The sequence below is a fragment of the Anser brachyrhynchus genome (genome assembly GCF_964034855.1).
Source record: "Anser brachyrhynchus genome assembly, chromosome: 10".
Classification (NCBI taxonomy): domain Eukaryota; kingdom Metazoa; phylum Chordata; class Aves; order Anseriformes; family Anatidae; genus Anser; species Anser brachyrhynchus.
The window spans coordinates 22,091,525-22,235,703 of NC_137705.1; positions in this window are offsets into that span (position 1 = coordinate 22,091,525).

The following is a 144,179-nucleotide window of genomic DNA, read 5'->3' on the forward strand; positions in this document are numbered from 1 at the left end:
TGGCACCACTGGGGATGAAGTGCAGTGACTCCAGAGAGGGCACTGGGACCACTGGGGATGCAGTGCAGTGAGTCCAGAGAGTGCACTGGCACCACTGGGGATGCACTGCATTGAGTCCAGAGTGTGCACTGGCACCACCGGGGACGCACTGCAGTGAGTCCAGAGAGTGCACTGGCACCACTGGGAATGCACTGCAGTGAGTCCAGAGAGTGCACTGGCACCACTGGGGATGCACTGCAGTGAGTCCAGAGAGTTCACCGGCACCACTGGGGATGCAGTGCAGTGAGTCCAGAGAGTGCACTTGCAACACTGGGGATGCAGTGCAGTGAGTCCAGAGAGTGCACTGGCACCACTGGGGATGCAGTGCAGTGACTCCAGAGGGTGCACTGGCACCACTGGGGATGCGGTGCAGTGAGTCCAGAGAGTGCACACTGGCACCACTGGGGATGCGGTGCAGTGAGTCCAGAGAGTGCACTGGCACCACTGGGCATGCAGTGCAGTGAGTCCAGAGAATGCACTGGCACCAATGGGGATGCAGTGCAGTGAGTCCAGAGAATGCACTGGCACCACTGGGGATGCAGTGCAGTGAGTCCAGAGAGTGCACTGGCACCACTGGGGATGCACTGCAGTGAGTCCAGAGAGTGCACTGGCACCAGTGGGGATGCAGTGCAGTGAGTCCAGAGAATGCACTTGAACCACTGGGGATGCAGTGCAGTGACTCCAGAGAGTGCACTGGCACCACTGGTGATGCACTGCAGTGAGTCCAGAGATTGCACTGGCACCACTGGGGATGCACTGCAGTGAGTCCAGAGAGTGCACTGGCACCACTGGGGATGCAGTGCAGTGACTCCAGGGAGTGCACTGGTAGCACTGGGGATTCAGTGCAGTGAGTCCAGAGAGTGCACTGGCACCACTGGGGATGCACTGCAGTGAGTCCAGAGAGTGCACTGGCACCAGTGGGGATGCAGTGCAGTGAGTCCGGAGACTGCACAGGCACCACTGGGGATGCAGTGCAGTGAGTCCAGAGAGTGCACTGGCACCACTGGGGATGTACTGCAGTGAGTCCAGAGAGTGCACTGGCACTACTGGGGATGCACTGCAGTGAGTCCAGAGAGTGCACTGGCAGCACAGGGGATGCACTGCAGTAAGTCCAGAGAGTGCACTGGCACCACTGGGGATGCAGTGCAGTGAGTCCAGAGAGTTCACTGGCACCATTGGGGATGCACTGCAGTGGGTGCAGAGATTGCACTTGCAACACTGGGGATGCAGTGCAGTGAGTGCAGAGAGTGCACTGGCACCACTGGGTTTGCAGTTCAGTGAGTCCAGAGAGTGCACTGGCACCACTGGGGATGCAGTGCAGTGACTCCAGAGAGTGCACTGGAACCACTGGGGATGCACTGCAGTGAGTCCAGAGAGTGCACTGGCACCACTGGGGATGCAGTGCAGTGACTCTAGAGCGTGCACTGGCACCACTGGGGATGCAGTGCAGTGAGTCCAGAGAGTGCACTGGCACCACTGGGGATGCGGTGCAGTGAGTCCAGAGAGTGCACTGGCACCACTGGGGATGCACTGCAGTGAGTCCAGAGAGTGCACTGGAACCACTCAGGGTTCAGTGCAGTGAGTCCAGAGAATGCACTGGCACCAATGCGGATGCAGTGCAGTGAGTCCAGAGAATGCACTGGCACCACTGGTGATGCAGTGCAGTGGGTCCAGAGAGTGCACTGGCACCACTGGGGATGCACTGCAGTGAGTCCAGAGAGTGCACTGGCACCACTGGGGATGCACTGCAGTGAGTCCAGAGAGTGCACTGGCACCACTCGGGATGCACTGCAGTGACTCCAGAGAGTGCACTGGCACCACTGGGGATGCAGTGCAGTGAGTCCAGAGAGTGCACTGGCACCACTGGGGATGCAGTGCAGTGAGTCCAGAGAGTGCACTGGCACCACTGGGGATGCAGTGCAGTGACTCCAGAGAGTGCACTGGCACCACTGGGGATGCAGTGCAGTGAGTCCAGAATGTGCACTGGCACCACTGGGGATGCACTGCAGTGAGTCCGGAGAGTGCACTGGCACCACTGGGGGTGCACTGCAGTGAGTCCAGAGAGTGCACTGGAACCACTGGGGATGCACTGCATTGAGTCCAGAGAGTGCACTGGCACCACTGGGGATGCACTGCAGTGAGTCCAGAGAGTGCACTGGCACCAAAGGGTATGCACTGCAGTGAGTCCAGAGAGTGCACTGGCACCACTGGGGATGCACTGCAGTGACTCCAGAGAGTGCACTGGCACCACTGGGGATGCAGTGCAGTGAGTCCAGAGAGTGCACTGGCACCACTGGGGATGCAGTGCAGTGAGGCCAGAGAGTGCACTGGCACCACTGGGGATGCACTGCAGTGAGTCCAGAGAGTGCACTGGCACCAAAGGGTAGCACTGCAGTGAGTCCAGAGAGTGCACTGGCACCACTGGGGATGCACTGCAGTGAGTCCAGAGAGTGCACTGGCACCACTGGAGATGCACTGCAGTGAGTCCAGAGAGTGCACTGGCACCACTGGGGATGCAGTGCAGTGAGTCCGGAGACTGCACAGGCACCACTGGGGATGCACTGCAGGGAGTCCAGAGAGTGCACTGGCACCACTGGGGATGCAGTGCAGTGAGTCCAGAGAGTGCAGTGGCACCACTGGTGATGCAGTGCAGTGAGTCCAGAGAGTGCACAGGCACCACTGGGGATGCACTGCAGTGAGTCCAGAGTGTGCACTGGCACCACCGGGGATGCACTGCAGTGAGTCCAGAGAGTGCACTGGCACCACTGGGGATGCAGTGCAGTGAGTCCAGAGAGTGCACTGGCACCACTGGGGATGCACTGCAGTGAGCCCAGAGAGTGCACTGGCACCACTGGGGATGCACTGCAGTGACTCCAGAGAGTGCACTGGTACCATTGGTGATGCAGTGCAGTGAGTCCAGAGAGGGCACTGGCACCACAGGGGATGCACTGCAGTGAGTCCAGAGAGGGCACTGGCACCACTGGGGATGCACTGCAGTGAGTCCAGAGAGTGCACTGGCACAACTGGGGATGCACTGCAGTGAGTCCAGAGAGTGCACTTGCAACACTGGGGATGCGGTGCAGTGAGTCCAGAGAGTGCACTGGCACCACTAGGGATGCAGTGCAGTGAGTCCAGAGAGTGCACCGTCAGCAGTGGGGATGCAGTGCAGTGAGTCCAGAGAGTGCACTGGCACCACTGAGGATGCAGTGCAGTGAGTCCAGAGAGTGCACTGACACCACTGGGGATGCACTGCAGTGAGTCCATAGAGTGCACTGGCACCAGTTTTGATGCAGTGCAGTGAGTCCAGAGAGTGCACTGGAACCACTGGGGATGCACTGCAGTGAGTCCAGAGAGTGCACTGGCACCACTGGGGATGCACTGCAGTGAGTCCAGAGAGTGCACTGGCACCAAAGGGTATGCACTGCAGTGAGTCCAGAGAGTGCACTGGCACCACTGGGGATGCACTGCAGTGACTCCAGAGAGTGCACTGGCACCACTGGGGATGCAGTGCAGTGAGTCCAGAGAGTGCACTGGCACCACTGGGGATGCAGTGCAGTGAGGCCAGAGAGTGCACTGGCACCACTGGGGATGCACTGCAGTGAGTCCAGAGAGTGCACTGGCACCAAAGGGTAGCACTGCAGTGAGTCCAGAGAGTGCACTGGCACCACTGGGGATGCACTGCAGTGAGTCCAGAGAGTGCACTGGCACCACTGGAGATGCACTGCAGTGAGTCCAGAGAGTGCACTGGCACCACTGGGGATGCAGTGCAGTGAGTCCGGAGACTGCACAGGCACCACTGGGGATGCACTGCAGGGAGTCCAGAGAGTGCACTGGCACCACTGGGGATGCAGTGCAGTGAGTCCAGAGAGTGCAGTGGCACCACTGGTGATGCAGTGCAGTGAGTCCAGAGAGTGCACAGGCACCACTGGGGATGCACTGCAGTGAGTCCAGAGTGTGCACTGGCACCACCGGGGATGCACTGCAGTGAGTCCAGAGAGTGCACTGGCACCACTCGGGATGCACTGCAGTGACTCCAGAGAGTGCACTGGCACCACTGGGGATGCACTGCAGTGAGCCCAGAGAGTGCACTGGCACCACTGGGGATGCACTGCAGTGACTCCAGAGAGTGCACTGGTACCATTGGTGATGCAGTGCAGTGAGTCCAGAGAGGGCACTGGCACCACTGGGGATGCAGTGCAGTGACTCTAGAGCGTGCACTGGCACCACTGGGGATGCAGTGCAGTGAGTCCAGAGAGTGCACTGGCACCACTGGGGATGCGGTGCAGTGAGTCCAGAGAGTGCACTGGCACCACTGGGGATGCACTGCAGTGAGTCCAGAGAGTGCACTGGAACCACTCAGGGTTCAGTGCAGTGAGTCCAGATAATGCACTGGCACCAATGCGGATGCAGTGCAGTGAGTCCAGAGAATGCACTGGCACCACTGGTGATGCAGTGCAGTGGGTCCAGAGAGTGCACTGGCACCACTGGGGATGCACTGCAGTGAGTCCAGAGAGTGCACTGGCACCACTCGGGATGCACTGCAGTGACTCCAGAGAGTGCACTGGCACCACTGGGGATGCAGTGCAGTGAGTCCAGAGAGTGCACTGGCACCACTGGGGATGCAGTGCAGTGACTCCAGAGGGTGCACTGGCACCACTGGGGATGCGGTGCAGTGAGTCCAGAGAGTGCACACTGGCACCACTGGGGATGCGGTGCAGTGAGTCCAGAGAGTGCACTGGCACCACTGGGCATGCAGTGCAGTGAGTCCAGAGAATGCACTGGCACCAATGGGGATGCAGTGCAGTGAGTCCAGAGAATGCACTGGCACCACTGGGGATGCAGTGCAGTGAGTCCAGAGAGTGCACTGGCACCACTGGGGATGCACTGCAGTGAGTCCAGAGAGTGCACTGGCACCAGTGGGGATGCAGTGCAGTGAGTCCAGAGAATGCACTGGCACCACTGGGGATGCAGTGCAGTGACTCCAGAGAGTGCACTGGCACCACTGGTGATGCACTGCAGTGAGTCCAGAGATTGCACTGGCACCACTGGGGATGCACTGCAGTGAGTCCAGAGAGTGCACTGGCACCACTGGGGATGCAGTGCAGTGACTCCAGGGAGTGCACTGGTAGCACTGGGGATTCAGTGCAGTGAGTCCAGAGAGTGCACTGGCACCACTGGGGATGCACTGCAGTGAGTCCAGAGAGTGCACTGGCACCAGTGGGGATGCAGTGCAGTGAGTCCAGAGAGTACACTGGCACCACTGGGGATGCAGTGCAGTGAGTCCATAGAGTGCACTGGCACCACTGGGGATGCAGTTGCAGTGACTCCAGAGAGTGCACTGGCACCACTGGGGATGCAGTGCAGTGAGTCCAGAGAATGCACTGGCACCACTGGAGATGCACTGCAGTGAGTCCAGAGATTGCACTGGCACCACTGGGGATGCAGTGCAGTGAGTCCGGAGACTGCACAGGCAACACTGGGGATGCAGTGCAGTGAGTCCAGAGAGTGCACTGGCACCACTGGGGATGTACTGCAGTGAGTCCAGAGAGTGCACTGGCACCACTGGGGATGCAGTGCAGTGAGTCCAGAGAGTGCACTGGCAGCACAGGGGATGCACTGCAGTAAGTCCAGAGAGTGAACTGGCACCACTGGGGATGCAGTGCAGTGAGTCCAGAGAGTGCACTGGCACCACTGGGGATGCACTGCATTGAGTCCAGAGTGTGCACTGGCACCACCGGGGATGCAGTGCAGTGAGTCCAGAGAGTGTGCTGGCACCACTGGGGATGCACTGCACTGAGTCCAGAGAGTGCACTGGCACCACTGGGGATGCACTGCAGTGAGTGCAGAGAGTACACTGGCACCACTGGGGATGCACTGCAGTGAGTCCAGAGAGTGCACTGGCACCACTGGGGATGCAGTGCAGTGATTCCAGAGAGTGCACTGGCACCACTGGGGATGCACTGCAGTGAGTCCAGAGAGTGCACTGGCACCACTGGGGATGCAGTGCAGTGAGTCCAGAGAGTGCACTGGAACCACTGGGGATGCTCTGCAGTGAGTCCAGAGAGTGCACTGGCACCACTGGGGATGCACTGCAGTGAGTCCAGAGAGTACACTGGCACCACTGGGCATGTAGTGCAGTGAGTCCAGAGAGTGCACTCGCACCAATGGGTATGCACTGCAGTGAGTCCAGAGAGTGCACAGGCACCACTGGGGATGCAGTGCAGTGACTCCAGAGAGTGCACTGGCACCACTGGAGATGCACTGCAGTGAGTCCAGAGATTGCACTGGCACCACTGGGGATGCAGTGCAGTGAGTCCGGAGACTGCACAGGCACCACTGGGGATGCAGTGCAGTGAGTCCAGAGAGTGCACTGGCACCACTGGGGATGCACTGCAGTGAGTCCAGATAGTGCACTGGCACCACTCTGGATGCAGTGTAGTGAGTCCAGAGAGTGCACTGGCAGCACAGGGGATGCAGTGCAGTAAGTCCAGAGAGTGCACTGGCACCACTGGGGATGCAGTGCAGTGAGTCCAGAGAGTGCACTGGCACCACTGGTGATGCACTGCAGTGAGTCCAGAGAGTGCACTGACACCACTGGGGATGCAGTGCAGTGAGTCCAGAGAGTTCACTGGCACCACTGGGGATGCAGTTCAGTGACTCCAGAGAGGGCACTGGGACCACTGGGGATGCAGTGCAGTGAGTCCAGAGAGTGCACTGGCACCACTGGGTGTGCACTGCATTGAGTCCAGAGTGTGCACTGGCACCACCGGGGATGCAGTGCAGTGAGTCCAGAGAGTGTACTGGGACCACTGGGGATGCAGTGCAGTGAGTCCAGAGAGTGCACTGGCACCTCTGGGGATGCACTGCAGTGAGTGCAGAGAGTACACTGGCACCACTGGGGATGCACTGCAGTGAGTCCAGAGAGTGCACTGGAACCACTGGGGATGCACTGCAGTGAGTCCAGAGAGTGCACTGGCACCACTGGGGATGCAGTGCAGTGACTCCATAGAGTGCACTGGCACCACTGGGGATGCACTGCAGTGAGTCCAGAGAGTGCACTGGCACCACTGGGGATGCAGTGCAGTGAGTCCAGAGAGTGCACTGGCACCACTGGAGATGCACTGCAGTGAGTCCAGAGATTGCACTGGCACCACTGGGGATGCAGTGCAGTGAGTCCGGAGACTGCACAGGCACCACTGGGGATGCAGTGCAGTGAGTCCAGAGAGTGCACTGGCACCACTGGGGATGTACTGCAGTGAGTCCAGAGAGTGCACTGGCACCACTGGGGATGCAGTGCAGTGAGTCCGGAGAGTGCACTGGCACCACTGGTGATGCACTGCAGTAAGTCCAGAGAGTGCACTGGCACCACTGGGGATGCAGTGCAGCGAGTCCAGAGAGTTCACTGGCACCACGGGGGATGCACTGCAGTGGGTGCAGAGATTGCACTTGCAACACTGGGGATGCAGTGCAGTGAGTCCAGAGAGTGCACTGGCACCACTGGGGATGCAGTGCAGTGACTCCAGAGAGTGCACTGGTACCACTGGTGATGCAGTGCAGTGAGTCCAGAGAGTGCACTGGCACCACTGGGGATGCAGTGCAGTGAGTCCAGAGAGTGCACTGGCACCACTGGGGATGCACTGCATTGAGTCCAGAGTGTGCACTGGCACCACTGGGGATGCAGTGCAGTGAGTCCAGAGAGTGTACTGGCACCACTGGGGATGCACTGCACTGAGTCCAGAGAGTGCACTGGCACCACTGGGGATGCACTGCAGTGAGTGCAGAGAGTACACTGGCACCACTGGGGATGCACTGCAGTGAGTCCAGAGAGTGCACTGGCACCACTGGGGATGCACTGCAGTGAGTCCAGAGAGTGCACTGGCACCTTGGGTATGCAGTGCAGTGAGTCCAGAGAGTGCAGTGGCACCACTGGGGATGCAGTGCAGTGAGTCCAGAGAGTGCACTGGCACCACTGGGGATGCACTGCAGTGAGTCCAGAGAGTGCACTGGCACCTTGGGTATGCAGTGCAGTGAGTCCAGAGAGTGCAGTGGCACCACTGGGGATGCACTGCAGTGAGTCCAGAGAGTGCACTGGCACCACTGGGGATGCACTGCAGTGAGTCCAGAGAGTGCACTGGCACCTTGGGTATGCAGTGCAGTGAGTCCAGAGAGTGCACTGGCACCACTGGGGATGCACTGCAGTGAGTCCAGAGAGTGCACTGGCACCACTGGGGATGCAGTGCAGTGAGTGCAGAGAGTGCACTGGCACCACTGGGTTTGCAGTTCAGTGAGTCCAGAGAGTGCACTGGCACCACTGGGGATGCAGTGCAGTGACTCCAGAGAGTGCACTGGAACCACTGGGGATGCACTGCAGTGAGTCCACAGAGTGCACTGTCAGCAGTGGGGATGCAGTGCAGTGACTCCAGAGAGTGCACTGTCAGCAGTGGGGATGCAGTGCAGTGAGTCCAGAGAGTGCACTGGCAACACTGGGGATGCACCGCAGTGACTCTAGAGCGTGCACTGGCACCACTGGGGATGCAGTGCAGTGAGTCCAGAGAGTGCACTGGCACCACTGGGGATGCGGTGCAGTGAGTCCAGAGAGTGCACTGGCACCACTGGGGATGCACTGCAGTGAGTCCAGAGAGTGCACTGGAACCACTCAGGGTTCAGTGCAGTGAGTCCAGAGAATGCACTGGCACCAATGGGGATGCAGTGCAGCGAGTCCAGAGAATGCACTGGCACCACTGGTGATGCAGTGCAGTGGGTCCAGAGAGTGCACTGGCACCACTGGGGATGCACTGCAGTGAGTCCATAGAGTGCACTGGCACCTCTGGGGATGCACTGCAGTGAGTCCAGAGAGTGCACTGGCACCACTCGGGATGCACTGCAGTGACTCCAGAGAGTGCACTGGCACCACTGGGGATGCAGTGCAGTGAGTCCAGAGAGTGCACTGGCACCACTGGGGATGCAGTGCAGTGACGCCAGAGAGTGCACTGGCACCACTAGGGATGCAGTGCAGTGACTCCAGAGAGTGCACTGGCACCACTGGGGATGCAGTGCAGTGAGTCCAGAGAGTGCACTGGCACCACTGGGGATGCAGTGCAGTGAGTCCGGAGAGTGCACTGGCACCACTGGGGATGCACTGCAGTGAGTCCAGAGAGTGCACTGGAACCACTGGGGATGCACTGCAGTGAGTCCAGAGAGTGCACTGGCACCACTGGGGATGCACTGCAGTGAGTCCAGAGAGTGCACTGGCACCAAAGGGTATGCACTGCAGTGAGTCCAGAGAGTGCACTGGCACCACTGGGGATGCACTGCAGTGAGTCCAGAGAGTGCACTGGCACCACTGGGGATGCAGTGCAGTGAGTCCAGAGAGTGCACTGGCACCACTGGGGATGCAGTGCAGTGAGGCCAGAGAGTGCACTGGCACCACTGGGGATGCACTGCAGTGAGTCCAGAGAGTGCACTGGCACCAAAGGGTATGCACTGCAGTGAGTCCAGAGAGTGCACTGGCACCAGTGGGGATGCAGTGCAGTGAGTCCAGAGAATGCACTGGCACCACTGGGATTGCAGTGCAGTGACTCCAGAGAGTGCACTGGCACCACTGGTGATGCACTGCAGTGAGTCCAGAGATTGCACTGGCACCACTGGGGATGCACTGCAGTGAGTCCAGAGAGTGCACTGGCAACACTGGGGATGCAGTGCAGTGAGTCCAGAGAATGCACTGGCACCACTGGAGATGCACTGCAGTGAGTCCAGAGATTGCACTGGCACCACTGGGGATGCAGTGCAGTGAGTCCGGAGACTGCACAGGCACCACTGGGGATGCAGTGCAGTGAGTCCAGAGAGTGCACTGGCACCACTGGGGATGTACTGCAGTGAGTCCAGAGAGTGCACTGGCACCACTGGGGATGCAGTGCAGTGAGTCCAGAGAGTGCACTGGCAGCACTGGGGATGCAGTGCAGTGACTCCAGAGAGTGCACTGGCACCACTGGAGATGCAGTGCAGTGAGTCCAGAGAGTTCACTGGCACCATTGGGGATGCACTGCAGTGGGTGCAGAGATTGTACTTGCCACACTGGGGATGCAGTGCAGTGAGTCCAGAGAGTGCACTGGCACCACTGGTGATGCACTGCAGTGAGTCCAGAGAGTGCACTGACACCACTGGGGATGCAGTGCAGTGAGTCCAGAGAGTTCACTGGCACCACTGGGGATGTAGTTCAGTGACTCCAGAGAGGGCACTGGGACCACTGGGGATGCAGTGCAGTGAGTCCAGAGAGTGCACTGGCACCACTGGGTGTGCACTGCATTGAGTCCAGAGTGTGCACTGGCACCACCGGGGATGCAGTGCAGTGAGTCCAGAGAGTGTACTGGGACCACTGGGGATGCAGTGCAGTGAGTCCAGAGAGTGCACTGGCACCTCTGGGGATGCACTGCAGTGAGTGCAGAGAGTACACTGGCACCACTGGGGATGCACTGCAGTGAGTCCAGAGAGTGCACTGGAACCACTGGGGATGCACTGCAGTGAGTCCAGAGAGTGCACTGGCACCACTGGGGATGCAGTGCAGTGACTCCATAGAGTGCACTGGCACCACTGGGGATGCACTGCAGTGAGTCCAGAGAGTGCACTGGCACCACTGGGGATGCAGTGCAGTGAGTCCAGAGAGTGCACTGGCACCACTGGAGATGCACTGCAGTGAGTCCAGAGATTGCACTGGCACCACTGGGGATGCAGTGCAGTGAGTCCGGAGACTGCACAGGCACCACTGGGGATGCAGTGCAGTGAGTCCAGAGAGTGCACTGGCACCACTGGGGATGTACTGCAGTGAGTCCAGAGAGTGCACTGGCACCACTGGGGATGCAGTGCAGTGAGTCCAGAGAGTGCACTGGCAGCACAGGGGATGCACTGCAGTAAGTCCAGAGAGTGCACTGGCACCACTGGGGATGCAGTGCAGTGAGTCCAGAGAGTTCACTGGCACCACTGGGGATGCACTGCAGTGGGTGCAGAGATTGCACTTGCAACACTGGGGATGCAGTGCAGTGAGTCCAGAGAGTGCACTGGCACCACTGGGGATGCAGTGCAGTGACTCCAGAGAGTGCACTGGCACCACTGGGGATGCAGTGCAGTGAGTCCAGAGAGTGCACTGGCACCACTGGGGATGCACTGCAGTGAGTGCAGAGAGTACACTGGCACCACTGGGGATGCACTGCAGTGAGTCCAGAGAGTGCACTGGCACCACTGGGGATGCAGTGCAGTGATTCCAGAGAGTGCACTGGCACCACTGGGGATGCACTGCAGTGAGTCCAGAGAGTGCACTGGCACCACTGGGGATGCAGTGCAGTGAGTCCAGAGAGTGCACTGGAACCACTGGGGATGCTCTGCAGTGAGTCCAGAGAGTGCACTGGCACCACTGGGGATGCACTGCAGTGAGTCCAGAGAGTACACTGGCACCACTGGGCATGTAGTGCAGTGAGTCCAGAGAGTGCACTGGCACCAATGGGTATGCACAGCAGTGAGTCCAGAGAGTGCACAGGCACCACTGGGGATGCAGTGCAGTGACTCCAGAGAGTGCACTGGCACCACTGGAGATGCACTGCAGTGAGTCCAGAGATTGCACTGGCACCACTGGGGATGCAGTGCAGTGAGTCCGGAGACTGCACAGGCACCACTGGGGATGCACTGCAGTGAGTCCAGAGAGTGCACTGGCACCACTGGGGATGCACTGCAGTGAGTCCAGATAGTGCACTGGCACCACTGGGGATGCAGTGCAGTGAGTCCAGAGAGTGCACTGGCAGCACAGGGGATGCACTGCAGTAAGTCCAGAGAGTGCACTGGCACCACTGGGGATGCAGTGCAGTGAGTCCAGAGAGTGCACTGGCACCACTGGTGATGCACTGCAGTGAGTCCAGAGAGTGCACTGACACCACTGGGGATGCAGTGCAGTGAGTCCAGAGAGTTCACTGGCACCACTGGGGATGCAGTTCAGTGACTCCAGAGAGGGCACTGGGACCACTGGGGATGCAGTGCAGTGAGTCCAGAGAGTGCACTGGCACCACTGGGTGTGCACTGCATTGAGTCCAGAGTGTGCTCTGGCACCACTGGGGATGCAGTGCAGTGAGTCCAGAGAGTGTACTGGGACCACTGGGGATGCAGTGCAGTGAGTCCAGAGAGTGCACTGGCACCTCTGGGGATGCACTGCAGTGAGTGCAGAGAGTACACTGGCACCACTGGGGATGCACTGCAGTGAGTCCAGAGAGTGCACTGGCACCACTGGGGATGCACTGCAGTGAGTCCAGAGAGTGCACTGGCACCACTGGGGATGCAGTGCAGTGAGTCCAGAGAGTGCACTGTCAGCAGTGGGGATGCAGTGCAGTGAGTCCAGAGAGGGCACTGGCACCACTGGTTATGCACTTCAGTGAGTCCAGAGAGTGCACTGGCACCACTGGTGATGCACTGCAGTGAGTCCAGAGAGTGCAGTGGCACCACTGGGGATGCAGTGCAGTGAGTCCAGAGAGTGCACTGGCACCACTGGGGATGCACTGCAGTGAGTCCAGAGAGTGCACTGGCACCTTGGGTATGCAGTGCAGTGAGTCCAGAGAGTGCACTGACACCACTGGGGATGCACTGCAGTGAGTCCATAGAGTGCACTGGCACCACTGGGGATGCAGTGCAGTGAGTCCAGAGAGCGCACTGGCACCAGTGGGGATGCACTGCACTGAGTCCAGAGAGTGCACTGGCACCACCTGGGATGCAGTGCAGTGAGTCCAGAGAGTGCACTGGCACCACTGGGGATGCAGTGCAGTGAGTGCAGAGAGTGCACTGGCACCACTGGGTTTGCAGTTCAGTGAGTCCAGAGAGTGCACTGGCACCACTGGGGATGCAGTGCAGTGACTCCAGAGAGTGCACTGGCACCACCTGGGATGCAGTGCAGTGAGTCCAGAGAGTGCACTGGCACCACTGGGGATGCAGTGCAGTGAGTGCAGAGAGTGCACTGGCACCTCTGGGTTTGCAGTGCAGTGAGTCCAGAGAGTGCACTGGCACCACTGGGGATGCAGTGCAGTGACTCCAGAGAGTGCACTGGAACCACTGGGGATGCACTGCAGTGAGTCCAGAGAGTGCACTGGCACCACTGGGGATGCAGTGCAGTGACTCCAGAGAGTGCACTGTCAGCAGTGGGGATGCAGTGCAGTGAGTCCAGAGAGTGCACTGGCAACACTGGGGATGCACCGCAGTGACTCTAGAGCGTGCACTGGCACCACTGGGGATGCAGTGCAGTGAGTCCAGAGAGTGCACTGGCACCACTGGGGATGCGGTGCAGTGAGTCCAGAGAGTGCACTGGCACCACTGGGGATGCAGTGCAGTGAGTCCAGAGAGTGCACAGGAACCACTCAGGGTTCAGTGCAGTGAGTCCAGAGAATGCACTGGCACCAATGGGGATGCAGTGCAGTGAGTCCAGAGAATGCACTGGCACCACTGGGCATGTAGTGCAGTGAGTCCAGAGAGTGCACTGGCACCACTGGGGATGCACTGCAGTGAGTCCAGAGAGTGCACTGGCACCACTGGGGATGCACTGCAGTGAGTCCAGAGAGTGCACTGGCACCACTCGGGATGCACTGCAGTGACTCCAGAGAGTGCACTGGCACCACTGGGGATGCAGTGCAGTGAGTCCAGAGAGTGCACTGGCACCACTGGGGATGCAGTGCAGTGAGTCCAGAGAGTGCACTGGCACCACTGGGGATGCACTGCAGTGAGTCCATAGAGTGCACTGGCACCAGTGGTGATGCAGTGCAGTGAGTCCAGAGAGTGCACTGGCACCACTGGGGATGCAGTGCAGTGAGTCCGGAGAGTGCACTGGCACCACTGGGGATGCACTGCAGTGAGTCCAGAGAGTGCACTGGAAACACTGGGGATGCACTGCAGTGAGTCCAGAGAGTGCACTGGCACCACTGGGGATGCACTGCAGTGAGACCAGAGAGTGCACTGGCACCAAAGGGTATGCACTGCAGTGAGTCCAGAGAGTGCACTGGCACCACTGGGGATGCACTGCAGTGACTCCAGAGAGTGCACTGGCACCACTGGGGATGCAGTGCAGTGAGTCCAGAGAGTGCACTGGCACCACTGGGGATGCAGTGCAGTGAGGCCAGAGAGTGCACTGGCACCACTGGGGATGCACTGCAGTGAGTCCAGAGAGTGCACTGGCACCAAAGGGTAGCACTGCAGTGAGTCCAGAGAGTGCACTGGCACCACTGGGGATGCACTGCAGTGAGTCCAGAGAGTGCACTGGCACCACTGGAGATGCACTGCAGTGAGTCCAGAGAGTGCACTGGCACCACTGGGGATGCAGTGCAGTGAGTCCAGAGAGAGCACTGGCACCACTGGGGATGCACTGCAGGGAGTCCAGAGAGTGCACTGGCACCACTGGGGATGCAGTGCAGTGAGTCCAGAGAGTGCAGTGGCACCACTGGGGATGCAGTGCAGTGAGTCCAGAGAGTGCACAGGCACCACTGGGGATGCACTGCAGTGAGTCCAGAGTGTGCACTGGCACCACCGGGGATGCACTGCAGTGAGTCCAGAGAGTGCACTGGCACCACTGGGGATGCAGTGCAGTGAGTCCAGAGAGTGCACTGGCACCACTGGGGATGCACTGCAGTGAGTCCAGAGAGTGCACTGGCACCACTGGGGATGCACTGCAGTGACTCCAGAGAGTGCACTGGTACCACTGGTGATGCAGTGCAGTGAGTCCAGAGAGGGCACTGGCACCACTGGGGATGCACTGCAGTGAGTCCAGAGAGGGCACTGGCACCACTGGGGATGCACTGCAGTGAGTCCAGAGAGTGCACTGGCACAACTGGGGATGCACTGCAGTGAGTCCAGAGAGTGCACTTGCAACACTGGGGATGCGGTGCAGTGAGTTCAGAGAGTGCACTGGCACCACTAGGGATGCACTGCAGTGAGTCCAGAGAGTGCACCGTCAGCAGTGGGGATGCAGTGCAGTGAGTCCAGAGAGTGCACTGGCACCACTGGGGATGCAGTGCAGTGAGTCCAGAGAGTGCACTGACACCACTGGGGATGCACTGCAGTGAGTCCATAGAGTGCACTGGCACCAGTTTTGATGCAGTGCAGTGAGTCCAGAGAGTGCACTGGCACCACTGGGGATGCAGTGCAGTGAGTCCAGAGAGTGCACTGGCACCACTGGGGATGCACTGCAGTGAGTGCAGAGAGTGCACAGGCACCACTGGGGATGCAGTGCAGTGAGTCCAGAGAGTGCACTGGCACCACTGGGGATGCAGTGCAGTGAGTTCAGAGAGTGCACTGGCACCACTGGGGATGCAGTGCAGTGAGTCCAGAGAGTGCACTGGCACCACTGGGGATGCAGTACAGTGAGTCCACAGAGTGCACTGGCACCACTGGGGATGCAGTGCAGTGACTCCAGAGAGTGCACTGGCACCACTGGTGTTGCAGTGCAGTGAGTCCAGAGAGTGCACTGGCACCACTGGGGATGCACTGCCGTGACTCTAGAGAGTGCACTGGCACCACTGGGGATGCATTGCAGTGAGTCCAGAGAGTGCACTGGCACCACTGGGGATGCAGTGCAGTGAGTCCAGAGAGTACACTGGCAACACTGGGGATGCACTGCAGTGAGTCCAGAGAGTGCACTGGCACAACTGGGGATGCACTGCAGTGAGTCCAGAGAGTGCACTGGCACCACTGGGGATGCAGTGCAGTGAGTCCAGAGAGTGCACTGGCACCACTGGGGATGCAGTGCAGTGAGTCCAGAGAGTGCACTGGCACCACTGGGGATGCACTGCAGTGAGTGCAGAGAGTGCACAGGCACCACTGGGGATGCAGTGCGGTGAGTCCAGAGAGTGCACTGGCACCACTGGGGATGCAGTGCAGTGAGTCCAGAGAGTACACTGGCACCACTGGGGATGCAGTGCAGTGCCTCCAGAGAGTGCACTGGCACCACTGGGGATGCAGTGCAGTGAGTCCAGAGAGTTCACTGGCACCACTGGGGATGCACTGCAGTGGGTCCAGAGAATGCACTTGCAACACTGGGGATGCAGTGCAGTGAGTCCAGAGAGTGCACTGGCACCACTGGGTATGCAGTGCAGTGACTCCAGAGAGTGCACTGGCACCACTGGGGATGCAGTGCAGTGACTCCAGAGAGGGCACTGGGACCACTGGGGATGCAGTGCAGTGAGTCCAGAGAGTGCACTGGCACCACTGGGGATGCACTGCATTGAGTCCAGAGTGTGCACTGGCACCACCGGGGACGCACTGCAGTGAGTCCAGAGAGTGCACTGGCACCACTGGGAATGCACTGCAGTGAGTCCAGAGAGTGCACTGGCACCACTGGGGATGCACTGCAGTGAGTCCAGAGAGTTCACCGGCACCACTGGGGATGCAGTGCAGTGAGTCCAGAGAGTGCACTTGCAACACTGGGGATGCAGTGCAGTGAGTCCAGAGAGTGCACTGGCACCACTGGGGATGCAGTGCAGTGACTCCAGAGGGTGCACTGGCACCACTGGGGATGCGGTGCAGTGAGTCCAGAGAGTGCACACTGGCACCACTGGGGATGCGGTGCAGTGAGTCCAGAGAGTGCACTGGCACCACTGGGCATGCAGTGCAGTGAGTCCAGAGAATGCACTGGCACCAATGGGGATGCAGTGCAGTGAGTCCAGAGAATGCACTGGCACCACTGGGGATGCAGTGCAGTGAGTCCAGAGAGTGCACTGGCACCACTGGGGATGCACTGCAGTGAGTCCAGAGAGTGCACTGGCACCAGTGGGGATGCAGTGCAGTGAGTCCAGAGAATGCACTGGAACCACTGGGGATGCAGTGCAGTGACTCCAGAGAGTGCACTGGCACCACTGGTGATGCACTGCAGTGAGTCCAGAGATTGCACTGGCACCACTGGGGATGCACTGCAGTGAGTGCAGAGAGTGCACTGGCACCACTGGGGATGCAGTGCAGTGACTCCAGGGAGTGCACTGGTAGCACTGGGGATTCAGTGCAGTGAGTCCAGAGAGTGCACTGGCACCACTGGGGATGCACTGCAGTGAGTCCAGAGAGTGCACTGGCACCAGTGGGGATGCAGTGCAGTGAGTCCGGAGACTGCACAGGCACCACTGGGGATGCAGTGCAGTGAGTCCAGAGAGTGCACTGGCACCACTGGGGATGTACTGCAGTGAGTCCAGAGAGTGCACTGGCACTACTGAGGATGCACTGCAGTGAGTCCAGAGAGTGCACTGGCAGCACAGGGGATGCACTGCAGTAAGTCCAGAGAGTGCACTGGCACCACTGGGGATGCAGTGCAGTGAGTCCAGAGAGTTCACTGGCACCATTGGGGATGCACTGCAGTGGGTGCAGAGATTGCACTTGCAACACTGGGGATGCAGTGCAGTGAGTGCAGAGAGTGCACTGGCACCACTGGGTTTGCAGTTCAGTGAGTCCAGAGAGTGCACTGGCACCACTGGGGATGCAGTGCAGTGACTCCAGAGAGTGCACTGGAACCACTGGGGATGCACTGCAGTGAGTCCAGAGAGTGCACTGGCACCACTGGGGATGCAGTGCAGTGACTCTAGAGCGTGCACTGGCACCACTGGGGATGCAGTGCAATGAGTCCAGAGAGTGCACTGGCACCACTGGGGATGCGGTGCAGTGAGTCCAGAGAGTGCACTGGCACCACTGGGGATGCACTGCAGTGAGTCCAGAGAGTGCACTGGAACCACTCAGGGTTCAGTGCAGTGAGTCCAGAGAGCGCACTGGCACCAATGGGGATGCAGTGCAGTGAGTCCAGAGAATGCACTGGCACCACTGGTGATGCAGTGCAGTGGGTCCAGAGAGTGCACTGGCACCACTGGGGATGCACTGCAGTGAGTCCAGAGAGTGCACTGGCACCACTGGGGATGCACTGCAGTGAGTCCAGAGAGTGCACTGGCACCACTCGGGATGCACTGCAGTGACTCCAGAGAGTGCACTGGCACCACTGGGGATGCAGTGCAGTGAGTCCAGAGAGTGCACTGGCACCACTGGGGATGCAGTGCAGTGAGTCCAGAGAGTGCACTGGCACCACTGGGGATGCAGTGCAGTGACTCCAGAGAGTGCACTGGCACCACTGGGGATGCAGTGCAGTGAGTCCAGAGAGTGCACTGGCACCACTGGGGATGCAGTGCAGTGAGTCCGGAGAGTGCACTGGCACCACTGGGGGTGCACTGCAGTGAGTCCAGAGAGTGCACTGGAACCACTGGGGATGCACTGCATTGAGTCCAGAGAGTGCACTGGCACCACTGGGGATGCACTGCAGTGAGTCCAGAGAGTGCACTGGCACCAAAGGTTATGCACTGCAGTGAGTCCAGAGAGTGCACTGGCACCACTGGGGATGCACTGCAGTGACTCCAGAGAGTGCACTGGCACCACTGGGGATGCAGTGCAGTGAGTCCAGAGAGTGCACTGGCACCACTGGGGATGCAGTGCAGTGAGGCCAGAGAGTGCACTGGCACCACTGGGGATGCACTGCAGTGAGTCCAGAGAGTGCACTGGCACCAAAGGGTAGCACTGCAGTGAGTCCAGAGAGTGCACTGGCACCACTGGGGATGCACTGCAGTGAGTCCAGAGAGTGCACTGGCACCACTGGAGATGCACTGCAGTGAGTCCAGAGAGTGCACTGGCACCACTGGGGATGCAGTGCAGTGAGTCCGGAGACTGCACAGGCACCACTGGGGATGCACTGCAGGGAGTCCAGAGAGTGCACTGGCACCACTGGGGATGCACTGCAGTGAGTCCAGAGAGTGCAGTGGCACCACTGGTGATGCAGTGCAGTGAGTCCAGAGAGTGCACAGGCACCACTGGGGATGCACTGCAGTGAGTCCAGAGTGTGCACTGGCACCACCGGGGATGCACTGCAGTGAGTCCAGAGAGTGCACTGGCACCACTGGGGATGCAGTGCAGTGAGTCCAGAGAGTGCACTGGCACCACTGGGGATGCACTGCAGTGAGCCCAGAGAGTGCACTGGCACCACTGGGGATGCACTGCAGTGACTCCAGAGAGTGCACTGGTACCATTGGTGATGCAGTGCAGTGAGTCCAGAGAGGGCACTGGCACCACAGGGGATGCACTGCAGTGAGTCCAGAGAGGGCACTGGCACCACTGGGGATGCACTGCAGTGAGTCCAGAGAGTGCACTGGCACAACTGGGGATGCACTGCAGTGAGTCCAGAGAGTGCACTTGCAACACTGGGGATGCGGTGCAGTGAGTCCAGAGAGTGCACTGGCACCACTAGGGATGCAGTGCAGTGAGTCCAGAGAGTGCACCGTCAGCAGTGGGGATGCAGTGCAGTGAGTCCAGAGAGTGCACTGGCACCACTGAGGATGCAGTGCAGTGAGTCCAGAGAGTGCACTGACACCACTGGGGATGCACTGCAGTGAGTCCATAGAGTGCACTGGCACCAGTTTTGATGCAGTGCAGTGAGTCCAGAGAGTGCACTGGAACCACTGGGGATGCACTGCAGTGAGTCCAGAGAGTGCACTGGCACCACTGGGGATGCACTGCAGTGAGTCCAGAGAGTGCACTGGCACCAAAGGGTATGCACTGCAGTGAGTCCAGAGAGTGCACTGGCACCACTGGGGATGCACTGCAGTGACTCCAGAGAGTGCACTGGCACCACTGGGGATGCAGTGCAGTGAGTCCAGAGAGTGCACTGGCACCACTGGGGATGCAGTGCAGTGAGGCCAGAGAGTGCACTGGCACCACTGGGGATGCACTGCAGTGAGTCCAGAGAGTGCACTGGCACCAAAGGGTAGCACTGCAGTGAGTCCAGAGAGTGCACTGGCACCACTGGGGATGCACTGCAGTGAGTCCAGAGAGTGCACTGGTACCACTGGAGATGCACTGCAGTGAGTCCAGAGAGTGCACTGGCACCACTGGGGATGCAGTGCAGTGAGTCCGCAGACTGCACAGGCACCACTGGGGATGCACTGCAGGGAGTCCAGAGAGTGCACTGGCACCACTGGGGATGCAGTGCAGTGAGTCCAGAGAGTGCAGTGGCACCACTGGTGATGCAGTGCAGTGAGTCCAGAGAGTGCACAGGCACCACTGGGGATGCACTGCAGTGAGTCCAGAGTGTGCACTGGCACCACCGGGGATGCACTGCAGTGAGTCCAGAGAGTGCACTGGCACCACTGGGGATGCAGTGCAGTGAGTCCAGAGAGTGCACTGGCACCACTGGGGATGCACTGCAGTGAGCCCAGAGAGTGCACTGGCACCACTGGGGATGCACTGCAGTGACTCCAGAGAGTGCACTGGTACCATTGGTGATGCAGTGCAGTGAGTCCAGAGAGGGCACTGGCACCACAGGGGATGCACTGCAGTGAGTCCAGAGAGGGCACTGGCACCACTGGGGATGCACTGCAGTGAGTCCAGAGAGTGCACTGGCACAACTGGGGATGCACTGGAGTGAGTCCAGAGAGTGCACTTGCAACACTGGGGATGCGGTGCAGTGAGTCCAGAGAGTGCACTGGCACCACTAGGGATGCAGTGCAGTGAGTCCAGAGAGTGCACCGTCAGCAGTGGGGATGCAGTGCAGTGAGTCCAGAGAGTGCACTGGCACCACTGAGGATGCAGTGCAGTGAGTCCAGAGAGTGCACTGACACCACTGGGGATGCACTGCAGTGAGTCCATAGAGTGCACTGGCACCAGTTTTGATGCAGTGCAGTGAGTCCAGAGAGTGCACTGGAACCACTGGGGATGCACTGCAGTGAGTCCAGAGAGTGCACTGGCACCACTGGGGATGCACTGCAGTGAGTGCAGAGAGTGCACAGGCACCACTGGGGATGCAGTGCAGTGAGTCCAGAGAGTGCACTGGCACCACTGGGGATGCAGTGCAGTGAGTTCAGAGAGTGCACTGGCACCACTGGGGATGCAGTGCAGTGAGTCCAGAGAGTGCACTGGCACCACTGGGGATGCAGTACAGTGAGTCCATAGAGTGCACTGGCACCACTGGGGATTCAGTGCAGTGACTCCAGAGAGTGCACTGGCACGACTGGTGTTGCAGTGCAGTGAGTCCAGAGAGTGCACTGGCACCACTGGGGATGCACTGCAGTGACTCTAGAGAGTGCACTGGCACCACTGGGGATGCATTGCAGTGAGTCCAGAGAGTGCACTGGCACCACTGGGGATGCAGTGCAGTGAGTCCAGAGTGTGCACTGGCACCACCGGGGATGCAGTGCAGTGAGTCCAGAGAGTGTACTGGCACCACTGGGGATGCACTGCACTGAGTCCAGAGAGTGCACTGGCACCACTGGGGATGCACTGCAGTGAGTGCAGAGAGTACACTGGCACCACTGGGGATGCACTGCAGTGAGTCCAGAGAGTGCACTGGCACCACTGGGGATGCAGTGCAGTGATTCCAGAGAGTGCACTGGCACCACTGGGGATGCACTGCAGTGAGTCCAGAGAGTGCACTGGCACCACTGGGGATGCAGTGCAGTGAGTCCAGAGAGTGCACTGGAACCACTGGGGATGCTCTGCAGTGACTCCAGAGAGTGCACTGGCACCACTGGGGATGCACTGCAGTGAGTCCAGAGAGTACACTGGCACCACTGGGCATGTAGTGCAGTGAGTCCAGAGAGTGCACTGGCACCAATGGGTATGCACTGCAGTGAGTCCAGAGAGTGCACAGGCACCACTGGGGATGCAGTGCAGTGACTCCAGAGAGTGCACTGGCACCACTGGAGATGCACTGCAGTGAGTCCAGAGATTGCACTGGCACCACTGGGGATGCAGTGCAGTGAGTCCGGAGACTGCACAGGCACCACTGGGGATGCACTGCAGTGAGTCCAGAGAGTGCACTGGCACCACTGGGGATGCACTGCAGTGAGTCCAGATAGTGCACTGGCACCCCTGGGGATGCAGTGCAGTGAGTCCAGAGAGTGCACTGGCAGCACAGGGGATGCACTGCAGTAAGTCCAGAGAGTGCACTGGCACCACTGGGGATGCAGTGCAGTGAGTCCAGAGAGTGCACTGGCACCACTGGTGATGCACTGCAGTGAGTCCAGAGAGTGCACTGACACCACTGGGGATGCAGTGCAGTGAGTCCAGAGAGTTCACTGGCACCACTGGGGATGCAGTTCAGTGACTCCAGAGAGGGCACTGGGACCACTGGGGATGCAGTGCAGTGAGTCCAGAGAGTGCACTGGCACCACTGGGTGTGCACTGCATTGAGTCCAGAGTGTGCTCTGGCACCATCGGGAATGCAGTGCAGTGAGTCCAGAGAGTGTACTGGGACCACTGGGGATGCAGTGCAGTGAGTCCAGAGAGTGCACTGGCACCTCTGGGGATGCACTGCAGTGAGTGCAGAGAGTACACTGGCACCACTGGGGATGCACTGCAGTGAGTCCAGAGAGTGCACTGGCACCACTGGGGATGCACTGCAGTGAGTCCAGAGAGTGTACTGGCACCACTGGGGATGCAGTGCAGTGAGTCCAGAGAGTGCACTGTCAGCAGTGGGGATGCAGTGCAGTGAGTCCAGAGAGGGCACTGGCACCACTGGTGATGCACTTCAGTGAGTCCAGAGAGTGCACTGGCACCACTGGTGATGCAGTGCAGTGAGTCCAGAGAGTGCAGTGGCACCACTGGGGATGCAGTGCAGTGAGTCCAGAGAGTGCACTGGCACCACTGGGGATGCACTGCAGTGAGTCCAGAGAGTGCACTGGCACCTTGGGTATGCAGTGCAGTGAGTCCAGAGAGTGCACTGACACCACTGGGGATGCACTGCAGTGAGTCCATAGAGTGCACTGGCACCACTGGGGATGCAGAGCAGTGAGTCCAGAGAGCGCACTGGCACCAGTGGGGATGCACTGCACTGAGTCCAGAGAGTGCACTGGCACCACTGGGGATGCACTGCAGTGAGTCCAGAGAGTGCACTGGCATCACTGGGGATGCAGTGCAGTGAGTGCAGAGAGTGCACTGGCACCACTGGGTTTGCAGTTCAGTGAGTCCAGAGAGTGCACTGGCACCACTGGGGATGCAGTGCAGTGAGTCCAGAGAGTGCACTGGCACCACTGGGGATGCACTGCAGTGAGTCCAGAGAGTGCACTGGCACCACTGGGGATGCAGTGCAGTGACTCCAGAGAGTGCACTGTCAGCAGTGGGGATGCAGTGCAGTGAGTCCAGAGAGTGCACTGGCACCACTGGGGATGCACCGCAGTGACTCTAGAGCATGCACTGGCACCACTGGGGATGCAGTGCAGTGAGTCCAGAGAGTGCACTGGCACCACTGGGGATGCGGTGCAGTGAGTCCAGAGAGTGCACTGGCACCACTGGGGATGCACTGCAGTGAGTCCAGAGAGTGCACTGGAACCACTCAGGGTTCAGTGCAGTGAGTCCAGAGAATGCACTGGCACCAATGGGGATGCAGTGCAGTGAGTCCAGAGAATGCACTGGCACCACTGGTGATGCAGTGCAGTGGGTCCACAGAGTGCACTGGCACCACTGGGGATGCACTGCAGTGAGTCCAGTGAGTGCACTGGCACCACTGGGGATGCACTGCAGTGAGTCCAGAGAGTGCACTGGCACCACTCGGGATGCACTGCAGTGACTCCAGAGAGTGCACTGGCACCACTGGAGATGCACTGCAGTGAGTCCAGAGAGTGCACTGGCACCAGTGGGGATGCAGTGCAGTGAGTCCAGAGAGTGCACTGGCACCACTGGGGATGCAGTGCAGTGACTCCAGAGAGTGCACTGGCAACACTGGGGATGCAGTGCAGTGAGTCCGGAGAGTGCACTGGCACCACTGGGGATGCACTGCAGTGAGTCCAGAGAGTGCACTGGAACCACTGGGGATGCACTGCAGTGAGTCCAGAGAGTGCACTGGCACCACTGGGGATGCACTGCAGTGAGTCCAGAGAGTGCACTGGCACCAAAGGGTATGCACTGCAGTGAGTCCAGAGAGTGCACTGGCACCACTGGGGATGCACTGCAGTGACTCAAGAGAGTGCACTGGCACCACTGGGGATGCAGTGCAGTGAGTCCAGAGAGTGCACTGGCACCACTGGGGATGCAGTGCAGTGAGGCCAGAGAGTGCACTGGCACCACTGGGGATGCACTGCAGTGAGTCCAGAGAGTGCACTGGCACCAAAGGGTATGCACTGCAGTGAGTCCAGAGAGTGCACTGGCACCACTGGGGATGCACTGCAGTGAGTCCAGAGAGTGCACTGGCACCACTGGAGATGCACTGCAGTGAGTCCAGAGAGTGCACTGGCACCACTGGGGATGCAGTGCAGTGAGTCCGGAGACTGCACAGGCACCACTGGGGATGCACTGCAGGGAGTCCAGAGAGTGCACTGGCACCACTTGGGATGCAGTGCAGTGAGTCCAGAGAGTGCAGTGGCACCACTGGGGATGCAGTGCAGTGAGTCCAGAGAGTGCACAGGCACCACTGGGGATGCACTGCAGTGAGTCCAGAGTGTGCACTGGCACCACCGGGGATGCACTGCAGTGAGTCCAGAGAGTGCACTGGCACCACTGGGGATGCAGTGCAGTGAGTCCAGAGAGTGCACTGGCACCACTGGGGATGCACTGCAGTGAGTCCAGAGAGTGCACTGGCACCACTGGGGATGCACTGCAGTGACTCCAGAGAGTGCACTGGTACCACTGGTGATGCAGTGCAGTGAGTCCAGAGAGGGCACTGGCACCACAGGGGATGCACTGCAGTGAGTCCAGAGAGGGCACTGGCACCACTGGGGATGCACTGCAGTGAGTCCAGAGAGTGCACTGGCACAACTGGGGATGCACTGCAGTGAGTCCAGAGAGTGCACTTGCAACACTGGGGATGCGGTGCAGTGAGTCCAGAGAGTGCACTGGCACCACTAGGGATGCAGTGCAGTGAGTCCAGAGAGTGCACTGTCAGCAGTGGGGATGCAGTGCAGTGAGTCCAGAGAGTGCACTGGCACCACTGAGGATGCAGTGCAGTGAGTCCAGAGAGTGCACTGACACCACCGGGGATGCACTGCAGTGAGTCCATAGAGTGCACTGGCACCACTGGGGATGCAGTGCAGTGAGTCCAGAGAGTGCACTGGCACCACTGGGGATGCAGTGCAGTGAGTCCAGAGAGTGCACTGGCACCACTGGGGATGCACTGCAGTGAGTGGAGAGAGTGCACAGGCACCACTGGGGATGCAGTACAGTGAGTCCAGAGAGTGCACTGGCACCACTGGGGATGCAGTGCAGTGAGTTCAGAGAGTGCACTGGCACCACTGGGGATGCAGTGCAGTGAGTCCAGAGAGTGCACTGGCACCACTGGGGATGCAGTACAGTGAGTCCACAGAGTGCACTGGCACCACTGGAGATGCACTGCAGTGACTCCAGAGAGTGCACTGGCACCACTGGTGTTGCAGTGCAGTGAGTCCAGAGAGTGCACTGGCACCACTGGGGATGCACTGCAGTGACTCTAGAGAGTGCACTGGCACCACTGGGGATGCATTGCAGTGAGTCCAGAGAGTGCACTGGCACCACTGGGGATGCAGTGCAGTGAGTCCAGAGAGTACACTGGCAACACTGGGGATGCACTGCAGTGAGTCCAGAGAGTGCACTGGCACAACTGGGGATGCACTGCAGTGAGTCCAGAGAGTGCACTGGCACCACTGGTGATGCAGTGCAGTGAGTCCAGAGAGGGCACTGGCACCACTGGGGATGCAGTGCAGTGACTCCAGAGAGTGCACTGGTACCACTGGTGATGCAGTGCAGTGAGTCCAGAGAGGGCACTGGCACCACAGGGGATGCACTGCAGTGAGTCCAGAGAGGGCACTGGCACCACTGGGGATGCACTGCAGTGAGTCCAGAGAGTGCACTGGCACAACTGGGGATGCACTGCAGTGAGTCCAGAGAGTGCACTTGCAACACTGGGGATGCGGTGCAGTGAGTTCAGAGAGTGCACTGGCACCACTAGGGATGCAGTGCAGTGAGTCCAGAGAGTGCACCGTCAGCAGTGGGGATGCAGTGCAGTGAGTCCAGAGAGTGCACTGGCACCACTGGGGATGCAGTGCAGTGAGTCCAGAGAGTGCACTGACACCACTGGGGATGCACTGCAGTGAGTCCATAGAGTGCACTGGCACCAGTTTTGATGCAGTGCAGTGAGTCCAGAGAGTGCACAGGCACCACTGGGGATGCAGTGCAGTGAGTCCAGAGATTGCACTGGCACCACTGGGGATGCACTGCAGTGAGTGCAGAGAGTGCACAGGCACCACTGGGGATGCAGTGCAGTGAGTCCAGAGAGTGCACTGGCACCACTGGGGATGCAGTGCATTGAGTCCAGAGAGTGCACTGGCACCACTGGGGATGCAGTGCAGTGAGTCCAGAGAGTGCACTGGCACCACTGGGGATGCAGTACAGTGAGTCCACAGAGTGCACTGGCACCACTGGGGATGCAGTGCAGTGACTCCAGAGAGTGCACTGGCACCACTGGTGTTGCAGTGCAGTGAGTCCAGAGAGTGCACTGGCACCACTGGGGATGCACTGCAGTGACTCTAGAGAGTGCACTGGCACCACTGGGGATGCATTGCAGTGAGTCCAGAGAGTGCACTGGCACCACTGGGGATGCAGTGCAGTGAGTCCAGAGAGTACACTGGCAACACTGGGGATGCACTGCAGTGAGTCCAGAGAGTGCACTGGCACAACTGGGGATGCACTGCAGTGAGTCCAGAGAGTGCACTGGCACCACTGGGGATGCAGTGCAGTGAGTCCAGAGAGTGCACTGGCACCACTGGGGATGCAGTGCAGTGAGTCCAGAGAGTGCACTGGCACCACTGGGGATGCACTGCAGTGAGTGCAGAGAGTGCACAGGCACCACTGGGGATGCAGTGCAGTGAGTCCAGAGAGTGCACTGGCACCACTGGGGATGCAGTGCAGTGAGTCCAGAGAGTACACTGGCACCACTGGGGATGCAGTGCAGTGCCTCCAGAGAGTGCACTGGCACCACTGGGGATGCAGTGCAGTGAGTCCAGAGAGTTCACTGGCACCACTGGGGATGCACTGCAGTGGGTCCAGAGAATGCACTTGCAACACTGGGGATGCAGTGCAGTGAGTCCAGAGAGTGCACTGGCACCACTGGGTATGCAGTGCAGTGAGTCCAGAGAGTGCACTGGCACCACTGGGGATGAAGTGCAGTGACTCCAGAGAGGGCACTGGGACCACTGGGGATGCAGTGCAGTGAGTCCAGAGAGTGCACTGGCACCACTGGGGATGCACTGCATTGAGTCCAGAGTGTGCACTGGCACCACCGGGGACGCACTGCAGTGAGTCCAGAGAGTGCACTGGCACCACTGGGAATGCACTGCAGTGAGTCCAGAGAGTGCACTGGCACCACTGGGGATGCACTGCAGTGAGTCCAGAGAGTTCACCGGCACCACTGGGGATGCAGTGCAGTGAGTCCAGAGAGTGCACTTGCAACACTGGGGATGCAGTGCAGTGAGTCCAGAGAGTGCACTGGCACCACTGGGGATGCAGTGCAGTGACTCCAGAGGGTGCACTGGCACCACTGGGGATGCGGTGCAGTGAGTCCAGAGAGTGCACACTGGCACCACTGGGGATGCGGTGCAGTGAGTCCAGAGAGTGCACTGGCACCACTGGGCATGCAGTGCAGTGAGTCCAGAGAATGCACTGGCACCAATGGGGATGCAGTGCAGTGAGTCCAGAGAATGCACTGGCACCACTGGGGATGCAGTGCAGTGAGTCCAGAGAGTGCACTGGCACCACTGGGGATGCACTGCAGTGAGTCCAGAGAGTGCACTGGCACCAGTGGGGATGCAGTGCAGTGAGTCCAGAGAATGCACTTGAACCACTGGGGATGCAGTGCAGTGACTCCAGAGAGTGCACTGGCACCACTGGTGATGCACTGCAGTGAGTCCAGAGATTGCACTGGCACCACTGGGGATGCACTGCAGTGAGTCCAGAGAGTGCACTGGCACCACTGGGGATGCAGTGCAGTGACTCCAGGGAGTGCACTGGTAGCACTGGGGATTCAGTGCAGTGAGTCCAGAGAGTGCACTGGCACCACTGGGGATGCACTGCAGTGAGTCCAGAGAGTGCACTGGCACCAGTGGGGATGCAGTGCAGTGAGTCCGGAGACTGCACAGGCACCACTGGGGATGCAGTGCAGTGAGTCCAGAGAGTGCACTGGCACCACTGGGGATGTACTGCAGTGAGTCCAGAGAGTGCACTGGCACTACTGGGGATGCACTGCAGTGAGTCCAGAGAGTGCACTGGCAGCACAGGGGATGCACTGCAGTAAGTCCAGAGAGTGCACTGGCACCACTGGTGATGCAGTGCAGTGAGTCCAGAGAGTTCACTGGCACCATTGGGGATGCACTGCAGTGGGTGCAGAGATTGCACTTGCAACACTGGGGATGCAGTGCAGTGAGTGCAGAGAGTGCACTGGCACCACTGGGTTTGCAGTTCAGTGAGTCCAGAGAGTGCACTGGCACCACTGGGGATGCAGTGCAGTGACTCCAGAGAGTGCACTGGAACCACTGGGGATGCACTGCAGTGAGTCCAGAGAGTGCACTGGCACCACTGGGGATGCAGTGCAGTGACTCTAGAGCGTGCACTGGCACCACTGGGGATGCAGTGCAGTGAGTCCAGAGAGTGCACTGGCACCACTGGGGATGCACTGCAGTGAGTCCAGAGAGTGCACTGGAACCACTCAGGGTTCAGTGCAGTGAGTCCAGAGAATGCACTGGCACCAATGCGGATGCAGTGCAGTGAGTCCAGAGAATGCACTGGCACCACTGGTGATGCAGTGCAGTGGGTCCAGAGAGTGCACTGGCACCACTGGGGATGCACTGCAGTGAGTCCAGAGAGTGCACTGGCACCACTGGGGATGCACTGCAGTGAGTCCAGAGAGTGCACTGGCACCACTCGGGATGCACTGCAGTGACTCCAGAGAGTGCACTGGCACCACTGGGGATGCAGTGCAGTGAGTCCAGAGAGTGCACTGGCACCACTGGGGATGCAGTGCAGTGAGTCCAGAGAGTGCACTGGCACCACTGGGGATGCAGTGCAGTGACTCCAGAGAGTGCACTGGCACCACTGGGGATGCAGTGCAGTGAGTCCAGAGAGTGCACTGGCACCACTGGGGATGCACTGCAGTGAGTCCGGAGAGTGCACTGGCACCACTGGGGGTGCACTGCAGTGAGTCCAGAGAGTGCACTGGAACCACTGGGGATGCACTGCATTGAGTCCAGAGAGTGCACTGGCACCACTGGGGATGCACTGCAGTGAGTCCAGAGAGTGCACTGGCACCAAAGGGTATGCACTGCAGTGAGTCCAGAGAGTGCACTGGCACCACTGGGGATGCACTGCAGTGACTCCAGAGAGTGCACTGGCACCACTGGGGATGCAGTGCAGTGAGTCCAGAGAGTGCACTGGCACCACTGGGGATGCAGTGCAGTGAGGCCAGAGAGTGCACTGGCACCACTGGGGATGCACTGCAGTGAGTCCAGAGAGTGCACTGGCACCAAAGGGTAGCACTGCAGTGAGTCCAGAGAGTGCACTGGCACCACTGGGGATGCACTGCAGTGAGTCCAGAGAGTGCACTGGCACCACTGGAGATGCACTGCAGTGAGTCCAGAGAGTGCACTGGCACCACTGGGGATGCAGTGCAGTGAGTCCGGAGACTGCACAGGCACCACTGGGGATGCACTGCAGGGAGTCCAGAGAGTGCACTGGCACCACTGGGGATGCAGTGCAGTGAGTCCAGAGAGTGCAGTGGCACCACTGGTGATGCAGTGCAGTGAGTCCAGAGAGTGCACAGGCACCACTGGGGATGCACTGCAGTGAGTCCAGAGTGTGCACTGGCACCACCGGGGATGCACTGCAGTGAGTCCAGAGAGTGCACTGGCACCACTGGGGATGCAGTGCAGTGAGTCCAGAGAGTGCACTGGCACCACTGGGGATGCACTGCAGTGAGCCCAGAGAGTGCACTGGCACCACTGGGGATGCACTGCAGTGACTCCAGAGAGTGCACTGGTACCATTGGTGATGCAGTGCAGTGAGTCCAGAGAGGGCACTGGCACCACAGGGGATGCACTGCAGTGAGTCCAGAGAGGGCACTGGCACCACTGGGGATGCACTGCAGTGAGTCCAGAGAGTGCACTGGCACAACTGGGGATGCACTGCAGTGAGTCCAGAGAGTGCACTTGCAACACTGGGGATGCGGTGCAGTGAGTCCAGAGAGTGCACTGGCACCACTAGGGATGCAGTGCAGTGAGTCCAGAGAGTGCACCGTCAGCAGTGGGGATGCAGTGCAGTGAGTCCAGAGAGTGCACTGGCACCACTGAGGATGCAGTGCAGTGAGTCCAGAGAGTGCACTGACACCACTGGGGATGCACTGCAGTGAGTCCATAGAGTGCACTGGCACCAGTTTTGATGCAGTGCAGTGAGTCCAGAGAGTGCACTGGAACCACTGGGGATGCACTGCAGTGAGTCCAGAGAGTGCACTGGCACCACTGGGGATGCACTGCAGTGAGTCCAGAGAGTGCACTGGCACCAAAGGGTATGCACTGCAGTGAGTCCAGAGAGTGCACTGGCACCACTGGGGATGCACTGCAGTGACTCCAGAGAGTGCACTGGCACCACTGGGGATGCAGTGCAGTGAGTCCAGAGAGTGCACTGGCACCACTGGGGATGCAGTGCAGTGAGGCCAGAGAGTGCACTGGCACCACTGGGGATGCACTGCAGTGAGTCCAGAGAGTGCACTGGCACCAAAGGGTAGCACTGCAGTGAGTCCAGAGAGTGCACTGGCACCACTGGGGATGCACTGCAGTGAGTCCAGAGAGTGCACTGGCACCACTGGAGATGCACTGCAGTGAGTCCAGAGAGTGCACTGGCACCACTGGGGATGCAGTGCAGTGAGTCCGGAGACTGCACAGGCACCACTGGGGATGCACTGCAGGGAGTCCAGAGAGTGCACTGGCACCACTGGGGATGCAGTGCAGTGAGTCCAGAGAGTGCAGTGGCACCACTGGTGATGCAGTGCAGTGAGTCCAGAGAGTGCACAGGCACCACTGGGGATGCACTGCAGTGAGTCCAGAGTGTGCACTGGCACCACCGGGGATGCACTGCAGTGAGTCCAGAGAGTGCACTGGCACCACTCGGGATGCACTGCAGTGACTCCAGAGAGTGCACTGGCACCACTGGGGATGCACTGCAGTGAGCCCAGAGAGTGCACTGGCACCACTGGGGATGCACTGCAGTGACTCCAGAGAGTGCACTGGTACCATTGGTGATGCAGTGCAGTGAGTCCAGAGAGGGCACTGGCACCACTGGGGATGCAGTGCAGTGACTCTAGAGCGTGCACTGGCACCACTGGGGATGCAGTGCAGTGAGTCCAGAGAGTGCACTGGCACCACTGGGGATGCGGTGCAGTGAGTCCAGAGAGTGCACTGGCACCACTGGGGATGCACTGCAGTGAGTCCAGAGAGTGCACTGGAACCACTCAGGGTTCAGTGCAGTGAGTCCAGAGAATGCACTGGCACCAATGCGGATGCAGTGCAGTGAGTCCAGAGAATGCACTGGCACCACTGGTGATGCAGTGCAGTGGGTCCAGAGAGTGCACTGGCACCACTGGGGATGCACTGCAGTGAGTCCAGAGAGTGCACTGGCACCACTCGGGATGCACTGCAGTGACTCCAGAGAGTGCACTGGCACCACTGGGGATGCAGTGCAGTGAGTCCAGAGAGTGCACTGGCACCACTGGGGATGCAGTGCAGTGAGTCCAGAGAGTGCACTGGCACCACTGGGGATGCAGTGCAGTGACTCCAGAGAGTGCACTGGCACCACTGGGGATGCAGTGCAGTGAGTCCAGAGAGTGCACTGGCACCACTGGGGATGCACTGCAGTGAGTCCGGAGAGTGCACTGGCACCACTGGGGGTGCACTGCAGTGAGTCCAGAGAGTGCACTGGAACCACTGGGGATGCACTGCATTGAGTCCAGAGAGTGCACTGGCACCACTGGGGATGCACTGCAGTGAGTCCAGAGAGTGCACTGGCACCAAAGGGTATGCACTGCAGTGAGTCCAGAGAGTGCACTGGCACCACTGGGGATGCACTGCAGTGACTCCAGAGAGTGCACTGGCACCACTGGGGATGCAGTGCAGTGAGTCCAGAGAGTGCACTGGCACCACTGGGGATGCAGTGCAGTGAGGCCAGAGAGTGCACTGGCACCACTGGGGATGCACTGCAGTGAGTCCAGAGAGTGCACTGGCACCAAAGGGTAGCACTGCAGTGAGTCCAGAGAGTGCACTGGCACCACTGGGGATGCACTGCAGTGAGTCCAGAGAGTGCACTGGCACCACTGGAGATGCACTGCAGTGAGTCCAGAGAGTGCACTGGCACCACTGGGGATGCAGTGCAGTGAGTCCGGAGACTGCACAGGCACCACTGGGGATGCACTGCAGGGAGTCCAGAGAGTGCACTGGCACCACTGGGGATGCAGTGCAGTGAGTCCAGAGAGTGCAGTGGCACCACTGGTGATGCAGTGCAGTGAGTCCAGAGAGTGCACAGGCACCACTGGGGATGCACTGCAGTGAGTCCAGAGTGTGCACTGGCACCACCGGGGATGCACTGCAGTGAGTCCAGAGAGTGCACTGGCACCACTGGGGATGCAGTGCAGTGAGTCCAGAGAGTGCACTGGCACCACTGGGGATGCACTGCAGTGAGCCCAGAGAGTGCACTGGCACCACTGGGGATGCACTGCAGTGACTCCAGAGAGTGCACTGGTACCATTGGTGATGCAGTGCAGTGAGTCCAGAGAGGGCACTGGCACCACAGGGGATGCACTGCAGTGAGTCCAGAGAGGGCACTGGCACCACTGGGGATGCACTGCAGTGAGTCCAGAGAGTGCACTGGCACAACTGGGGATGCACTGCAGTGAGTCCAGAGAGTGCACTTGCAACACTGGGGATGCGGTGCAGTGAGTCCAGAGAGTGCACTGGCACCACTAGGGATGCAGTGCAGTGAGTCCAGAGAGTGCACCGTCAGCAGTGGGGATGCAGTGCAGTGAGTCCAGAGAGTGCACTGGCACCACTGAGGATGCAGTGCAGTGAGTCCAGAGAGTGCACTGACACCACTGGGGATGCACTGCAGTGAGTCCATAGAGTGCACTGGCACCAGTTTTGATGCAGTGCAGTGAGTCCAGAGAGTGCACTGGAACCACTGGGGATGCACTGCAGTGAGTCCAGAGAGTGCACTGGCACCACTGGGGATGCACTGCAGTGAGTCCAGAGAGTGCACTGGCACCAAAGGGTATGCACTGCAGTGAGTCCAGAGAGTGCACTGGCACCACTGGGGATGCACTGCAGTGACTCCAGAGAGTGCACTGGCACCACTGGGGATGCAGTGCAGTGAGTCCAGAGAGTGCACTGGCACCACTGGGGATGCACTGCAGTGAGGCAAGAGAGTGCACTGGCACCACTGGGGATGCACTGCAGTGAGTCCAGAGAGTGCACTGGCACCAAAGGGTAGCACTGCAGTGAGTCCAGAGAGTGCACTGGCACCACTGGGGATGCACTGCAGTGAGTCCAGAGAGTGCACTGGCACCACTGGAGATGCACTGCAGTGAGTCCAGAGAGTGCACTGGCACCACTGGGGATGCAGTGCAGTGAGTCCGGAGACTGCACAGGCACCACTGGGGATGCACTGCAGGGAGTCCAGAGAGTGCACTGGCACCACTGGGGATGCAGTGCAGTGAGTCCAGAGAGTGCAGTGGCACCACTGGTGATGCAGTGCAGTGAGTCCAGAGAGTGCACAGGCACCACTGGGGATGCACTGCAGTGAGTCCAGAGTGTGCACTGGCACCACCGGGGATGCACTGCAGTGAGTCCAGAGAGTGCACTGGCACCACTGGGGATGCAGTGCAGTGAGTCCAGAGAGTGCACTGGCACCACTGGGGATGCACTGCAGTGAGCCCAGAGAGTGCACTGGCACCACTGGGGATGCACTGCAGTGACTCCAGAGAGTGCACTGGTACCATTGGTGATGCAGTGCAGTGAGTCCAGAGAGGGCACTGGCACCACAGGGGATGCACTGCAGTGAGTCCAGAGAGGGCACTGGCACCACTGGGGATGCACTGCAGTGAGTCCAGAGAGTGCACTGGCACAACTGGGGATGCACTGCAGTGAGTCCAGAGAGTGCACTTGCAACACTGGGGATGCGGTGCAGTGAGTCCAGAGAGTGCACTGGCACCACTAGGGATGCAGTGCAGTGAGTCCAGAGAGTGCACCGTCAGCAGTGGGGATGCAGTGCAGTGAGTCCAGAGAGTGCACTGGCACCACTGAGGATGCAGTGCAGTGAGTCCAGAGAGTGCACTGACACCACTGGGGATGCACTGCAGTGAGTCCATAGAGTGCACTGGCACCAGTTTTGATGCAGTGCAGTGAGTCCAGAGAGTGCACTGGAACCACTGGGGATGCACTGCAGTGAGTCCAGAGAGTACACTGGCACCACTGGGGATGCACTGCAGTGAGTGCAGAGAGTGCACAGGCACCACTGGGGATGCAGTGCAGTGAGTCCAGAGAGTGCACTGGCACCACTGGGGATGCAGTGCAGTGAGTTCAGAGAGTGCACTGGCACCACTGGGGATGCAGTGCAGTGAGTCCAGAGAGTGCACTGGCACCACTGGGGATGCAGTACAGTGAGTCCATAGAGTGCACTGGCACCACTGGGGATGCAGTGCAGTGACTCCAGAGAGTGCACTGGCACGACTGGTGTTGCAGTGCAGTGAGTCCAGAGAGTGCACTGGCACCACTGGGGATGCACTGCAGTGACTCTAGAGAGTGCACTGGCACCACTGGGGATGCATTGCAGTGAGTCCAGAGAGTGCACTGGCACCACTGGGGATGCAGTGCAGTGAGTCCAGAGAGTGCACTGGCACCACTGGGGATGCAGTGCAGTGACTCCAGAGAGTGCACTGGCACCACTGGGGATGCACTGCCGTGAGTCCAGAGATTGCACTGGCACCATTGGGGATGCACTGCAGTGAGTCCAGAGAGTGCACTGGCACCACTGGGGATGCAGTGCAGTGAGTCCAGAGAGTGCACTGGCACCACTGGGGATGCAGTGCAGTGAGTCCAGAGAGTGCACTGGCACCACTGGGGATGCACTGCAGTGAGTCCAGAGAGTACACTGGCACCACTGGGGATGCAGTGCAGTGCCTCCAGAGAGTGCACTGGCACCACTGGGGATGCAGTGCAGTGAGTCCAGAGAGTTCACTGGCACCACTGGGGATGCACTGCAGTGGGTCCAGAGAATGCACTTGCAACACTGGGGATGCAGTGCAGTGAGTCCAGAGAGTGCACTGGCACCACTGGGTATGCAGTGCAGTGACTCCAGAGAGTGCACTGGCACCACTGGGGATGCAGTGCAGTGACTCCAGAGAGGGCACTGGGACCACTGGGGATGCAGTGCAGTGACTCCAGAGAGGGCACTGGGACCACTGGGGATGCAGTGCAGTGAGTCCAGAGTGTGCACTGGCACCACCGGGGATGCAGTGCAGTGAGTCCAGAGAGTGTACTGGCACCACTGGGGATGCGGTGCAGTGAGTCCAGAGAGTGCACTGGCACCACTGGGGATGCACTGCAGTGAGTGCAGAGAGTACACTGGCACCACTGGGGATGCACTGCAGTGAGTCCAGAGAGTGCACTGGCACCACTGGGGATGCAGTGCAGTGATTCCAGAGAGTGCACTGGCACCACTGGGGATGCACTGCAGTGAGTCCAGAGAGTGCACTGGCACCACTGGGGATGCACTGCAGTGAGTCCAGAGAGTGCACTGGAACCACTGGGGATGCTCTGCAGTGAGTCCAGAGAGTGCACTGGCACCACTGGGGATGCACTGCAGTGAGTCCAGAGAGTACACTGGCACCACTGGGCATGTAGTGCAGTGAGTCCAGAGAGTGCACTGGCACCAATGGGTATGCACTGCAGTGAGTCCAGAGAGTGCACAGGCACCACTGGGGATGCAGTGCAGTGACTCCAGAGAGTGCACTGGCACCACTGGAGATGCACTGCAGTGAGTCCAGAGAGTGCACTGGCACCACTGGGGATGCACTGCAGTGAGTCCAGATAGTGCACTGGCACCACTGGGGATGCAGTGCAGTGAGTCCAGAGAGTGCACTGGCAGCACAGGGGATGCACTGCAGTAAGTCCAGAGAGTGCACTGGCACCACTGGGGATGCAGTGCAGTGAGTCCAGAGAGTGCACTGGCACCACTGGTGATGCACTGCAGTGAGTCCAGAGAGTGCACTGACACCACTGGGGATGCAGTGCAGTGAGTCCAGAGAGTTCACTGGCACCACTGGGGATGCAGTTCAGTGACTCCAGAGAGGGCACTGGGACCACTGGGGATGCAGTGCAGTGAGTCCAGAGAGTGCACTGGCACCACTGGGTGTGCACTGCATTGAGTCCAGAGTGTGCTCTGGCACCATCGGGAATGCAGTGCAGTGAGTCCAGAGAGTGTACTGGGACCACTGGGGATGCAGTGCAGTGAGTCCAGAGAGTGCACTGGCACCTCTGGGGATGCACTGCAGTGAGTGCAGAGAGTACACTGGCACCACTGGGGATGCACTGCAGTGAGTCCAGAGAGTGCACTGGCACCACTGGGGATGCACTGCAGTGAGTCCAGAGAGTGTACTGGCACCACTGGGGATGCAGTGCAGTGAGTCCAGAGAGTGCACTGTCAGCAGTGGGGATGCAGTGCAGTGAGTCCAGAGAGGGCACTGGCACCACTGGTGATGCACTTCAGTGAGTCCAGAGAGTGCACTGGCACCACTGGTGATGCAGTGCAGTGAGTCCAGAGAGTGCAGTGGCACCACTGGGGATGCAGTGCAGTGAGTCCAGAGAGTGCACTGGCACCACTGGGGATGCACTGCAGTGAGTCCAGAGAGTGCACTGGCACCTTGGGTATGCAGTGCAGTGAGTCCAGAGAGTGCACTGACACCACTGGGGATGCACTGCAGTGAGTCCATAGAGTGCACTGGCACCACTGGGGATGCAGAGCAGTGAGTCCAGAGAGCGCACTGGCACCAGTGGGGATGCACTGCACTGAGTCCAGAGAGTGCACTGGCACCACTGGGGATGCACTGCAGTGAGTCCAGAGAGTGCACTGGCATCACTGGGGATGCAGTGCAGTGAGTGCAGAGAGTGCACTGGCACCACTGGGTTTGCAGTTCAGTGAGTCCAGAGAGTGCACTGGCACCACTGGGGATGCAGTGCAGTGACTCCAGAGAGTGCACTGGAACCACTGGGGATGCACTGCAGTGAGTCCAGAGAGTGCACTGGCACCACTGGGGATGCAGTGCAGTGACTCCAGAGAGTGCACTGTCAGCAGTGGGGATGCAGTGCAGTGAGTCCAGAGAGTGCACTGGCAACACTGGGGATGCACCGCAGTGACTCTAGAGCATGCACTGGCACCACTGGGGATGCAGTGCAGTGAGTCCAGAGAGTGCACTGGCACCACTGGGGATGCGGTGCAGTGAGTCCAGAGAGTGCACTGGCACCACTGGGGATGCACTGCAGTGAGTCCAGAGAGTGCACTGGAACCACTCAGGGTTCAGTGCAGTGAGTCCAGAGAATGCACTGGCACCAATGGGGATGCAGTGCAGTGAGTCCAGAGAATGCACTGGCACCACTGGTGATGCAGTGCAGTGGGTCCACAGAGTGCACTGGCACCACTGGGGATGCACTGCAGTGAGTCCAGTGAGTGCACTGGCACCACTGGGGATGCACTGCAGTGAGTCCAGAGAGTGCACTGGCACCACTCGGGATGCACTGCAGTGACTCCAGAGAGTGCACTGGCACCACTGGAGATGCACTGCAGTGAGTCCAGAGAGTGCACTGGCACCAGTGGGGATGCAGTGCAGTGAGTCCAGAGAGTGCACTGGCACCACTGGGGATGCAGTGCAGTGACTCCAGAGAGTGCACTGGCAACACTGGGGATGCAGTGCAGTGAGTCCGGAGAGTGCACTGGCACCACTGGGGATGCACTGCAGTGAGTCCAGAGAGTGCACTGGAACCACTGGGGATGCACTGCAGTGAGTCCAGAGAGTGCACTGGCACCACTGGGGATGCACTGCAGTGAGTCCAGAGAGTGCACTGGCACCAAAGGGTATGCACTGCAGTGAGTCCAGAGAGTGCACTGGCACCACTGGGGATGCACTGCAGTGACTCCAGAGAGTGCACTGGCACCACTGGGGATGCAGTGCAGTGAGTCCAGAGAGTGCACTGGCACCACTGGGGATGCAGTGCAGTGAGGCCAGAGAGTGCACTGGCACCACTGGGGATGCACTGCAGTGAGTCCAGAGAGTGCACTGGCACCAAAGGGTATGCACTGCAGTGAGTCCAGAGAGTGCACTGGCACCACTGGGGATGCACTGCAGTGAGTCCAGAGAGTGCACTGGCACCACTGGAGATGCACTGCAGTGAGTCCAGAGAGTGCACTGGCACCACTGGGGATGCAGTGCAGTGAGTCCGGAGACTGCACAGGCACCACTGGGGATGCACTGCAGGGAGTCCAGAGAGTGCACTGGCACCACTTGGGATGCAGTGCAGTGAGTCCAGAGAGTGCAGTGGCACCACTGGGGATGCAGTGCAGTGAGTCCAGAGAGTGCACAGGCACCACTGGGGATGCACTGCAGTGAGTCCAGAGTGTGCACTGGCACCACCGGGGATGCACTGCAGTGAGTCCAGAGAGTGCACTGGCACCACTGGGGATGCAGTGCAGTGAGTCCAGAGAGTGCACTGGCACCACTGGGGATGCACTGCAGTGAGTCCAGAGAGTGCACTGGCACCACTGGGGATGCACTGCAGTGACTCCAGAGAGTGCACTGGTACCACTGGTGATGCAGTGCAGTGAGTCCAGAGAGGGCACTGGCACCACAGGGGATGCACTGCAGTGAGTCCAGAGAGGGCACTGGCACCACTGGGGATGCACTGCAGTGAGTCCAGAGAGTGCACTGGCACAACTGGGGATGCACTGCAGTGAGTCCAGAGAGTGCACTTGCAACACTGGGGATGCGGTGCAGTGAGTCCAGAGAGTGCACTGGCACCACTAGGGATGCAGTGCAGTGAGTCCAGAGAGTGCACTGTCAGCAGTGGGGATGCAGTGCAGTGAGTCCAGAGAGTGCACTGGCACCACTGAGGATGCAGTGCAGTGAGTCCAGAGAGTGCACTGACACCACTGGGGATGCACTGCAGTGAGTCCATAGAGTGCACTGGCACCAGTTTTGATGCAGTGCAGTGAGTCCAGAGAGTGCACTGGCACCACTGGGGATGCAGTGCAGTGAGTCCAGAGAGTGCACTGGCACCACTGGGGATGCACTGCAGTGAGTGGAGAGAGTGCACAGGCACCACTGGGGATGCAGTACAGTGAGTCCAGAGAGTGCACTGGCACCACTGGGGATGCAGTGCAGTGAGTTCAGAGAGTGCACTGGCACCACTGGGGATGCAGTGCAGTGAGTCCAGAGAGTGCACTGGCACCACTGGGGATGCAGTACAGTGAGTCCACAGAGTGCACTGGCACCACTGGAGATGCACTGCAGTGACTCCAGAGAGTGCACTGGCACCACTGGTGTTGCAGTGCAGTGAGTCCAGAGAGTGCACTGGCACCACTGGGGATGCACTGCAGTGACTCTAGAGAGTGCACTGGCACCACTGGGGATGCATTGCAGTGAGTCCAGAGAGTGCACTGGCACCACTGGGGATGCAGTGCAGTGAGTCCAGAGAGTACACTGGCAACACTGGGGATGCACTGCAGTGAGTCCAGAGAGTGCACTGGCACAACTGGGGATGCACTGCAGTGAGTCCAGAGAGTGCACTGGCACCACTGGGGATGCACTGCAGTGACTCCAGAGAGTGCACTGGCACCACTGGGGATGCAGTGCAGTGAGTCCAGAGAGTGCACTGGCACCACTGGGGATGCAGTGCAGTGAGTCCAGAGAGTGCACTGGCACCACTGGGGATGCACTGCAGTGAGTCCAGAGAGAGCACTGGCACCTTGGAGATGCAGTGCAGTGAGTCCAGAGAGTGCACTGGCACCACTGGGGATGCAGTACAGTGAGTCCATAGAGTGCACTGTCAGCAGTGGGGATGCAGTGCAGTGAGTCTAGAGAGTGCACTGGCACCACTGGGCATGTAGTGCAGTGAGTCCAGAGAGTGCACTGGCACCTTGGAGATGCAGTGCAGTGAGTCCAGAGAGTGCACTGGCACCACTAGGGATGCACTGCAGTGAGTCCAGAGAGTGCACTGGCCCCACTGGTGATGCAGTGCAGTGAGTCCAGAGAGTGCACTGGCACCACTGGGGTTGCAGTGCAGTGAGTCCAGAGAGTGCACTGGCACCACTGGGGATGCAGTGCAGTGAGTCCACAGAGTACACTGGCACCACTAGGGATGCAGTGCAGTGAGTCCAGAGAGTGCAAGGCACCACTTGGAATGCACTGCAGTGAGGCCAGAGAGTGCACTGGCACCATTGGGGATGCAGTGCAGTGAGTCCAGAGAGTTCACTGGCACCACTGGGGATGCACTGCAGTGGGTGCAGAGATTGCACTTGCAACACTGGGGATGCAGTGCAGTGAGTCCAGAGAGTGCACTGGCACCACTGGGGATGCAGTGCAGTGAGTCCAGAGAGTGCACTGGCACCACTGGTGATGCACTGCACTGAGTCCAGAGAGTGCACTGACACCACTGGGGATGCAGTGCAGTGAGTCCAGAGAGTTCACTGGCACCACTGGGGATGCAGTTCAGTGACTCCAGAGAGGGCACTGGGACCACTGGGGATGCAGTGCAGTGAGTCCAGAGAGTGCACTGGCACCACTGGGTGTGCACTGCATTGAGTCCAGAGTGTGCTCTGGCACCATCGGGAATGCAGTGCAGTGAGTCCAGAGAGTGTACTGGGACCACTGGGGATGCAGTGCAGTGAGTCCAGAGAGTGCACTGGCACCTCTGGTGATGCACTGCAGTGAGTGCAGAGAGTACACTGGCACCACTGGGGATGCACTGCAGTGAGTCCAGAGAGTGCACTGGCTCCACTGGGGATGCACTGCAGTGAGTCCAGAGAGTGCACTGGCACCACTGGGGATGCAGTGCAGTGAGTCCAGAGAGTGCACTGTCAGCAGTGGGGATGCAGTGCAGTGAGTCCAGAGAGGGCACTGGCACCACTGGTGATGCACTTCAGTGAGTCCAGAGAGTGCACTGGCACCACTGGTGATGCAGTGCAGTGAGTCCAGAGAGTGCAGTGGCACCACTGGGGATGCAGTGCAGTGAGTCCAGAGAGTGCACTGGCACCACTGGGGATGCACTGCAGTGAGTCCAGAGAGTGCACTGGCACCTTGGGTATGCAGTGCAGTGAGTCCAGAGAGTGCACTGACACCACTGGGGATGCACTGCAGTGAGTCCATAGAGTGCACTGGCACCACTGGGGATGCAGAGCAGTGAGTCCAGAGAGCGCACTGGCACCAGTGGGGATGCACTGCACTGAGTCCAGAGAGTGCACTGGCACCACTGGGGATGCACTGCACTGAGTCCAGAGAGTGCACTGGCACCACTGGGGATGCAGTGCAGTGAGTGCAGAGAGTGCACTGGCACCACTGGGTTTGCAGTTCAGTGAGTCCAGAGAGTGCACTGGCACCACTGGGGATGCAGTGCAGTGACTCCAGAGAGTGCACTGGAACCACTGGGGATGCACTGCAGTGAGTCCAGAGAGTGCACTGGCACCACTGGGGATGCAGTGCAGTGACTCCAGAGAGTGCACTGTCAGCAGTGGGGATGCAGTGCAGTGAGTCCAGAGAGTGCACTGGCAACACTGGGGATGCACCGCAGTGACTCTAGAGCGTGCACTGGCACCACTGGGGATGCAGTGCAGTGAGTCCAGAGAGTGCACTGGCACCACTGGGGATGCGGTGCAGTGAGTCCAGAGAGTGCACTGGCACCACTGGGGATGCACTGCAGTGAGTCCAGAGAGTGCACTGGAACCACTCAGGGTTCAGTGCAGTGAGTCCAGAGAATGCACTGGCACCAATGGGGATGCAGTGCAGTGAGTCCAGAGAATGCACTGGCACCACTGGTGATGCAGTGCAGTGGGTCCACAGAGTGCACTGGCACCACTGGGGATGCACTGCAGTGAGTCCAGCGAGTGCACTGGCACCACTGGGGATGCACTGCAGTGAGTCCAGAGAGTGCACTGGCACCACTCGGGATGCACTGCAGTGACTCCAGAGAGTGCACTGGCACCACTGGAGATGCACTGCAGTGAGTCCAGAGAGTGCACTGGCACCACTGGGGATGCAGTGCAGTGAGTCCAGAGAGTGCACTGGCACCACTGGGGATGCAGTGCAGTGACTCCAGAGAGTGCACTGGCAACACTGGGGATGCAGTGCAGTGAGTCCGGAGAGTGCACTGGCACCACTGGGGATGCACTGCAGTGAGTCCAGAGAGTGCACTGGAACCACTGGGGATGCACTGCAGTGAGTCCAGAGAGTGCACTGGCACCACTGGGGATGCACTGCAGTGAGTCCAGAGAGTGCACTGGCACCAAAGGGTATGCACTGCAGTGAGTCCAGAGAGTGCACTGGCACCACTGGGGATGCACTGCAGTGACTCCAGAGAGTGCACTGGCACCACTGGGGATGCACTGCAGTGAGTCCAGAGAGTGCACTGGCACCACTGGAGATGCACTGCAGTGAGTCCAGAGAGTGCACTGGCACCACTGGGGATGCAGTGCAGTGAGTCCGGAGACTGCACAGGCACCACTGGGGATGTACTGCAGGGAGTCCAGAGAGTGCACTGGCACCACTTGGGATGCAGTGCAGTGAGTCCAGAGAGTGCAGTGGCACCACTGGGGATGCAGTGCAGTGAGTCCAGAGAGTGCACAGGCACAACTGGGGATGCACTGTAGTGAGTCCAGAGTGTGCACTGGCACCACCGGGGATGCACTGCAGTGAGTCCAGAGAGTGCACTGGCACCACTGGGGATGCAGTGCAGTGAGTCCAGAGAGTGCACTGGCACCACTGGGGATGCACTGCAGTGAGTCCAGAGAGTGCACTGGCACCACTGGGGATGCACTGCAGTGACTCCAGAGAGTGCACTGGTACCACTGGTGATGCAGTGCAGTGAGTCCAGAGAGGGCATTGGACCACAGGGGATGCACTGCAGTGAGTCCAGAGAGGGCACTGGCACCACTGGGGATGCACTGCAGTGAGTCCAGAGAGTGCACTGGCACAACTGGGGATGCACTGCAGTGAGTCCAGAGAGTGCACTTGCAACACTGGGGATGCGGTGCAGTGAGTCCAGAGAGTGCACTGGCACCACTAGGGATGCAGTGCAGTGAGTCCAGAGAGTGCACCGTCAGCAGTGGGGATGCAGTGCAGTGAGTCCAGAGAGTGCACTGGCACCTCTGAGGATGCAGTGCAGTGAGTCCAGAGAGTGCACTGACACCACTGGGGATGCACTGCATTGAGTCCATAGAGTGCACTGGCACCAGTTTTGATGCAGTGCAGTGAGTCCAGAGAGTGCACTGGCACCACTGGGGATGCAGTGCAGTGAGTCCAGAGAGTGCACTGGCACCACTGGGGATGCACTGCAGTGAGTGGAGAGAGTGCACAGGCACCACTGGGGATGCAGTGCAGTGAGTCCAGAGAGTGCACTGGCACCACTGGGGATGCAGTGCAGTGAGTTCAGAGAGTGCACTGGCACCACTGGGGATGCAGTGCAGTGAGTCCAGAGAGTGCACTGGCACCACTGGGGATGCAGTACAGTGAGTCCACAGAGTGCACTGGCACCACTGGGGATGCAGTGCAGTGACTCCAGAGAGTGCACTGGCACCACTGGTGTTGCAGTGCAGTGAGTCCAGAGAGTGCACTGGCACCACTGGGGATGCACTGCAGTGACTCTAGAGAGTGCACTGGCACCACTGGGGATGCATTGCAGTGAGTCCAGAGAGTGCACTGGCACCACTGGGGATGCACTGCAGTGAGTCCAGAGAGTGCACTGGCACAACTGGGGATGCACTGCAGTGAGTCCAGAGAGTGCACTGGCACCACTGGGGATGCACTGCAGTGACTCCAGAGAGTGCACTGGCACCACTGGGGATGCAGTGCAGTGAGTCCAGAGAGTGCACTGGCACCACTGGGGATGCAGTGCAGTGAGTCCAGAGAGTGCACTGGCACCACTGGGGATGCACTGCAGTGAGTCCAGAGAGAGCACTGGCACCACTGGGGATGCAGTACAGTGAGTCCATAGAGTGCACTGTCAGCAGTGGGGATGCAGTGCAGTGAGTCTAGAGAGTGCACTGGCACCACTGGGCATGTAGTGCAGTGAGTCCAGAGAGTGCACTGGCACCTTGGAGATGCAGTGCAGTGAGTCCAGAGAGTGCACTGGCACCACTAGGGATGCACTGCAGTGAGTCCAGAGAGTGCACTGGCCCCACTGGTGATGCAGTGCAGTGAGTCCATAGAGTGCACTGGCACCACTGGGGTTGCAGTGCAGTGAGTCCAGAGACTACACTGGCACCACTGGGGATGCAGTGCAGTGATTCCACAGAGTACACTGGCACCACTAGGGATGCAGTGCAGTGAGTCCAGAGAGTGCAAGGCACCACTTGGAATGCACTGCAGTGAGGCCAGAGAGTGCACTGGCACCATTGGGGATGCAGTGCTGTGAGTCCAGAGAGTTCACTGGCACCACTGGGGATGCACTGCAGTGGGTGCAGAGATTGCACTTGCAACACTGGGGATGCAGTGCAGTGAGTCCAGAGAGTGCACTGGCACCACTGGGGATGCAGTGCAGTGACTCCAGAGAGTGCACTGGCACCACTGGGGATGCAGTGCAGTGGGTCCAGAGAGTGCACTGGCACCACTGGGGATGCAGTGCAGTGAGTCCAGAGAGTGCACTGGCACCACTGGGGATGCACTGCAGTGAGTGCAGAGAGTACACTGGCACCACTGGGGATGCACTGCAGTGAGTCCAGAGAGTGCACTGGCACCACTGGGGATGCAGTGCAGTGATTCCAGAGAGTGCACTGGCACCACTGGGGATGCAGTGCAGTGATTCCAGAGAGTGCACTGGCACCACTGGGGATGCACTGCAGTGAGTGCAGAGAGTGCACTGGCACCACTGGGGATGCACTGCATTGAGTCCAGAGTGTGCACTGGCACCACCGGGGATGCAGTGCAGTGAGTCCAGAGAGTGTACTGGCACCACTGGGGATGCACTGCACTGAGTCCAGAGAGTGCACTGGCACCACTGGGGATGCACTGCAGTGAGTGCAGAGAGTACACTGGCACCACTGGGGATGCACTGCAGTGAGTCCAGAGAGTGCACTGGCACCACTGGGGATGCAGTGCAGTGATTCCAGAGAGTGCACTGGCACCACTGGGGATGCACTGCAGTGAGTCCAGAGAGTGCACTGGCACCACTGGGGATGCAGTGCAGTGAGTCCAGAGAGTGCACTGGAACCACTGGGGATGCTCTGCAGTGAGTCCAGAGAGTGCACTGGCACCACTGGGGATGCACTGCAGTGAGTCCAGAGAGTACACTGGCACCACTGGGCATGTAGTGCAGTGAGTCCAGAGAGTGCACTGGCACCAATGGGTATGCACTGCAGTGAGTCCAGAGAGTGCACAGGCACCACTGGGGATGCAGTGCAGTGACTCCAGAGAGTGCACTGGCACCACTGGAGATGCACTGCAGTGAGTCCAGAGATTTCACTGGCACCACTGGTGATGCAGTGCAGTGAGTCCGGAGACTGCACAGGCACCACTGGGGATGCACTGCAGTGAGTCCAGAGAGTGCACTGGCACCACTGGGGATGCACTGCAGTGAGTCCAGAGAGAGCACTGGCACCACTGGGGATGCAGTACAGTGAGTCCATAGAGTGCACTGTCAGCAGTGGGGATGCAGTGCAGTGAGTCTAGAGAGTGCACTGGCACCACTGGGCATGTAGTGCAGTGAGTCCAGAGAGTGCACTGGCACCTTGGAGATGCAGTGCAGTGAGTCCAGAGAGTGCACTGGCACCACTAGGGATGCACTGCAGTGAGTCCAGAGAGTGCACTGGCCCCACTGGTGATGCAGTGCAGTGAGTCCAGAGAGTGCACTGGCACCACTGGGGTTGCAGTGCAGTGAGTCCAGAGACTACACTGGCACCACTGGGGATGCAGTGCAGTGATTCCACAGAGTACACTGGCACCACTAGGGATGCAGTGCAGTGAGTCCAGAGAGTGCAAGGCACCACTTGGAATGCACTGCAGTGAGGCCAGAGAGTGCACTGGCACCATTGGGGATGCAGTGCTGTGAGTCCAGAGAGTGCACTGGCACCACTGGGGATGCACTGCAGTGGGTGCAGAGATTGCACTTGCAACACTGGGGATGCAGTGCAGTGAGTCCAGAGAGTGCACTGGCACCACTGGGGATGCAGTGCAGTGACTCCAGAGAGTGCACTGGCACCACTGGGGATGCAGTGCAGTGAGTCCAGAGAGTGCACTGGCACCACTGGGGATGCAGTGCAGTGAGTCCAGAGAGTGCACTGGCACCACTGGGGATGCACTGCATTGAGTCCAGAGTGTGCACTGGCACCACCGGAGATGCAGTGCAGTGAGTCCAGAGAGTGTACTGGCACCACTGGGGATGCACTGCACTGAGTCCAGAGAGTGCACTGGCACCACTGGGGATGCACTGCAGTGAGTGCAGAGAGTACACTGGCACCACTGGGGATGCACTGCAGTGAGTCCAGAGAGTGCACTGGCACCACTGGGGATGCAGTGCAGTGATTCCAGAGAGTGCACTGGCACCACTGGGGATGCACTGCAGTGAGTCCAGAGAGTGCACTGGCACCACTGGGGATGCACTGCAGTGAGTCCAGAGAGTGCACTGGAACCACTGGGGATGCTCTGCAGTGAGTCCAGAGAGTGCACTGGCACCACTGGGGATGCACTGCAGTGAGTCCAGAGAGTACACTGGCACCACTGGGCATGTAGTGCAGTGAGTCCAGAGAGTGCACTGGCACCAATGGGTATGCACTGCAGTGAGTCCAGAGAGTGCACAGGCACCACTGGGGATGCAGTGCAGTGACTCCAGAGAGTGCACTGGCACCACTGGAGATGCACTGCAGTGAGTCCAGAGATTTCACTGGCACCACTGGTGATGCAGTGCATTGAGTCCGGAGACTGCACAGGCACCACTGGGGATGCACTGCAGTGAGTCCAGAGAGTGCACTGGCACCACTGGGGATGCACTGCAGTGAGTCCAGAGAGTGCACTGGCACCACTGGGGATGCAGTGCAGTGAGTCCAGAGAGTGCACTGTCAGCAGTGGGGATGCAGTGCAGTGAGTCCAGAGAGGGCACTGGCACCACTGGTGATGCACTTCAGTGAGTCCAGAGAGTGCACTGGCACCACTGGTGATGCAGTGCAGTGAGTCCAGAGAGTGCAGTGGCAGCACTGGGGATGCAGTGCAGTGAGTCCAGAGAGTGCACTGGCACCACTGGGGATGCACTGCAGTGAGTCCACAGAGTGCACTGGCACCTTGGGTATGCAGTGCAGTGAGTCCAGAGAGTGCACTGACACCACTGGATATGCACTGCAGTGAGTCCATAGAGTGCACTGGCACCACTGGGGATGCAGAGCAGTGAGTCCAGAGAGCGCACTGGCACCAGTGGGGATGCACTGCACTGAGTCCAGAGAGTGCACTGGCACCACTGGGGATGCAGTGCAGTGAGTCCAGAGAGTGCACTGGCACCACTGGGGATGCAGTGCAGTGAGTGCAGAGAGTGCACTGGCACCACTGGGTTTGCAGTTCAGTGAGTCCAGAGAGTGCACTGGCACCACTGGGGATGCAGTGCAGTGACTCCAGAGAGTGCACTGGAACCACTGGGGATGCACTGCAGTGAGTCCAGAGAGTGCACTGGCACCACTGGGGATGCAGTGCAGTGACTCCAGAGAGTGCACTGTCAGCAGTGTGGATGCAGTGCAGTGAGTCCAGAGAGTGCACTGGCAACACTGGGGATGCACCGCAGTGACTCTAGAGCGTGCACTGGCACCACTGGGGATGCAGTGCAGTGAGTCCAGAGAGTGCACTGGCACCACTGGGGATGCGGTGCAGTGAGTCCAGAGAGTGCACTGGCACCACTGGGGATGCACTGCAGTGAGTCCAGAGAGTGCACTGGAACCACTCAGGGTTCAGTGCAGTGAGTCCATAGAATGCACTGGCACCAATGGGGATGCAGTGCAGTGAGTCCAGAGAATGCACTGGCACCACTGGTGATGCAGTGCAGTGGGTCCAGAGAGTGCACTGGCACCACTGGGGATGCACTGCAGTGAGTCCAGCGAGTGCACTGGCACCACTGGGGATGCACTGCAGTGAGTCCAGAGAGTGCACTGGCACCACTCGGGATGCACTGCAGTGACTCCAGAGAGTGCACTGGCACCACTGGAGATGCACTGCAGTGAGTCCAGAGAGTGCACTGGCACCACTGGGGATGCAGTGCAGTGAGTCCAGAGAGTGCACTGGCACCACTGGGGATGCAGTGCAGTGACTCCAGAGAGTGCACTGGCAACACTGGGGATGCAGTGCAGTGAGTCCGGAGAGTGCACTGGCACCACTGGGGATGCACTGCAGTGAGTCCAGAGAGTGCACTGGAACCACTGGGGATGCACTGCAGTGAGTCCAGAGAGTGCACTGGCACCACTGGGGATGCACTGCAGTGAGTCCAGAGAGTGCACTGGCACCAAAGGGTATGCACTGCAGTGAGTCCAGAGAGTGCACTGGCACCACTGGGGATGCACTGCAGTGACTCCAGAGAGTGCACTGGCACCACTGGGGATGCACTGCAGTGAGTCCAGAGAGTGCACTGGCACCACTGGAGATGCAGTGCAGTGAGTCCAGAGAGTGCACTGGCACCACTGGGGATGCAGTGCAGTGAGTCCGGAGACTGCACAGGCACCACTGGGGATGCACTGCAGGGAGTCCAGAGAGTGCACTGGCACCACTTGGGATGCAGTGCAGTGAGTCCAGAGAGTGCAGTGGCACCACTGGGGATGCAGTGCAGTGAGTCCAGAGAGTGCACAGGCACCACTGGGGATGCACTGCAGTGAGTCCAGAGTGTGCACTGGCACCACCGGGGATGCACTGCAGTGAGTCCATAGAGTGCACTGGCACCACTGGGGATGCAGTGCAGTGAGTCCAGAGAGTGCACTGGCACCACTGGGGATGCAGTGCAGTGAGTCCGGAGACTGCACAGGCACCACTGGGGATGCACTGCAGGGAGTCCAGAGAGTGCACTGGCACCACTTGGGATGCAGTGCAGTGAGTCCAGAGAGTGCAGTGGCACCACCGTGGATGCAGTGCAGTGAGTCCAGAGAGTGCACCGTCAGCAGTGGGGATGCAGTGCAGTGATTCCAGAGAGTGCACTGGCACCACTGAGGATGCAGTGCAGTGAGTCCAGAGAGTGCACTGACACCACTGGGGATGCACTGCAGTGAGTCCATAGAGTGCACTGGCACCAGTTTTGATGCAGTGCAGTGAGTCCAGAGAGTGCACTGGCACCACTGGGGATGCAGTGCAGTGAGTCCAGAGAGTGCACTGGCACCACTGGGGATGCACTGCAGTGAGTGGAGAGAGTGCACAGGCACCACTGGGGATGCAGTGCAGTGAGTCCAGAGAGTGCACTGGCACCACTGGGGATGCAGTGCAGTGAGTTCAGAGAGTGCACTGGCACCACTTGGATGCAGTGCAGTGAGTCCAGAGAGTGCACTGGCACCACTGGGGATGCAGTACAGTGAGTCCACAGAGTGCACTGGCACCACTGGGGATGCAGTGCAGTGACTCCAGAGAGTGCACTGGCACCACTGGTGTTGCAGTGCAGTGAGTCCAGAGAGTGCACTGGCACCACTGGGGATGCACTGCAGTGACTCTAGAGAGTGCACTGGCACCACTGGGGATGCATTGCAGTGAGTCCAGAGAGTGCACTGGCACCACTGGGGATGCAGTGCAGTGAGTCCAGAGAGTACACTGGCAACACTGGGGATGCACTGCAGTGAGTCCAGAGAGTGCACTGGCACAACTGGGGATGCACTGCAGTGAGTCCAGAGAGTGCACTGGCACCACTGGGGATGCACTGCAGTGACTCCAGAGAGTGCACTGGCACCACTGGGGATGCAGTGCAGTGAGTCCAGAGAGTGCACTGGCACCACTGGGGATGCAGTGCAGTGAGTCCAGAGAGTGCACTGGCACCACTGGGGATGCACTGCAGTGAGTCCAGAGAGAGCACTGGCACCACTGGGGATGCAGTACAGTGAGTCCATAGAGTGCACTGTCAGCAGTGGGGATGCAGTGCAGTGAGTCTAGAGAGTGCACTGGCACCACTGGGCATGTAGTGCAGTGAGTCCAGAGAGTGCACTGGCACCTTGGAGATGCAGTGCAGTGAGTCCAGAGAGTGCACTGGCACCACTAGGGATGCACTGCAGTGAGTCCAGAGAGTGCACTGGCCCCACTGGTGATGCAGTGCAGTGAGTCCAGAGAGTGCACTGGCACCACTGGGGTTGCAGTGCAGTGAGTCCAGAGACTACACTGGCACCACTGGGGATGCAGTGCAGTGATTCCACAGAGTACACTGGCACCACTAGGGATGCAGTGCAGTGAGTCCAGAGAGTGCAAGGCACCACTTGGAATGCACTGCAGTGAGGCCAGAGAGTGCACTGGCACCATTGGGGATGCAGTGCTGTGAGTCCAGAGAGTTCACTGGCACCACTGGGGATGCACTGCAGTGGGTGCAGAGATTGCACTTGCAACACTGGGGATGCAGTGCAGTGAGTCCAGAGAGTGCACTGGCACCACTGGGGATGCAGTGCAGTGACTCCAGAGAGTGCACTGGCACCACTGGGGATGCAGTGCAGTGAGTCCAGAGAGTGCACTGGCACCACTGGGGATGCAGTGCAGTGAGTCCAGAGAGTGCACTGGCACCACTGGGGATGCACTGCGTTGAGTCCAGAGTGTGCACTGGCACCACCGGGGATGCAGTGCAGTGAGTCCAGAGAGTGTACTGGCACCACTGGGGATGCACTGCACTGAGTCCAGAGAGTGCACTGGCACCACTGGGGATGCACTGCAGTGAGTGCAGAGAGTACACTGGCACCACTGGGGATGCACTGCAGTGAGTCCAGAGAGTGCACTGGCACCACTGGGGATGCAGTGCAGTGATTCCAGAGAGTGCACTGGCACCACTGGGGATGCACTGCAGTGAGTCCAGAGAGTGCACTGGCACCACTGGGGATGCACTGCAGTTACTCCAGAGAGTGCACTGGAACCACTGGGGATGCTCTGCAGTGAGTCCAGAGAGTGCACTGGCACCACTGGGGATGCACTGCAGTGAGTCCAGAGAGTACACTGGCACCACTGGGCATGTAGTGCAGTGAGTCCAGAGAGTGCACTGGCACCAATGGGTATGCACTCTAGTGAGTCCAGAGAGTGCACAGGCACCACTGGGGATGCAGTGCAGTGACTCCAGAGAGTGCACTGGCACCACTGGAGATGCACTGCAGTGAGTCCAGAGATTTCACTGGCACCACTGGTGATGCAGTGCAGTGAGTCCGGAGACTGCACAGGCACCACTGGGGATGCACTGCAGTGAGTCCAGAGAGTGCACTGGCACCACTGGGGATGCACTGCAGTGAGTCCAGAGAGTGCACTGGCACCACTGGGGATGCAGTGCAGTGAGTCCAGAGAGTGCACTGTCAGCAGTGGGGATGCAGTGCAGTGAGTCCAGAGAGGGCACTGGCACCACTGGTGATGCACTTCAGTGAGTCCAGAGAGTGCACTGGCACCACTGGTGATGCAGTGCAGTGAGTCCAGAGAGTGCAGTGGCAGCACTGGGGATGCAGTGCAGTGAGTCCAGAGAGTGCACTGGCACCACTGCGGATGCGGTGCAGTGAGTCCAGAGAGTGCACTGGCACCACTGGGGATGCACTGCAGTGAGTCCAGAGAGTGCACTGGAACCACTCAGGGTTCAGTGCAGTGAGTCCAGAGAATGCACTGGAACCAATGGGGATGCAGTGCAGTGAGTCCAGAGAATGCACTGGCACCACTGGTGATGCAGTGCAGTGGGTCCAGAGAGTGCACTGGCACCACTGGGGATGCACTGCAGTGAGTCCAGAGAGTGCACTGGCACCACTGGGGATGCACTGCAGTGAGTCCAGAGAGTGCACTGGCACCACTCGGGATGCACTGCAGTGACTCCAGAGAGTGCACTGGCACCACTGGGGATGCAGTGCAGTGAGGCCAGAGAGTGCACTGGCACCACTGGGGATGCACTGCAGTGAGTCCAGAGAGTGCACTGGCACCAAAGGGTATGCACTGCAGTGAGTCCAGAGAGTGCACTGGCACCACTGGGGATGCACTGCAGTGAGTCCAGAGAGTGCACTGGCACCACTGGAGATGCACTGCAGTGAGTCCAGAGAGTGCACTGGCCCCACTGGGGATGCAGTGCAGTGAGTCCAGAGAGTGCACTGGCACCACTGGGGATGCACTGCAGTGAGTCCAGAGAGTGCACTGGCACCACTGGGGATGCACTGCAGTGACTCCAGAGAGTGCACTGGTACCACTGGTGATGCAGTGCAGTGAATCCAGAGAGGGCACTGGCACCACTGGGGATGCAGTGCAGTGAGTCCAGAGAGGGCACTGGCACCACAGGGGATGCACTGCAGTGAGTCCAGAGAGTGCACTGGCACCTCTGGGGATGCACTGCAGTGAGTGCAGAGAGTACACTGGCACCACTGGGGATGCACTGCAGTGAGTCCAGAGAGTGCACTGGCACCACTGGGGATGCACTGCAGTGAGTCCAGAGAGTGCACTGGCACCACTGGGGATGCAGTGCAGTGAGTCCAGAGAGCGCACTGTCAGCAGTGGGGATGCAGTGCAGTGAGTCCAGAGAGGGCACTGGCACCACTGGTGATGCACTTCAGTGAGTCCAGAGAGTGCACTGGCACCACTGGTGATGCAGTGCAGTGAGTCCAGAGAGTGCAGTGGCACCACTGGGGATGCAGTGCAGTGAGTCCAGAGAGTGCACTGGCACCACTGGGGATGCACTGCAGTGAGTCCAGAGAGTGCACTGGCACCTTGGGTATGCAGTGCAGTGAGTCCAGAGAGTGCACTGACACCACTGGGGATGCACTGCAGTGAGTCCATAGAGTGCACTGGCACCACTGGGGATGCAGTGCAGTGAGTCCAGAGAGCGCACTGGCACCAGTGGGGATGCACTGCACTGAGTCCAGAGAGTGCACTGGCACCACTGGGGATGCAGTGCAGTGAGTCCAGAGAGTGCACTGGCACCACTGGGGATGCAGTGCAGTGAGTCCAGAGAGTGCACTGGCACCACTGGGTTTGCAGTTCAGTGAGTCCAGAGAGTGCACTGGCACCACTGGGGATGCAGTGCAGTGACTCCAGAGAGTGCACTGGAACCACTGGGGATGCACTGCAGTGAGTCCAGAGAGTGCACTGGCACCACTGGGGATGCAGTGCAGTGAGTCCAGAGAGGGCACTGTCAGCAGTGGGGATGCAGTGCAGTGAGTCCAGAGAGTGCACTGGCAACACTGGGGATGCACCGCAGTGACTCTAGAGCGTGCACTGGCACCACTGGGGATGCAGTGCAGTGAGTCCAGAGAGTGCACTGGCACCACTGGGGATGCGGTGCAGTGAGTCCAGAGAGTGCACTGGCACCACTGGGGATGCACTGCAGTGAGTCCAGAGAGTGCACTGGAACCACTCAGGGTTCAGTGCAGTGAGTCCAGAGAATGCACTGGCACCAATGGGGATGCAGTGCAGTGAGTCCAGAGAATGCACTGGCACCACTGGTGATGCAGTGCAGTGGGTCCAGAGAGTGCACTGGCACCACTGGGGATGCACTGCAGTGAGTCCAGAGAGTGCACTGGCACCACTGGGGATGCACTGCAGTGAGTCCAGAGAGTGCACTGGCACCACTCGGGATGCACTGCAGTGACTCCAGAGAGTGCACTGGCACCACTGGGGATGCAGTGCAGTGAGTCCAGAGAGTGCACTGGCACCACTGGGGATGCACTGCAGTGAGTCCAGAGAGTGCACTGGCACCACTGGGGATGCAGTGCAGTGACTCCAGAGAGTGCACTGGCACCACTGGGGATGCAGTGCAGTGAGTCCAGAGAGTGCACTGGCACCACTGTGGATGCAGTGCAGTGAGTCCGGAGAGTGCACTGGCACCACTGGGGATGCAGTGCAGTGAGTCCAGAGAGTGCTCTGGAACCACTGGGGATGCACTGCAGTGAGTCCAGAGAGTGCACTGGCACCACTGGGGATGCACTGCAGTGAGTCCAGAGAGTGCACTGGCACCAAAGGGTATGCACTGCAGTGAGTCCAGAGAGTGCACTGGCACCACTGGGGATGCACTGCAGTGACTCCAGAGAGTGCACTGGCACCACTGGGGATGCACTGCAGTGAGTCCAGAGAGTGCACTGGCACCACTGGGGATGCAGTGCAGTGAGGCCAGAGAGTGCACTGGCACCACTGGGGATGCACTGCAGTGAGTCCAGAGAGTGCACTGGCACCACTGGGGATGCACTGCAGTGAGTCCAGAGAGTGCACTGGCACCACTGGGGATGCACTGCAGTGAGTCCAGAGAGTGCACTGGCACCACTGGGGATGCAGTGCAGTGAGTCCGGAGACTGCACAGGCACCACTGGGGATGCACTGCAGGGAGTCCAGAGAGTGCACTGGCACCACTGGGGATGCAGTGCAGTGAGTCCAGAGAGTGCAGTGGCACAACTGGGGATGCAGTGCAGTGAGTCCAGAGAGTGCACAGGCACCACTGGGGATGCACTGCAGTGAGTCCAGAGTGTGCACTGGCACCACCGGGGATGCACTGCAGTGAGTCCAGAGAGTGCACTGGCACCACTGGGGATGCACTGCAGTGACTCCAGAGAGTGCACTGGTACCACTGGTGATGCAGTGCAGTGAGTCCAGAGAGTGCACTGGCACCACTGGGGATGCAGTGCAGTGAGTCCAGAGAGGGCACTGGCACCACAGGGGATGCACTGCAGTGAGTCCAGAGAGGGCACTGGCACCACTGGGGATGCACTGCAGTGAGTCCAGAGAGTGCACTGGCACAACTGGGGATGCACTGCAGTGAGTCCAGAGAGTGCACTTGCAACACTGGGGATGCGGTGCAGTGAGTCCAGAGAGTGCACTGGCACCACTAGGGATGCAGTGCAGTGAGTCCAGAGAGTGCACCGTCAGCAGTGGGGATGCAGTGCAGTGAGTCCAGAGAGTGCACTGGCACCACTGAGGATGCAGTGCAGTGAGTCCAGAGAGTGCACTGACACCACTGGGGATGCACTGCAGTGAGTCCATAGAGTGCACTGGCACCAGTGGTGATGCAGTGCAGTGAGTCCAGAGAGTGCACTGGCACCTTGGGGATGCAGTGCAGTGAGTCCAGAGAGTGCACTGGCACCACTGGGGATGCACTGCAGTGAGTGCAGAGAGTGCACAGGCACCACTGGGGATGCAGTGCAGTGAGTCCAGAGAGTGCACTGGCACCACTGGGGATGCAGTGCAGTGAGTCCAGAGAGTGCACTGGCACCACTGGGGATGCAGTGCAGTGAGTCCAGAGAGTGCACTGGCACCACTGGGGATGCAGTGCAGTGAGTCCAGAGAGTGCACTGGCACCACTGGGGATGCACTGCAGTGAGTCCAGAGAGAGCACTGGCACCACTGGGGATGCAGTACAGTGAGTCCATAGAGTGCACTGGCACCACTGGGGATGCAGTGCAGTGAGTCCAGAGAGTGCACTGGCACCACTGGGCATGTAGTGCAGTGAGTCCAGAGAGTGCACTGGCACCACTGGGGATGCAGTTCAGTGAGTCCAGAGAGTGCACTGGCACCACTGGGGATGCAGTGCAGTGAGTCCAGAGAGTGCACTGGCACCACTGGGGATGCACTGCAGTGAGTCCAGAGAGAGCAATGGCACCACTGGGGATGCAGTACAGTGAGTCCATAGAGTGCACTGGCACCACTGGGGATGCAGTGCAGTGAGTCCAGAGAGTGCACTGGCACCACTGGGCATGTAGTGCAGTGAGTCCAGAGAGTGCACTGGCACCTTGGAGATGCAGTGCAGTGAGTCCAGAGAGTGCACTGGCACCACTAGGGATGCACTGCAGTGAGTCCAGAGAGTGCACTGGCCCCACTGGTGATGCAGTGCAGTGAGTCCAGAGAGTGCACTGGCACCACTGGGGTTGCAGTGCAGTGAGTCCAGAGACTACACTGGCACCACTGGGGATGCAGTGCAGTGAGTCCACAGAGTACACTGGCACCACTAGGGATGCAGTGCAGTGAGTCCAGAGAGTGCAAGGCACCACTTGGAATGCACTGCAGTGAGGCCAGAGAGTGCACTGGCACCATTGGGGATGCAGTGCAGTGAGTCCAGAGAATTCACTGGCACCACTGGGGATGCAGTGTAGTGATTCCAGAGAGTGCACTTGCACCACTGGGGATGCACTGCAGTGAGTCCAGAGAGTGCACTGGCACCACTGGGGATGCAGTGCAGTGAGTCCAGAGAGTGCACTGGCACCACTGGGGATGCAGTGCAGTGAGTGCAGAGAGTGCACTGGCACCACTGGGGATGCACTGCAGTGAGTCCAGAGAGTGCAGTGGCACCACTGGGGATGCAGTGCAGTGAGTCCAGAGAGAGCACTGGCACCACTGGGGATGCACTGCAGTGAGTTCAGAGAGTGCACTGGCACCACTGGGGATGCAGTGCAGTGAGTCCAGACAGTGCACTGGCACCACTGGGGATGCACTGCAGTGAGTCCAGAGAGTGCACTGCCACCACTGGGGATGCAGTGCAGTGAGTCCAGAGAGTGCACTGGCACCACTGGTGATGCACTGCAGTGAGTCCAGAGAGTGCACTGGCACCACTGGGGATTCAGTGCAGTGACTCCAGAGAGTGCACTGGAACCACTGGGGATGCAGTGCAGTGAGTTCAGAGAGTGCACTGGCACCACTGGGGATGCAGTGCAGTGAGTCCAGAGAGTGCACCGTCAGCAGTGGGGATGCAGTGCAGTGAGTCCAGAGAGTGCACTGGCACCACTGAGGATGCAGTGCAGTGAGTCCATAGAGTGCACTGGCACCAGTGGTGATGCAGTGCAGTGAGTCCAGAGAGTGCACTGGCACCTTGGGTATGCAGTGCAGTGAGTCCAGAGAGTGCACTGGCACCACTGGGTATGCACTGCAGTGAGTCCAGAGAGTGCACTGGCACCACTGGGGATGCAGTACACTGAGTCCACAGAGTGCACTGGCACCACTGGGAATGCACTGCAGTAAGTCCAGAGAGTGCACTGGCACCACTGGGGATGCAGTACACTGAGTCCACAGAGTGCACTGGCACCACTGGGAATGCACTGCAGTGAGTCCAGAGAGTGCACTGGCACCACTGGGGATGCAGTGCAGTGACTCCAGAGAGTGCACTGGCACCACTGGGGATGCAGTGCAGTGAGTCCAGAGAGTGCACTGGCACCACTGGGGATGCAGTGCAGTGAGTCCGGAGAGTGCACTGGCACCACTGGGGATGCAGTGCAGTGAGTCCAGAGAGTGCACTGGAACCACTGGGGATGCACTGCAGTGAGTCCAGAGAGTGCACTGGCACCACTGGGGATGCACTGCAGTGAGTCCAGAGAGTGCACTGGCACCAAAGGGTATGCACTGCAGTGAGTCCAGAGAGTGCACTTGCACCACTGGGGATGCACTGCAGTGAGTCCAGAGAGTGCACTGGCACCACTGGGGATGCACTGCAGTGAGTCCAGAGAGTGCACTGACACCACTGGGGATGCAGTGCAGTGAGGCCAGAGAGTGCACTGGCACCACTGGGGATGCACTGCAGTGAGTCCAGAGAGTGCACTGGCACCAAAGGGTATGCACTGCAGTGAGTCCAGAGAGTGCACTGGCACCACTGGGGATGCACTGCAGTGAGTCCAGAGAGTGCACTGGCACCACTGGAGATGCACTGCAGTGAGTCCAGAGAGTGCACTGGCACCACTGGGGATGCAGTGCAGTGAGTCCGGAGACTGCACAGGCACCACTGGGGATGCACTGCAGGGAGTCCAGAGAGTGCACTGGCACCACTGGGGATGCAGTGCAGTGAGTCCAGAGAGTGCAGTGGCACCACTGGGGATGCAGTGCAGTGAGTCCAGAGAGTGCACAGGCACCACTGGGGATGCACTGCAGTGAGTCCAGAGTGTGCACTGGCACCACCGGGGATGCACTGCAGTGAGTCCAGAGAGTGCACTGGCACCACTGGGGATGCAGTGCAGTGAGTCCACAGAGTGCACTGGCACCACTGGGGATGCACTGCAGTGAGTCCAGAGAGTGCACTGGCACCACTGGGGATGCACTGCAGTGACTCCAGAGAGTGCACTGGTACCACTGGTGATGCAGTGCAGTGAATCCAGAGAGTGCACTGGCACCACTGGGGATGCAGTGCAGTGAGTCCAGAGAGTGCACTGGCACCACTGGGGTTGCAGTGCAGTGAGTCCAGAGACTACACTGGCACCACTGGGGATGCAGTGCAGTGAGTCCACAGAGTACACTGGCACCACTAGGGATGCAGTGCAGTGAGTCCAGAGAGTGCAAGGCACCACTTGGAATGCACTGCAGTGAGGCCAGAGAGTGCACTGGCACCATTGGGGATGCAGTGCAGTGAGTCCAGAGAATTCACTGGCACCACTGGGGATGCAGTGTAGTGATTCCAGAGAGTGCACTTTACCACTGGGGATGCACTGCAGTGAGTCCAGAGAGTGCACTGGCACCACTGGGGATGCAGTGCAGTGAGTCCAGAGAGTGCACTGGCACCACTGGGGATGCAGTGCAGTGAGTGCAGAGAGTGCACTGGCACCACTGGGGATGCACTGCAGTGAGTCCAGAGAGTGCAGTGGCACCACTGGGGATGCAGTGCAGTGAGTCCAGAGAGAGCACTGGCACCACTGGGGATGCACTGCAGTGAGTTCAGAGAGTGCACTGGCACCACTGGGGATGCAGTGCAGTGAGTCCAGACAGTGCACTGGCACCACTGGGGATGCACTGCAGTGAGTCCAGAGAGTGCACTGCCACCACTGGGGATGCAGTGCAGTGAGTCCAGAGAGTGCACTGGCACCACTGGTGATGCACTGCAGTGAGTCCAGAGAGTGCACTGGCACCACTGGGGATTCAGTGCAGTGACTCCAGAGAGTGCACTGGAACCACTGGGGATGCAGTGCAGTGAGTCCAGAGAGTGCACTGGCACCACTGGGGATGCAGTGCAGTGAGTCCAGAGAGTGCACCGTCAGCAGTGGGGATGCAGTGCAGTGAGTCCAGAGAGTGCACTGGCACCACTGAGGATGCAGTGCAGTGAGTCCATAGAGTGCACTGGCACCAGTGGTGATGCAGTGCAGTGAGTCCAGAGAGTGCACTGGCACCTTGGGTATGCAGTGCAGTGAGTCCAGAGAGTGCACTGGCACCACTGGGTATGCACTGCAGTGAGTCCAGAGAGTGCACTGGCACCACTGGGGATGCAGTACACTGAGTCCACAGAGTGCACTGGCACCACTGGGAATGCACTGCAGTAAGTCCAGAGAGTGCACTGGCACCACTGGGGATGCAGTACACTGAGTCCACAGAGTGCACTGGCACCACTGGGAATGCACTGCAGTGAGTCCAGAGAGTGCACTGGCACCACTGGGGATGCAGTGCAGTGACTCCAGAGAGTGCACTGGCACCACTGGGGATGCAGTGCAGTGAGTCCAGAGAGTGCACTGGCACCACTGGGGATGCAGTGCAGTGAGTCCGGAGAGTGCACTGGCACCACTGGGGATGCACTGCAGTGAGTCCAGAGAGTGCACTGGAACCACTGGGGATGCACTGCAGTGAGTCCAGAGAGTGCACTGGCACCACTGGGGATGCACTGCAGTGAGTCCAGAGAGTGCACTGGCACCAAAGGGTATGCACTGCAGTGAGTCCAGAGAGTGCACTGGCACCACTGGGGATGCACTGCAGTGAGTCCAGAGAGTGCACTGGCACCACTGGGGATGCAGTGCAGTGAGTCCAGAGAGTGCACTGGCACCACTGGGGATGCAGTGCAGTGAGGCCAGAGAGTGCACTGGCACCACTGGGGATGCACTGCAGTGAGTCCAGAGAGTGCACTGGCACCAAAGGGTATGCACTGCAGTGAGTCCAGAGAGTGCACTGGCACCACTGGGGATGCACTGCAGTGAGTCCAGAGAGTGCACTGGCACCACTGGAGATGCACTGCAGTGAGTCCAGAGAGTGCACTGGCACCACTGGGGATGCAGTGCAGTGAGTCCGGAGACTGCACAGGCACCACTGGGGATGCACTGCAGGGAGTCCAGAGAGTGCACTGGCACCACTGGGGATGCAGTGCAGTGAGTCCAGAGAGTGCAGTGGCACCACTGGGGATGCAGTGCAGTGAGTCCAGAGAGTGCACAGGCACCACTGGGGATGCACTGCAGTGAGTCCAGAGTGTGCACTGGCACCACCGGGGATGCACTGCAGTGAGTCCAGAGAGTGCACTGGCACCACTGGGGATGCAGTGCAGTGAGTCCACAGAGTGCACTGGCACCACTGGGGATGCACTGCAGTGAGTCCAGAGAGTGCACTGGCACCACTGGGGATGCACTGCAGTGACTCCAGAGAGTGCACTGGTACCACTGGTGATGCAGTGCAGTGAATCCAGAGAGTGCACTGGCACCACTGGGGATGCACTGCAGTGAGTCCAGAGAGGGCACTGGCACCACAGGGGATGCACTGCAGTGAGTCCAGAGAGGGCACTGGCACCACTGGGGATGCACTGCAGTGAGTCCAGAGAGTGCACTGGCACAACTGGGGATGCACTGCAGTGAGTCCAGAGAGTGCACTTGCAACACTGGGGATGCGGTGCAGTGAGTCCAGAGAGTGCACTGGCACCACTAGGGATGCAGTGCAGTGAGTCCAGAGAGTGCACCGTCAGCAGTGGGGATGCAGTGCAGTGAGTCCAGAGAGTGCACTGGCACCACTGAGGATGCAGTGCAGTGAGTCCAGAGAGTGCACTGACACCACTGGGGATGCACTGCAGTGAGTCCATAGAGTGCACTGGCACCAGTGGTGATGCAGTGCAGTGAGTCCAGAGAGTGCACTGGCACCACTGGGGATGCAGTGCAGTGAGTCCAGAGAGTGCACTGGCACCACTGGGGATGCACTGCAGTGAGTGCAGAGAGTGCACAGGCATCACTGGGGATGCAGTGCAGTGAGTCCAGAGAGTGCACTGGCACCACTGGGGATGCCGTGCAGTGAGTTCAGAGAGTGCACTGGCACCACTGGGGATGCAGTGCAGTGAGTCCAGAGAGTGCACTGGCACCACTGGGGATGCAGTACAGTGAGTCCACAGAGTGCACTGGCACCACTGGGGATGCAGTGCAGTGACTCCAGAGAGTGCACTGGCACCACTGGTGTTGCAGTGCAGTGAGTGCAGAGAGTGCACTGGCACCACTGGGGATGCACTGCAGTGACTCTAGAGAGTGCACTGGCACCACTGGGGATGCATTGCAGTGAGTCTAGAGAGTGCACTGGCACCACTGGGGATGCAGTGCAGTGAGTCCAGAGAGTACACTGGCAACACAGGGGATGCACTGCAGTGAGTCCAGAGAGTGCACTGGCACAACTGGGGATGCACTGCAGTGAGTCCAGAGAGTGCACTGGCACCACTGGGGATGCAGTGCAGTGAGTCCAGAGAGTGCACTGGCACCACTGGGGATGCACTGCAGTGAGTCCAGAGAGAGCACTGGCACCACTGGGGATGCAGTACAGTGAGTCCATAGAGTGCACTGGCACCACTGGGGATGCAGTGCAGTGAGTCCAGAGAGTGCACTGGCACCACTGGGCATGTAGTGCAGTGAGTCCAGAGAGTGCACTGGCACCTTGGAGATGCAGTGCAGTGAGTCCAGAGAGTGCACTGGCAAAACTAGGGATGCACGGCAGTGAGTCCAGAGAGTGCTCTGGCCCCACTGGTGATGCAGTGCAGTGAGTCCAGAGAGTGCACTGGCACCACTGGGGTTGCAGTGCAGTGAGTCCAGAGACTACACTGGCACCACTGGGGATGCAGTGCAGTGAGTCCACAGAGTACACTGGCACCACTAGGGATGCAGTGCAGTGAGTCCAGAGAGTGCAAGGCACCACTTGGAATGCACTGCAGTGAGGCCAGAGAGTGCACTGGCACCATTGGGGATGCAGTGCAGTGAGTCCAGAGAATTCACTGGCACCACTGGGGATGCAGTGTAGTGATTCCAGAGAGTGCACTTGCACCACTGGGGATGCACTGCAGTGAGTCCAGAGAGTGCACTGGCACCACTGGGGATGCAGTGCAGTGAGTGCAGAGAGTGCACTGGCACCACTGGGGATGCACTGCAGTGAGTCCAGAGAGTGCAGTGGCACCACTGGGGATGCAGTGCAGTGAGTCCAGAGAGAGCACTGGCACCACTGGGGATGCACTGCAGTGAGTTCAGAGAGTGCACTGGCACCACTGGGGATGCAGTGCAGTGAGTCCAGAGAGTGCACTGGCACCACTGGGGATGCACTGCAGTGAGTCCAGAGAGTGCACTGCCACCACTGGGGATGCAGTGCAGTGAGTCCAGAGAGTGCACTGGCACCACTGGTGATGCACTGCAGTGAGTCCAGAGAGTGCACTGGCACCACTGGGGATTCAGTGCAGTGACTCCAGAGAGTGCACTGGAACCACTGGGGATGCAGTGCAGTGAGTCCAGAGAGTGCACTGGCACCACAGGGGATGCAGTGCAGTGAGTCCAGAGAGTGCACCGTCAGCAGTGGGGATGCAGTGCAGTGAGTCCAGAGAGTGCACTGGCACCACTGAGGATGCAGTGCAGTGAGTCCATAGAGTGCACTGGCACCAGTGGTGATGCAGTGCAGTGAGTCCAGAGAGTGCACTGGCACCTTGGGTATGCAGTGCAGTGAGTCCAGAGAGTGCACTGGCACCACTGGGTATGCACTGCAGTGAGTCCAGAGAGTGCACTGGCACCACTGGGGATGCAGTACACTGAGTCCACAGAGTGCACTGGCACCACTGGGAATGCACTGCAGTAAGTCCAGAGAGTGCACTGGCACCACTGGGGATGCAGTACACTGAGTCCACAGAGTGCACTGGCACCACTGGGAATGCACTGCAGTGAGTCCAGAGAGTGCACTGGCACCACTGGGGATGCAGTGCAGTGACTCCAGAGAGTGCACTGGCACCACTGGGGATGCAGTGCAGTGAGTCCGGAGACTGCACTGACACCACTGGGGATGCACTGCAGTGAGTCCAGAGAGTGCACTGGCACCACTGGGGATGCACTGCAGTGAGTCCAGAGAGTGCACTGGCACCAAAGGGTATGCAGTGCAGTGAGTCCAGAGAGTGCACTGGCACCACTGGGGATGCACTGCAGTGACTCCAGAGAGTGCACTGGCACCACTGGGGATGCGGTGCAGTGAGTCCAGAGAGTGCACTGGCACCACTGGGGATGCAGTGCAGTGAGGCCAGAGAGTGCACTGGCACCACTGGGGATGCACTGCAGTGAGTCCAGAGAGTGCACTGGCACCAAAGGGTATGCAGTGCAGTGAGTCCAGAGAGTGCACTGGCACCTTGGGTATGCAGTGCAGTGAGTCCAGAGAGTGCACTGGCACCACTGGAGATGCACTGCAGTGAGTCCAGAGAGTGCACTGGCACCACTGGGGATGCAGTGCAGTGAGTCCGGAGACTGCACAGGCACCACTGGGGATGCACTTCAGGGAGTCCAGAGAGTGCACTGGCACCACTGGGGATGCAGTGCAGTGAGTCCAGAGAGTGCAGTGGCACCACTGGTGATGCAGTGCAGTGAGTCCAGAGAGTGCACAGGCACCACTGGGGATGCACTGCAGTGAGTCCAGAGTGTGCACTGGCACCACCGGGGATGCACTGCAGTGAGTCCAGAGAGTGCACTGGCACCACCGGGGATGCACTGCAGTGAGTCCAGAGAGTGCACTGGCACCACTGGGGATGCAGTGCAGTGAGTCCACAGAGTGCACTGGCACCACTGGGGATGCACTGCAGTGAGTCCAGAGAGTGCACTGGCACCACTGGGGATGCACTGCAGTGACTCCAGAGAGTGCACTGGTACCACTGGTGATGCAGTGCAGTGAATCCAGAGAGTGCACTGGCACCACTGGGGATGCACTGCAGTGAGGCCAGAGAGGGCACTGGCACCACAGGGGATGCACTGCAGTGAGTCCAGAGAGGGCACTGGCACCACTGGGGATGCACTGCAGTGAGTCCAGAGAGTGCACTGGCACAACTGGGGATGCACTGCAGTGAGTCCAGAGAGTGCACTTGCAACACTGGGGATGCGGTGCAGTGAGTCCAGAGAGTGCACTGGCACCACTAGGGATGCAGTGCAGTGAGTCCAGAGAGTGCACCGTCAGCAGTGGGGATGCAGTGCAGTGAGTCCAGAGAGTGCACTGGCACCACTGAGGATGCAGTGCAGTGAGTCCAGAGAGTGCACTGACACCACTGGGGATGCACTGCAGTGAGTCCATAGAGTGCACTGGCACCAGTGGTGATGCAGTGCAGTGAGTCCAGAGAGTGCACTGGCACCACTGGGGATGCAGTGCAGTGAGTCCAGAGAGTGCACTGGCACCACTGGGGATGCACTGCAGTGAGTGCAGAGAGTGCACAGGCACCACTGGGGATGCAGTGCAGTGAGTCCAGAGAGTGCACTGGCACCACTGGGGATGCAGTGCAGTGAGTTCAGAGAGTGCACTGGCACCACTGGGGATGCAGTGCAGTGAGTCCAGAGAGTGCACTGGCACCACTGGGGATGCAGTACAGTGAGTCCACAGAGTGCACTGGCACCACTGTGGATGCACTGCAGTGAGTCCAGAGAGTGCACTGGCACCACTGGGGATGCACTGCAGTGAGTGCAGAGAGTACACTGGCACCACTGGGGATGCACTGCAGTGAGTCCAGAGAGTGCACTGGCACCACTGGGGATGCAGTGCAGTGATTCCAGAGAGTGCACTGGCACCACTGGGGATGCACTGCAGTGAGTCCAGAGAGTGCACTGGCACCACTGGGGATGCATTGCTGTGAGTCTAGAGAGTGCACTGGCACCACTGGGGATGCAGTGCAGTGAGTCCAGAGAGTACACTGGCAACACTGGGGATGCACTGCAGTGAGTCCAGAGAGTGCACTGGCACAACTGGGGATGCACTGCAGTGAGTCCAGAGAGTGCACTGGCACCACTGGGGATGCAGTGCAGTGAGTCCAGAGAGTGCACTGGCACCACTGGGGATGCAGTGCAGTGATTCCAGAGAGTGCACTGGCACCACTGGGGATGCAGTGCAGTGAGTCCTGAGAGTGCACTGGCACCACTGGGGATGCAGTGCAGTTAGTCCAGAGAGAGCACTGGCACCACTGGGGATGCAGTACAGTGAGTCCATAGAGTGCACTGGCACCACTGGGGATGCAGTGCAGTGAGTCCAGAGAGTGCACTGGCACCACTGGGCATGTAGTGCAGTGAGTCCAGAGAGTGCACTGGCACCTTGGAGATGCAGTGCAGTGAGTCCAGAGGGTGCACTGGCACCACTAGGGATGCACTGCAGTGAGTCCAGAGAGTGCACTGGCCCCACTGGGGATGCACTGCAGTGACTCCAGAGAGTGCACTGGCACCACTGGGGTTGCAGTGCAGTGAGTCCAGAGACTACACTGGCACCACTGGGGATGCAGTGCAGTGAGTCCATAGAGTACACTGGCACCACTAGGGATGCAGTGCAGTGAGTCCAGAGAGTGCAAGGCACCACTTGGAATGCACTGCAGTGAGGCCAGAGAGTGCACTGGCACCATTGGGGATGCAGTGCAGTGAGTCCAGAGAGTTCACTGGCACCACTGGGGATGCACTGCAGTGGGTGCAGAGATTGCACTTGCAACACTGGGGATGCAGTGCAGTGAGTCCAGAGAGTGCACTGGCACCACTGGGGATGCACTGCAGTGAGTCCAGAGAGTGCACTGGCACCACTGGGTATGCAGTGCAGTGAGTCCAGAGAGTGCAGTGGCACCACTGGGGATGCAGTGCAGTGAGTCCAGAGAGTGCACTGGCACCACTGGGGATGCACTGCATTGAGTCCAGAGTGTGCACTGGCACCACCGGGGATGCAGTGCAGTGAGTCCAGAGAGTGTACTGGCACCACTGGGGATGCACTGCACTGAGTCCAGAGAGTGCACTGGCACCACTGGGGATGCACTGCAGTGAGTGCAGAGAGTACACTGGCACCACTGGGGATGCACTGCAGTGAGTCCAGAGAGTGCACTGGCACCACTGGGGATGCAGTGCAGTGATTCCAGAGAGTGCACTGGCACCACTGGGGATGCACTGCAGTGAGTCCAGAGAGTGCACTGGCACCACTGGGGATGCAGTGCAGTGAGTCCAGAGAGTGCACTGGAACCACTGGGGATGCTCTGCAGTGAGTCCAGAGAGTGCACTGGCACCACTGGGGATGCACTGCAGTGAGTCCAGAGAGTACACTGGCACCACTGGGCATGTAGTGCAGTGAGTCCAGAGAGTGCACTGGCACCAATGGGTATGCACTGCAGTGAGTCCAGAGAGTGCACAGGAACCAGTGGGGATGCAGTGCAGTGAGTCCAGAGAGGGCACTGGCACCACAGGGGATGCACTGCAGTGAGTCCAGAGATTGCACTGGCACCACTGGGGATGCAGTGCAGTGAGTCCGGAGACTGCACAGGCACCACTGGGGATGCACTGCAGTGAGTCCAGAGAGTGCACTGGCACCACTGGGGATGCACTGCAGTGAGTCCAGATAGTGCACTGGCACCACTGGGGATGCAGTGCAGTGAGTCCAGAGAGTGCACTGGCAGCACAGGGGATGCACTGCAGTAAGTCCAGAGAGTGCACTGGCACCACTGGGGATGCAGTGCAGTGAGTCCAGAGAGTGCACTGGCACCACTGGGGATGCACTGCAGTGAGTCCAGAGAGTGCACTGACACCACTGGGGATGCAGTGCAGTGAGTCCAGAGAGTTCACTGGCACCACTGGGGATGCAGTTCAGTGATTCCAGAGAGGGCACTGGGACCACTGGGGATGCAGTGCAGTGAGTCCAGAGAGTGCAGTGGCACCACTGGGTGTGCACTGCATTGAGTCCAGAGTGTGCACTGGCACCACTGGGGATGCACTGCAGTGAGTCCAGAGAGTGTACTGGGACCACTGGGGATGCACTGCAGTGAGTCCAGAGAGTGCACTGGCACCACTGAGGATGCAGTGCAGTGAGTCCAGAGAGTGCACTGACACCACTGGGGATGCACTGCAGTGAGTCCATAGAGTGCACTGGCACCAGTGGTGATGCAGTGCAGTGAGTCCAGAGAGTGCACTGGCACCTTGGGGATGCAGTGCAGTGAGTCCAGAGAGTGCACTGGCACCACTGGGGATGCACTGCAGTGAGTGCAGGGAGTGCACAGGCACCACTGGGGATGCAGTGCAGTGAGTCCAGAGAGTGCACTGGCACCACTGGGGATGCAGTGCAGTGAGTTCAGAGAGTGCACTGGCAGCACTGGGGATGCAGTGCAGTGAGTCCAGAGAGTGCACTGGCACCACTGGGGATGCAGTACAGTGAGTCCACAGAGTGCACTGGCACCACTGGGGATGCAGTGCAGTGACTCCAGAGAGTGCACTGGCACCACTGGTGTTGCAGTGCAGTGAGTCCAGAGAGTGCACTGGCACCACTGGGGATGCACTGCAGTGACTCTAGAGAGTGCACTGGCACCACTGGGGATGCATTGCAGTGAGTCCAGAGAGTGCACTGGCAGCACTGGGGATGCAGTGCAGTGAGTCCAGAGAGTACACTGGCAACACTGGGGATGCACTGCAGTGAGTCCAGAGAGTGCACTGGCACAACTGGGGATGCACTGCAGTGAGTCCAGAGAGTGCACTGGCACCACTGGGGATGTAGTACAGTGAGTCCAGAGAGTGCACTGGCACCACTGGGGATGCAGTGCAGTGAGTCCAGAGAGTGCACTGGCACCACTGGGGATGCAGTGCAGTGAGTCCAGAGAGTGCACTGGCACCACTGGGGATGCACTGCAGTGAGTCCAGAGAGAGCACTGGCACCACTGGGGATGCAGTACAGTGAGTCCATAGAGTGCACTGGCACCACTGGGGATGCACTGCAGTGACTCCAGAGAGTGCACTGGCACCACTGGGCATGTAGTGCAGTGAGTCCAGAGAGTGCACTGGCACCTTGGAGATGCAGTGCAGTGAGTCCAGAGAGTGCACTGGCACCACTAGGGATGCACTGCAGTGAGTCCAGAGAGTGCACTGGCCCCACTGGTGATGCAGTGCAGTGAGTCCAGAGAGTGCACTGGCACCACTGGGGTTGCAGTGCAGTGAGTCCAGAGACTACACTGGCACCACTGGGGATGCAGTGCAGTGAGTCCACAGAGTACACTGGCACCACTAGGGATGCAGTGCAGTGAGTCCAGAGAGTGCAAGGCACCACTTGGAATGCACTGCAGTGAGGCCAGAGAGTGCACTGGCACCATTGGGGATGCAGTGCAGTGAGTCCAGAGAATTCACTGGCACCACTGGGGATGCAGTGTAGTGATTCCAGAGAGTGCACTTGCACCACTGGGGATGCACTGCAGTGAGTCCAGAGAGTGCACTGGCACCACTGGGGATGCAGTGCAGTGAGTCCAGAGAGTGCACTGGCACCACTGGGGATGCAGTGCAGTGAGTGCAGAGAGTGCACTGGCACCACTGGGGATGCACTGCAGTGAGTCCAGAGAGTGCAGTGGCACCACTGGGGATGCAGTGCAGTGAGTCCAGAGAGAGCACTGGCACCACTGGGGATGCACTGCAGTGAGTTCAGAGAGTGCACTGGCACCACTGGGGATGCAGTGCAGTGAGTCCAGAGAGTGCACTGGCACCACTGGGGATACACTGCAGTGAGTCCAGTGAGTGCACTGCCACCACTGGGGATGCAGTGCAGTGAGTCCAGAGAGTGCACTGGCACCACTGGTGATGCACTGCAGTGAGTCCAGAGAGTGCACTGGCACCACTGGGGATTCAGTGCAGTGACTCCAGAGAGTGCACTGGCAGCACTGGGGATGCAGTGCAGTGAGTCCAGAGAGTGCACTGGCACCACTGGGGATGCAGTACAGTGAGTCCACAGAGTGCACTGGCACCACTGGGGATGCAGTGCAGTGACTCCAGAGAGTGCACTGGCACCACTGGTGTTGCAGTGCAGTGAGTCCAGAGAGTGCACTGGCACCACTGGGGATGCACTGCAGTGACTCTAGAGAGTGCACTGGCACCACTGGGGATGCATTGCAGTGAGTCCAGAGAGTGCACTGGCAGCACTGGGGATGCAGTGCAGTGAGTCCAGAGAGTACACTGGCAACACTGGGGATGCACTGCAGTGAGTCCAGAGAGTGCACTGGCACAACTGGGGATGCACTGCAGTGAGTCCAGAGAGTGCACTGGCGCCACTGGGGATGTAGTGCAGTGAGTCCAGAGAGTGCACTGGCACCACTGGGGATGCAGTGCAGTGAGTCCAGAGAGTGCACTGGCACCACTGGGGATGCACTGCAGTGAGTCCAGAGAGAGCACTGGCACCACTGGGGATGCAGTACAGTGAGTCCATAGAGTGCACTGGCACCACTGGGGATGCAGTGCAGTGAGTCCAGAGAGTGCACTGGCACCACTGGGCATGTAGTGCAGTGAGTCCAGAGAGTGCACTGGCACCTTGGAGATGCAGTGCAGTGAGTCCAGAGAGTGCACTGGCACCACTAGGGATGCACTGCAGTGAGTCCAGAGAGTGCACTGGCCCCACTGGTGATGCAGTGCAGTGAGTCCAGAGAGTGCACTGGCACCACTGGGGTTGCAGTGCAGTGAGTCCAGAGACTACACTGGCACCACTGGGGATGCAGTGCAGTGAGTCCACAGAGTACACTGGCACCACTAGGGATGCAGTGCAGTGAGTCCAGAGAGTGCAAGGCACCACTTGGAATGCACTGCAGTGAGGCCAGAGAGTGCACTGGCACCATTGGGGATGCAGTGCAGTGAGTCCAGAGAATTCACTGGCACCACTGGTGATGCAGTGTAGTGATTCCAGAGAGTGCACTTGCACCACTGGGGATGCACTGCAGTGAGTCCAGAGAGTGCACTGGCACCACTGGGGATGCAGTGCAGTGAGTCCAGAGAGTGCACTGGCACCACTGGGGATGCAGTGCAGTGAGACCAGAGAGTGCACTGGCTCCACTGGGGATGCACTGCAGTGAGTCCAGAGAGTGCAGTGGCACCACTGGGGATGCAGTGCAGTGAGTCCAGAGAGAGCACTGGCACCACTGGGGATGCACTGCAGTGAGTTCAGAGAGTGCACTGGCACCACTGGGGATGCAGTGCAGTGAGTCCAGAGAGTGCACTGGCACCACTGGGGATGCACTGCAGTGAGTCCAGAGAGTGCACTGGCACCACTGGGGATGCAGTGCAGTGAGTCCAGAGAGTGCACTGGCACCACTGGTGATGCACTGCAGTGAGTCCAGAGAGTGCACTGGCACCACTGGGGATTCAGTGCAGTGATTCCAGAGAGTGCACTGGAACCACTGGGGATGCAGTGCAGTGAGTCCAGAGAGTGCACTGGCACCACAGGGGATGCAGTGCAGTGAGTCCAGAGAGTGCACCGTCAGCAGTGGGGATGCAGTGCAGTGAGTCCAGAGAGTGCACTGGCACCACTGAGGATGCAGTGCAGTGAGTCCATAGAGTGCACTGGCACCAGTGGTGATGCAGTGCAGTGAGTCCAGAGAGTGCACTGGCACCTTGGGTATGCAGTGCAGTGAGTCCAGAGAGTGCACTGGCACCACTGGAGATGCACTGCAGTGAGTCCAGAGAGTGCACTGGCACCACTGGGGATGCAGTACACTGAGTCCACAGAGTGCACTGGCACCACTGGGAATGCACTGCAGTAAGTCCAGAGAGTGCACTGGCACCACTGGGGATGCAGTACACTGAGTCCACAGAGTGCACTGGCACCACTGGGAATGCACTGCAGTGAGTCCAGAGAGTGCACTGGCACCACTGGGGATTCAGTGCAGTGACTCTAGAGAGTGCACTGGCACCACTGGGGATGCACTGCAGTGAGTCCAGAGAGTGTACTGGCACCACTGTGGATGCAGTGCAGTGAGCCCAGAGAGTGCACTGGCACCACTGAGGATGCAGTGCAGTGAGTCCAGAGAGTGCACTGGCACCACTGGGGATGCAGTGCAGTGAGTCCAGAGAGTGCACTGGCACCACTGGGGATGCAGTGCAGTGAGTTCAGAGAGTGCACTGGCACCACTGGGGATGCAGTGCAGTGAGTCCAGAGAGTGCACTGGCACCACTGAGGATGAAGTGCAGTGAGTCCAGAGAGTGCACTGACACCACTGGGGATGCACTGCAGTGAGTCCAGAGAGTGCACTGGCACCACTGGGGATGCAGTGCAGTGAGGCCAGAGAGGGCACTGGCACCACTGGTGATGCACTGCAGTGAGTCCAGAGAGTGCACTGGCACCACTGGGGATGCACTGCAGTGAGTCCAGAGAGTGCACTGGCACCACTGGGGATGCAGTGCATTGAGTCCAGAAAGTGCACTGTCAGCAGTGGGGATGCAGTGCAGTGAGTCCAGAGAGTGCACTGGCACCACTGAGGATGCAGTGCAGTGAGTCCAGAGAGTGCACTGGCACCACTGGCGATGCAGTGCCGTGAGTCCATAGAGTGCAGTGGCACCACTGGGGATGCAGTGCAGTGAGTCCAGAGAGTGCACTGGCACCACTGGGGATGCAGTGCAGTGAGTCCAGAGAGTGCACTGGCACAACTGGGGATGCACTGCAGTGAGTCCAGAGAGTGCACTGGCACCACTGTGGATGCAGTGCAGTGAGTCCAGAGAGGGCACTGGCACCACTGGTGATGCACTGCAGTGAGTCCAGAGAGTGCACAGGCACCACTGGGGATGCAGTGCAGTGAGTCCAGAGAGTGCACTGGCACCACTGGGGATGCACTGCAGTGAGTGCAGAGAGTGCACTGGCACCACTGGGGATGCAGTACAGTGAGTCCATAGAGTGCACTGGCACCACTGGGGATGCAGTGCAGTGAGTCCAGAGAGTGCACTGGCACCACTGGGCATGTAGTGCAGTGAGTCCAGAGAGTGCACTGGCACCTTGGATATGCAGTGCAGTGAGTCCAGAGAGTGCACTGGCACCAGTAGGGATGCACTGCAGTGAGTCCAGAGAGTGCACTGGCAACACTGGTGATGCAGTGCAGTGAGTCCAGAGAGTGCACTGGCACCACTGGGGTTGCAGTGCAGTGAGTCCAGAGACTACACTGGCACCACTGGGGATGCAGTGCAGTGAGTCCACAGAGTACACTGGCACCACTAGGGATGCAGTGCAGTGAGTCCAGAGAGTGCAAGGCACCACTTGGAATGCACTGCAGTGAGGCCAGAGAGTGCACTGGCACCATTGGGGATGCAGTGCAGTGAGTCCAGAGAATTCACTGGCACCACTGGGGATGCAGTGTAGTGATTCCAGAGAGTGCACTTGCACCACTGGGGATGCACTGCAGTGAGTCCAGAGAGTGCACTGGCACCACTGAGGATGCAGTGCAGTGAGTCCAGAGAGTGCACTGACACCACTGGGGATGCACTGCAGTGAGTCCATAGAGTGCACTGGCACCAGTGGTGATGCAGTGCAGTGAGTCCAGAGAGTGCACTGGCACCTTGGGGATGCAGTGCAGTGAGTCCAGAGAGTGCACTGGCACCACTGGGGATGCACTGCAGTGAGTGCAGAGAGTGCACAGGCACCACTGGGGATGCAGTGCAGTGAGTCCAGAGAGTGCACTGGCACCACTGGGGATGCACTGCAGTGAGTCCAGAGAGTGCACTGCCACCACTGGGGATGCAGTGCAGTGAGTCCAGAGAGTGCACTGGCACCACTGGTGATGCACTGCAGTGAGTCCAGAGAGTGCACTGGCACCACTGGGGATTCAGTGCAGTGACTCCAGAGAGTGCACTGGAACCACTGGGGATGCAGTGCAGTGAGTCCAGAGAGTGCACTGTCAGCAGTGGGGATGCAGTGCAGTGAGTCCAGAGAGTGCACCATCAGCAGTGGGGATGCAGTGCAGTGAGTCCAGAGAGTGCACTGGCACCACTGAGGATGCAGTGCAGTGAGTCCATAGAGTGCACTGGCACCAGTGGTGATGCAGTGCAGTGAGTCCAGAGAGTGCACTGGCACCTTGGGTATGCAGTGCAGTGAGTCCAGAGAGTGCACTGGCACCACTGGAGATGCACTGCAGTGAGTCCAGAGAGTGCACTGGCACCACTGGGGATGCAGTACACTGAGTCCACAGAGTGCACTGGCACCACTGGGAATGCACTGCAGTAAGTCCAGAGAGTGCACTGGCACCACTGGGGATGCAGTACACTGAGTCCACAGAGTGCACTGGCACCACTGGGAATGCACTGCAGTGAGTCCAGAGAGTGCACTGGCACCACTGGGGATTCAGTGCAGTGACTCTAGAGAGTGCACTGGCACCACTGGGGATGCACTGCAGTGAGTCCAGAGAGTGTACTGGCACCACTGTGGATGCAGTGCAGTGAGCCCAGAGAGTGCACTGGCACCACTGAGGATGCAGTGCAGTGAGTCCAGAGAGTGCACTGGCACCACTGGGGATGCAGTGCAGTGAGTCCAGAGAGTGCACTGGCACCACTGGGGATGCAGTGCAGTGAGTTCAGAGAGTGCACTGGCACCACTGGGGATGCAGTGCAGTGAGTCCAGAGAGTGCACTGGCACCACTGAGGATGAAGTGCAGTGAGTCCAGAGAGTGCACTGACACCACTGGGGATGCACTGCAGTGAGTCCAGAGAGTGCACTGGCACCACTGGGGATGCAGTGCAGTGAGGCCAGAGAGGGCACTGGCACCACTGGTGATGCACTGCAGTGAGTCCAGAGAGTGCACTGGCACCACTGGGGATGCACTGCAGTGAGTCCAGAGAGTGCACTGGCACCACTGGGGATGCAGTGCATTGAGTCCAGAAAGTGCACTGTCAGCAGTGGGGATGCAGTGCAGTGAGTCCAGAGAGTGCACTGGCACCACTGAGGATGCAGTGCAGTGAGTCCAGAGAGTGCACTGGCACCACTGGCGATGCAGTGCCGTGAGTCCATAGAGTGCAGTGGCACCACTGGGGATGCAGTGCAGTGAGTCCAGAGAGTGCACTGGCACCACTGGGGATGCAGTGCAGTGAGTCCAGAGAGTGCACTGGCACAACTGGGGATGCACTGCAGTGAGTCCAGAGAGTGCACTGGCACCACTGTGGATGCAGTGCAGTGAGTCCAGAGATTGCACTGGCACCACTGGTGATGCACTGCAGTGAGTCCAGAGAGTGCACAGGCACCACTGGGGATGCAGTGCAGTGAGTCCAGAGAGTGCACTGGCACCACTGGGGATGCACTGCAGTGAGTGCAGAGAGTGCACTGGCACCACTGGGGATGCAGTACAGTGAGTCCATAGAGTGCACTGGCACCACTGGGGATGCAGTGCAGTGAGTCCAGAGAGTGCACTGGCACCACTGGGCATGTAGTGCAGTGAGTCCAGAGAGTGCACTGGCACCTTGGATATGCAGTGCAGTGAGTCCAGAGAGTGCACTGGCACCACTAGGGATGCACTGCAGTGAGTCCAGAGAGTGCACTGGCAACACTGGTGATGCAGTGCAGTGAGTCCAGAGAGTGCACTGGCACCACTGGGGATGCACTGCAGTGAGTCCAGAGACTACACTGGCACCACTGGGGATGCAGTGCAGTGAGTCCACAGAGTACACTGGCACCACTAGGGATGCAGTGCAGTGAGTCCAGAGAGTGCAAGGCACCACTTGGAATGCACTGCAGTGAGGCCAGAGAGTGCACTGGCACCATTGGGGATGCAGTGCAGTGAGTCCAGAGAATTCACTGGCACCACTGGGGATGCAGTGCAGTGAGTCCAGAGAGTGCACTTGCACCACTGGGGATGCAGTGCAGTGAGTCCAGAGAGTGCACTGGCACCACTGGGGATGCAGTGCAGTGAGTCCAGAGAGTGCACTGGCACCACTGGGGATGCACTGCAGTGAGTGAAGAGAGTGCACTGGCACCACTGGGGATGCACTGCAGTGAGTCCAGAGAGTGCAGTGGCACCACTGGGGATGCAGTGCAGTGAGTCCAGAGAGAGCACTGGCACCACTGGGGATGCACTGCAGTGAGTTCAGAGAGTGCACTGGCACCACTGGGGATGCAGTGCAGTGAGTCCAGAGAGTGCACTGGCACCACTGGGGATGCACTGCAGTGAGTCCAGAGAGTGCACTGGCACCACTGGGGATGCACTGCAGTGAGTCCAGAGAGTGCACTGGCACCACTGGTGATGCACTGCAGTGAGTCCAGAGAGTGCACTGGCACCACTGGGGATTCAGTGCAGTGACTCCAGATAGTGCACTGGAACCACTGGGGATGCAGTGCAGTGAGTCCAGAGAGTGCACTGGCACCACTGGGGATGCAGTGCAGTGAGTCCAGAGAGTGCACCGTCAGCAGTGGGGATGCAGTGCAGTGAGTCCAGAGAGTGCACTGGCACCACTGGTGATGCAGTGCAGTGAGTCCAGAGAGTGCACTGGCACCTTGGGTATGCAGTGCAGTGAGTCCAGAGAGTGCACTGGCACCACTGGGTATGCACTGCAGTGAGTCCAGAGAGTGCACTGGCACCACTGGGGATGCAGTATACTGAGTCCACAGAGTGCACTGGCACCACTGGGAATGCACTGCAGTAAGTCCAGAGAGTGCACTGGCACCACTGGGGATGCAGTACACTGAGTCCACAGAGTGCACTGGCACCACTGGGAATGCACTGCAGTGAGTCCAGAGAGTGCACTGGCACCACTGGGGATTCAGTGCAGTGACTCTAGAGAGTGCACTGGCACCACTGGGGATGCACTGCAGTGAGTCCAGAGAGTGTACTGGCACCACTGTGGATGCAGTGCAGTGAGCCCAGAGAGTGCACTGGCACCACTGAGGATGCAGTGCAGTGAGTCCAGAGAGTGCACTGGCACCACTGGGGATGCAGTGCAGTGAGTCCAGAGAGTGCACTGGCACCACTGGGGATGCAGTGCAGTGAGTTCAGAGAGTGCACTGGCACCACTGGGGATGCAGTGCAGTGAGTCCAGAGAGTGCACTGGCACCACTGAGGTTGAAGTGCAGTGAGTCCAGAGAGTGCACTGACACCACTGGGGATGGACTGCAGTGAGTCCATAGAGTGCACTGGCACCACTGGGGATGCAGTGCAGTGAGGCCAGAGAGGGCACTGGCACCACTGGTGATGCACTGCAGTGAGTCCAGAGAGTGCACTGGCACCACTGGGGATGCACTGCAGTGAGTCCAGAGAGTGCACTGGCACCACTGGGGATGCAGTGCAGTGAGTCCAGAAAGTGCACTGTCAGCAGTGGGGATGCAGTGCAGTGAGTCCAGAGACTGCACTGGCACCACTGAGGATGCAGTGCAGTGAGTCCAGAGAGTGCACTGGCACCACTGGGGATGCAGTGCCGTGAGTCCATAGAGTGCAGTGGCACCACTGGGGATGCAGTGCAGTGAGTCCAGAGAGTGCACTGGCACCACCGGGGATGCAGTGCAGTGAGTCCAGAGAGTGCACTGGCACAACTGGGGATGCACTGCAGTGAGTCCAGAGAGTGCACTGGCACCACTGTGGATGCAGTGCAGTGAGTCCAGAGAGGGCACTGGCACCACTGGTGATGCACTGCAGTGAGTCCAGAGAGTGCACAGGCACCACTGGGGATGCAGTGCCGTGAGTCCATAGAGTGCACTGGCACCACTGGGGATGCACTGCAGTGAGTGCAGAGAGTGCACTGGCACCACTGGGGATGCAGTACAGTGAGTCCAGAGAGTGCACTGGCACCACTGGGGATGCAGTGCAGTGACTCCAGAGAGTGCACTGTCAGCAGTGGGGATGCAGTGCAGTGAGTCCAGAGAGTGCACTGGCACCACTGGGGATGCACTGCAGTGAGTCCAGAGAGTGCACTGGCACCACTGGGGATGCACTGCAGTGAGTCCAGAGAGTGCACTGGCACCACTGGTGATGCACTGCAGTGAGTCCAGAGAGTGCACTGGCACCACTGGGGATTCAGTGCAGTGACTCCAGATAGTGCACTGGAACCACTGGGGATGCAGTGCAGTGAGTCCAGAGAGTGCACTGGCACCACTGGGGATGCAGTGCAGTGAGTCCAGAGAGTGCACCGTCAGCAGTGGGGATGCAGTGCAGTGAGTCCAGAGAGTGCACTGGCACCAGTGGTGATGCAGTGCAGTGAGTCCAGAGAGTGCACTGGCACCTTGGGTATGCAGTGCAGTGAGTCCAGAGAGTGCACTGGCACCACTGGGTATGCACTGCAGTGAGTCCAGAGAGTGCACTGGCACCACTGGGGATGCAGTATACTGAGTCCACAGAGTGCACTGGCACCACTGGGAATGCACTGCAGTAAGTCCAGAGAGTGCACTGGCACCACTGGGGATGCAGTACACTGAGTCCACAGAGTGCACTGGCACCACTGGGAATGCACTGCAGTGAGTCCAGAGAGTGCACTGGCACCACTGGGGATTCAGTGCAGTGACTCTAGAGAGTGCACTGGCACCACTGGGGATGCACTGCAGTGAGTCCAGAGAGTGTACTGGCACCACTGTGGATGCAGTGCAGTGAGCCCAGAGAGTGCACTGGCACCACTGAGGATGCAGTGCAGTGAGTCCAGAGAGTGCACTGGCACCACTGGGGATGCAGTGCAGTGAGTCCAGAGAGTGCACTGGCACCACTGGGGATGCAGTGCAGTGAGTTCAGAGAGTGCACTGGCACCACTGGGGATGCAGTGCAGTGAGTCCAGAGAGTGCACTGGCACCACTGAGGTTGAAGTGCAGTGAGTCCAGAGAGTGCACTGACACCACTGGGGATGGACTGCAGTGAGTCCATAGAGTGCACTGGCACCACTGGGGATGCAGTGCAGTGAGGCCAGAGAGGGCACTGGCACCACTGGTGATGCACTGCAGTGAGTCCAGAGAGTGCACTGGCACCACTGGGGATGCACTGCAGTGAGTCCAGAGAGTGCACTGGCACCACTGGGGATGCAGTGCAGTGAGTCCAGAAAGTGCACTGTCAGCAGTGGGGATGCAGTGCAGTGAGTCCAGAGACTGCACTGGCACCACTGAGGATGCAGTGCAGTGAGTCCAGAGAGTGCACTGGCACCACTGGGGATGCAGTGCCGTGAGTCCATAGAGTGCAGTGGCACCACTGGGGATGCAGTGCAGTGAGTCCAGAGAGTGCACTGGCACCACTGGGGATGCAGTGCAGTGAGTCCAGAGAGTGCACTGGCACAACTGGGGATGCACTGCAGTGAGTCCAGAGAGTGCACTGGCACCACTGTGGATGCAGTGCAGTGAGTCCAGAGAGGGCACTGGCACCACTGGTGATGCACTGCAGTGAGTCCAGAGAGTGCACAGGCACCACTGGGGATGCAGTGCCGTGAGTCCATAGAGTGCACTGGCACCACTGGGGATGCACTGCAGTGAGTGCAGAGAGTGCACTGGCACCACTGGGGATGCAGTACAGTGAGTCCAGAGAGTGCACTGGCACCACTGGGGATGCAGTGCAGTGACTCCAGAGAGTGCACTGTCAGCACTGGGGATGCAGTGCAGTGAGTCCAGAGAGTGCACTGGCACCACAGGGGATGCAGTGCAGTGAGTGCAGAGAGTGCACTGGCACCACTGGGGATGCAGTGCAGTGAGTGCAGAGAGTGCACTGGCACCACTGGGGATGCAGTGCAGTGAGTCCAGAGAGTGCACTGGCACCACTGGGGATGCAGTGCAGTGAGTCCAGGGAGTGCACTGGCACCACTGGGGATGCAGTGCAGTGAGTGCAGAGAGTTAACTGGCACCACTGGGGATGCAGTGCAGTGAGTCCAGAGAGCGCACTGGCACCACAGGGGATGCACTGCAGTGAGTCCAGAGAGCGCACTGGCTCCACTGGGGATGCAGTGCAGTGCCTCCAGAGAGTGCACTGGTACCACTGGGGATGCAGTGCAGTGAGTCCAGAGAGTGCACTGGCACCACAGGGGATGCACTTCAGTGAGTCCAGAGAGTGCACTGGCACCTTGTGGATGCACTGCAGTGAGTCCAGAGAGTGCACTGGCACCACTGGGGATGCAGTGCAGTGAGTCCAGAGAGTGCAGTGGCACCACTGGGGATGCAGTGCAGTGACTCCAGAGAGTGCACTGGCACCACTGGGGATGCACTGCAGTGAGTGCAGAGAGTGCACTGGCACCACTGGGGATGCAGTGCAGTGAGTCCAGAGAGAGCACTGGCACCACTGGGGATGCAGTACAGTGAGTCCAGAGAGTGCACTGGCACCAGTGGGTATGCAGTGCAGTGAGTCCTGAGAGTGCACTGGCACCACTGGGGATGCACTGCAGTCAGTCCAGAGAGTGCACTGGCACCTTGGGGATGCAGTGCAGTGAGTCGAGAGAGTGCACTGGCACCACTGGGGATGCACTGCAGTAAGTCCAGAGAGTGCACTGGCACCACTGGGGATGCAGTGCAGTCAGTCCAGAGAGTGCACTGACACCACTGGGGATGCACTGCAGTGAGACCATAGAGTGCACTGGCACCACTGGTGATGCAGTGCAGTGAGTCCAGAGAGTGCACTGGCACAACTGGGGATGCACTGCAGTGAGTCCAGAGAGTGCACTGGCACCACTGGGGATGCAGTGCAGTGAGTCCAGAGAGGGCACTGGCACCACTGGTGATGCACTGCAGTGAGTCCAGAGAGTGCACTGGCACCACTGGGGATGCAGTGCAGTGAGACCAGAGAGTGCACTGGCACCACTGGGGATGCACTGCAGTGAGTCCAGAGAGTGCAGTGGCACCACTGGGGATGCAGTGCAGTGAGTCCAGAGAGAGCACTGGCACCACTGGGGATGCACTGCAGTGAGTTCAGAGAGTGCACTGGCACCACTGGGGATGCAGTGCAGTGAGTCCAGAGAGTGCACTGGCACCACTGGGGATGCACTGCAGTGAGTCCAGAGAGTGCACTGGCACCACTGGGGATGCACTGCAGTGAGTCCAGAGAGTGCACTGGCACCACTGGTGATGCACTGCAGTGAGTCCAGAGAGTGCACTGGCACCACTGGGGATTCAGTGCAGTGACTCCAGATAGTGCACTGGAACCACTGGGGATGCAGTGCAGTGAGTCCAGAGAGTGCACTGGCACCACTGGGGATGCAGTGCAGTGAGTCCAGAGAGTGCACCGTCAGCAGTGGGGATGCAGTGCAGTGAGTCCAGAGAGTGCACTGGCACCAGTGGTGATGCAGTGCAGTGAGTCCAGAGAGTGCACTGGCACCTTGGGTATGCAGTGCAGTGAGTCCAGAGAGTGCACTGGCACCACTGGGTATGCACTGCAGTGAGTCCAGAGAGTGCACTGGCACCACTGGGGATGCAGTATACTGAGTCCACAGAGTGCACTGGCACCACTGGGAATGCACTGCAGTAAGTCCAGAGAGTGCACTGGCACCACTGGGGATGCAGTACACTGAGTCCACAGAGTGCACTGGCACCACTGGGAATGCACTGCAGTGAGTCCAGAGAGTGCACTGGCACCACTGGGGATTCAGTGCAGTGACTCTAGAGAGTGCACTGGCACCACTGGGGATGCACTGCAGTGAGTCCAGAGAGTGTACTGGCACCACTGTGGATGCAGTGCAGTGAGCCCAGAGAGTGCACTGGCACCACTGAGGATGCAGTGCAGTGAGTCCAGAGAGTGCACTGGCACCACTGGGGATGCAGTGCAGTGAGTCCAGAGAGTGCACTGGCACCACTGGGGATGCAGTGCAGTGAGTTCAGAGAGTGCACTGGCACCACTGGGGATGCAGTGCAGTGAGTCCAGAGAGTGCACTGGCACCACTGAGGTTGAAGTGCAGTGAGTCCAGAGAGTGCACTGACACCACTGGGGATGGACTGCAGTGAGTCCATAGAGTGCCCTGGCACCACTGGGGATGCAGTGCAGTGAGTGCAGAGAGTTAACTGGCACCACTGGGGATGCAGTGCAGTGAGTCCAGAGAGCGCACTGGCACCACAGGGGATGCACTGCAGTGAGTCCAGAGAGCGCACTGGCTCCACTGGGGATGCAGTGCAGTGCCTCCAGAGAGTGCACTGGTACCACTGGGGATGCAGTGCAGTGAGTCCAGAGAGTGCACTGGCACCACAGGGGATGCACTTCAGTGAGTCCAGAGAGTGCACTGGCACCTTGTGGATGCACTGCAGTGAGTCCAGAGAGTGCACTGGCACCACTGGGGATGCAGTGCAGTGAGTCCAGAGAGTGCACTGGCACCACTGGGGATGCAGTGCAGTGACTCCAGAGAGTGCACTGGCACCACTGGGGATGCACTGCAGTGAGTGCAGAGAGTGCACTGGCACCACTGGGGATGCAGTACAGTGAGTCCAGAGAGTGCACTGGCACCAGTGGGTATGCAGTGCAGTGAGTCCTGAGAGTGCACTGGCACCACTGGGGATGCACTGCAGTCAGTCCAGAGAGTGCACTGGCACCTTGGGGATGCAGTGCAGTGAGTCGAGAGAGTGCACTGGCACCACTGGGGATGCACTGCAGTAAGTCCAGAGAGTGCACTGGCACCACTGGGGATGCAGTGCAGTCAGTCCAGAGAGTGCACTGACACCACTGGGGATGCACTGCAGTGAGACCATAGAGTGCACTGGCACCACTGGTGATGCAGTGCAGTGAGTCCAGAGAGTGCACTGGCACAACTGGGGATGCACTGCAGTGAGTCCAGAGAGTGCACTGGCACCACTGGGGATGCAGTGCAGTGAGTCCAGAGAGGGCACTGGCACCACTGGTGATGCACTGCAGTGAGTCCAGAGAGTGCACTGGCACCACTGGGGATGCAGTGCAGTGAGACCAGAGAGTGCACTGGCACCACTGGGGATGCACTGCAGTGAGTCCAGAGAGTGCACTGGCACCACTGGGGATGCAGTACAGTGAGTCCAGAGAGTGCACTGGCACCTTGGGGATGCAGTGCAGTGAGTCCAGAGAGTGCACTGTCAGCAGTCGTGATGCAGTGCAGTGAGTCCAGAGAGTGCACTGGCACCACTTGAGATGCACTGCAGTGAGTCGAGAGAGTGCACTGGCACCACTGGGGATGCACTGCAGTGACTCCAGAGAGTGCACTGGTACCACTGGTGGTGCAGTGCAGTGCCTCCAGAGAGTGCACAGGCACCACTGGGGATGCAGTGCAGTGAGTCCAGAGAGTGCACTGGCACCACAGGTGATGCAGTGCAGTGAGTCCAGAGAGTGCACTGGCACCTTGGGGATGCACTGCAGTGAGTCCAGAGAGTGCACTGGCACCACTGGGGATGCACTGCAGTGAGTCCAGAGAGTGCACTGGCACCACTGGGGATGCAGTGCAGTGACTCCAGAGAGTGCACTGGCACCACTGGGGATGCAGTGCAGTGAGTCCAGAGAGTGCACTGGCACCACTGGGGATGCACTGCAGTGAGTCCAGAGAGTGCACTGGCACCACTGGGGATGCACTTCAGTGAGTCCACAGAGTGCACTGGCACCTTGGGAATGCACTGCAGTGAGTCGAGAGAGTGCACTGGCACCACTGGGGATGCAATGCAGAGAGTCCAGAGAGTGCACTGGCACCACTGGGGATGCACTGCAGTGAGTCCAGAGAGTGCACTGGCACCACTGGGGATGCACTGCAGTGAGTCCAGAGAGTGCACTGGCACCACTGGGGATGCACTGCAGTGAGTCGAGAGAGTGCACTGGCACCACTGGGGATGCACTGCAGTGACTCCAGAGAGTGCACTGGCACCACTGGGGGTGCAGTGCAGTGAGTCCAGAGAGTGCACAGGCACCACTAGGGATGCAGTGCAGTGAGTCCAGAGAGTGCACAGGCACCACTGGGGATTCAGTGCAGTGAGTCCAGAGAGTGCACTGGCACCACTGGGGATGCACTGCAGTGAGTCCAGAGAGTGCACTGGCACCACTGGGGATGCACTGCAGTGAGTCCAGAGAGTGCACTGGCACCACTGGGGATGCAGTGCAGTGAGTCCAGAGAGTTCACTGGCACCACTGGGGATGCAGTGCAGTGAGTCCAGAGAGGGCGCTGGCACCACTGGTGATGCACTTCAGTGAGTCCAGAGAGTGCACTGGCACTACTGGGGTGTAGTGCAGTGAGTCCAGAGAGTGCACTGGCACCACTGGGGATGCAGTGCAGTGAGTCCAGAGAGTGCAGTGGCACCACTGGGGATGCAGTGCAGTGACTCCAGAGAGTGCACTGGCACCACTGGGGATGCACTGCAGTGAGTGCAGAGAGTGCACTGGCACCACTGGGGATGCAGTGCAGTGAGTCCAGAGAGAGCACTGGCACCACTGGGGATGCAGTACAGTGAGTCCAGAGAGTGCACTGGCACCAGTGGGTATGCAGTGCAGTGAGTCCTGAGAGTGCACTGGCACCACTGGGGATGCACTGCAGTCAGTCCAGAGAGTGCACTGGCACCTTGGGGATGCAGTGCAGTGAGTCGAGAGAGTGCACTGGCACCACTGGGGATGCACTGCAGTAAGTCCAGAGAGTGCACTGGCACCACTGGGGATGCAGTGCAGTCAGTCCAGAGAGTGCACTGACACCACTGGGGATGCACTGCAGTGAGACCATAGAGTGCACTGGCACCACTGGTGATGCAGTGCAGTGAGTCCAGAGAGTGCACTGGCACAACTGGGGATGCACTGCAGTGAGTCCAGAGAGTGCACTGGCACCACTGGGGATGCAGTGCAGTGAGTCCAGAGAGGGCACTGGCACCACTGGTGATGCACTGCAGTCAGTCCAGAGAGTGCACTGGCACCACTGGGGATGCAGTGCAGTGAGACCAGAGAGTGCACTGGCACCACTGGGGATGCACTGCAGTGAGTCCAGAGAGTGCACTGGCACCACTGGGGATGCAGTGCAGTGAGTCCAGAGAGTGCACTGGCACCACTGGGGATGCACTGCAGTGAGTGAAGAGAGTGCACTGGCACCACTGGGGATGCACTGCAGTGAGTCCAGAGAGTGCAGTGGCACCACTGGGGATGCAGTGCAGTGAGTCCAGAGAGAGCACTGGCACCACTGGGGATGCACTGCAGTGAGTTCAGAGAGTGCACTGGCACCACTGGGGATGCAGTGCAGTGAGTCCAGAGAGTGCACTGGCACCACTGGGGATGCACTGCAGTGAGTCCAGAGAGTGCACTGGCACCACTGGGGATGCACTGCAGTGAGTCCAGAGAGTGCACTGGCACCACTGGTGATGCACTGCAGTGAGTCCAGAGAGTGCACTGGCACCACTGGGGATTCAGTGCAGTGACTCCAGATAGTGCACTGGAACCACTGGGGATGCAGTGCAGTGAGTCCAGAGAGTGCACTGGCACCACTGGGGATGCAGTGCAGTGAGTCCAGAGAGTGCACCGTCAGCAGTGGGGATGCAGTGCAGTGAGTCCAGAGAGTGCACTGGCACCAGTGGTGATGCAGTGCAGTGAGTCCAGAGAGTGCACTGGCACCTTGGGTATGCAGTGCAGTGAGTCCAGAGAGTGCACTGGCACCACTGGGTATGCACTGCAGTGAGTCCAGAGAGTGCACTGGCACCACTGGGGATGCAGTACACTGAGTCCACAGAGTGCACTGGCACCACTGGGAATGCACTGCAGTGAGTCCAGAGAGTGCACTGGCACCACTGGGGATTCAGTGCAGTGACTCTAGAGAGTGCACTGGCACCACTGGGGATGCACTGCAGTGAGTCCAGAGAGTGTACTGGCACCACTGTGGATGCAGTGCAGTGAGCCCAGAGAGTGCACTGGCACCACTGAGGATGCAGTGCAGTGAGTCCAGAGAGTGCACTGGTACCACTGGGGATGCAGTGCAGTGAGTCCAGAGAGTGCACTGGCACCACTGGGGATGCAGTGCAGTGAGTTCAGAGAGTGCACTGGCACCACTGGGGATGCAGTGCAGTGAGTCCAGAGAGTGCACTGGCACCACTGAGGTTGAAGTGCAGTGTGTCCAGAGAGTGCACTGACACCACTGGGGATGGACTGCAGTGAGTCCATAGAGTGCACTGGCACCACTGGGGATGCAGTGCAGTGAGTGCAGAGAGTTAACTGGCACCACTGGGGATGCAGTGCAGTGAGTCCAGAGAGCGCACTGGCACCACAGGGGATGCAGTGCAGTGAGTCCAGAGAGCGCACTGGCTCCACTGGGGATGCAGTTCAGTGCCTCCAGAGAGTGCACTGGTACCACTGGGGATGCAGTGCAGTGAGTCCAGAGAGTGCACTGGCACCACAGGGGATGCACTTCAGTGAGTCCAGAGAGTGCACTGGCACCTTGTGGATGCACTGCAGTGAGTCCAGAGAGTGCACTGGCACCACTGGGGATGCAGTGCAGTGAGTCCAGAGAGTGCAGTGGCACCACTGGGGATGCAGTGCAGTGACTCCAGAGAGTGCACTGGCACCACTGGGGATGCACTGCAGTGAGTGCAGAGAGTGCACTGGCACCACTGGGGATGCAGTGCAGTGAGTCCAGAGAGAGCACTGGCACCACTGGGGATGCAGTACAGTGAGTCCAGAGAGTGCACTGGCACCAGTGGGTATGCAGTGCAGTGAGTCCTGAGAGTGCACTGGCACCACTGGGGATGCACTGCAGTCAGTCCAGAGAGTGCACTGGCACCTTGGGGATGCAGTGCAGTGAGTCGAGAGAGCGCACTGGCACCACAGGGGATGCACTGCAGTGAGTCCAGAGAGCGCACTGGCTCCACTGGGGATGCAGTGCAGTGCCTCCAGAGAGTGCACTGGTACCACTGGGGATGCAGTGCAGTGAGTCCAGAGAGTGCACTGGCACCACAGGGGATGCACTTCAGTGAGTCCAGAGAGTGCACTGGCACCTTGTGGATGCACTGCAGTGAGTCCAGAGAGTGCACTGGCACCACTGGGGATGCAGTGCAGTGAGTCCAGAGAGTGCAGTGGCACCACTGGGGATGCAGTGCAGTGACTCCAGAGAGTGCACTGGCACCACTGGGGATGCACTGCAGTGAGTGCAGAGAGTGCACTGGCACCACTGGGGATGCAGTGCAGTGAGTCCAGAGAGAGCACTGGCACCACTGGGGATGCAGTACAGTGAGTCCAGAGAGTGCACTGGCACCAGTGGGTATGCAGTGCAGTGAGTCCTGAGAGTGCACTGGCACCACTGGGGATGCACTGCAGTCAGTCCAGAGAGTGCACTGGCACCTTGGGGATGCAGTGCAGTGAGTCGAGAGAGTGCACTGGCACTACTGGGGATGCACTGCAGTAAGTCCAGAGAGTGCACTGGCACCACTGGGGATGCAGTGCAGTCAGTCCAGAGAGTGCACTGACACCACTGGGGATGCACTGCAGTGAGACCATAGAGTGCACTGGCACCACTGGTGATGCAGTGCAGTGAGTCCAGAGAGTGCACTGGCACAACTGGGGATGCACTGCAGTGAGTCCAGAGAGTGCACTGGCACCACTGGGGATGCAGTGCAGTGAGTCCAGAGAGGGCACTGGCACCACTGGTGATGCACTGCAGTGAGTCCAGAGAGTGCACTGGCACCACTGGGGATGCAGTGCAGTGAGACCAGAGAGTACACTGGCACCACTGGGGATGCAGTGCAGTGAGTCCAGAGACTACACTGGCACCACTGGGGATGCAGTGCAGTGAGTCCACAGAGTACACTGGCACCACTAGGGATGCAGTGCAGTGAGTCCAGAGAGTGCAAGGCACCACTTGGAATGCACTGCAGTGAGGCCAGAGAGTGCACTGGCACCATTGGGGATGCAGTGCAGTGAGTCCAGAGAATTCACTGGCACCACTGGGGATGCAGTGTAGTGATTCCAGAGAGTGCACTTGCACCACTGGGGATGCACTGCAGTGAGTCCAGAGAGTGCACTGGCACCACTGGGGATGCAGTGCAGTGAGTGCAGAGAGTGCACTGGCACCACTGGGGATGCACTGCAGTGAGTCCAGAGAGTGCAGTGGCACCACTGGGGATGCAGTGCAGTGAGTCCAGAGAGAGCACTGGCACCACTGGGGATGCACTGCAGTGAGTTCAGAGAGTGCACTGGCACCACTGGGGATGCAGTGCAGTGAGTCCAGAGAGTGCACTGGCACCACTGGGGATGCACTGCAGTGAGTCCAGAGAGTGCACTGCCACCACTGGGGATGCAGTGCAGTGAGTCCAGAGAGTGCACTGGCACCACTGGTGATGCACTGCAGTGAGTCCAGAGAGTGCACTGGCACCACTGGGGATTCAGTGCAGTGACTCCAGAGAGTGCACTGGAACCACTGGGGATGCAGTGCAGTGAGTCCAGAGAGTGCACTGGCACCACAGGGGATGCAGTGCAGTGAGTCCAGAGAGTGCACCGTCAGCAGTGGGGATGCAGTGCAGTGAGTCCAGAGAGTGCACTGGCACCACTGAGGATGCAGTGCAGTGAGTCCATAGAGTGCACTGGCACCAGTGGTGATGCAGTGCAGTGAGTCCAGAGAGTGCACTGGCACCTTGGGTATGCAGTGCAGTGAGTCCAGAGAGTGCACTGGCACCACTGGGTATGCACTGCAGTGAGTCCAGAGAGTGCACTGGCACCACTGGGGATGCAGTACACTGAGTCCACAGAGTGCACTGGCACCACTGGGAATGCACTGCAGTAAGTCCAGAGAGTGCACTGGCACCACTGGGGATGCAGTACACTGAGTCCACAGAGTGCACTGGCACCACTGGGAATGCACTGCAGTGAGTCCAGAGAGTGCACTGGCACCACTGGGGATGCAGTGCAGTGACTCCAGAGAGTGCACTGGCACCACTGGGGATGCAGTGCAGTGAGTCCAGAGAGTGCACTGGCACCACTGGGGATGCAGTGCAGTGAGTCCGGAGACTGCACTGACACCACTGGGGATGCACTGCAGTGAGTCCAGAGAGTGTACTGGCACCACTGGGGATGCACTGCAGTGAGTCCAGAGAGTGCACTGGCACCAAAGGGTATGCAGTGCAGTGAGTCCAGAGAGTGCACTGGCACCACTGGGGATGCACTGCAGTGACTCCAGAGAGTGCACTGGCACCACTGGGGATGCAGTGCAGTGAGTCCAGAGAGTGCACTGGCACCACTGGGGATGCAGTGCAGTGAGGCCAGAGAGTGCACTGGCACCACTGGGGATGCACTGCAGTGAGTCCAGAGAGTGCACTGGCACCAAAGGGTATGCAGTGCAGTGAGTCCAGAGAGTGCACTGGCACCTTGGGTATGCAGTGCAGTGAGTCCAGAGAGTGCACTGGCACCACTGGAGATGCACTGCAGTGAGTCCAGAGAGTGCACTGGCACCACTGGGGATGCAGTGCAGTGAGTCCGGAGACTGCACAGGCACCACTGGGGATGCACTTCAGGGAGTCCAGAGAGTGCACTGGCACCACTGGGGATGCAGTGCAGTGAGTCCAGAGAGTGCAGTGGCACCACTGGTGATGCAGTGCAGTGAGTCCAGAGAGTGCACAGGCACCACTGGGGATGCACTGCAGTGAGTCCAGAGTGTGCACTGGCACCACCGGGGATGCACTGCAGTGAGTCCAGAGAGTGCACTGGCACCACTGGGGATGCAGTGCAGTGAGTCCACAGAGTGCACTGGCACCACTGGGGATGCACTGCAGTGAGTCCAGAGAGTGCACTGGCACCACTGGGGATGCACTGCAGTGACTCCAGAGAGTGCACTGGTACCACTGGTGATGCAGTGCAGTGAATCCAGAGAGTGCACTGGCACCACTGGGGATGCACTGCAGTGAGGCCAGAGAGGGCACTGGCACCACAGGGGATGCACTGCAGTGAGTCCAGAGAGGGCACTGGCACCACTGGGGATGCACTGCAGTGAGTCCAGAGAGTGCACTGGCACAACTGGGGATGCACTGCAGTGAGTCCAGAGAGTGCACTTGCAACACTGGGGATGCGGTGCAGTGAGTCCAGAGAGTGCACTGGCACCACTAGGGATGCAGTGCAGTGAGTCCAGAGAGTGCACCGTCAGCAGTGGGGATGCAGTGCAGTGAGTCCAGAGAGTGCACTGGCACCACTGAGGATGCAGTGCAGTGAGTCCAGAGAGTGCACTGACACCACTGGGGATGCACTGCAGTGAGTCCATAGAGTGCACTGGCACCAGTGGTGATGCAGTGCAGTGAGTCCAGAGAGTGCACTGGCACCACTGGGGATGCAGTGCAGTGAGTCCAGAGAGTGCACTGGCACCACTGGGGATGCACTGCAGTGAGTGCAGAGAGTGCACAGGCACCACTGGGGATGCAGTGCAGTGAGTCCAGAGAGTGCACTGGCACCACTGGGGATGCAGTGCAGTGAGTTCAGAGAGTGCACTGGCACCACTGGGGATGCAGTGCAGTGAGTCCAGAGAGTGCACTGGCACCACTGTGGATGCACTGCAGTGAGTCCAGAGAGTGCACTGGCACCACTGGGGATGCACTGCAGTGAGTGCAGAGAGTACACTGGCACCACTGGGGATGCACTGCAGTGAGTCCAGAGAGTGCACTGGCACCACTGGGGATGCAGTGCAGTGATTCCAGAGAGTGCACTGGCACCACTGGGGATGCACTGCAGTGAGTCCAGAGAGTGCACTGGCACCACTGGGGATGCATTGCTGTGAGTCTAGAGAGTGCACTGGCACCACTGGGGATGCAGTGCAGTGAGTCCAGAGAGTACACTGGCAACACTGGGGATGCACTGCAGTGAGTCCAGAGAGTGCACTGGCACAACTGGGGATGCACTGCAGTGAGTCCAGAGAGTGCACTGGCACCACTGGGGATGCAGTGCAGTGAGTCCAGAGAGTGCACTGGCACCACTGGGGATGCAGTGCAGTGATTCCAGAGAGTGCACTGGCACCACTGGGGATGCAGTGCAGTGAGTCCTGAGAGTGCACTGGCACCACTGGGGATGCAGTGCAGTTAGTCCAGAGAGAGCACTGGCACCACTGGGGATGCAGTACAGTGAGTCCATAGAGTGCACTGGCACCACTGGGGATGCAGTGCAGTGAGTCCAGAGAGTGCACTGGCACCACTGGGCATGTAGTGCAGTGAGTCCAGAGAGTGCACTGGCACCTTGGAGATGCAGTGCAGTGAGTCCAGAGGGTGCACTGGCACCACTAGGGATGCACTGCAGTGAGTCCAGAGAGTGCACTGGCCCCAATGGGGATGCACTGCAGTGACTCCAGAGAGTGCACTGGCACCACTGGGGTTGCAGTGCAGTGAGTGCAGAGACTACACTGGCACCACTGGGGATGCAGTGCAGTGAGTCCATAGAGTACACTGGCACCACTAGGGATGCAGTGCAGTGAGTCCAGAGAGTGCAAGGCACCACTTGGAATGCACTGCAGTGAGGCCAGAGAGTGCACTGGCACCATTGGGGATGCAGTGCAGTGAGTCCAGAGAGTTCACTGGCACCACTGGGGATGCACTGCAGTGGGTGCAGAGATTGCACTTGCAACACTGGGGATGCAGTGCAGTGAGTCCAGAGAGTGCACTGGCACCACTGGGGATGCACTGCAGTGAGTCCAGAGAGTGCACTGGCACCACTGGGTATGCAGTGCAGTGAGTCCAGAGAGTGCAGTGGCACCACTGGGGATGCAGTGCAGTGAGTCCAGAGAGTGCACTGGCACCACTGGGGATGCACTGCATTGAGTCCAGAGTGTGCACTGGCACCACCGGGGATGCAGTGCAGTGAGTCCAGAGAGTGTACTGGCACCACTGGGGATGCACTGCACTGAGTCCAGAGAGTGCACTGGCACCACTGGGGATGCACTGCAGTGAGTGCAGAGAGTACACTGGCACCACTGGGGATGCACTGCAGTGAGTCCAGAGAGTGCACTGGCACCACTGGGGATGCAGTGCAGTGATTCCAGAGAGTGCACTGGCACCACTGGGGATGCACTGCAGTGAGTCCAGAGAGTGCACTGGCACCACTGGGGATGCAGTGCAGTGAGTCCAGAGAGTGCACTGGAACCACTGGGGATGCTCTGCAGTGAGTCCAGAGAGTGCACTGGCACCACTGGGGATGCACTGCAGTGAGTCCAGAGAGTACACTGGCACCACTGGGCATGTAGTGCAGTGAGTCCAGAGAGTGCACTGGCACCAATGGGTATGCACTGCAGTGAGTCCAGAGAGTGCACAGGAACCAGTGGGGATGCAGTGCAGTGAGTCCAGAGAGGGCACTGGCACCACAGGGGATGCACTGCAGTGAGTCCAGAGATTGCACTGGCACCACTGGGGATGCAGTGCAGTGAGTCCGGAGACTGCACAGGCACCACTGGGGATGCACTGCAGTGAGTCCAGAGAGTGCACTGGCACCACTGGGGATGCACTGCAGTGAGTCCAGATAGTGCACTGGCACCACTGGGGATGCAGTGCAGTGAGTCCAGAGAGTGCACTGGCAGCACAGGGGATGCACTGCAGTAAGTCCAGAGAGTGCACTGGCACCACTGGGGATGCAGTGCAGTGAGTCCAGAGAGTGCACTGGCACCACTGGGGATGCACTGCAGTGAGTCCAGAGAGTGCACTGACACCACTGGGGATGCAGTGCAGTGAGTCCAGAGAGTTCACTGGCACCACTGGGGATGCAGTTCAGTGATTCCAGAGAGGGCACTGGGACCACTGGGGATGCAGTGCAGTGAGTCCAGAGAGTGCACTGGCACCACTGGGTGTGCACTGCATTGAGTCCAGAGTGTGCACTGGCACCACCGGGGATGCAGTGCAGTGAGTCCAGAGAGTGTACTGGGACCACTGGGGATGCACTGCAGTGAGTCCAGAGAGTGCACTGGCACCACTGAGGATGCAGTGCAGTGAGTCCAGAGAGTGCACTGACACCACTGGGGATGCACTGCAGTGAGTCCATAGAGTGCACTGGCACCAGTGGTGATGCAGTGCAGTGAGTCCAGAGAGTGCACTGGCACCTTGGGGATGCAGTGCAGTGAGTCCAGAGAGTGCACAGGCACCACTGGGGATGCACTGCAGTGAGTGCAGGGAGTGCACAGGCACCACTGGGGATGCAGTGCAGTGAGTCCAGAGAGTGCACTGGCACCACTGGGGATGCAGTGCAGTGAGTTCAGAGAGTGCACTGGCAGCACTGGGGATGCAGTGCAGTGAGTCCAGAGAGTGCACTGGCACCACTGGGGATGCAGTACAGTGAGTCCACAGAGTGCACTGGCACCACTGGGGATGCAGTGCAGTGACTCCAGAGAGTGCACTGGCACCACTGGTGTTGCAGTGCAGTGAGTCCAGAGAGTGCACTGGCACCACTGGGGATGCACTGCAGTGACTCTAGAGAGTGCACTGGCACCACTGGGGATGCATTGCAGTGAGTCCAGAGAGTGCACTGGCAGCACTGGGGATGCAGTGCAGTGAGTCCAGAGAGTACACTGGCAACACTGGGGATGCACTGCAGTGAGTCCAGAGAGTGCACTGGCACAACTGGGGATGCACTGCAGTGAGTCCAGAGAGTGCACTGGCACCACTGGGGATGTAGTACAGTGAGTCCAGAGAGTGCACTGGCACCACTGGGGATGCAGTGCAGTGAGTCCAGAGAGTGCACTGGCACCACTGGGGATGCAGTGCAGTGAGTCCAGAGAGTGCACTGGCACCACTGGGGATGCACTGCAGTGAGTCCAGAGAGAGCACTGGCACCACTGGGGATGCAGTACAGTGAGTCCATAGAGTGCACTGGCACCACTGGGGATGCACTGCAGTGACTCCAGAGAGTGCACTGGCACCACTGGGCATGTAGTGCAGTGAGTCCAGAGAGTGCACTGGCACCTTGGAGATGCAGTGCAGTGAGTCCAGAGAGTGCACTGGCACCACTAGGGATGCACTGCAGTGAGTCCAGAGAGTGCACTGGCCCCACTGGTGATGCAGTGCAGTGAGTCCAGAGAGTGCACTGGCACCACTGGGGTTGCAGTGCAGTGAGTCCAGAGACTACACTGGCACCACTGGGGATGCAGTGCAGTGAGTCCACAGAGTACACTGGCACCACTAGGGATGCAGTGCAGTGAGTCCAGAGAGTGCAAGGCACCACTTGGAATGCACTGCAGTGAGGCCAGAGAGTGCACTGGCACCATTGGGGATGCAGTGCAGTGAGTCCAGAGAATTCACTGGCACCACTGGGGATGCAGTGTAGTGATTCCAGAGAGTGCACTTGCACCACTGGGGATGCACTGCAGTGAGTCCAGAGAGTGCACTGGCACCACTGGGGATGCAGTGCAGTGAGTCCAGAGAGTGCACTGGCACCACTGGGGATGCAGTGCAGTGAGTGCAGAGAGTGCACTGGCACCACTGGGGATGCACTGCAGTGAGTCCAGAGAGTGCACTGGCACCACTGGGGATGCAGTGCAGTGAGTCCAGAGAGAGCACTGGCACCACTGGGGATGCACTGCAGTGAGTTCAGAGAGTGCACTGGCACCACTGGGGATGCAGTGCAGTGAGTCCAGAGAGTGCACTGGCACCACTGGGGATACACTGCAGTGAGTCCAGAGAGTGCACTGCCACCACTGGGGATGCAGTGCAGTGAGTCCAGAGAGTGCACTGGCACCACTGGTGATGCACTGCAGTGAGTCCAGAGAGTGCACTGGCACCACTGGGGATTCAGTGCAGTGACTCCAGAGAGTGCACTGGCAGCACTGGGGATGCAGTGCAGTGAGTCCAGAGAGTGCACTGGCACCACTGGGGATGCAGTACAGTGAGTCCACAGAGTGCACTGGCACCACTGGGGATGCAGTGCAGTGACTCCAGAGAGTGCACTGGCACCACTGGTGTTGCAGTGCAGTGAGTCCAGAGAGTGCACTGGCACCACTGGGGATGCACTGCAGTGACTCTAGAGAGTGCACTGGCACCACTGGGGATGCATTGCAGTGAGTCCAGAGAGTGCACTGGCAGCACTGGGGATGCAGTGCAGTGAGTCCAGAGAGTACACTGGCAACACTGGGGATGCACTGCAGTGAGTCCAGAGAGTGCACTGGCACAACTGGGGATGCACTGCAGTGAGTCCAGAGAGTGCACTGGCACCACTGGGGATGTAGTGCAGTGAGTCCAGAGAGTGCACTGGCACCACTGGGGATGCAGTGCAGTGAGTCCAGAGAGTGCACTGGCACCACTGGGGATGCAGTGCAGTGAGTCCAGAGAGTGCACTGGCACCACTGGGGATGCACTGCAGTGAGTCCAGAGAGAGCACTGGCACCACTGGGGATGCAGTACAGTGAGTCCATAGAGTGCACTGGCACCACTGGGGATGCAGTGCAGTGAGTCCAGAGAGTGCACTGGCACCACTGGGCATGTAGTGCAGTGAGTCCAGAGAGTGCACTGGCACCTTGGAGATGCAGTGCAGTGAGTCCAGAGAGTGCACTGGCACCACTAGGGATGCACTGCAGTGAGTCCAGAGAGTGCACTGGCCCCACTGGTGATGCAGTGCAGTGAGTCCAGAGAGTGCACTGGCACCACTGGGGTTGCAGTGCAGTGAGTCCAGAGACTACACTGGCACCACTGGGGATGCAGTGCAGTGAGTCCACAGAGTACACTGGCACCACTAGGGATGCAGTGCAGTGAGTCCAGAGAGTGCAAGGCACCACTTGGAATGCACTGCAGTGAGGCCAGAGAGTGCACTGGCACCATTGGGGATGCAGTGCAGTGAGTCCAGAGAATTCACTGGCACCACTGGGGATGCAGTGTAGTGATTCCAGAGAGTGCACTTGCACCACTGGGGATGCACTGCAGTGAGTCCAGAGAGTGCACTGGCACCACTGGGGATGCAGTGCAGTGAGTCCAGAGAGTGCACTGGCACCACTGGGGATGCAGTGCAGTGAGACCAGAGAGTGCACTGGCTCCACTGGGGATGCACTGCAGTGAGTCCAGAGAGTGCAGTGGCACCACTGGGGATGCAGTGCAGTGAGTCCAGAGAGAGCACTGGCACCACTGGGGATGCACTGCAGTGAGTTCAGAGAGTGCACTGGCACCACTGGGGATGCAGTGCAGTGAGTCCAGAGAGTGCACTGGCACCACTGGGGATACACTGCAGTGAGTCCAGAGAGTGCACTGCCACCACTGGGGATGCAGTGCAGTGACTCCAGAGAGTGCACTGGCACCACTGGTGATGCACTGCAGTGAGTCCAGAGAGTGCACTGGCACCACTGGGGATTCAGTGCAGTGACTCCAGAGAGTGCACTGGAACCACTGGGGATGCAGTGCAGTGAGTCCAGAGAGTGCACTGGCACCACAGGGGATGCAGTGCAGTGAGTCCAGAGAGTGCACCGTCAGCAGTGGGGATGCAGTGCAGTGAGTCCAGAGAGTGCACTGGCACCACTGAGGATGCAGTGCAGTGAGTCCATAGAGTGCACTGGCACCAGTGGTGATGCAGTGCAGTGAGTCCAGAGAGTGCACTGGCACCTTGGGTATGCAGTGCAGTGAGTCCAGAGAGTGCACTGGCACCACTGGAGATGCACTGCAGTGAGTCCAGAGAGTGCACTGGCACCACTGGGGATGCAGTACACTGAGTCCACAGAGTGCACTGGCACCACTGGGAATGCACTGCAGTAAGTCCAGAGAGTGCACTGGCACCACTGGGGATGCAGTACACTGAGTCCACAGAGTGCACTGGCACCACTGGGAATGCACTGCAGTGAGTCCAGAGAGTGCACTGGCACCACTGGGGATTCAGTGCAGTGACTCTAGAGAGTGCACTGGCACCACTGGGGATGCACTGCAGTGAGTCCAGAGAGTGTACTGGCACCACTGTGGATGCAGTGCAGTGAGCCCAGAGAGTGCACTGGCACCACTGAGGATGCAGTGCAGTGAGTCCAGAGAGTGCACTGGCACCACTGGGGATGCAGTGCAGTGAGTCCAGAGAGTGCACTGGCACCACTGGGGATGCAGTGCAGTGAGTTCAGAGAGTGCACTGGCACCACTGGGGATGCAGTGCAGTGAGTCCAGAGAGTGCACTGGCACCACTGAGGATGAAGTGCAGTGAGTCCAGAGAGTGCACTGACACCACTGGGGATGCACTGCAGTGAGTCCAGAGAGTGCACTGGCACCACTGGGGATGCAGTGCAGTGAGGCCAGAGAGGGCACTGGCACCACTGGTGATGCACTGCAGTGAGTCCAGAGAGTGCACTGGCACCACTGGGGATGCACTGCAGTGAGTCCAGAGAGTGCACTGGCACCACTGGGGATGCAGTGCATTGAGTCCAGAAAGTGCACTGTCAGCAGTGGGGATGCAGTGCAGTGAGTCCAGAGAGTGCACTGGCACCACTGAGGATGCAGTGCAGTGAGTCCAGAGAGTGCACTGGCACCACTGGCGATGCAGTGCCGTGAGTCCATAGAGTGCAGTGGCACCACTGGGGATGCAGTGCAGTGAGTCCAGAGAGTGCACTGGCACCACTGGGGATGCAGTGCAGTGAGTCCAGAGAGTGCACTGGCACCACTGGGGATGCACTGCAGTGAGTCCAGAGAGTGCACTGGCACCACTGTGGATGCAGTGCAGTGAGTCCAGAGAGGGCACTGGCACCACTGGTGATGCACTGCAGTGAGTCCAGAGAGTGCACAGGCACCACTGGGGATGCAGTGCAGTGAGTCCAGAGAGTGCACTGGCACCACTGGGGATGCACTGCAGTGAGTGCAGAGAGTGCACTGGCACCACTGGGGATGCAGTACAGTGAGTCCATAGAGTGCACTGGCACCACTGGGGATGCAGTGCAGTGAGTCCAGAGAGTGCACTGGCACCACTGGGCATGTAGTGCAGTGAGTCCAGAGAGTGCACTGGCACCTTGGATATGCAGTGCAGTGAGTCCAGAGAGTGCACTGGCACCACTGGGGTTGCAGTGCAGTGAGTCCAGAGACTACACTGGCACCACTGGGGATGCAGTGCAGTGAGTCCACAGAGTACACTGGCACCACTAGGGATGCAGTGCAGTGAGTCCAGAGAGTGCAAGGCACCACTTGGAATGCACTGCAGTGAGGCCAGAGAGTGCACTGGCACCATTGGGGATGCAGTGCAGTGAGTCCAGAGAATTCACTGGCACCACTGGGGATGCAGTGTAGTGATTCCAGAGAGTGCACTTGCACCACTGGGGATGCACTGCAGTGAGTCCAGAGAGTGCACTGGCACCACTGAGGATGCAGTGCAGTGAGTCCAGAGAGTGCACTGACACCACTGGGGATGCACTGCAGTGAGTCCATAGAGTGCACTGGCACCAGTGGTGATGCAGTGCAGTGAGTCCAGAGAGTGCACTGGCACCTTGGGGATGCACTGCAGTGAGTCCAGAGAGTGCACTGGCACCACTGGGGATGCACTGCAGTGAGTGCAGAGAGTGCACAGGCACCACTGGGGATGCAGTGCAGTGAGTCCAGAGAGTGCACTGGCACCACTGGGGATGCAGTGCAGTGAGTCCAGAGAGTGCACTGCCACCACTGGGGATGCAGTGCAGTGAGTCCAGAGAGTGCACTGGCACCACTGGTGATGCACTGCAGTGAGTCCAGAGAGTGCACTGGCACCACTGGGGATTCAGTGCAGTGACTCCAGAGAGTGCACTGGAACCACTGGGGATGCAGTGCAGTGAGTCCAGAGAGTGCACTGGCACCACAGGGGATGCAGTGCAGTGAGTCCAGAGAGTGCACCATCAGCAGTGGGGATGCAGTGCAGTGAGTCCAGAGAGTGCACTGGCACCACTGGAGATGCAGTGCAGTGAGTCCATAGAGTGCACTGGCACCAGTGGTGATGCAGTGCAGTGAGTCCAGAGAGTGCACTGGCACCTTGGGTATGCAGTGCAGTGAGTCCAGAGAGTGCACTGGCACCACTGGAGATGCACTGCAGTGAGTCCAGAGAGTGCACTGGCACCACTGGGGATGCAGTACACTGAGTCCACAGAGTGCACTGGCACCACTGGGAATGCACTGCAGTAAGTCCAGAGAGTGCACTGGCACCACTGGGGATGCAGTACACTGAGTCCACAGAGTGCACTGGCACCACTGGGAATGCACTGCAGTGAGTCCAGAGAGTGCACTGGCACCACTGGGGATTCAGTGCAGTGACTCTAGAGAGTGCACTGGCACCACTGGGGATGCACTGCAGTGAGTCCAGAGAGTGTACTGGCACCACTGTGGATGCAGTGCAGTGAGCCCAGAGAGTGCACTGGCACCACTGAGGATGCAGTGCAGTGAGTCCAGAGAGTGCACTGGCACCACTGGGGATGCAGTGCAGTGAGTCCAGAGAGTGCACTGGCACCACTGGGGATGCAGTGCAGTGAGTTCAGAGAGTGCACTGGCACCACTGGGGATGCAGTGCAGTGAGTCCAGAGAGTGCACTGGCACCACTGAGGATGAAGTGCAGTGAGTCCAGAGAGTGCACTGACACCACTGGGGATGCACTGCAGTGAGTCCAGAGAGTGCACTGGCACCACTGGGGATGCAGTGCAGTGAGGCCAGAGAGGGCACTGGCACCACTGGTGATGCACTGCAGTGAGTCCAGAGAGTGCACTGGCACCACTGGGGATGCACTGCAGTGAGTCCAGAGAGTGCACTGGCACCACTGGGGATGCAGTGCATTGAGTCCAGAAAGTGCACTGTCAGCAGTGGGGATGCAGTGCAGTGAGTCCAGAGAGTGCACTGGCACCACTGAGGATGCAGTGCAGTGAGTCCAGAGAGTGCACTGGCACCACTGGCGATGCAGTGCCGTGAGTCCATAGAGTGCAGTGGCACCACTGGGGATGCAGTGCAGTGAGTCCAGAGAGTGCACTGGCACCACTGGGGATGCAGTGCAGTGAGTCCAGAGAGTGCACTGGCACAACTGGGGATGCACTGCAGTGAGTCCAGAGAGTGCACTGGCACCACTGTGGATGCAGTGCAGTGAGTCCAGAGATTGCACTGGCACCACTGGTGATGCACTGCAGTGAGTCCAGAGAGTGCACAGGCACCACTGGGGATGCAGTGCAGTGAGTCCAGAGAGTGCACTGGCACCACTGGGGATGCACTGCAGTGAGTGCAGAGAGTGCACTGGCACCACTGGGGATGCAGTACAGTGAGTCCATAGAGTGCACTGGCACCACTGGGGATGCAGTGCAGTGAGTCCAGAGAGTGCACTGGCACCACTGGGCATGTAGTGCAGTGAGTCCAGAGAGTGCACTGGCACCTTGGATATGCAGTGCAGTGAGTCCAGAGAGTGCACTGGCACCACTAGGGATGCACTGCAGTGAGTCCAGAGAGTGCACTGGCAACACTGGTGATGCAGTGCAGTGAGTCCAGAGAGTGCACTGGCACCACTGGGGTTGCAGTGCAGTGAGTCCAGAGACTACACTGGCACCACTGGGGATGCAGTGCAGTGAGTCCACAGAGTACACTGGCACCACTAGGGATGCAGTGCAGTGAGTCCAGAGAGTGCAAGGCACCACTTGGAATGCACTGCAGTGAGGCCAGAGAGTGCACTGGCACCATTGGGGATGCAGTGCAGTGAGTCCAGAGAATTCACTGGCACCACTGGGGATGCAGTGCAGTGAGTCCAGAGAGTGCACTTGCACCACTGGGGATGCAGTGCAGTGAGTCCAGAGAGTGCACTGGCACCACTGGGGATGCAGTGCAGTGAGTCCAGAGAGTGCACTGGCACCACTGGGGATGCACTGCAGTGAGTGAAGAGAGTGCACTGGCACCACTGGGGATGCACTGCAGTGAGTCCAGAGAGTGCAGTGGCACCACTGGGGATGCAGTGCAGTGAGTCCAGAGAGAGCACTGGCACCACTGGGGATGCACTGCAGTGAGTTCAGAGAGTGCACTGGCACCACTGGGGATGCAGTGCAGTGAGTCCAGAGAGTGCACTGGCACCACTGGGGATGCACTGCAGTGAGTCCAGAGAGTGCACTGGCACCACTGGGGATGCACTGCAGTGAGTCCAGAGAGTGCACTGGCACCACTGGTGATGCACTGCAGTGAGTCCAGAGAGTGCACTGGCACCACTGGGGATTCAGTGCAGTGACTCCAGATAGTGCACTGGAACCACTGGGGATGCAGTGCAGTGAGTCCAGAGAGTGCACTGGCACCACTGGGGATGCAGTGCAGTGAGTCCAGAGAGTGCACCGTCAGCAGTGGGGATGCAGTGCAGTGAGTCCAGAGAGTGCACTGGCACCAGTGGTGATGCAGTGCAGTGAGTCCAGAGAGTGCACTGGCACCTTGGGTATGCAGTGCAGTGAGTCCAGAGAGTGCACTGGCACCACTGGGTATGCACTGCAGTGAGTCCAGAGAGTGCACTGGCACCACTGGGGATGCAGTATACTGAGTCCACAGAGTGCACTGGCACCACTGGGAATGCACTGCAGTAAGTCCAGAGAGTGCACTGGCACCACTGGGGATGCAGTACACTGAGTCCACAGAGTGCACTGGCACCACTGGGAATGCACTGCAGTGAGTCCAGAGAGTGCACTGGCACCACTGGGGATTCAGTGCAGTGACTCTAGAGAGTGCACTGGCACCACTGGGGATGCACTGCAGTGAGTCCAGAGAGTGTACTGGCACCACTGTGGATGCAGTGCAGTGAGCCCAGAGAGTGCACTGGCACCACTGAGGATGCAGTGCAGTGAGTCCAGAGAGTGCACTGGCACCACTGGGGATGCAGTGCAGTGAGTCCAGAGAGTGCACTGGCACCACTGGGGATGCAGTGCAGTGAGTTCAGAGAGTGCACTGGCACCACTGGGGATGCAGTGCAGTGAGTCCAGAGAGTGCACTGGCACCACTGAGGTTGAAGTGCAGTGAGTCCAGAGAGTGCACTGACACCACTGGGGATGGACTGCAGTGAGTCCATAGAATGCACTGGCACCACTGGGGATGCAGTGCAGTGAGGCCAGAGAGGGCACTGGCACCACTGGTGATGCACTGCAGTGAGTCCAGAGAGTGCACTGGCACCACTGGGGATGCACTGCAGTGAGTCCAGAGAGTGCACTGGCACCACTGGGGATGCAGTGCAGTGAGTCCAGAAAGTGCACTGTCAGCAGTGGGGATGCAGTGCAGTGAGTCCAGAGACTGCACTGGCACCACTGAGGATGCAGTGCAGTGAGTCCAGAGAGTGCACTGGCACCACTGGGGATGCAGTGCCGTGAGTCCATAGAGTGCAGTGGCACCACTGGGGATGCAGTGCAGTGAGTCCAGAGAGTGCACTGGCACCACTGGGGATGCGGTGCAGTGAGTCCAGAGAGTGCACTGGCACAACTGGGGATGCACTGCAGTGAGTCCAGAGAGTGCACTGGCACCACTGTGGATGCAGTGCAGTGAGTCCAGAGAGGGCACTGGCACCACTGGGGATGCACTGCAGTGAGTCCAGAGAGTGCACAGGCACCACTGGGGATGCAGTGCCGTGAGTCCATAGAGTGCACTGGCACCACTGGGGATGCACTGCAGTGAGTGCAGAGAGTGCACTGGCACCACTGGGGATGCAGTACAGTGAGTCCAGAGAGTGCACTGGCACCACTGGGGATGCAGTGCAGTGACTCCAGAGAGTGCACTGTCAGCAGTGGGGATGCAGTGCAGTGAGTCCAGAGAGTGCACTGGCACCACTGGGGATGCACTGCAGTGAGTCCAGAGAGTGCACTGGCACCACTGGGGATGCACTGCAGTGACTCCAGAGAGTGCACTGGCACCACTGGTGATGCACTGCAGTGAGTCCAGAGAGTGCACTGGCACCACTGGGGATTCAGTGCAGTGACTCCAGATAGTGCACTGGAACCACTGGGGATGCAGTGCAGTGAGTCCAGAGAGTGCACTGGCACCACTGGGGATGCAGTGCAGTGAGTCCAGAGAGTGCACCGTCAGCAGTGGGGATGCAGTGCAGTGAGTCCAGAGAGTGCACTGGCACCAGTGGTGATGCAGTGCAGTGAGTCCAGAGAGTGCACTGGCACCTTGGGTATGCAGTGCAGTGAGTCCAGAGAGTGCACTGGCACCACTGGGTATGCACTGCAGTGAGTCCAGAGAGTGCACTGGCACCACTGGGGATGCAGTATACTGAGTCCACAGAGTGCACTGGCACCACTGGGAATGCACTGCAGTAAGTCCAGAGAGTGCACTGGCACCACTGGGGATGCAGTACACTGAGTCCACAGAGTGCACTGGCACCACTGGGAATGCACTGCAGTGAGTCCAGAGAGTGCACTGGCACCACTGGGGATTCAGTGCAGTGACTCTAGAGAGTGCACTGGCACCACTGGGGATGCACTGCAGTGAGTCCAGAGAGTGTACTGGCACCACTGTGGATGCAGTGCAGTGAGCCCAGAGAGTGCACTGGCACCACTGAGGATGCAGTGCAGTGAGTCCAGAGAGTGCACTGGCACCACTGGGGATGCAGTGCAGTGAGTCCAGAGAGTGCACTGGCACCACTGGGGATGCAGTGCAGTGAGTTCAGAGAGTGCACTGGCACCACTGGGGATGCAGTGCAGTGAGTCCAGAGAGTGCACTGGCACCACTGAGGTTGAAGTGCAGTGAGTCCAGAGAGTGCACTGACACCACTGGGGATGGACTGCAGTGAGTCCATAGAGTGCACTGGCACCACTGGGGATGCAGTGCAGTGAGGCCAGAGAGGGCACTGGCACCACTGGTGATGCACTGCAGTGAGGCCAGAGAGTGCACTGGCACCACTGGGGATGCACTGCAGTGAGTCCAGAGAGTGCACTGGCACCACTGGGGATGCAGTGCAGTGAGTCCAGAAAGTGCACTGTCAGCAGTGGGGATGCAGTGCAGTGAGTCCAGAGACTGCACTGGCACCACTGAGGATGCAGTGCAGTGAGTCCAGAGAGTGCACTGGCACCACTGGGGATGCAGTGCCGTGAGTCCATAGAGTGCAGTGGCACCACTGGGGATGCAGTGCAGTGAGTCCAGAGAGTGCACTGGCACCACTGGGGATGCAGTGCAGTGAGTCCAGAGAGTGCACTGGCACAACTGGGGATGCACTGCAGTGAGTCCAGAGAGTGCACTGGCACCACTGTGGATGCAGTGCAGTGAGTCCAGAGAGGGCACTGGCACCACTGGTGATGCACTGCAGTGAGTCCAGAGAGTGCACAGGCACCACTGGGGATGCAGTGCCGTGAGTCCATAGAGTGCACTGGCACCACTGGGTATGCACTGCAGTGAGTCCAGAGAGTGCACTGGCACCACTGGGGATGCAGTACAGTGAGTCCAGAGAGTGCACTGGCACCACTGGGGATGCAGTGCAGTGACTCCAGAGAGTGCACTGTCAGCACTGGGGATGCAGTGCAGTGAGTCCAGAGAGTGCACTGGCACCACAGGGGATGCAGTGCAGTGAGTGCAGAGAGTGCACTGGCACCACTGGGGATGCAGTGCAGTGAGTGCAGAGAGTGCACTGGCACCACTGGGGATGCAGTGCAGTGAGTCCAGAGAGTGCACTGGCACCACTGGGGATGCAGTGCAGTGAGTCCAGGGAGTGCACTGGCACCACTGGGGATGCAGTGCAGTGAGTGCAGAGAGTTAACTGGCACCACTGGGGATGCAGTGCAGTGAGTCCAGAGAGCGCACTGGCACCACAGGGGATGCACTGCAGTGAGTCCAGAGAGCGCACTGGCTCCACTGGGGATGCAGTGCAGTGCCTCCAGAGAGTGCACTGGTACCACTGGGGATGCAGTGCAGTGAGTCCAGAGAGTGCACTGGCACCACAGGGGATGCACTTCAGTGAGTCCAGAGAGTGCACTGGCACCTTGTGGATGCACTGCAGTGAGTCCAGAGAGTGCACTGGCACCACTGGGGATGCAGTGCAGTGAGTCCAGAGAGTGCAGTGGCACCACTGGGGATGCAGTGCAGTGACTCCAGAGAGTGCACTGGCACCACTGGGGATGCACTGCAGTGAGTGCAGAGAGTGCACTGGCACCACTGGGGATGCAGTGCAGTGAGTCCAGAGAGAGCACTGGCACCACTGGGGATGCAGTACAGTGAGTCCAGAGAGTGCACTGGCACCAGTGGGTATGCAGTGCAGTGAGTCCTGAGAGTGCACTGGCACCACTGGGGATGCACTGCAGTCAGTCCAGAGAGTGCACTGGCACCTTGGGGATGCAGTGCAGTGAGTCGAGAGAGTGCACTGGCACCACTGGGGATGCACTGCAGTAAGTCCAGAGAGTGCACTGGCACCACTGGGGATGCAGTGCAGTCAGTCCAGAGAGTGCACTGACACCACTGGGGATGCACTGCAGTGAGACCATAGAGTGCACTGGCACCACTGGTGATGCAGTGCAGTGAGTCCAGAGAGTGCACTGGCACAACTGGGGATGCACTGCAGTGAGTCCAGAGAGTGCACTGGCACCACTGGGGATGCAGTGCAGTGAGTCCAGAGAGGGCACTGGCACCACTGGTGATGCACTGCAGTGAGTCCAGAGAGTGCACTGGCACCACTGGGGATGCAGTGCAGTGAGACCAGAGAGTGCACTGGCACCACTGGGGATGCACTGCAGTGAGTCCAGAGAGTGCAGTGGCACCACTGGGGATGCAGTGCAGTGAGTCCAGAGAGAGCACTGGCACCACTGGGGATGCACTGCAGTGAGTTCAGAGAGTGCACTGGCACCACTGGGGATGCAGTGCAGTGAGTCCAGAGAGTGCACTGGCACCACTGGGGATGCACTGCAGTGAGTCCAGAGAGTGCACTGGCACCACTGGGGATGCACTGCAGTGAGTCCAGAGAGTGCACTGGCACCACTGGTGATGCACTGCAGTGAGTCCAGAGAGTGCACTGGCACCACTGGGGATTCAGTGCAGTGACTCCAGATAGTGCACTGGAACCACTGGGGATGCAGTGCAGTGAGTCCAGAGAGTGCACTGGCACCACTGGGGATGCAGTGCAGTGAGTCCAGAGAGTGCACCGTCAGCAGTGGGGATGCAGTGCAGTGAGTCCAGAGAGTGCACTGGCACCAGTGGTGATGCAGTGCAGTGAGTCCAGAGAGTGCACTGGCACCTTGGGTATGCAGTGCAGTGAGTCCAGAGAGTGCACTGGCACCACTGGGTATGCACTGCAGTGAGTCCAGAGAGTGCACTGGCACCACTGGGGATGCAGTATACTGAGTCCACAGAGTGCACTGGCACCACTGGGAATGCACTGCAGTAAGTCCAGAGAGTGCACTGGCACCACTGGGGATGCAGTACACTGAGTCCACAGAGTGCACTGGCACCACTGGGAATGCACTGCAGTGAGTCCAGAGAGTGCACTGGCACCACTGGGGATTCAGTGCAGTGACTCTAGAGAGTGCACTGGCACCACTGGGGATGCACTGCAGTGAGTCCAGAGAGTGTACTGGCACCACTGTGGATGCAGTGCAGTGAGCCCAGAGAGTGCACTGGCACCACTGAGGATGCAGTGCAGTGAGTCCAGAGAGTGCACTGGCACCACTGGGGATGCAGTGCAGTGAGTCCAGAGAGTGCACTGGCACCACTGGGGATGCAGTGCAGTGAGTTCAGAGAGTGCACTGGCACCACTGGGGATGCAGTGCAGTGAGTCCAGAGAGTGCACTGGCACCACTGAGGTTGAAGTGCAGTGAGTCCAGAGAGTGCACTGACACCACTGGGGATGGACTGCAGTGAGTCCATAGAGTGCCCTGGCACCACTGGGGATGCAGTGCAGTGAGTGCAGAGAGTTAACTGGCACCACTGGGGATGCAGTGCAGTGAGTCCAGAGAGCGCACTGGCACCACAGGGGATGCACTGCAGTGAGTCCAGAGAGCGCACTGGCTCCACTGGGGATGCAGTGCAGTGCCTCCAGAGAGTGCACTGGTACCACTGGGGATGCAGTGCAGTGAGTCCAGAGAGTGCACTGGCACCACAGGGGATGCACTTCAGTGAGTCCAGAGAGTGCACTGGCACCTTGTGGATGCACTGCAGTGAGTCCAGAGAGTGCACTGGCACCACTGGGGATGCAGTGCAGTGAGTCCAGAGAGTGCAGTGGCACCACTGGGGATGCAGTGCAGTGACTCCAGAGAGTGCACTGGCACCACTGGGGATGCACTGCAGTGAGTGCAGAGAGTGCACTGGCACCACTGGGGATGCAGTACAGTGAGTCCAGAGAGTGCACTGGCACCAGTGGGTATGCAGTGCAGTGAGTCCTGAGAGTGCACTGGCACCACTGGGGATGCACTGCAGTCAGTCCAGAGAGTGCACTGGCACCTTGGGGATGCAGTGCAGTGAGTCGAGAGAGTGCACTGGCACCACTGGGGATGCAGTGCAGTAAGTCCAGAGAGTGCACTGGCACCACTGGGGATGCAGTGCAGTCAGTCCAGAGAGTGCACTGACACCACTGGGGATGCACTGCAGTGAGACCATAGAGTGCACTGGCACCACTGGTGATGCAGTGCAGTGAGTCCAGAGAGTGCACTGGCACAACTGGGGATGCACTGCAGTGAGTCCAGAGAGTGCACTGGCACCACTGGGGATGCAGTGCAGTGAGTCCAGAGAGGGCACTGGCACCACTGGTGATGCACTGCAGTGAGTCCAGAGAGTGCACTGGCACCACTGGGGATGCAGTGCAGTGAGACCAGAGAGTGCACTGGCACCACTGGGGATGCACTGCAGTGAGTCCAGAGAGTGCACTGGCACCACTGGGGATGCAGTACAGTGAGTCCAGAGAGTGCACTGGCACCTTGGGGATGCAGTGCAGTGAGTCCAGAGAGTGCACTGTCAGCAGTCGTGATGCAGTGCAGTGAGTCCAGAGAGTGCACTGGCACCACTTGAGATGCACTGCAGTGAGTCGAGAGAGTGCACTGGCACCACTGGGGATGCACTGCAGTGACTCCAGAGAGTGCACTGGTACCACTGGTGGTGCAGTGCAGTGCCTCCAGAGAGTGCACAGGCACCACTGGGGATGCAGTGCAGTGAGTCCAGAGAGTGCACTGGCACCACAGGTGATGCAGTGCAGTGAGTCCAGAGAGTGCACTGGCACCTTGTGGATGCACTGCAGTGAGTCCAGAGAGTGCACTGGCACCACTGGGGATGCACTGCAGTGAGTCCAGAGAGTGCACTGGCACCACTGGGGATGCAGTGCAGTGACTCCAGAGAGTGCACTGGCACCACTGGGGATGCAGTGCAGTGAGTCCAGAGAGTGCACTGGCACCACTGGGGATGCACTGCAGTGAGTCCAGAGAGTGCACTGGCACCACTGGGGATGCACTTCAGTGAGTCCACAGAGTGCACTGGCACCTTGGGGATGCACTGCAGTGAGTCGAGAGAGTGCACTGGCACCACTGGGGATGCAATGCAGAGAGTCCAGAGAGTGCACTGGCACCACTGGGGATGCACTGCAGTGAGTCCAGAGAGTGCACTGGCACCACTGGGGATGCACTGCAGTGAGTCCAGAGAGTGCACTGGCACCACTGGGGATGCACTGCAGTGAGTCGAGAGAGTGCACTGGCACCACTGGGGATGCACTGCAGTGACTCCAGAGAGTGCACTGGCACCACTGGGGGTGCAGTGCAGTGAGTCCAGAGAGTGCACAGGCACCACTAGGGATGCAGTGCAGTGAGTCCAGAGAGTGCACTGGCACCACTGGGGATTCAGTGCAGTGAGTCCAGAGAGTGCACTGGCACCACTGGGGATGCACTGCAGTGAGTCCAGAGAGTGCACTGGCACCACTGGGGATGCACTGCAGTGAGTCCAGAGAGTGCACTGGCACCACTGGGGATGCAGTGCAGTGAGTCCAGAGAGTTCACTGGCACCACTGGGGATGCAGTGCAGTGAGTCCAGAGAGGGCGCTGGCACCACTGGTGATGCACTTCAGTGAGTCCAGAGAGTGCACTGGCACTACTGGGGTGCAGTGCAGTGAGTCCAGAGAGTGCACTGGCACCACTGGGGATGCAGTGCAGTGAGTCCAGAGAGTGCAGTGGCACCACTGGGGATGCAGTGCAGTGACTCCAGAGAGTGCACTGGCACCACTGGGGATGCACTGCAGTGAGTGCAGAGAGTGCACTGGCACCACTGGGGATGCAGTGCAGTGAGTCCAGAGAGAGCACTGGCACCACTGGGGATGCAGTACAGTGAGTCCAGAGAGTGCACTGGCACCAGTGGGTATGCAGTGCAGTGAGTCCTGAGAGTGCACTGGCACCACTGGGGATGCACTGCAGTCAGTCCAGAGAGTGCACTGGCACCTTGGGGATGCAGTGCAGTGAGTCGAGAGAGTGCACTGGCACCACTGGGGATGCACTGCAGTAAGTCCAGAGAGTGCACTGGCACCACTGGGGATGCAGTGCAGTCAGTCCAGAGAGTGCACTGACACCACTGGGGATGCACTGCAGTGAGACCATAGAGTGCACTGGCACCACTGGTGATGCAGTGCAGTGAGTCCAGAGAGTGCACTGGCACAACTGGGGATGCACTGCAGTGAGTCCAGAGAGTGCACTGGCACCACTGGGGATGCAGTGCAGTGAGTCCAGAGAGGGCACTGGCACCACTGGTGATGCACTGCAGTCAGTCCAGAGAGTGCACTGGCACCACTGGGGATGCAGTGCAGTGAGACCAGAGAGTGCACTGGCACCACTGGGGATGCACTGCAGTGAGTCCAGAGAGTGCACTGGCACCACTGGGGATGCAGTGCAGTGAGTCCAGAGAGTGCACTGGCACCACTGGGGATGCACTGCAGTGAGTGAAGAGAGTGCACTGGCACCACTGGGGATGCACTGCAGTGAGTCCAGAGAGTGCAGTGGCACCACTGGGGATGCAGTGCAGTGAGTCCAGAGAGAGCACTGGCACCACTGGGGATGCACTGCAGTGAGTTCAGAGAGTGCACTGGCACCACTGGGGATGCAGTGCAGTGAGTCCAGAGAGTGCACTGGCACCACTGGGGATGCACTGCAGTGAGTCCAGAGAGTGCACTGGCACCACTGGGGATGCACTGCAGTGAGTCCAGAGAGTGCACTGGCACCACTGGTGATGCACTGCAGTGAGTCCAGAGAGTGCACTGGCACCACTGGGGATTCAGTGCAGTGACTCCAGATAGTGCACTGGAACCACTGGGGATGCAGTGCAGTGAGTCCAGAGAGTGCACTGGCACCACTGGGGATGCAGTGCAGTGAGTCCAGAGAGTGCACCGTCAGCAGTGGGGATGCAGTGCAGTGAGTCCAGAGAGTGCACTGGCACCAGTGGTGATGCAGTGCAGTGAGTCCAGAGAGTGCACTGGCACCTTGGGTATGCAGTGCAGTGAGTCCAGAGAGTGCACTGGCACCACTGGGTATGCACTGCAGTGAGTCCAGAGAGTGCACTGGCACCACTGGGGATGCAGTACACTGAGTCCACAGAGTGCACTGGCACCACTGGGAATGCACTGCAGTGAGTCCAGAGAGTGCACTGGCACCACTGGGGATTCAGTGCAGTGACTCTAGAGAGTGCACTGGCACCACTGGGGATGCACTGCAGTGAGTCCAGAGAGTGTACTGGCACCACTGTGGATGCAGTGCAGTGAGCCCAGAGAGTGCACTGGCACCACTGAGGATGCAGTGCAGTGAGTCCAGAGAGTGCACTGGCACCACTGGGGATGCAGTGCAGTGAGTCCAGAGAGTGCACTGGCACCACTGGGGATGCAGTGCAGTGAGTTCAGAGAGTGCACTGGCACCACTGGGGATGCAGTGCAGTGAGTCCAGAGAGTGCACTGGCACCACTGAGGTTGAAGTGCAGTGAGTCCAGAGAGTGCACTGACACCACTGGGGATGGACTGCAGTGAGTCCATAGAGTGCACTGGCACCACTGGGGATGCAGTGCAGTGAGTGCAGAGAGTTAACTGGCACCACTGGGGATGCAGTGCAGTGAGTCCAGAGAGCGCACTGGCACCACAGGGGATGCAGTGCAGTGAGTCCAGAGAGCGCACTGGCTCCACTGGGGATGCAGTGCAGTGCCTCCAGAGAGTGCACTGGTACCACTGGGGATGCAGTGCAGTGAGTCCAGAGAGTGCACTGGCACCACAGGGGATGCACTTCAGTGAGTCCAGAGAGTGCACTGGCACCTTGTGGATGCACTGCAGTGAGTCCAGAGAGTGCACTGGCACCACTGGGGATGCAGTGCAGTGAGTCCAGAGAGTGCAGTGGCACCACTGGGGATGCAGTGCAGTGACTCCAGAGAGTGCACTGGCACCACTGGGGATGCACTGCAGTGAGTGCAGAGAGTGCACTGGCACCACTGGGGATGCAGTGCAGTGAGTCCAGAGAGAGCACTGGCACCACTGGGGATGCAGTACAGTGAGTCCAGAGAGTGCACTGGCACCAGTGGGTATGCAGTGCAGTGAGTCCTGAGAGTGCACTGGCACCACTGGGGATGCACTGCAGTCAGTCCAGAGAGTGCACTGGCACCTTGGGGATGCAGTGCAGTGAGTCGAGAGAGCGCACTGGCACCACAGGGGATGCACTGCAGTGAGTCCAGAGAGCGCACTGGCTCCACTGGGGATGCAGTGCAGTGCCTCCAGAGAGTGCACTGGTACCACTGGGGATGCAGTGCAGTGAGTCCAGAGAGTGCACTGGCACCACAGGGGATGCACTTCAGTGAGTCCAGAGAGTGCACTGGCACCTTGTGGATGCACTGCAGTGAGTCCAGAGAGTGCACTGGCACCACTGGGGATGCAGTGCAGTGAGTCCAGAGAGTGCAGTGGCACCACTGGGGATGCAGTGCAGTGACTCCAGAGAGTGCACTGGCACCACTGGGGATGCACTGCAGTGAGTGCAGAGAGTGCACTGGCACCACTGGGGATGCAGTGCAGTGAGTCCAGAGAGAGCACTGGCACCACTGGGGATGCAGTACAGTGAGTCCAGAGAGTGCACTGGCACCAGTGGGTATGCAGTGCAGTGAGCCCTGAGAGTGCACTGGCACCACTGGGGATGCACTGCAGTCAGTCCAGAGAGTGCACTGGCACCTTGGGGATGCAGTGCAGTGAGTCGAGAGAGTGCACTGGCACTACTGGGGATGCACTGCAGTAAGTCCAGAGAGTGCACTGGCACCACTGGGGATGCAGTGCAGTCAGTCCAGAGAGTGCACTGACACCACTGGGGATGCACTGCAGTGAGACCATAGAGTGCACTGGCACCACTGGTGATGCAGTGCAGTGAGTCCAGAGAGTGCACTGGCACAACTGGGGATGCACTGCAGTGAGTCCAGAGAGTGCACTGGCACCACTGGGGATGCAGTGCAGTGAGTCCAGAGAGGGCACTGGCACCACTGGTGATGCACTGCAGTGAGTCCAGAGAGTGCACTGGCACCACTGGGGATGCAGTGCAGTGAGACCAGAGAGTGCACTGGCACCACTGGGGATGCACTGCAGTGAGTCCAGAGAGTGCACTGGCACCACTGGGGATGCAGTACAGTGAGTCCAGAGAGTGCACTGGCACCTTGGGGATGCAGTGCAGTGAGTCCAGAGAGTGCACTGTCAGCAGTCGTGATGCAGTGCAGTGAGTCCAGAGAGTGCACTGGCACCACTTGAGATGCACTGCAGTGAGTCGAGAGAGTGCACTGGCACCACTGGGGATGCACTGCAGTGACTCCAGAGAGTGCACTGGTACCACTGGGGGTGCAGTGCAGTGCCTCCAGAGAGTGCACAGGCACCACTAGGGATGCAGTGCAGTGAGTCCAGAGAGCGCACTGGCTTCACTGGGGATGCAGTGCAGTGCCTCCAGAGAGTGCACTGGCACCACTGGGGATGCAGTGCAGTGAGTCCAGAGAGTGCACTGGCACCACAGGTGATGCAGTGCAGTGAGTCCAGAGAGTGCACTGGCACCTTGGGGATGCACTGCAGTGAGTCCAGAGAGTGCACTGGCACCACTGGGGATGCAGTGCAGTGAGTCCAGAGAGTGCACTGGCACCACTGGGGATGCAGTGCAGTGACTCCAGAGAGTGCACTGGCACCACTGGGGATGCAGTGCAGTGAGTCCAGAGAGTGCACTGGCACCACTGGGGATGCACTGCAGTGAGTCCAGAGAGTGCACTGGCACCACTGGGGATGCACTTCAGTGAGTCCACAGAGTGCACTGGCACCTTGGGGATGCACTGCAGTGAGTCGAGAGAGTGCACTGGCACCACTGGGGATGCAATGCAGAGAGTCCAGAGAGTGCACTGGCACCACTGGGGATGCACTGCAGTGAGTCCAGAGAGTGCACTGGCACCACTGGGGTTGCACTGCAGTGAGTCCAGAGAGTGCACTGGCACCACTGGGGATGCACTGCAGTGAGTCGAGAGAGTGCACTGGCACCACTGGGGATGCACTGCAGTGACTCCAGAGAGTGCACTGGCACCACTGGGGGTGCAGTGCAGTGAGTCCAGAGAGTGCACAGGCACCACTAGGGATGCAGTGCAGTGAGTCCAGAGAGTGCACTGGCACCACTGGGGATTCAGTGCAGTGAGTCCAGAGAGTGCACTGGCACCACTGGGGATGCACTGCAGTGAGTCCAGAGAGTGCACTGGCACCACTGGGGATGCACTGCAGTGAGTCCAGAGAGTGCACTGGCACCACTGGGGATGCAGTGCAGTGAGTCCAGAGAGTTCACTGGCACCACTGGGGATGCAGTGCAGTGAGTCCAGAGAGGGCGCTGGCACCACTGGTGATGCACTTCAGTGAGTCCAGAGAGTGCACTGGCACTACTGGGGTGCAGTGCAGTGAGTCCAGAGAGTGCACTGGCACCACTGGGGATGCAGTGCAGTGAGTCCAGAGAGTGCACTGGCACCAGTGGGGATGCAGTGCAGTGAGTCCAGAGAGTGCACTGGCACCACTGGGGATGCACTGCAGTGAGTCCAGAGAGTGCACTGTCAGCAGTGGGGATGCAGTGCAGTGAGTCCAGAGAGTGCACTGGCACCTTGGGTATGCAGCGCAGTGAGTCCAGAGAGTGCACTGACACCACTGGGGATGCACTGCAGTGAGTCCAGAGAGTGCACTGGCACCTTGGGGATGCAGTGCAGTGAGTCGAGAGAGTGCACTGGCACCACTGGGGATGCACTGCAGAGAGTCCAGAGTGCAGTGGCACCACTGGGGATGCAGTGCAGTGACTGCAGAGAGTGCACTGGCACCACTGGGGATGCACTGCAGTGAGTGCAGAGAGTGCACTGGCACCAGTGGTGATGCAGTACAGTGAGTCCAGAGAGTGCACTGGCACCACTGGGGATGCAGTGCAGTGAGTCCAGAGAGTGCACTGGCACAACTGGGGATGCACTGCAGTGAGTCCAGAGAGTGCACTGGCACCACTGGGGATGCAGTGCAGTGAGTCCAGAGAGGGCAATGGCACCACTGGTGATGCACTGCAGTGACTCCAGAGAGTGCACTGGCACCACTGGGGATGCAGTGCAGTGAGACCAGAGAGTGCACTGGCACCACTGGGGATGCACTGCAGTGAGTGCAGAGAGTGCACTGGCACCACTGGGGATGCAGTACAGTGAGTCCAGAGAGTGCACTGGCACCTTGGGGATGCAGTGCAGTGAGTCCAGAGAGTGCACTGGCACCACTGGGGATGCAGTGCAGTGAGTCCAGAGAGTGCACTGGCACGACTTGAGATGCACTGCAGTGAGTCGAGAGAGTGCACTGGCACCACTGGGGATGCACTGCAGTGACTCCAGAGAGTGCACTGGTACCACTGGGGGTGCAGTGCAGTGCCTCCAGAGAGTGCACAGGCACCACTAGGGATGCAGTGCAGTGAGTCCAGAGAGCGCACTGGCTCCACTGGGGATGCACTGCAGTGCCTCCAGAGAGTGCACTGGCACCACTGGGGATGCAGTGCAGTGACTCCAGAGAGTGCACTGGCACCACAGGTGATGCACTTCAGTGACTCCAGAGAGTGCACTGGCACCTTGGGGATGCACTGCAGTGAGTCCAGAGAGTGCACTGGCACCACTGGGGATGCAGTGCAGTGAGTCCAGAGAGTGCACTGGCACCACTGGGGATGCAGTGCAGTGAGTCCAGAGAGTGCACTGGCACCACTGGGGATGCAGTGCAGTGAGTCCAGAGAGTGCACTGGCACCACTGGGGATGCACTGCAGTGAGTCCAGAGTGTGCACTGGCACCACGGGGGGTGCACTGCAGTGAGTCCAGAGAGTGCACTGGCACCTTGGGGATGCACTGCAGTGAGTCGAGAGAGTGCACTGGCACCACTGGGGATGCAGTGCAGTGAGTCCAGAGAGTGCACCGTCAGCAGTGGGGATGCAGTGCAGTGAGTCCAGAGAGTGCACTGGCACCACTGGGGATGCACTGCAGTGAGTCCAGAGAGTGCACTGGCACCACTTGGGATGCACTGCAGTGAGTCGAGAGAGTGCACTGGCACCACTGGGGATGCACTGCAGTGACTCCAGAGAGTGCACTGGCACCACTGGGGGTGCAGTGCAGTGAGTGCAGAGAGTGCACAGGCACCACTAGGGATGCAGTGCAGTGAGTCCAGAGAGTGCACTGGCACCACTGGGGATGCACTGCAGTGAGTCCAGAGAGTGCACTGGCACCACTGGGGATGCAGTGCAGTGAGTCCAGAGAGTGCACTGGCACCACTGGGGATGCACTGCAGTGAGTCCAGAGAGTGCACTGGCACCACTGGGGATGCAGTGCAGTGAGTCCAGAGAGTTCACTGGCACCACTGGGGATGCAGTGCAGTGAGTCCAGAGAGGGCGCTGGCACCACTGGTGATGCACTTCAGTGAGTCCAGAGAGTGCACTGGCACTACTGGGGTGCAGTGCAGTGAGTCCAGAGAGTGTACTGGCACCACTGGGGATGCACTGCAGTGAGTCCAGAGAGTGCACTGGCACCACCGGGGATGCAGTGCAGTGAGTCCAGAGAGTGCACTGGCACCACTGGGGATGCAGTGCAGTGAGTCCAGAGAGTGCACTGTCAGCAGTGGGGATGCAGTGCAGTGAGTCCAGAGAGTGCACTGGCACCTTGGGTATGCAGTGCAGTGAGTCCAGAGAGTGCACTGACACCACTGGGGATGCACTGCAGTGAGTCCAGAGAGTGCACTGGCACCACTGGGGATGCAGTACAGTGACTCCAGAGAGTGCACTGGCACCAGTGGGGATGCACTGCAGTGACTCCAGAGAGCGCACTTGCACCACTGGGGATGCACTGCAGTGACTCCAGAGAGTGCACTGCCACCACTGGGGATGCAGTGCAGTGAGTGCAGAGAGTGCACTGGCACCACTGGGTTTGCAGTTCGGTGAGTCCAGAGAGTGCACTGGCACCACTGGGGATGCAGTGCAGTGAGTCTACAGAGTGCACTGGCACCACTGGGGATGCAGTGCAGTGAGTCCAGATAGTGCACTGGCACAACTGGGGATGCACTGCAGTGAGTCCAGAGAGGGCACTGGCACCTCTGTGGATGCAGTGCAGTGAGTCCAGAGAGGGCACTGGCACCACTGGGGATGCAGTGCAGTGAGTCCAGAGAGTGCACTGGCACCACTGGGGATGCAGTGCAGTGAGTCCAGAGAGTGCACTGGCACCACTGGGGATGCACTGCAGTGAGTGCAGAGAGTGCACTGGCACAACTGGGGATGCAGTACAGTGAGTCCACAGAGTGCACTGGCACCACTGGGGATGCAGTGCAGTGAGTCCAGAGAGTGCACTGGCAGCAGTGGGGATGCAGTGCAGTGAGTCCAGGGAGTGCACTGGCACCTTGGGGATGCAGTGCAGTGAGTCCAGAGAGTGCACTGGCACCACTGGGGATGCACTGCAGTGAGTCCATAGAGTGCACTGGCACCACTGGGGATGCAGTGCAGTGAGTGCAGAGAGTGCACTGGCACCACTGGGGATGCAGTGCAGTGAGTCCAGAGAGTGCACTGGCACCACTGGGGATGCAGTGCAGTGAGTCCAGAGAGTGCACTGGCACCACTGGGGATGCACTGCAGTGAGTCCAGAGAGTGCACTGGCACCACTGGGGATGCACTGCAGTGAGTCCAGAGAGTGCACTGGCACCACTGGGGATGCACTGCAGTGAGTCCAGAGAGTGCACTGGCACCACTGGGGATGCAGTGCAGTGAGTCCGGAGAGTGCACTGGCACCTTGGGTATGCAGTGGAGTGAGTCCAGAGAGTGCACTGACACCACTGGGGATGCACTGCAGTGAGTCCAGAGAGTGCACTGGCACCACTGGGGATGCAGTACAGTGACTCCAGAGAGTGCACTGGCACCAGTGGGGTTGCACTGCAGTGAGTCCAGAGAGTGCACTGGCACCACTGGGGATGTACTGCACTGAGTCCAGAGAGTGCACTGGCACCACTGGGGATGCAGTGCAGTGAGTCCAGAGAGTGCACTGGCACCACTGGGGATGCAGTGCAGTGAGTCCAGAGAGGGCACTGGCACCACTGGTGATGCACTTCAGTGAGTCCAGAGAGTGCACTGGCACCACTGGGGTGCAGTGCAGTGAGTCCAGAGAGTGCACTGGCACCATTGGGGATGCACTGCAGTGAGTCCAGAGAGTGCACTGGCACTACTGGGGATGCACTGCAGTGAGTCCAGAGAGTGCACTGGCACCACTGGGGATGCAGTGCAGTGAGTACAGAGAGTGCACTGTCAGCAGTGGGGATGCAGTGCAGTGAGTCCAGAGAGTGCACTGGCACCTTGGGTATGCAGTGCAGTGAGTCCAGAGAGTGCACTGACACCACTGGGGATGCACTGCAGTGAGTCCAGAGAGTGCACTGGCACCACTGGGGATGCAGTACAGTGACTCCAGAGAGTGCACTGGCACCAGTGGGGATGCACTGCAGTGACTCCAGAGAGTGCACTTGCACCACTGGGGATGCACTGCAGTGACTCCAGAGAGTGAACTGCCACCACTGGGGATGCAGTGCAGTGAGTGCAGAGAGTGCACTGGCACCACTGGGTATGCAGTTCAGTGAGTCCAGAGAGTGCACTGGCACCACTGGGGATGCAGTTCAGTGACTCCAGAGAGTGCACTGGAACCACTGGGGATGCACTGCAGTGAGTCCAGAGAGTGCACTGGCACCACTGGGGATGCAGTGCAGTGACTCCAGAGAGTGCACTGGCACCACTGGGGATGCAGTGCAGTGAGTCCAGAGAGTGCACTGGCACCACTGGGGATGCAGTGCAGTGAGTCCAGAGAGTGCACTGGCACCACCGGGGATGCACTGCAGTGAGTCCAGAGAGTGCACTGGCACCTTGGAGATGCACTGCAGTGAGTCCAGAGAGTGCACTGGCACCACTGGGGATGCACTGCAGAGAGTCCAGAGAGTGCACTGGCACCACTGGGGATGCAGTGCAGTGAGTCCAGAGAGTGCACTGGCACCAGTGGTGATGCAGTGCAGTGAGTCCAGAGAGTGCACTGGCACCTTGGGTATGCAGTGCAGTGAGTCCAGAGAGTGCACTGGCACCACTGGGTATGCACTGCAGTGAGTCCAGAGAGTGCACTGGCACCACTGGGGATGCAGTATACTGAGTCCACAGAGTGCACTGGCACCACTGGGAATGCACTGCAGTAAGTCCAGAGAGTGCACTGGCACCACTGGGGATGCAGTACACTGAGTCCACAGAGTGCACTGGCACCACTGGGAATGCACTGCAGTGAGTCCAGAGAGTGCACTGGCACCACTGGGGATTCAGTGCAGTGACTCTAGAGAGTGCACTGGCACCACTGGGGATGCACTGCAGTGAGTCCAGAGAGTGTACTGGCACCACTGTGGATGCAGTGCAGTGAGCCCAGAGAGTGCACTGGCACCACTGAGGATGCAGTGCAGTGAGTCCAGAGAGTGCACTGGCACCACTGGGGATGCAGTGCAGTGAGTCCAGAGAGTGCACTGGCACCACTGGGGATGCAGTGCAGTGAGTTCAGAGAGTGCACTGGCACCACTGGAGATGCAGTGCAGTGAGTCCAGAGAGTGCACTGGCACCACTGAGGTTGAAGTGCAGTGAGTCCAGAGAGTGCACTGACACCACTGGGGATGGACTGCAGTGAGTCCATAGAGTGCACTGGCACCACTGCGGATGCAGTGCAGTGAGGCCAGAGAGGGCACTGGCACCACTGGTGATGCACTGCAGTGAGTCCAGAGAGTGCACTGGCACCACTGGGGATGCACTGCAGTGAGTCCAGAGAATGTACTGGCACCACTGGGGATGCAGTGCAGTGAGTCCAGAAAGTGCACTGTCAGCAGTGGGGATGCAGTGCAGTGAGTCCAGAGACTGCACTGGCACCACTGAGGATGCAGTGCAGTGAGTCCAGAGAGTGCACTGGCACCACTGGGGATGCAGTGCCGTGAGTCCATAGAGTGCACTGGCACCACTGGGGATGCAGTGCCGTGAGTCCATAGAGTGCAGTGGCACCACTGGGGATGCAGTGCAGTGAGTCCAGAGAGTGCACTGGCACCACTGGGGATGCACTGCAGTGAGTCCAGAGAGTGTACTGGCACCACTGTGGATGCAGTGCAGTGAGCCCAGAGAGTGCACTGGCACCACTGAGGATGCAGTGCAGTGAGTCCAGAGAGTGCACTGGCACCACTGGGGATGCAGTGCAGTGAGTCCAGAGAGTGCACTGGCACCACTGGGGATGCAGTGCAGTGAGTTCAGAGAGTGCACTGGCACCACTGGAGATGCAGTGCAGTGAGTCCAGAGAGTGCACTGGCACCACTGAGGTTGAAGTGCAGTGAGTCCAGAGAGTGCACTGACACCACTGGGGATGGACTGCAGTGAGTCCATAGAGTGCACTGGCACCACTGGGGATGCAGTGCAGTGAGGCCAGAGAGGGCACTGGCACCACTGGTGATGCACTGCAGTGAGTCCAGAGAGTGCACTGGCACCACTGGGGATGCACTGCAGTGAGTCCAGAGAATGTACTGGCACCACTGGGGATGCAGTGCAGTGAGTCCAGAAAGTGCACTGTCAGCAGTGGGGATGCAGTGCAGTGAGTCCAGAGACTGCACTGGCACCACTGAGGATGCAGTGCAGTGAGTCCAGAGAGTGCACTGGCACCACTGGGGATGCAGTGCCGTGAGTCCATAGAGTGCAGTGGCACCACTGGGGATGCAGTGCAGTGAGTCCAGAGAGTGCACTGGCACCACTGGGGATGCAGTGCAGTGAGTCCAGAGAGTGCACTGGCACAACTGGGGATGCACTGCAGTGAGTCCAGAGAGTGCACTGGCACCACTGTGGATGCAGTGCAGTGAGTCCAGAGAGGGCACTGGCACCACTGGTGATGCACTGCAGTGAGTCCAGGGAGTGCACAGGCACCACTGGGGATGCAGTGCAGTGAGTCCAGAGAGTGCACTGGCACCACTGGGGATGCACTGCAGTGAGTGCAGAGAGTGCACTGGCACCACTGGGGATGCAGTACAGTGAGTCCAGAGAGTGCACTGGCACCACTGGGGATGCAGTGCAGTGACTCCAGAGAGTGCACTGTCAGCACTGGGGATGCAGTGCAGTGAGTCCAGAGAGTGCACTGGCACCACTGGGGATGCAGTGCAGTGAGTCCAGGGAGTGCACTGGCACCACAGGGGATGCAGTGCAGTGAGTGCAGAGAGTGCACTGTCAGCAGTGGGGATGCAGTGCAGTGAGTGCAGAGAGTGCACTGGCACCACTGGGGATGCAGTGCAGTGAGTGCAGAGAGTGCACTGGCACCACTGGGGATGCAGTGCAGTGAGTCCAGGGAGTGCACTGGCACCACTGGGGATGCAGTGCAGTGAGTGCAGAGAGTTAACTGGCACCACTGGGGATGCAGTGCAGTGAGTCCAGAGAGCGCACTGGCACCACAGGGGATGCACTGCAGTGAGTCCAGAGAGCGCGCTGGCTCCACTGGGGATGCAGTGCAGTGCCTCCAGAGAGTGCACTGGTACCACTGGGGATGCAGTGCAGTGAGTCCAGAGAGTGCACTGGCACCACAGGGGATGCACTTCAGTGAGTCCAGAGAGTGCACTGGCACCTTGTGGATGCACTGTAGTGAGTCCAGAGAGTGCACTGGCACCACTGGGGATGCAGTGCAGTGAGTCCAGAGAGTGCAGTGGCACCACTGGGGATGCAGTGCAGTGACTCCAGAGAGTGCACTGGCACCACTGGGGATGCACTGCAGTGAGTGCAGAGAGTGCACTGGCACCACTGGGGATGCAGTGCAGTGAGTCCAGAGAGAGCACTGGCACCACTGGGGATGCAGTACAGTGAGTCCAGAGAGTGCACTGGCACCAGTGGGTATGCAGTGCAGTGAGTCCTGAGAGTGCACTGGCACCACTGGGGATGCACTGCAGTCAGTCCAGAGAGTGCACTGGCACCTTGGGGATGCAGTGCAGTGAGTCGAGAGAGTGCACTGGCACCACTGGGGATGCACTGCAGTAAGTCCAGAGAGTGCACTGGCACCACTGGGGATGCAGTTCAGTCAGTCCAGAGAGTGCACTGGCACAACTGGGGATGCACTGCAGTGAGTCCAGAGAGTGCACTGGCACCACTGGGGATGCAGTGCAGTGAGTCCAGAGAGGGCAATGGCACCACTGGTGATGCACTGCAGTGACTCCAGAGAGTGCACTGGCACCACTGGGGATGCAGTGCAGTGAGACCAGAGAGTGCACTGGCACCACTGGGGATGCACTGCAGTGAGTGCAGAGAGTGCACTGGCACCACTGGGGATGCAGTACAGTGAGTCCAGAGAGTGCACTGGCACCTTGGGGATGCAGTGCAGTGAGTCCAGAGAGTGCACTGGCACCACTGGGGATGCAGTGCAGTGAGTCCAGAGAGTGCACTGGCACGACTTGAGATGCACTGCAGTGAGTCGAGAGAGTGCACTGGTACCACTGGGGATGCACTGCAGTGACTCCAGAGAGTGCACTGGTACCACTGGGGGTGCAGTGCAGTGCCTCCAGAGAGTGCACAGGCACCACTAGGGATGCAGTGCAGTGCCTCCAGAGAGTGCACTGGCACCACTGGGGATGCAGTGCAGTGACTCCAGAGAGTGCACTGGCACCACAGGTGATGCACTTCAGTGAGTCCAGAGAGTGCACTGGCACCTTGGGGATGCACTGCAGTGAGTCCAGAGAGTGCACTGGCACCACTGGGGATGCAGTGCAGTGAGTCCAGAGAGTGCACTGGCACCACTGGGGATGCAGTGCAGTGAGTCCAGAGAGTGCACTGGCACCACTGGGGATGCAGTGCAGTGAGTCCAGAGAGTGCACTGGCACCACTGGGGATGCACTGCAGTGAGTCCAGAGTGTGCACTGGCACCACTGGGGGTGCACTGCAGTGAGTCCAGAGAGTGCACTGGCACCTTGGGGATGCACTGCAGTGAGTCGAGAGAGTGCACTGGCACCACTGGGGATGCAGTGCAGTGAGTCCAGAGAGTGCACCGTCAGCAGTGGGGATGCAGTGCAGTGAGTCCAGAGAGTGCACTGGCACCACTGGGGATGCACTGCAGTGAGTCCAGAGAGTGCACTGGCACCACTTGGGATGCACTGCAGTGAGTCGAGAGAGTGCACTGGCACCACTGGGGATGCACTGCAGTGACTCCAGAGAGTGCACTGGCACCACTGGGGGTGCAGTGCAGTGAGTGCAGAGAGTGCACAGGCACCACTAGGGATGCAGTGCAGTGAGTCCAGAGAGTGCACTGGAACCACTGGGGATGCACTGCAGTGAGTCCAGAGAGTGCACTGGCACCACTGGGGATGCAGTGCAGTGAGTCCAGAGAGTGCACTGGCACCACTGGGGATGCACTGCAGTGAGTCCAGAGAGTGCACTGGCACAACTGGGGATGCAGTGCAGTGAGTCCAGAGAGTTCACTGGCACCACTGGGGATGCAGTGCAGTGAGTCCAGAGAGGGCGCTGGCACCACTGGTGATGCACTTCAGTGAGTCCAGAGAGTGCACTGGCACTACTGGGGTGCAGTGCAGTGAGTCCAGAGAGTGTACTGGCACCACTGGGGATGCACTGCAGTGAGTCCAGAGAGTGCACTGGCACCACTGGGGATGCAGTGCAGTGAGTCCAGAGAGTGCACTGGCACCACTGGGAATGCACTGCAGTGAGTCCAGAGAGTGCACTGTCAGCAGTGGGGATGCAGTGCAGTGAGTCCAGAGAGTGCACTGGCACCTTGGGTATGCAGTGCAGTGAGTCCAGAGAGTGCACTGACACCACTGGGGATGCACTGCAGTGAGTCCAGAGAGTGCACTGGCACCACTGGGGATGCAGTACAGTGACTCCAGAGAGTGCACTGGCACCAGTGGGGATGCACTGCAGTGACTCCAGAGAGCGCACTTGCACCACTGGGGATGCACTGCAGTGACTCCAGAGAGTGCACTGCCACCACTGGGGATGCAGTGCAGTGAGTGCAGAGAGTGCACTGGCACCACTGGGTTTGCAGTTCGGTGAGTCCAGAGAGTGCACTGGCACCACTGGGGATGCAGTGCAGTGAGTCTACAGAGTGCACTGGCACCACTGGGGATGCAGTGCAGTGAGTCCAGATAGTGCACTGGCACAACTGGGGATGCACTGCAGTGAGTCCAGAGAGTGCACTGGCACCTCTGTGGATGCAGTGCAGTGAGTCTAGAGAGGGCACTGGCACCACTGGTGATGCACTGCAGTGAGTCCAGAGAGTGCACTGGCACCACTGGGGATGCAGTGCAGTGAGTCCAGAGAGTGCACTGGCACCACTGGGGATGCACTGCAGTGAGTGCAGAGAGTGCACTGGCACCACAGGGGATGCAGTACAGTGAGTCCACAGAGTGCACTGGCACCACTGGGGATGCAGTGCAGTGAGTCCAGAGAGTGCACTGGCAGCAGTGGGGATGCAGTGCAGTGAGTCCAGGGAGTGCACTGGCACCTTGGGGATGCAGTGCAGTGAGTCCAGAGAGTGCACTGACACCACTGGGGATGCACTGCAGTGAGTCCATAGAGTGCACTGGCACCACTGGGGATGCAGTGCAGTGAGTGCAGAGAGTGCACTATCACCACTGGGGATGCAGTGCAGTGAGTCCAGAGAGTGCACTGGCACCACTGGGGATGCAGTGCAGTGAGTCCAGAGAGTGCACTGGCACCACTGGGGATGCACTGCAGTGAGTCCAGAGAGTGCACTGGCACCACTGGGGATGCACTGCAGTGAGTCCAGAGAGTGCACTGGCACCACTGGGGATGCACTGCAGTGAGTCCAGAGAGTGCACTGTCAGCAGTGGGGATGCAGTGCAGTGAGTCCAGAGAGTGCACTGGCACCTTGGGTATGCAGTGGAGTGAGTCCAGAGAGTGCACTGACACCACTGGGGATGCACTGCAGTGAGTCCAGAGAGTGCACTGGCACCACTGGGGATGCAGTACAGTGACTCCAGAGAGTGCACTGGCACCAGTGGGGATGCACTGCAGTGAGTCCAGAGAGTGCACTGGCACCACTGGGGATGCACTGCAGTGACTCCAGAGAGTGCACTGGCACCACTGGGGATGCAGTGCAGTGAGTCCAGAGAGTGCACTGCCACCACTGGGGATGCAGTGCAGTGAGTCCAGAGAGGGCACTGGCACCACTGGTGATGCACTTCAGTGAGTCCAGAGAGTGCACTGGCACCACTGGGGTGCAGTGCAGTGAGTCCAGAGAGTGCACTGGCACCATTGGGGATGCACTGCAGTGAGTCCAGAGAGTGCACTGGCACCACTGGGGATGCAGTGCAGTGAGTACAGAGAGTGCACTGTCAGCAGTGGGGATGCAGTGCAGTGAGTCCAGAGAGTGCACTGGCACCTTGGGTATGCAGTGCAGTGAGTCCAGAGAGTGCACTGACACCACTGGGGATGCACTGCAGTGAGTCCAGAGAGTGCACTGGCACCACTGGGGATGCAGTACAGTGACTCCAGAGAGTGCACTGGCACCAGTGGGGATGCACTGCAGTGACTCCAGAGAGTGCACTTGCACCACTGGGGATGCACTGCAGTGACTCCAGAGAGTGCACTGCCACCACTGGGGATGCAGTGCAGTGAGTGCAGAGAGTGCACTGGCACCACTGGGTATGCAGTTCAGTGAGTCCAGAGAGTGCACTGGCACCACTGGGGATGCAGTTCAGTGACTCCAGAGAGTGCACTGGAACCACTGGGGATGCACTGCAGTGAGTCCAGAGAGTGCACTGGCACCACTGGGGATGCAGTGCAGTGACTCCAGAGAGTGCACTGGCACCACTGGGGATGCAGTGCAGTGAGTCCAGAGAGCGCACTGGCTCCACTGGGAATGCAGTGCAGTGCCTCCAGAGAGTGCACTGGCACCACTGGGGATGCAGTGCAGTGAGTCCAGAGAGTGCACTGGCACCACAGGTGATGCACTTCAGTGAGTCCAGAGAGTGCACTGGCACCTTGGGGATGCACTGCAGTGAGTCCAGAAAGTGCACTGGCACCACTGGGGATGCAGTGCAGTGACTCCAGAGAGTGCACTGGCACCACTGGGGATGCAGTGCAGTGAGTCCAGAGAGTGCACTGGCACCACTGGGGATGCAGTGCAGTGAGTCCAGAGAGTGCACTGGCACCACTGGGGATGCAGTGCAGTGAGTCTACAGAGTGCACTGGCACCATTGGGGATGCAGTACAGTGAGTCCAGAGAGTGCACTGGCACAACTGGGGATGCACTGCAGTGAGTCCAGAGAGTGCACAGGCACCACTGTGGATGCAGTGCAGTGAGTCCAGAGAGGGCACTGGCACCACTGGTGATGCACTGCAGTGAGTCCAGAGAGTGCACTGGCACCACTGGGGATGCAGTGCAGTGAGACCAGAGAGTGCACTGGCACCACTGGGGATGCACTGCAGTGAGTGAAAAGAGTGCACTGGCACCACTGGGGATGCAGTACAGTGAGTCCACAGAGTGCACTGGCACCACTGGGGATGCAGTGCAGTGAGTCCAGAGAGTGCACTGGCAGCAGTGGGGATGCAGTGCAGTGAGTCCAGGGAGTGCACTGGCACCTTGGGGATGCAGTGCAGTGAGTCCAGAGAGTGCACTGACACCACTGGGGATGCACTGCAGTGAGTCCATAGAGTGCACTGGCACCACTGGTGATGCAGTTCAGTGAGTGCAGAGAGTACACTGGCACCACTGGGGATGCAGTGCAGTGAGTGCAGAGAGTGCACTGGCACCACTGGGGATGCAGTGCAGTGAGTCCAGAGAGTGCACTGGCACCACTGGGGATGCAGTGCAGTGAGTGCAGAGAGTGAACTGGCACCACTGGGGATGCACTGCAGTGAGTCCAGAGAGCACACTGGCACCACAGGGGATGCACTGCAGTGAGTCCAGAGAGCGCACTGGCTCCACTGGGGATGCAGTGCAGTGCCTCCAGAGAGTGCACTGGCACCACTGGGGATGCAGTGCAGTGAGTCCAGAGAGTGCACTGGCACCACAGAGGATGCACTTCAGTGAGTCTAGAGAGTGCACTGGCACCTTGGGGATGCAGTGCAGTGAGTCCAGAGAGTGCAGTGGCACCAGTGGGGATGCAGTGCAGTGACTCCAGAGAGTGCACTGGCACCACTGGGAATGCAGTGCAGTGAGTGCAGAGAGTGCACTGGCACCACTGGGGATGCAGTGCAGTGAGTCCAGAGAGAGCACTGGCACCACTGGGGATGCAGTACAGTGAGTCCAGAGAGTGCACTGGCACCAGTGTGTATGCAGTGCAGTGAGTCCAGAGAGTGCACTGGCACCACTGGGGATGCAGTGCAGTGAGTCCAGAGAGTGCACTGGCACCACTTGAGATGCACTGCAGTGACTCCCGAGAGTGCACTGGCACCACTGGGGGTGCAGTGCAGTGCCTCCAGAGAGTGCACAGGCACCACTAGGGATGCAGTGCAGTGAGTCCAGAGAGTGCACTGGCACCACTGGGGATGCGGTGCAGTGAGTCCAGAGAGTGCACTGGCACCACTGGGGATGCAGTGCAGTGAGTCCAGAGAGCGCACTGGCTCCACTGGGGATGCACTGCAGTGAGTCCAGAGAGTGCACTGGCACCACTGGGGTTGCAGTGCAGTGAGTCCACAGAGTGCACTGGCACCACAGGGGATGCACTTCAGTGAGTCCAGAGAGTGCACTGGCACCTTGGGGATTCACTGCAGTGAGTCCAGAGAGTGCACTGGCACCACTGGGGATGCAGTGCAGTGAGTCCAGAGAGTGCACTGGCACCACTGGGGATGCAGTGCAGTGAGACCAGAGAGTGCACTGGCACCACTGGGGATGCACTGCAGTGAGTGCAGAGAGTGCACTGGCACCACTGGGGATGCAGTACAGTGAGTCCACAGAGTGCACTGGCACCACTGGGGATGCAGTGCAGTGAGTCCAGAGAGTGCACTGGCAGCAGTGGGGATGCAGTGCAGTGAGTCCAGGGAGTGCACTGGCACCTTGGGGATGCAGTGCAGTGAGTCCAGAGAGTGCACTGACACCACTGGTGATGCAGTGCAGTGAGTGCAGAGAGTACACTGGCACCACTGGGGATGCAGTGCAGTGAGTGCAGAGAGTACACTGGCACCACTGGGGATGCAGTGCAGTGAGTGCAGAGAGTGCACTGGCACCACTGGGGATGCAGTGCAGTGAGTCCAGAGAGTGCACTGGCACCACTGGGGATGCAGTGCAGTGAGTGCAGAGAGTGAACTGGCACCACTGGGGATGCAGTGCAGTGAGTCCAGAGAGCGCACTGGCACCACAGGGGATGCACTGCAGTGAGTCCGGAGAGCGCACTGGCTCCACTGGGGATGCAGTGCAGTGCCTCCAGAGAGTGCACTGGCACCACTGGGGATGCAGTGCAGTGAATCCAGAGAGTGCACTGGCACCACAGGGGATGAACTTCAGTGAGTCCAGAGAGTGCACTGGCACCTTGGGGATGCAGTGTAGTGAGTCCAGAGAGTGCAGTGGCACCACTGGGGATGCAGTGCAGTGACTGCAGAGAGTGCACTGGCACCACTGGGGATGCACTGCAGTGAGTGCAGAGAGTGCACTGGCAACGCTGGGGATGCTGTGCAGTGAGTCCAGAGAGAGCACTGGCACCACTGGGGATGCAGTACAGTGAGTCCAGAGAGTGCACTGGCACCAGTGGGTATGCACTGCAGTGAGTCCAGAGAGTGCACTGGCACCACTGGGGATGCAGTGCAGTGAGTCCAGAGAGTGCACTGGCACCACTTGAGATGCACTGCAGTCACTCCAGAGAGTGCACTGGCACCACTGGGTGTGCAGTGCAGTGCCTCCAGAGAGTGCACAGGCACCACTAGGGATGCAGTGCAGTGAGTCCAGAGAGTGCACTGGCACCACTGGAGATGCAGTGCAGTGAGTCCAGAGAGTGCACTGGCACCACTGGGGATGCAGTGCAGTGAGTCCAGAGAGCGCACTGTCTCCACTGGGGATGCAGTGCAGTGCCTCCAGAGAGTGCACTGGCACCACTGGGGTTGCAGTGCAGTGAGTCCAGAGAGTGCACTGGCACCACAGGGGATGCACATCAGTGAGTCCAGAGAGTGCACTGGCACCTTGGGGATGCACTGCAGTGAGTCCAGAGAGTGCACTGGCACCACTGGGGATGCAGTGCAGTGACTCCAGAGAGTGCACTGGCACCACTGGGAATGCAGTGCAGTGAGTGCAGAGAGTGCACTGGCACCACTGGGGATGCACTGCAGTGAGTGCAGAGAGTGCACTGGCACCACTGGGGATGCAGTACAGTGAGTCCACAGAGTGCACTGGCACCACTGGGGATGCAGTGCAGTGAGTCCAGAGAGTGCACTGGAAGCAGTGGGGATGCAGTGCAGTGAGTCCAGGGAGTGCACTGGCACCTTGGGGATGCAGTGCAGTGACTCCAGAGAGTGCACTGACACCACTGGTGATGCAGTGCAGTGAGTGCAGAGAGTACACTGGCACCACTGGGGATGCAGTGCAGTGAGTGCAGAGAGTACACTGGCACCACTGGGGATGCAGTGCAGTGAGTGCAGAGAGTGCACTGGCACCACTGGGGATGCAGTGCAGTGAGTCCAGAGAGTGCACTGGCACCACTGGGGATGCAGTGCAGTGAGTGCAGAGAGTGAACTGGCACCACTGGGGATGCAGTGCAGTGAGTCCAGAGAGCGCACTGGCACCACAGGGGAGGCACTGCAGTGAGTCCAGAGAGCGCACTGGCTCCACTGGGGATGCAGTGCAGTGCCTCCAGAGAGTGCACTGGCACCACTGGGGATGCACTTCAGTGAATCCAGAGAGTGCACTGGCACCACTGGGGATGCACTTCAGTGAGTCCAGAGAGTGCACTGGCACCTTGGGGATGCAGTGCAGTGAGTCCAGAGAGTGCAGTGGCACCACTGGGGATGCAGTGCAGTGACTGCAGAGAGTGCACTGGCACCACTGGGGATGCACTGCAGTGAGTGCAGAGAGTGCACTGGCAACACTGGGGATGCAGTGCAGTGAGTCCAGAGAGAGCACTGGCACCACTGGGGATGCAGTACAGTGAGTCCAGAGAGTGCACTGGCACCAGTGGGTATGCACTGCAGTGAGTCCAGAGAGTGCACTGGCACCACTGGGGATGCAGTGCAGTGAGTCCAGAGAGTGCACTGGCACCACTTGAGATGCACTGCAGTCACTCCAGAGAGTGCACTGGCACCACTGGGGGTGCAGTGCAGTGCCTCCAGAGAGTGCACAGGCACCACTAGGGATGCAGTGCAGTGAGTCCAGAGAGTGCACTGGCACCACTGGGGATGCAGTGCAGTGAGTCCAGAGAGTGCACTGGCACCACTGGGGATGCAGTGCAGTGAGTCCAGAGAGCACACTGGCTCCACTGGGGATGCAGTGCAGTGCCTCCAGAGAGTGCACTGGCACCACTGGGGTTGCAGTGCAGTGAGTCCAGAGAGTGCACTGGCACCACAGGGGATGCACATCAGTGAGTCCAGAGAGTGCACTGGCACCTTGGGGATGCACTGCAGTGAGTCCAGAGAGTGCACTGGCACCACTGGGGATGCAGTGCAGTGAGTCCAGAGAGTGCACTGGCACCACTAGTGATGCACTGCAGTGAGTGCAGAGAGTGCACTGGCACCACTGGGGATGCAGTGCAGTGAGTCCAGAGAGAGCACTGGCACCACTGGGGATGCAGTACAGTGAGTCCAGAAAGTGCACTGGCACCAGTGGGGATGCAGTGCAGTGAGTCCAGAGAGTGCACTGGCACCACTGGGGATGCACTGCAGTGAGTCCAGAGAGTGCACTGGCACCTTGGGGATGCACTGCAGTGAGTCCAGAGAGTGCACTGGCACCACTGGGGATGCACTGCAGAGAGTCCAGAGAGTGCACTGGCACCACTGGGGATGCAGTGCAGTGAGTCCAGAGAGTGCACTGGCACCACTGGTGATGCATTGCAGTGAGTCCAGAGAGTGCACTGGCACCACTGGGGATGCACTGCAGTGAGTCGAGAGAGTGCACTGGCACCACTGGGGATGCACTGCAGTGACTCCAGAGAGTGAACTGGCACCACTGGGGGTGCAGTGCAGTGCCTCCAGAGAGTGCACATGCACCACTAGGGATGCAGTGCAGTGAGTCCAGAGAGTGCACTGGCACCACTGGGGTTGCAGTGCAGTGAGTCCAGAGAGTGCACTGGCACCACTGGGGATGCGGTGCTGGGAGTACAGAGAGTGCACTGGCACCACTGGGGATGCAGTGCAGTGAGTCCAGAGAGTGCACTGGCACCACGGGGGATGCAGTGCAGTGAGTCCAGAGAGTGCACTGGCACCACTGGGGATGCACTGCAGTGAGTGCAGAGAGTGCACAGGCACCACTGGGGATGCAATGCAGTGAGTCCAGAGAGTGCACTGGCACCACTGGGGATGCACTGCAGTGAGTTCAGAGAGTGCACTGGCACCACTGGGGATGCACTGCAGTGAGTCCAGAGAGTGCACTGGCACCACTGGGGATGCAGTACAGTGAGTCCACAGAGTGCTCTGGCACCACTGGGGATGCAGTTCAGTTAGTCCACAGAGTGCACTGGCACCACTGGGTATGCACTGCAGTGACTCCAGAGAGTGCACTGGCACCACTGGGGATGCAGTGCAGTGACTCCAGAGAGTGCACTGGCACCACTGGTGATGCAGTGCAGTGAGTCCAGAGAGTTCACTGGCACCACTGTGGATGCAGTGCAGTGACTCCAGAGAGGGCACTGGGACCACTGGGGATGCAGTGCAGTGAGTCCAGAGAGTGCACTGGCACCACTGGGGATGCACTGCAGTGAGTCCAGAGTGTGCACTGGCACCAGTGGGTATGCACTGCAGTGACTCCAGAGAGTGTACTGGCACCACTGGGGATGCAGTGCAGTGAGTCCATAGAGTGCACTGGCAAAACTGGGGATGCACTGCAGTGAGTGCAGAGAGTGCACTGGCACCACTGGGGATGCAGTGCAGTGAGTCCAGAGAGTGCACTGGCACCGCTGGGGATGCAGTGCAGTGACTCCAGAGAGTGCACTGGCACCACTGGGGATGCAGTACAGTGAGTGCAGAGAGTGCACTGGCACCACTGGGGATGCACTGCAGTGAGTTCAGAGAGGGCACTGGCACCACTGGTGATGCACTTCAGTGAGTCCAGAGAGTGCACTGGCACCACTGGGGATGCACTGCAGTGAGTCCAGAGAGTGCACTGGCACCACTGGGGATGCAGTGCAGTGAGTCCAGAGAGTGCACTGTCAGCAGTGGGGATGCAGTGCAGTGAGTCCAGAGAGTGCACTGGCACCTTGGGTATGCAGTGCAGTGAGTCCAGAGAGTGCACTGGCACCACTGGGGATGCACTGCAGTGAGTCCAGAGAGTGCACTGGCACCACTGGGGATGCAGTGCAGTGACTCCAGAGAGTGCACTGGCACCAGTGGGGATGCACTGCAGTGAGTCCAGAGAGTGCACTGTCAGCAGTGGGGATGCAGTGCAGTGACTCCAGAGAGTGCACTGGCACCAGTGGGGATGCACTGCAGTGACTCCAGAGAGTGCACTGGCACCACTGGGGATGCACTGCAGTGACTCCAGAGAGGGCACTGGCACCACTGGTGATGCACTTCAGTGAGTCCAGAGAGTGCACTGGCACCACTGGGGTGCAGTGCAGTGAGTCCAGAGAGTGCACTGGCACCACTGGGGATGCACTGCAGTGAGTCCAGAGAGTGCACTGGCACCACTGGGGATGCACTGCAGTGAGTCCAGAGAGTGCACTGGCACCACTGGGGATGCAGTGCAGTGAGTCCAGAGAGTGCACTGTCAGCAGTGGGGATGCAGTGCAGTGAGTCCAGAGAGTGCACTGGCACCTTGGGTATGCAGTGCAGTGAGTCCAGAGAGTGCACTGACACCACTGGGGATGCACTGCAGTGAGTCCAGAGAGTGCACTGGCACCACTGGTGATGCAGTACAGTGACTCCAGAGAGTGCACTGGCACCAGTGGGGATGCACTGCAGTGACTCCAGAGAGTGCACTTGCACCACTGGGGATGCAGTGCAGTGAGTGCAGAGAGTGCACTGGCAACACTGGGTTTGCAGTTCAGTGAGTCCATAGAGTGCACTGGCACCACTGGGGATGCAGTGCAGTGACTCCAGAGAGTGCACTGGAACCACTGGGGATTCACTGCAGTGAGTCCAGAGAGTGCACTGGCACCACTGGGGATGCAGTGCAGTGACTCCAGAGAGTGCACTGGCACCACTGGGGATGCAGTGCAGTGAGTCCAGGGAGTGCACTGGAACCACTGGGGATGCACTGCAGTGACTCTAGAGCGTGCACTGGCACCACTGGGGATGCAGTGCAGTGAGTCCAGAGAGTGCACTGGCACCACTGGGGATGCGGTGCAGTGAGTCCAGAGAGTGCACTGGCACCATTGGGGATGCGGTGCAGTGAGTCCAGAGAGTGCACTGGCAACACTCAGGGTTCAGTGCAGTGAGTCCAGAGAATGCACTGGCACCAATGGGGATGCAGTGCAGTGAGTCCAGAGAATGCACTGGCACCACTGGTGATGCAGTGCAGTGAGTCCGGAGAGTGCACTGGCACCACTAGGGATGCACTGCAGTGAGTCGAGGGAGTGCACTGGCACCAGTGGGGATGCAGTGCAGTGAGTCCAGAGAATGCACTGGCACCACTGGGGATGCAGTGCAGTGAGTCCAGAGAGTGCACTGGCACCACTGGGGATGCACTGCAGTGAGTCCAGAGAGTGCACTGGCACCACTGGGGATGCACTGCAGTGAGTCCAGAGAGTGCACTGGCACCACTGGGGATGCAGTGCAGTGAGTCCGGAGAGTGCACTGGCACCTCTTGGGATTCAGTGCAGTGAGTCCAGAGAGTGCACTGGAACCACTGGGGATGCACTGCAGTGAGTCCAGAGAGTGCACTGGCACCACTGGGGATGCGGTGCCGGGAGTCCAGAGAGTGCACTGGCACCACTGGTGATGCACTGCAGTGAGTCCAGAGAGTGCACTGGCACCACTGGGGATGCACTGCAGTGAGTCCAGAGAGTGCACTGGCACCACTGGGGATGCAGTGCAGTGAGTCCAGAGAGTGCACTGGCACCACTGGGGATGCAGTGCAGTGACGCCAGAGAGTGCACTGGCACCACTGGGTATGCACTGCAGTGACTCCAGAGAGTGCACTGGCACCACTGGGGATGCAGTGCAGTGAGTCCAGAGAGTGCACTGGCACCACTGGAGATGCACTGCAGTGAGTCCAGAGAGGGCACTGGCACCACTGGGGATGCAGTGCAGTGAGTCCGGAGACTGCACAGGCACCACTGGGGATGCAGTGCAGTGAGTGCAGAGAGTGCACTGGCACCACTGGGGATGCAGTGCAGTGAGTCCAGAGAGTGCAGTGGCACCACTGGGGATGCAGTGCAGTGAGTCCAGAGAGTGCACTGGCACCACAGGGGATGCCCTGCAGTAAGTCCAGAGAGTGCACTGGCACCAGCGGAGTGCAGTTCATTGAGTCCAGAGAGTGCACTGGCACCACTGGTGATGCACTGCAGTGAGTCCAGAGAGTGCACTGGCACCACTGGGTATGCAGTGCGGTGAGTCCAGAGAGTGCACTGGCACCACTGGGGATGCACTGCAGTGAGTCCAGAGAGTGCACTTGCAACACTGGGGATGCGGTGCAGTGAGTCCAGAGAGTGCACATGGCACCACTGGGGATGCAGTGCAGTGACTCCAGAGAGTGCACTGGCACCACTTGGGATGCAGTGCAGTGAGTCCAGAGAGGGCACTGGCACCACCTGGGATGCAGTGCAGTGAGTCCAGAGAGTGCACTGGCACCACTGGGGATGCACTGCAGTGAGTCCAGAGTGTGCACTGGCACCACCGGGGATGCACTGCAGTGAGTCCAGAGAGTGCACTGGCACCACTGGGGATGCAGTGCAGTGAGTCCAGAGAGTGCACTGGCACCACTGGGGATGCACTGCAGTGAGTCCAGAGAGTACACTGGCACCACTGGGGATGCAGTGCAGTGAGTCCAGAGAGTGCACTGGCACCACTGGGGATGCACTGCAGTGAGTCCAGAGAGTGCACTGGCACCACTGGTGATGCAGTGCAGTGAGTCCAGAGAGTGCACAGTCAGCAGTGGGTATGCAGTGCAGTGAGTCCAGAAAGGGCACTGGCACCACTGGGGATGCACTGCAGTGAGTCCAGAGAGTGCACTGGCAGCACAGGGTATGCAGTGCATGAGTCCAGAGAGTACACTGGCACCACTGGGGATGCACTGCAGTGAGTCCAGAGAGTGCACTTGCAACACTGGGGATGCAGTGCAGTGAGTCCAGAGAGTGCACTGGCACCACTAGGGATGCAGTGCAGTGAGTCCAGAGAGTGTACCGTCAGCAGTGGGGATGCAGTGCAGTGAATCCAGAGAGTGCACTGGCACCACTGAGGATGCAGTGCAGTGAGTCCAGAGAGTGCACTGACACCACTGGGGATGCACTGCAGTGAGTCCATAGAGTGCACTGGCACCACTGGGGATGCACTGCAGTGAGTCCAGAGAGTGCACTGGCACCTTGGGGATGCAGTGCAGTGAGTCCAGAGAGTGCACTGGCACCACTGGGTATGCACAGCAGTGAGTCCAGTGAGTGTACTGCCACCACTGGGGATGCAGTACACTGAGTCCACAGAGTGCACTGGCACCACTGGGGAATGCACTGCAGTGAGTCCAGAGAGTGCACTGGCACCACTGGGGATGCACTGCAGTGAGTCCAGAGAGTGCACTGGCACCTTGGGGATGCAGTACACTGAGTCCAGAGAGTGCACTGGCACCACTGGTGATGCAGTGCAGTGAGTCCAGAGAGTGCACTGGCACCACTGGGGATGCACTGCAGTGAGTCCAGAGAGTGCACTGGAACCACTGGGGATGCAGTGCAGTGAGTCCAGAGAGTGCACTGGCACCACTGTGGATGCACTGCAGTGAGTCCAGAGATTACACTGGCACTACTGGGGATGCAGTGCAGTGAGTCCAGAGAGTGCACTGGCACCACTGGGGATGCACTGCAGTGAGTCCAGAGAGTGCACTGGCACCACTGGGGATGCGGTGCAGTGAGTCCAGAGAGTGCAATGGCACCATTGGGGATGCGGTGCAGTGAGTCCAGAGAGTGTAGTGGCACCACTGGGGATGCAGTGCAGTGAGTCCAGAGAGTGCACTGGCAGCACAGGGGATGCACTGCAGTAAGTCCAGAGAGTGCACTGGCACCAGTGGAGTGCAGTTCATTGAGTCCAGAGAGTGCACTGGCACCACTGGTGATGCACTGCAGTGAGTCCAGAGAGTTCACTGGCACCACTGGGGATGCAGTGCAGTGAGTCCAGAGAGTGCACTGGCACCACTGGGGATGCACTGCAGTGAGTCCAGAGAGTGCACTTGCAACACTGGGGATGCGGTTCAGTGAGTCCAGAGAGTGCACTGGCACCACTGGGGATGCAGTGCAGTGACTCCAGAGAGTGCACTGGCACCACTTGGGATGCAGTGCAGTGAGTCCAGAGAGGGCACTGGCACCACTGGTGATGCACTGCAGTGAGTCCAGAGAGTGCACTGGCACCACTGGGGATGCAGTGCAGTGAGTCCAGAGAGTGCACTGGCACCACTGGTGATGCAGTGCAGTGAGTCCAGAGAGTGCACTGGCACCACTGGGGATGCACTGCAGTGAGTCCAGAGAATGCACTGGCACCACTGGGGATGCAGTGCAGTGAGTCCAGAGAGTGCACTGTCAGCAGTCGGGATGCAGTGCAGTGAGTCCAGAGAGTGCACTGGCACCACTGAGGATTCAGTGCAGTGAGTCCAGAGATTGCACTGACACCACTGGGGATGCACTGCAGTGAGTCCATAGAGTGCAGTGGCACCACTGGTGATGCAGTGCAGTGAGTCCACAGAGTGCACTGGCACCACTGAGGATGCAGTGCAGTGAGTCCAGAGAGTGCACTGGCACCACTGGGGTGCACTGCAGTGAGTCCAGAGAGTGCACTGGCACCTTGGGGATGCAGTACACTGAGTCCAGAGAGTGCACTGGCACCACTGGTGATGCAGTGCAGTGAGTCCAGAGAGTGCACTGCCACCACTGGGGATGCACTGCAGTGAGTCCAGAGAGTGCACTGGAACCACTGGGGATGCAGTGCAGTGAGTCCAGAGAGTGCACTGGCACCACTGTGGATGCACTGCAGTGAGTCCAGAGAGTACACTGGCACTACTGGGGATGCAGTGCAGTGAGTCCAGAGAGTGCACTGGCACCACTGGGGATGCACTGCAGTGAGTCCAGAGAGTGCACTGGAACCACTGGGGATGCGGTGCAGTGAGTCCAGAGAGTGCAATGGCACCATTGGGGATGCGGTGCAGTGAGTCCAGAGAGTGTAGTGGCACCACTGGGGATGCAGTGCAGTGAGTCCAGAGAGTGCACTGGCACCACTGGGGATTCACTGCAGTAAGTCCAGAGAGTGCACTGGCACCAGTGGAGTGCAGTTCATTTGGTCCAGAGAGTACACTGGCACCACTGGTGATGCACTGCAGTGAGTCCAGAGAGTTCACTGGCACCACTGGGGATGCAGTGCAGTGAGTCCAGAGAGTGCACTGGCACCACTGGGGATGCACTGCAGTGAGTCCAGAGAGTGCACTTGCAACACTGGGGATGCGGTGCAGTGAGTCCAGAGAGTGCACAGGCACCACTGGGGATGCAGTGCAGTGACTCCAGAGAGTGCACTGGCACCACTTGGGATGCAGTGCAGTGAGTCCAGAGAGTACACTGGCACCACTGGGGATGCAGTGCAGTGAGTCCAGAGAGTGCACTGGCACCACTGGGGATGCACTGCAGTGAGTCCAGAGAGTACACTGGCACCACTGGGGATGCAGTGCAGTGAGTCCAGAGAGTGCACTGGCACCACTGGGGATGCACTGCAGTGACTCCAGAGAGTGCACTGGCACCACTGGTGATGCAGTGCAGTGAGTCCAGAGAGTGCACTGGCACCACTGGGGATGCAGTGCAGTGAGTCCAGAAAGGGCACTGGCACCACTGGGGATGCAGTGCAGTGAGTCCAGAGAGTGCACTGGCACCACCGGGGATGCACTGCAGTGAGTCCAGAGAGTGCACTGGCACCACCGGGGATGCAGTGCAGTGAGTCCAGAGAGTGCACTTGCAACACTGGGGATGCGGTGCAGTGAGTCCAGAGAGTGCACTGGCACCACTAGGGATGCAGTGCAGTGAGTCCAGAGAGTGCACCGTCAGCAGTGGGGATGCAGTGCAGTGAGTCCAGAGAGTGCACTGGCACCACTGAGGATGCAGTGCAGTGAGTGCAGAGAGTGCACTGACACCACTGGGGATGCACTGCAGTGAGTCCATAGAGTGCACTGGCACCACTGGGGATGCAGTGCAGTGAGTCCAGAGATTGCACTGGCACCTTGGGGATGCAGTGCTGTGACCCAGAGAGTGCACTGGCACCACTGGGTATGCACAGCAGTGAGTCCAGAGAGTGCACTGGCACCACTGGGGATGCAGTGCAGTGAGTCCAGAGAGTGCACGGGCACCACTGGGGATGCACTGCAGTGAGTCCAGAGAGTGCACTGGCACCACTGGGGATGCAGTGCAGTGAGCCCAGAGAGTGCACTGGCACCACTGAGGATGCAGTGCAGTGAGTCCAGAGAGTGCACTGACACCACTGGGGATGCACTGCAGTGAGTCCATAGAGTGCACTGGCACCTCCGGGGATGCACTGCAGTGAGTCCAGAGAGTGCACTGGCACCACTGGGAATGCAGTGCAGTGAGTCCAGAGAGTGCGCTGGCACCACTGAGGATGAAGTGCAGTGAGTCCAGAGAGTGCACTGACACCACTGGGGATGCACTGCAGTGAGTCCATAGAGTGCACTGGCACCACTGGGAATGCAGTGCAGTGAGTCCAGAGAGGGCACTGGCACCACTGGTGATGCACTGCAGTGAGTCCAGAGAGTGCACTGGCACCACTGGGGATGCAGTGCAGTGAGTCCAGAGAGTGCACTGGCACCACTGGGGATGCAGTGCAGTGAGTCCAGAGAGTGCACTGGCACCACCGGGGATGCACTGCAGTGAGTCCAGAGAGTGCACTGGAACCACTGGGGATGCAGTGCAGTGAGTCCAGAGAGTGCACTGGCACCACTGTGGATGCACTGCAGTGAGTCCAGAGAGTACACTGGCACTACTGGGGATGCAGTGCAGTGAGTCCAGAGAGTGCACTGGCACCACTGGGGATGCACTGCAGTGAGTCCAGAGAGTGCACTGGAACCACTGGGGATGCGGTGCAGTGAGTCCAGAGAGTGCAATGGCACCATTGGGGATGCGGTGCAGTGAGTCCAGAGAGTGTAGTGGCACCACTGGGGATGCAGTGCAGTGAGTCCAGAGAGTGCACTGGCAGCACAGGGGATTCACTGCAGTAAGTCCAGAGAGTGCACTGGCACCAGTGGAGTGCAGTTCATTGAGTCCAGAGAGTACACTGGCACCACTGGTGATGCACTGCAGTGAGTCCAGAGAGTTCACTGGCACCACTGGGGATGCAGTGCAGTGAGTCCAGAGAGTGCACTGGCACCACTGGGGATGCACTGCAGTGAGTCCAGAGAGTGCACTTGCAACACTGGGGATGCGGTGCAGTGAGTCCAGAGAGTGCACAGGCACCACTGGGGATGCAGTGCAGTGACTCCAGAGAGTGCACTGGCACCACTTGGGATGCAGTGCAGTGAGTCCAGAGAGTACACTGGCACCACTGGGGATGCAGTGCAGTGAGTCCAGAGAGTGCACTGGCACCACTGGGGATGCACTGCAGTGAGTCCAGAGAGTACACTGGCACCACTGGGGATGCAGTGCAGTGAGTCCAGAGAGTGCACTGGCACCACTGGGGATGCACTGCAGTGACTCCAGAGAGTGCACTGGCACCACCGGGGATGCAGTGCAGTGAGTCCAGAGAGTGCACTGGCACCACTGGGGATGCAGTGCAGTGAGTCCAGAAAGGGCACTGGCACCACTGGGGATGCAGTGCAGTGAGTCCAGAGAGTGCACTGGCACCACCGGGGATGCACTGCAGTGAGTCCAGAGAGTGCACTGGCACCACCGGGGATGCAGTGCAGTGAGTCCAGAGAGTGCACTTGCAACACTGGGGATGCGGTGCAGTGAGTCCAGAGAGTGCACTGGCACCACTAGGGATGCAGTGCAGTGAGTCCAGAGAGTGCACCGTCAGCAGTGGGGATGCAGTGCAGTGAGTCCAGAGAGTGCACTGGCACCACTGAGGATGCAGTGCAGTGAGTGCAGAGAGTGCACTGACACCACTGGGGATGCACTGCAGTGAGTCCATAGAGTGCACTGGCACCTCCGGGGATGCACTGCAGTGAGTCCAGAGAGTGCACTGGCACCACTGGGAATGCAGTGCAGTGAGTCCAGAGAGTGCGCTGGCACCACTGAGGATGAAGTGCAGTGAGTCCAGAGAGTGCACTGACACCACTGGGGATGCACTGCAGTGAGTCCATAGAGTGCACTGGCACCACTGGGAATGCAGTGCAGTGAGTCCAGAGAGGGCACTGGCACCACTGGTGATGCACTGCAGTGAGTCCAGAGAGTGCACTGGCACCACTGGGGATGCAGTGCAGTGAGTCCAGAGAGTGCACTGGCACCACTGGGGATGCAGTGCAGTGAGTCCAGAGAGTGCACTGGCACCACCGGGGATGCACTGCAGTGAGTCCAGAGAGTGCACTGGAACCACTGGGGATGCAGTGCAGTGAGTCCAGAGAGTGCACTGGCACCACTGTGGATGCACTGCAGTGAGTCCAGAGAGTACACTGGCACTACTGGGGATGCAGTGCAGTGAGTCCAGAGAGTGCACTGGCACCACTGGGGATGCACTGCAGTGAGTCCAGAGAGTGCACTGGAACCACTGGGGATGCGGTGCAGTGAGTCCAGAGAGTGCAATGGCACCATTGGGGATGCGGTGCAGTGAGTCCAGAGAGTGTAGTGGCACCACTGGGGATGCAGTGCAGTGAGTCCAGAGAGTGCACTGGCAGCACAGGGGATTCACTGCAGTAAGTCCAGAGAGTGCACTGGCACCAGTGGAGTGTAGTTCATTGAGTCCAGAGAGTACACTGGCACCACTGGTGATGCACTGCAGTGAGTCCAGAGAGTTCACTGGCACCACTGGGGATGCAGTGCAGTGAGTCCAGAGAGTGCACTGGCACCACTGGGGATGCACTGCAGTGAGTCCAGAGAGTGCACTTGCAACACTGGGGATGCGGTGCAGTGAGTCCAGAGAGTGCACAGGCACCACTGGGGATGCAGTGCAGTGACTCCAGAGAGTGCACTGGCACCACTTGGGATGCAGTGCAGTGAGTCCAGAGAGTACACTGGCACCACTGGGGATGCAGTGCAGTGAGTCCAGAGAGTGCACTGGCACCACTGGGGATGCACTGCAGTGAGTCCAGAGAGTACACTGGCACCACTGGGGATGCAGTGCAGTGAGTCCAGAGAGTGCACTGGCACCACTGGGGATGCACTGCAGTGACTCCAGAGAGTGCACTGGCACCACTGGTGATGCAGTGCAGTGAGTCCAGAGAGTGCACTGGCACCACTGGGGATGCAGTGCAGTGAGTCCAGAAAGGGCACTGGCACCACTGGGGATGCAGTGCAGTGAGTCCAGAGAGTGCACTGGCACCACCGGGGATGCACTGCAGTGAGTCCAGAGAGTGCACTGGCACCACCGGGGATGCAGTGCAGTGAGTCCAGAGAGTGCACTTGCAACACTGGGGATGCGGTGCAGTGAGTCCAGAGAGTGCACTGGCACCACTAGGGATGCAGTGCAGTGAGTCCAGAGAGTGCACCGTCAGCAGTGGGGATGCAGTGCAGTGAGTCCAGAGAGTGCACTGGCACCACTGAGGATGCAGTGCAGTGAGTGCAGAGAGTGCACTGACACCACTGGGGATGCACTGCAGTGAGTCCATAGAGTGCACTGGCACCACTGGGGATGCAGTGCAGTGAGTCCAGAGATTGCACTGGCACCTTGGGGATGCAGTGCAGTGAGTCCAGAGAGTGCACTGGCACCACTGGGTATGCACAGCAGTGAGTCCAGAGAGTGCACTGGCACCACTGGGGATGCAGTGCAGTGAGTCCAGAGAGTGCACGGGCACCACTGGGGATGCACTGCAGTGAGTCCAGAGAGTGCACTGGCACCACTGGGGATGCAGTGCAGTGAGCCCAGAGAGTGCACTGGCACCACTGAGGATGCAGTGCAGTGAGTCCAGAGAGTGCACTGACACCACTGGGGATGCACTGCAGTGAGTCCATAGAGTGCACTGGCACCTCCGGGGATGCACTGCAGTGAGTCCAGAGAGTGCACTGGCACCACTGGGAATGCAGTGCAGTGAGTCCAGAGAGTGCGCTGGCACCACTGAGGATGAAGTGCAGTGAGTCCAGAGAGTGCACTGACACCACTGGGGATGCACTGCAGTGAGTCCATAGAGTGCACTGGCACCACTGGGAATGCAGTGCAGTGAGTCCAGAGAGGGCACTGGCACCACTGGTGATGCACTGCAGTGAGTCCAGAGAGTGCACTGGCACCACTGGGGATGCAGTGCAGTGAGTCCAGAGAGTGCACTGGCACCACTGGGGATGCAGTGCAGTGAGTCCAGAGAGTGCACTGGCACCACCGGGGATGCACTGCAGTGAGTCCAGAGAGTGCACTGGCACCACCGGGGATGCAGTGCAGTGAGTCCAGAGAGTGCACTTGCAACACTGGGGATGCGGTGCAGTGAGTCCAGAGAGTGCACTGGCACCACTAGGGATGCAGTGCAGTGAGTCCAGAGAGTGCACCGTCAGCAGTGGGGATGCAGTGCAGTGAGTCCAGAGAGTGCACTGGCACCACTGTGGATGCAGTGCAGTGAGTCCAGAGAGTGCACTGACACCACTGGGGATGCACTGCAGTGAGTCCATAGAGTGCACTGGCACCACTGGGGATGCAGTGCAGTGAGTCCAGAGAGTGCACTGGCACCTTGGGGATGCAGTGCAGTGAGTCCAGAGAGTGCACGGGCACCACTGGGGATGCAGTGCAGTGAGTCCAGAGAGTGCACTGGCACCACTGGGGATGCAGTGCAGTGAGCCCAGAGAGTGCACTGGCACCACTGAGGATGCAGTGCAGGGAGTCCAGAGAGTGCACTGACACCACTGGGGATGCACTGCAGTGAGTCCATAGAGTGCACTGGCACCACCGGGGATGCACTGCAGTGAGTCCAGAGAGTGCACTGGCACCACTGGGAATGCAGTGCAGTGAGTCCAGAGAGTGCGCTGGCACCACTGAGGATGAAGTGCAGTGAGTCCAGAGAGTGCACTGACACCACTGGGGATGCACTGCAGTGAGTCCATAGAGTGCACTGGCACCACTGGGAATGCAGTGCAGTGAGTCCAGATAGGGCACTGGCACCACTGGTGATGCACTGCAGTGAGTGCAGAGAGTGCACTGGCACCACTGGGGATGCAGTGCAGTGAGTCCAGAGAGTGCACTGGCACCACTGGGGATGCACTGCAGTGAGTCCAGAGAGTGCACTGGCACCACTGGGGATGCACTGCAGTGAGTCCAGAGAGTGCACTGGCACCACTGGGGATGCAGTGCAGTGAGTCCAGAGAGTGCACTGTCAGCAGTGGGGATGCAGTGCAGTGAGTCCAGAGAGTGCACTGGCACCACTGAGGATTCAGTGCAGTGAGTCCAGAGAGTGCACTGACACCACTGGGGATGCACTGCAGTGAGTCCATAGAGTGCACTGGCACCACTGGGGATGCAGTGCAGTGAGTCCAGAGAGTGCACTGGCACCACTGGGGATGCAGTGCAGTGAGTCCAGAGAGTGCACTGGCACCACTGGGGATGCAGTGCAGTGAGTCCAGAGAGTGCACTGGCACCTTGGGAATGCAGAACACTGAATCCAGAGAGTGCACTGGCACCACTGGTGATGCAGTGCAGTGAGCTCAGAGAGTGCACTGGCACCCCTGGGGATGCACTGCAGTGAGTCCAGAGAGTGCACTGGCACCACTGGGGATGCAGTGCAGTGAGTCCAGAGAGTGCACTGGCACCACTGTGGATGCACTGCAGTGAGTCCAGAGAGTACACTGGCACTACTGGGGATGCAGTGCAGTGAGTCCAGAGAGTGCACTGGCACCACTGGGGATGCACTGCAGTGAGTCCAGAGAGTGCACTGGCACCACTGGGGATGCAGTGCAGTGAGTCCAGAGAGTGCGCTGGCACCACTGGGGATGCAGTGCAGTGAGTCCAGAGAGGGTACTGGCACCACTGGTGATGCACTGCAGTGAGTCCAGAGAGTGCACTGGCACCACTGGGGATGCAGTGCAGTGAGTCCAGAGAGTGCACTGGCACCACTGGGGATGCACTGCAGTTAGTGCAGAGAGTACACTGGCACCACTGGGGATGCAGTACAGTGAGTCCACAGAGTGCACTGGCACCACTGGGGATGCAGTGCAGTGAGTCCAGAGAGGGCACTGGCACCACTGGGGATGCACTGCAGTGAGTCCAGAGAGTGCACTGGCACCTTGGGGATGCAGTGCAGTGAGTCCAGAGAGTGCACTGACACCACTGGGGATGCACTGCAGTGAGTCCAGAGAGCGCACTGGCACCACAGGGGATGCACTGCAGTGAGTCCAGAGAGCGCACTGGCTCAACTGGGGATGCAGTTCAGTGCCTCCAGAGAGTGCACTGGCACCACTGGGGATGCAGTGCAGTGAGTCCAGAGAGTGCACTGGCACCAGTGGATATGCACTTCAGTGAGTCCAGAGAGTGCACTGGCACCTTGGGGATGCAGTGCAGAGAGTCAAGAGAGTGCACTGGCACCACTGGGGATGCAGTGCAGTGAGTCCAGAGAGTGCAGTGGCACCACTGGGGATGCAGTGCAGTGACTCCAGAGAGTGCACTGGCACCACTGGGGATGCAGTGCAGTGAGTCCGGAGAGTGCACTGGCACCTTGGGTATGCAGTGCAGTGAGTCCAGAGAGTGCACTGGCACCACTGGGTATGCACTGCAGTGAGTCCAGAGAGTGCACTGGCACCACTGGGGATGCAGTACACTGAGTCCAGAGAGTGCACTGGCACCACTGGGAATGCACTGCAGTAAGTCCAGAGAGTGCACTGGCACCACTGGGGATGCAGTACACTGAGTCCACAGAGTGCACTGGCACCACTGGGAATGCACTGCAGTGAGTCCAGAGAGTGCACTGGCACCACTGGGGATTCAGTGCAGTGACTCTAGAGAGTGCACTGGCACCACTGGGGATGCACTGCAGTGAGTCCAGAGAGTGTACTGGCACCACTGTGGATGCAGTGCAGTGAGCCCAGAGAGTGCACTGGCACCACTGAGGATGCAGTGCAGTGAGTCCAGAGAGTGCACTGACACCACTGGGGATGCAGTGCAGTGAGTCCAGAGAGTGCACTGGCACCACTGGGGATGCAGTGCAGTGAGTTCAGAGAGTGCACTGGCACCACTGGGGATGCAGTGCAGTGAGTCCAGAGAGTGCACTGGTACCACTGAGGATGAAGTGCAGTGAGTCCAGAGAGTGCACTGAAACCACTGGGGATGCACTGCAGTG